This window comes from Nansenia antarctica (assembly GCF_963989245.1).
Source record: "Nansenia antarctica genome assembly, chromosome: 16".
NCBI classification, from domain to species: domain Eukaryota; kingdom Metazoa; phylum Chordata; class Actinopteri; order Argentiniformes; family Microstomatidae; genus Nansenia; species Nansenia antarctica.
The window spans coordinates 19,758,899-19,886,398 of record NC_137686.1 but is presented as its reverse complement, the minus strand read 5'-3'; the positions used below and the strand labels follow the sequence as shown (position 1 = coordinate 19,886,398).

General features: G+C 44.3%; 12 protein-coding genes across 16 annotated transcripts in view; 7 read left to right on the top strand and 5 right to left on the bottom strand.

The window, feature by feature from the left end:
* Window positions 1-9,635, top strand: part of LOC308171590 (receptor-type tyrosine-protein phosphatase F) — a 112,746-nt gene extending 103,111 nt beyond the window's left edge. For both annotated transcript variants that reach the window (XM_080546464.1, XM_080546463.1), the window contains 7 exons: window positions 61-346; window positions 1,220-1,398; window positions 4,156-4,282; window positions 4,694-4,819; window positions 5,511-5,665; window positions 5,940-6,075; window positions 7,818-9,635. In XM_080546464.1, coding sequence (XP_080402590.1) covers window positions 61-346; window positions 1,220-1,398; window positions 4,156-4,282; window positions 4,694-4,819; window positions 5,511-5,665; window positions 5,940-6,075; window positions 7,818-7,886 — 1,078 coding nt within the window. In that variant the 3' untranslated portion in view covers window positions 7,887-9,635. The remainder of the gene's footprint in view (window positions 1-60; window positions 347-1,219; window positions 1,399-4,155; window positions 4,283-4,693; window positions 4,820-5,510; window positions 5,666-5,939; window positions 6,076-7,817) is intronic.
* A 22,097-nt stretch (window positions 9,636-31,732) lies between these two features.
* Window positions 31,733-33,012, top strand: LOC308172088 (neurturin-like; the record flags this gene model as incomplete). The annotated part of the gene is made up of 3 exons (XM_080546999.1): window positions 31,733-31,857; window positions 32,096-32,124; window positions 32,555-33,012. The coding sequence occupies 3 exons, from the start codon at window positions 31,733-31,735 to the stop codon at window positions 33,010-33,012; spliced, it is 612 nt and encodes a 203-aa protein (XP_080403125.1).
* Window positions 33,013-36,570: 3,558 nt separating this feature from the next.
* capsla (calcyphosine-like a) lies at window positions 36,571-38,678 on the top strand. The gene is made up of 5 exons (XM_080546434.1): window positions 36,571-36,596; window positions 37,367-37,454; window positions 37,637-37,814; window positions 38,013-38,222; window positions 38,413-38,678. Exons 2-5 carry the CDS (start codon window positions 37,372-37,374, stop codon window positions 38,512-38,514), a joined length of 573 nt encoding a protein of 190 aa, XP_080402560.1. The 5' UTR covers window positions 36,571-36,596; window positions 37,367-37,371; the 3' UTR covers window positions 38,515-38,678.
* Window positions 38,679-39,367: 689 nt separating this feature from the next.
* ranbp3b (RAN binding protein 3b) lies at window positions 39,368-47,698 on the bottom strand (the record flags this gene model as incomplete). The annotated part of the gene is made up of 17 exons (XM_080546998.1): window positions 39,368-40,602; window positions 40,942-41,128; window positions 41,632-41,774; window positions 42,170-42,290; window positions 42,400-42,524; window positions 42,904-43,003; window positions 43,133-43,235; window positions 43,355-43,440; window positions 43,665-43,778; window positions 44,097-44,206; window positions 44,398-44,484; window positions 44,716-44,781; window positions 45,289-45,360; window positions 45,492-45,578; window positions 45,753-45,789; window positions 45,903-45,958; window positions 47,677-47,698. The coding sequence occupies 17 exons, from the start codon at window positions 47,696-47,698 to the stop codon at window positions 40,559-40,561; spliced, it is 1,560 nt and encodes a 519-aa protein (XP_080403124.1). The 3' UTR covers window positions 39,368-40,558.
* Window positions 47,699-58,373: 10,675 nt separating this feature from the next.
* Window positions 58,374-61,413, bottom strand: LOC308172086 (serine/threonine-protein kinase NIM1-like; the record flags this gene model as incomplete). The annotated part of the gene is made up of 4 exons (XM_080546997.1): window positions 58,374-59,138; window positions 59,367-59,635; window positions 60,905-61,189; window positions 61,392-61,413. 4 exons carry the CDS (start codon window positions 61,411-61,413, stop codon window positions 58,374-58,376), a joined length of 1,341 nt encoding a protein of 446 aa, XP_080403123.1.
* A 2,581-nt stretch (window positions 61,414-63,994) lies between these two features.
* pnhd (pinhead) lies at window positions 63,995-67,537 on the top strand (the record flags this gene model as incomplete). The annotated part of the gene is made up of 6 exons (XM_080546996.1): window positions 63,995-64,049; window positions 64,514-64,609; window positions 65,008-65,063; window positions 65,398-65,668; window positions 66,146-66,327; window positions 67,475-67,537. The coding sequence occupies 6 exons, from the start codon at window positions 63,995-63,997 to the stop codon at window positions 67,535-67,537; spliced, it is 723 nt and encodes a 240-aa protein (XP_080403122.1).
* Window positions 67,538-70,911: 3,374 nt separating this feature from the next.
* admp (anti-dorsalizing morphogenic protein) lies at window positions 70,912-72,800 on the top strand (the record flags this gene model as incomplete). Its single annotated transcript, XM_080546995.1, has 5 exons — window positions 70,912-71,200; window positions 71,431-71,567; window positions 71,684-71,806; window positions 71,919-72,114; window positions 72,376-72,800. 5 exons carry the CDS (start codon window positions 70,912-70,914, stop codon window positions 72,798-72,800), a joined length of 1,170 nt encoding a protein of 389 aa, XP_080403121.1.
* A 679-nt stretch (window positions 72,801-73,479) lies between these two features.
* On the bottom strand, window positions 73,480-76,707 carry LOC308172083 (excitatory amino acid transporter 1-like; the record flags this gene model as incomplete). Its single annotated transcript, XM_080546994.1, has 9 exons — window positions 73,480-73,678; window positions 73,763-73,897; window positions 73,991-74,185; window positions 74,740-74,973; window positions 75,230-75,528; window positions 75,643-75,685; window positions 75,803-76,010; window positions 76,205-76,342; window positions 76,548-76,707. The coding sequence occupies 9 exons, from the start codon at window positions 76,705-76,707 to the stop codon at window positions 73,480-73,482; spliced, it is 1,611 nt and encodes a 536-aa protein (XP_080403120.1).
* Window positions 76,708-81,227: 4,520 nt separating this feature from the next.
* Window positions 81,228-85,210, top strand: cib3 (calcium and integrin binding family member 3; the record flags this gene model as incomplete). 2 transcript variants are annotated; one of them, XM_080546410.1, is made up of 6 exons in its annotated part: window positions 81,228-81,278; window positions 81,844-81,878; window positions 82,475-82,586; window positions 83,086-83,233; window positions 84,257-84,452; window positions 85,189-85,210. In XM_080546410.1, 6 exons carry the CDS (start codon window positions 81,228-81,230, stop codon window positions 85,208-85,210), a joined length of 564 nt encoding a protein of 187 aa, XP_080402536.1. The 2 variants fall into 2 exon arrangements, with proteins under 2 accessions (XP_080402536.1, XP_080402537.1); XM_080546411.1 differs by lacking the exons at window positions 81,844-81,878; window positions 82,475-82,586.
* Window positions 85,211-85,943: 733 nt separating this feature from the next.
* Window positions 85,944-91,368, bottom strand: LOC308171591 (ras-related protein Rab-8A-like). The gene is made up of 8 exons (XM_080546465.1): window positions 91,213-91,368; window positions 90,147-90,207; window positions 89,924-89,984; window positions 89,704-89,781; window positions 89,520-89,609; window positions 89,338-89,403; window positions 89,168-89,218; window positions 85,944-88,875 (listed from the first exon to the last, which is right to left on the bottom strand). Exons 1-8 carry the CDS (start codon window positions 91,334-91,336, stop codon window positions 88,786-88,788), a joined length of 621 nt encoding a protein of 206 aa, XP_080402591.1. The 5' UTR covers window positions 91,337-91,368; the 3' UTR covers window positions 85,944-88,785.
* A 447-nt stretch (window positions 91,369-91,815) lies between these two features.
* On the bottom strand, window positions 91,816-100,256 carry tpm4b (tropomyosin 4b; the record flags this gene model as incomplete). 3 transcript variants are annotated; one of them, XM_080546199.1, is made up of 8 exons in its annotated part: window positions 91,816-92,146; window positions 92,821-92,890; window positions 93,305-93,367; window positions 93,486-93,561; window positions 93,927-93,997; window positions 94,119-94,370; window positions 98,205-98,330; window positions 100,143-100,256. In XM_080546199.1, the coding sequence occupies 8 exons, from the start codon at window positions 100,254-100,256 to the stop codon at window positions 92,064-92,066; spliced, it is 855 nt and encodes a 284-aa protein (XP_080402325.1). The 3 variants fall into 3 exon arrangements, with proteins under 3 accessions (XP_080402325.1, XP_080402327.1, XP_080402326.1); XM_080546200.1 differs by lacking the exon at window positions 91,816-92,146 and adding an exon at window positions 92,477-92,559; XM_080546201.1 differs by lacking the exons at window positions 98,205-98,330; window positions 100,143-100,256 and adding an exon at window positions 95,200-95,571.
* A 10,793-nt stretch (window positions 100,257-111,049) lies between these two features.
* Window positions 111,050-116,201, top strand: LOC308171558 (lipoprotein lipase). Its single transcript, XM_080546427.1, has 10 exons — window positions 111,050-111,282; window positions 111,726-111,901; window positions 112,115-112,294; window positions 112,484-112,595; window positions 112,787-113,020; window positions 113,211-113,447; window positions 113,710-113,830; window positions 114,272-114,445; window positions 114,565-114,672; window positions 114,817-116,201. Exons 1-10 carry the CDS (start codon window positions 111,186-111,188, stop codon window positions 114,932-114,934), a joined length of 1,557 nt encoding a protein of 518 aa, XP_080402553.1. The 5' UTR covers window positions 111,050-111,185; the 3' UTR covers window positions 114,935-116,201.
* Window positions 116,202-127,500: the final 11,299 nt, after the last annotated feature.

Genomic DNA, 127,500 nt, shown 5'->3' with positions numbered 1-127,500 from the left:
CCTCCCTCCCTCTCTCTCCCTCCCTCCCTCTCTCTCTCTCCCTCCCTCTCCCTCCCTCAGTGCGGGCGTGGGTAGGACCGGGTGCCTCATCGTGATCGAGGCCATGCTGGAGCGGATGAAGCATGAGAAGTCTGTGGACATCTACGGCCACGTGACGTGCATGCGCGCCCAGAGGAACTACATGGTGCAGACGGAGGACCAGTACATCTTCATCCACGAGGCCCTGCTGGAGGCCGCCACCTGCGGCAACACAGAGGTCCCCGCCCGCAACCTGTACGCCCACATCCAGAAACTCACCCAGCCCCCGCCCGGAGAGACCGTCACCGCCATGGAGCTGGAGTTCAAGGTGACTCTCTCTATCTCTCTCTCACACACACACACACACACACACACCTCCTCCTTCCTCCTCCTTCTCCCCCTGTCAACAGACACTGGCTGGGATTATTTCCTATCTGTCGCCCAGGGTGGAACTGTAATTAGTGTCTTTATGGTGTAGTGTAATCTTTTCTGTTTGAGGTTATGATAGCAATAACCAATTAAGACTGCAGCAATCCTATACCGTGAGACCAAATGTATGTGCAAGGCGATACCAGTGACAGTGACAGAGGGAGAGAAAGAGAAAGAGAGAGTGGCCACAGTGTATGTGGGCCGACATCCCTGGCGTTCGTGTAGCCCCCGCGGTCTGGCCACCACACACACTGGAGCAGCGACACCAGGCCTCTCTACACACTCCCGTGCCGGCCATCTGTGTGATGAGCTCTGCCAGCGCTGAGTTAGTCACGCCTCCACCCCCCCATCCACACACACACACGCACACATCACACACACACACGCACTCCAATAAAATCCAATAGAACACTGACGGAGCCACTGTTGTCCTGAGGCGACCCTGGTCCCACTACACCTGCCAGGACGTATTCCTGCTCCCAGAGTTTCTGTTGTCCAGCATGTTTGACATTCCATCCAGTCTCCCCGTCTCTGTAGAACCACTTATACATTGTGACAGAGAGAGTTCCAGACACACTCTCCCCCACCGCAGGCCTTTGTTGTCTACCGCAGGTCACAGGTCACTAATGCTGTCTCTCCTCTCCTCTCCTCTTCTCTCCTGTCCCCTCCCCCTCCCCTCCTCTCCTCCTCCCACCTCCCCTCCATTCTCTTCTCCCCTCATCTCCTCTCCTCTCCTCTCCTCTCTCCCCCCCCCCCCCTCACATCCTCACAGAGGCTGGCCAACTCCAAAGCACACACGTCCCGCTTCATCAGCGCCAACCTGCCCTGCAATAAGTTCAAGAACCGGCTGGTCAACATCATGCCCTTCGAGTCCACCCGCGTGTGCCTGCAGCCAATCAGAGGCGTGGAGGGCTCCGACTACATCAACGCCAGCTGCATCGACGGGTACAGGTGAGGAGCTGCTCCGCCCACGGCCGGGTCTGTTGGTTTTTAAACTGTTGTGTGACTGGAGGTCCTGTCAAGGACTGAACACACAGGAAGTCTAAAGGTAAACACGTAGGTATTTGAAGGGCATACGTGTGCTTTTGGCTATACAGTTGGTATGGATATAGGTCATATACAGTAAATATTGATATAGCTTCTATAGGCTATACAGTTGGTATGAATATAGCTTCTATAGGCTATACAGTAAGTATTGACGTAGTACTTACTACTTGACAGTAGTAAGGTTACTCACTGTCAAGGTTTTTGGTATCCTGGTATCATTTAGTTTGGTTTCATGCAGGTCGAATGATGCATGTAGGTATTTGTTGAATATATACTTTTTGGTATAATGCTTCAAATCTACTACGGCCTCTCAGGGGTGGTTGGGTACCACCGCTACAGATAAAGGTATTGGATATAGGACAGGTGTTATCGGTATCTATGTGTATAGTGTATAGGGATATACAGTAGGTGTCTTTCATTCTGTTTCATCCCATCACTGTTGAAACCAACGACTGAAAGGCCTTATGTGCTCCGTTTCAACTAGCAATTCAAATAGGCTTCCTGAGGGGCTTAAGATGAAATGACGCTTTTTTTTTCTTTCTCCCTCGGTGGAGAAACTGAAGGAAAAAAGAGAGGAATAGACTCCTCTGATGGGGAAACGAGGGGAGAGAAGAGGAGGAGGGGGGGGAGTTTGAGAGCGTGAAATGTCATCAGGTCCGTGCGGGGCGGCCTACGAGGCCTGGATACGGCGCCTCTTCCTCATCCAATTCAGACTTAATGAAAGGTGCTCCGCAGAGGCCCTCTCCCCTTTGTCGCTGTGTAAATAGCGTAATTGCAGCTGCTTCCCCCTGTACAAGAGGGTGTCTTAATGAAGTGTTTTCTAAACACGTCTCTCACTCTCCCCCCCCCCCCCCCCCACACTCTCTCTCTCTTGCTGGCTGGGGTTTCGGTGTTAATTTCCTTCCCGATGGTAGCTTTGCGTTGAGCGGGGGGGGGGGAACTGTTGTCTGCGTTGGCAGCGCTTTGTAATTAAGCCTCGTTTTAAAAGCGGGGCGTAAATAAGAACTAAACAGTGGCCTCCCGCGCCCTTTCCCCGAGCCTCCAGGTGACGCCGATATCCTGAGCTAATGAAGGAAGCCGCCAGCCCTTGTTAGTAGGGGGGAAACTTGTAATGAAAGATTGATGCTGCCCACCTCGTCAAGGTTACGAGAATGGTAATTCGACCCGAGGCGTCAGGCGCCTAGCTGAGATCTCAGACGGTGGTTGTAACAGGAGCAGTGTTCCCCCTCAGACGACGAGGAGGAGGAGGAGGAGGATGAGGAGGGTTTACCGGGAGGCTGGGTACATGTGTACTGTAGGCTGTCCAGAGCCCTGCCGGGGGAGAAGAGGCTCATGCCAGACTTGGGTGCTCCTCTCCTTTTCACACCCAGGTGGAGAGAGAAGACGTGTCTCGTTCTATCTGCGCGCTCTGATGACCAGCGGGAATGACAAGTGGTTCTTCTCATCAACCCCCTCTCCTTTTCCGTCTCCTCTCTCTCCGGTTTTGCGCCGTTCCCTTCTTTCCCACGTCTTTTGCTCTGCGTTCCTGTTCTCCTCTTGAGTTCTGCTGTCCCCTCCCCTCCCCTCCCCTCTTCTCCTTTCCCCTCCTCTCCCCTCCCCCCCTCTCCTTTCCCCTCTCCTCTCCTCTCCTTTCCTCCCCCCCTCCTCTCCCCTCCCCTCCTCTCCTTTCCTCTCCCCTCCTCTCCCCTCCCCTCCTCTCCTTTCCTCCCCCCCTCCTCTCCCCTCCCCTCCTCTCCTTTCCTCTCCCCTCCTCTCCCCCCCCCTCCTCTCCTCTCCCCTCCTCTCTTCTCCTCTCCCCTCCTCTCCTTTCCTCTCCTCTCCTTTCCTCTCACCCCTCCTCTCCTCTCCTTTCCTCTCCCCTCCTCTCCTCTCCTCCTCTCCTCCTTTCCTCTCCTCTGCTCTGTCATTTCTTTATTTGTGTGAGCGGCGCCCTGAGCACACTCTAATCTCCCAGTTCCACATTATTGCCTGCCTCCAGCGCCTTCATTAGTTGCTCACCCGTGGCTTCATCTATCTATCACTCTGTGTGTGTCTGTGTGTGTGTGTGTGTGTGTGTGTGTGTGTGTCTGTGTGTCTGTGTATGTGTGTATGTGTGTGTGTGTGTGTGTGCGCATGCACGTGCACAGACACAGGCATGTATGTGTGTGCACCGTATGTGGTATGAATGGGCCTCAGTGTACTTGTCTCTCCCATCGTGCCTGGCGCGCTGCTGCCACCTACAGGCGGGCGGCATGCCTGCCCTATCAGGCCAGAAGTCACGTAGGAACAACACTAAAGCTTAGCACCCCTACCTCTCAGCCTCGGCTTTGTGGAGTCAACACATGGACTCAGCATTACACAACACGGTATTACACAACTGTGAACACCATAGGGCACTGTTACAGTGTTCTGGGGGCGGCTGTGGCTCAGGAGTGGCTGTGGCTCAGGAGGTAGAGGTTGTCTAATGATCGCAAGGTCTGCGGTTTGATCCCCGGCTGGCAATGTTTCGAGGTGTCCTTGGGCAAGACACTGAACCCCAAATTGCTTCCAGTGAGCGGGCCCGGCGCTTGCCGCCATTGGTGTGTGAATGTGTGTGTTTGTGAATGGGTGCAGTCCGTTTACATGGAGTAGCTGTGTTCTTACAGGACGTGTTCTCTCTCTCTCTCTCCGTCACCTCCGCAGGGCTCAGAAGGCCTACCTGGCAACGCAGGGCCCGCTGGCCGAGACCACAGAGGACTTCTGGAGGATGCTGTGGGAACACAACTCCACCATCGTAGTCATGCTGACCAAACTCAGAGAGATGGGCCGGGTAAGATAACACACACACACACACACATGAACACTCAATATACATAGTATAAGCAACACAATCCGACACTGCCTGTGAGATAGCCCACGAAGAACGTGCGCGCACGCACACAGACACACAAGGATGGGAATTGATAAATGTTATCGATACCAATGCCATTGTCGGTTCTGCTTATCGATCCGTTCTTTATCGCTTCGCTTATCGATTCCTAATCAATTTTCTGTGTGGAAAAAAAGTAGGCCTACACAGGTTTTCAGCGTCAACACAGCTACTTTATTTTCTCTTGAGTCTCTGAACACAGTGTAGAATGTCTGCCTAATAACTATGCTAAAATGAATGAGGTTCTGGATGCCCACCCCTCCACCCACCCTGTGCCCTGTGTTTACCCCCCCTTGTGTCTCCCTCTTCCAGGAAAAGTGCCACCAGTACTGGCCGGCTGAGCGCTCTGCCAGGTACCAGTATTTTGTGGTGGACCCCATGGCAGAGTACAACATGCCCCAGTACATCCTCCGGGAGTTCAAGGTCACTGACGCCAGGGTAGGTGTGCCCAGACCAGTCCTCTGTCTGTCTGTCTGTCATCTGAAGGCTGACATGTGAGGAGGCACGGCCAAGGGTTTAGTTTACTATTATGCCTGGAGTGTTTATGATGATGATGATGATGATGGTGTGTGTGTGTGTGTGTGTGTGTGTGTGTGTGTGTGTGTGTGTGTGTGTGTGTGTGTGTGTGTGCGTGCGTGCGTGCGTGCGCGCGCGCGCGCGTGCGTGCGCGTTTTGAGGGTGTAATGAGCAGTTGTTGGCTCTCTTTCAAATCCCCACACACACACCTCCCCTCCCCAAGGCCAGTGCTGGATCTCCCTGTGAAGCAGTGGTTTCTCTTGTCTATAAATAGGCGCTCTGTCATCAAGGGGCCCAGAGCTTAAAGCAGCAGCAGCAGCACCACTCTCATCTGACACACACACACACACACACTCACACTCACACTCATAGCCGGTCACATGGTTGACAACACCCATATGGGTGTGATTATTCGTGTTTGTGTGTACTGAATGCACTCCCAGTGAGAGAAGCCAGCGGCTGTTTGTTTTAGCTCCCTCCTGTGTGTGTGTATAGGCTCCGTGTGTCTTATTGATCGGTGTGACCTTGAGAGGTGTTGTTCCCACTCAGGCTCAGAGCTGGAGGGAATACACCTTGAGATGATTTGAACATCCTGTTTGTTCCTCTCCCTCAGGACGGCCAATCCAGGACAATTCGCCAATTCCAGTTCACTGATTGGCCAGAACAAGGAGTGCCAAAAACCGGGGAAGGTTTCATCGATTTCATTGGTCAAGTGCACAAAACCAAGGAGCAGTTTGGACAGGACGGACCAATCACTGTACACTGCAGGTAAGGACACGATTGCACGGCCTATAGATGCAAGCATACAGGCATCAAATACAATACAACACAATACACAACACAAAAAACATTGTCCCCTCAGGGCAACTAGTTTAGCACTGTAGCTGTGCATCAGTACATATACAACATGTGTTGCCAACCAACCAGTTAATCACAAAAAGAGGTGACATGGTAACATTGTGAGTATCAGATAAGCCCTGCGTGGATGGTGTTCATACATGTATCATACGAGGTTTGTAACGTGTTTGTCCCTCTCCCTTAGTGCTGGGGTGGGCAGGACCGGCGTCTTCATCACGCTCAGTATCGTGCTGGAGAGGATGAGGTACGAGGGCGTGGTCGACCTCTTCCAGACTGTCAAGACGCTACGCACCCAACGGCCTGCCATGGTGCAGACAGAGGTACCACTGGCCTGTTGCTGTTGTTGTTGTTGTTGTTGTTGTTGTTGTCGTCGTCAAAGAGACGAAGTTCTAGAAGTTAAAATGGTAATCATAGTAATATCATAGTAATAGTAGAGGTTGGTAGAAGAGCTCAGGTTGAAGTTGTCCCTAATATCAGACAGAGGATCAGATTACCTCCAGTCCAAATCTTAACCTCAACAATAAGGATGGTAATAAGTAGGGCTGGGTATCGCCACTGATTTCCCAAAACGATTCGATTCCGATCCACAGCTCCCGATTCGATTCGATTCGGTTCGATTCCGATTCGATTTAGTTACAATATCAATTTTCCTTGAATATGAAGAGATTCTCAGAACTAATGCTATAAATGGTTCAAGGAACCCTATAACATGTAGCATTGTTAAACATATCAATATTTACATTAAGAATTGACTCCAAAGCAGTTACATGAATGTACTTCTTATTGGAACATAAATGAACATCATTGACCAACATTTTGCTAAATCAGACACTACAAAACGTGCTTTTTAACGTGCTTTACTGCAGCCAGTGTAAATAAAGGGGCTACAAACATAGCCTATCGGTAAACAAGACATCACATATCCCTCAGGACTGTCTCAAATAGCTTATTTGCATAATATATATATATACAAAATAAAAATGTGCAAAACTCAAACGAAAATAGTGCAATAGATGAGGGTATTTTGGGGAACAAAAAAACACATTGTAAACCATAATGTCCATGAACCTAAAGCCCTTCATTACTGCTTTCTCACTTTTTGGAGATTGGAAGATTTTATTCAGGAATAAACATAATTGGAAAATCAATGATTATTAAAATACTGTAGTATACAGTAACAATAAGTTAGTGGAAACACCACAAATCTACGGAACCACTTATTGAGGCATCACCCTGACGTGAAACATGGAAAAGAGGATCTGAAACAAGCCTCGCTGATAAAGTGGCAAGTGATTGTCAGGTACGAGTCCATTGCTCTGGATGTCCAGCTGTCACACGTTATGGCAACTCTCTCTGCTGGCTGGAGTGAAGTTGCGATGTCACGTTTCACCTGCGCGGACATGTCTGGGACTATCACTCCACTCAACTGTTTGCGTGTCGGTAACACGTAGCGTGGTTCTAGTACACTGACGACGCTGTAGTAATTTGTTGGGCACGCGGAGAATTTGATTGTAATTTGCAACCAAACGTCTTTATCAGCGAGGCTTGTTTCGGATCCGCTTTTCCATGTTTCACGTCAGGGTGATGCCTCAATAAGTGGTTCCGTAGATTTGTGGTGTTTCCACTCAATTTAACCTCCACTGCGCACAGCTTGCATATGGCTTTGCTTTTGTCCTGCTCATCTCTATCGTCATAATTTTTACATCCAAAATGCACCCAGACATCTGCCTTTAAGCCTGGTCTTGCGTGAGATATGATAAATTATTGTAGCGCGAGATCTGGCCACGAGATCTCGTTGCGGGTTGAAGCTGCAAAAAAAAATAAAAAATAAAAGATCGATCTCGGGATTTATGAATCGATAATCGCTCATTCAATGAAGATCGATTCAGAATCGGGAAATCGATTTTTTGAACCCAGCCCTAGTAATAAGATAAGTGGTTTGGGGCAACTTCCACTCAGGACTTCTACCACTTCTCCACATGACTGCCTGTCTCAACCATACACATGTCTCAGAGCTCTACCCAGTAGTAACAACTTCCCTCTGATGTTTGTCCCTCCTCAGGACCAGTACCAGCTGTGCTACCGGGCAGCGTTGGAGTACCTGGGGAGCTTTGACCACTATGCAACGTAACCACTCCCACCAAGCAGCCTCCCTGGTCAAACCTCTCAGGAGTGCGTGTGTGTGTGTGTGTGTGTGAGAAGTGTCCCACCTCAGCCACCTTCCACCCACCTGATCCTGTCCCCAGAGCTACCAGAGGGGAGGAGGGAGTTGCTACTCTACCTATTGATGGACTCAACCAATCACAGAGATCTCCACAGAATTTACCACCAATAGAGATTGCTTTAAAAACAAAAAACTATACCCGAGTACGGCAACTATCGCTAAGGAAGCCACGGTTCTGGCAGGCGATCTGTTTTTTTGTTCTGTAAACGCCAACCTCCCCTGTTGTCAAAGGCTACTGGTAGCACTAAGAAATTATTCTTGTTTTTGTTCTTATTTTATTATCATTATTATGAAATATCATTAAGATGATATTATTATTTAGTTATTTTGTTTTTAATAATCATTTTAACATCAGACATTTATTTTGTCTTAATGGTCTTAATGGCCCTGCATATTTTCCATAATCGGTACGTTTTTTTTATTTTATATATAGGTTGTTTTAGCACAAGGGACATGTATTTTTAACACGTTCCTAGATACTAATACTGGAGAACCACTGTTCTCGAAGCTGCTGTCAGTTTTTCTTTGTACCATGATGTTATTGTTTATTCTCATGGATTCTCATGTGTTGGTCTTATTCAGTTCAATGGAGCGGGGTTCACTTTGATAAAGCCTTTTTACTTTGCTGTTTCTTATAAAAACTATGAAAAAAGTACACAATTATTTCAAAGTATACACCCGAGGTAGTTATCCTACAGTATATAAACACAGTAGCTAGCGAAAAAGTGAATCAACTAACGAAGAACTTAATCGGTCGTGTACAGAACTCAAAGAGCACATGATTTCAACAGAAGCCTTTGGCGTTGAGGCCTTCACATCTCCAAACAGACTGATCTGGAGACGATACGTACAGACTTTTATACCCAATGGAAGTTGAACAACAACTTCCAGAATCTCTGAATATTGTGCCCCTTAAGCCCCTCCCCTCCGCTTGCAGCCCATTGGCCCTGGTCAGTCTGGCGTTGAACCATATATGGATTGAAGGACCAGGAAGTGGTTGGGTTTGGAGGAGAAGCAGCCATAGATAGTGGCACCTGTACAGAATCAACCATTCCTACCAGAGGGAGAGAGCGAGAGAGAGACGGAGCCCTTTGGAACCGAACCTGCTATTATTTTATACAGAAATATAATTATAAATATATATATATATAATTATGATTAATTATATATATGTACAATTATACATAGATATATACACAGCTTCAACTATATTGTTAAATGATTCACACTACTTCTCTTCTTGACATACCAACATTGAGAACCACGTACAGAAGCCTGCTGTCGTAAGAGTCTGTATTAATGGAACCACCATTGTATCTACTGTACTATCATAGCAACCTGACAGCCGGTGGTCTTTCTGTAAAAGGTGGACAGACAGCACAACCCAACCAGTGGACGTCACCCACAGCACCAGCCATCACACCACTCAAGCACATCTGTATCCACAGGCGCTGGTGGGGACGTCCAGGCCTAAAATGGGGACTGAACATGCTGGCGAATAAAAACACGTTCATTTTTACCTTGTGAATGCTTAGTGCTGTAGGGGTTCGATCTGTTGTATACACAGTCTGTTTTCTATTTGTTGATAAAGAACTGGAATTTAAAAAGCTGTTGCTGGAAAAAAAAAAAAAACTCATCGATGTTAATAAAGTTGAATAATTGGGTTTTTGTACAAATCTCTGTTTGTGATGTTTCATTTTCTTACATTATAGACTGGAATGGTTTATTTAATTGTCTGTGCGTGTTGTTATGTCTAGGAATGTACTGAACTGCTTTATTTATAGAGACATTGAGATTGGTATATTAAGCTTCCTACATTGATTTTGTTTGAGTTACAGGCTACTTTGAAGATAGGCTACTTGTAATGCATAGAATGAAATGAGGAATGGTATTGAAACTATTCCTCATGTCATTCCATGCATTATAATGAGCCTGTCTGATTTCTGCCACCGCCAGCCTCCCCTGCATTATAGTGTGTGATCTCAATATCATGATCAGTGGTTATACATGTTTAATCAAGGCCGTTTCCCCTGTTGAGTATCTTAGACTACAGTGTTCCGCTCCTACGCCCTAAACCCGCGCCAAGTGGTCAGATGGTCTCAAGGCTATTTTCTTCCTCAGCTCAGTGTGATGAAGACTCCTCGGGGTAGTGTAGCTGGACACAGACCCAGTCTCTGCAGAGCCCTGCTCATTCTCCTCAGCTAGCTGGCTGCTATCAGCCATCAGTGTAGATGGAGGTGCCAGCATCATGAAAGGAGTCTAAATAACAGGACCATTTGGTCTATTTGTGGTTGTGACAATAGACAAAAACACTGCACAACAAGCTTGCCAAGACTCAACCAATCAGGGTGCCATGTAACAGGTGTACCAGTTTCTATTGGGTAATAGAAATTGTAGGAAAATAACCTCAAGTCATCTAGGAGAACATTTGGAATGTTGATTCTGTTCACTTGCAACATTCTAATCTTGCTAAAGATCAGGGATGATGCAACAATACGGAACCAAATTACGTCACAAGAGGTTATTACGTCACAAATTACGCGAAGAGGTTTCCATCTCTATATAAAGTCTGTCAAGATTCTAGTTCCTTCACATTCAGAAACTCCCTGCTGGCCGGCGGCTGTCCTTTGCAGCATGAAGAAGGATCGCAGTGAAACGGGTGACCTGCTGCATGAGAGGATTGCCTTGCAGTTGGAGAATTACCTGTCTGATGAACACCTGTGCGAGGATGCGTTCCTCCTCAAACATGTGCAGAAAAACAGGCGGGGCTACGTCAGTCTCAAGCTACTGACATCCTTCAAAAAGGTACTGTTAGCTCCGGTCCTAGTCAAGTGAGACAAGTGTGGGGAAACATACAAAACAATCACAAATCCAATTTATTTACTACAGAAAAAAGCTATACGAATTATAAACAGCTGCCTATCAAGAACCAACTAACAAATTATTCATAAACACCTATGATCTCAAATTTAAAGAATTGGTGGACTTCAAAATGGCACAAGACAAGTAATGTATAAAGTAAAAAATAAGATGCTTCCAGACTGTATCCAGAGACTATTTCAAGTTAGACAGAGTAATTACGAACTCAGAGGAATATGTATGTTTATGAAAACAAAGATTAGAACAAATGCAAAACAAAGATGTATAACAGTTAAAGGAGTTAATTTATGGAATATTTTTGAAAAGGAAATGAAAATGTGTAGTACACTAAAAGGATTTTAAAAAGTATTTAAAAATAAGATGATTAACAAGTATAAAACAGAGGTTTAAATATAGTTTTTGTTTGGTATTTTTTGAACTTTTTGTTGACATGTGTAAGTGAAATTTTGAAAAGTTTCAATGTTTTGATTATGCATTCATGGGGGGACATGCATACATGTAACAAGGCTGCGCAATAAGCCACGGCTTCAGCCTACACCTTTTTGGTCCTGGTGTTATGAATTGTGACTGTGTACATTTTTTTTATATCTGTATTGTGAATTGCATAGGGGACCAAAATAAACATTCTCAATCAATTTCATATTTCAGATGAAGGAGCTGACAAGAGACTGGAGCGTCACTCTGGCCGGAGCGCGCTGCTCTGAGTTGCTGGCCGTGAACGAGGAAGGAACCAAAGTGAGGCGGCGGGAGACCCTTCCAAAAAGGCTGCTCTGTGCCCCCACCAGTAAGCTGCTACTGGCCTGGAACCTGTTAGGAGAGCGTATGACAGGAGAGGACCTAGATCAGCCCAGAGTCCTGGAGACGGCGCTGAGACTGTTTAGCGTGCACGGCAACGTCACGTCCCTCCGTATTCTGCGGCCTGGCAAAGAGCTGCCCGTGGAGCTGAGGCACCATGCTAAGCGCCACGCGGTGCTGGGGCAGCAGGTGTGTGTCGTGGTGGAGTTTGACAGCTTAAAGGAGACTCGGAGGGCCTATGACGCCCTGCGGGCAGAGGAGCAGATGTCTGAGGGCCGGGGCGTGTGTGTGACACCCCTGGGAGGCCCCGGGTCTCGCTCGTCCCGCTCCACCCAGGAGGGGACGGCAGAGGAGTGTGAGGAGGACTCAGAGGAATGCGCAGAGGCGAAGCTGGGCCAGAAGAAGCTCAAGCAGATATCGAAAAGCTCCGTGAGCTCCGTGGAGGATTCAGTCCCACAGAAGAGCTCCGAGTCTGGCTCTGGCTATGGCTCTGGCTCTGGCTCTGGCTGTGCTCTGGGTCCTTCCGCCCCCGGAGAGTGCCACAAGTCCCTGGACAGCCCCCTGGACAGCCCCCTGGCGGATTCAGTCCCACAGAAGAGCTCCGAGTCTGGCTCTGGCTATGGCTCTGGCTCTGGCTCTGGCTGTGCTCTGGGTCCTTCCGCCCCCGGAGAGTGCCACAAGTCCCTGGACAGCCCCCTGGACAGCCCCCTGGCGGATTCAGTCCCACAGAAGAGCTCCGAGTCTGGCTCTGGCTATGGCTCTGGCTCTGGCTCTGGCTGTGCTCTGGGTCCTTCCGCCCCCGGAGAGTGCCACAAGTCCCTGGACAGCCCCCTGGACAGCCCCCTGGCGGATTCAGTCCCACAGAAGAGCTCCGAGTCTGGCTCTGGCTATGGCTCTGGCTCTGGCTCTGGCTGTGCTCTGGGTCCTTCCGCCCCCGGAGAGTGCCACAAGTCCCTGGACAGCCCCCTGGCGGATTCAGTCCCACAGAAGAGCTCCGAGTCTGGCTCTGGCTATGGCTCTGGCTCTGGCTCTGGCTGTGCTCTGGGTCCTTCCGCCCCCGGAGAGTGCCACAAGTCCCTGGACAGCCCCCTGGACAGCCCCCTGGCGGATTCAGTCCCACAGAAGAGCTCCGAGTCTGGCTCTGGCTATGGCTCTGGCTCTGGCTCTGGCTGTGCTCTGGGTCCTTCCGCCCCCGGAGAGTGCCACAAGTCCCTGGACAGCCCCCTGGCGGATTCAGTCCCACAGAAGAGCTCCGAGTCTGGCTCTGGCTATGGCTCTGGCTCTGGCTCTGGCTGTGCTCTGGGTCCTTCCGCCCCCGGAGAGTGCCACAAGTCCCTGGACAGCCCCCTGGACAGCCCCCTGGCGGATTCAGTCCCACAGAAGAGCTCCGAGTCTGGCTCTGGCTATGGCTCTGGCTCTGGCTCTGGCTGTGCTCTGGGTCCTTCCGCCCCCGGAGAGTGCCACAAGTCCCTGGACAGCCCCCTGGACAGCCCCCTGGCGAGCCAGTCATCGTCACCCCTCAGGGCCACGGCCTGCCCTTGGGTTGTGCGACGCAGGGCTGCAGCTGCTGCAGCTGGCACTGCCCACCACGAGGAACAAGGACAGAGGAGGCCCTCCCTGACAGTGGTGCGGCAGCCTCGAGGCCCCGATGACACCAGGGGCTTCTATGGTGGGAGGGGGAGAGGGAAGTCTATATGCCACAAGTCCCTGGACAGCCCCCTGGACAGCCCCCTGGCGGATTCAGTCCCACAGAAGAGCTCCGAGTCTGGCTCTGGCTATGGCTCTGGCTCTGGCTCTGGCTGTGCTCTGGGTCCTTCCGCCCCCGGAGAGTGCCACAAGTCCCTGGACAGCCCCCTGGACAGCCCCCTGGCGGATTCAGTCCCACAGAAGAGCTCCGAGTCTGGCTCTGGCTATGGCTCTGGCTCTGGCTCTGGCTGTGCTCTGGGTCCTTCCGCCCCCGGAGAGTGCCACAAGTCCCTGGACAGCCCCCTGGACAGCCCCCTGGCGGATTCAGTCCCACAGAAGAGCTCCGAGTCTGGCTCTGGCTATGGCTCTGGCTCTGGCTCTGGCTGTGCTCTGGGTCCTTCCGCCCCCGGAGAGTGCCACAAGTCCCTGGACAGCCCCCTGGCGGATTCAGTCCCACAGAAGAGCTCCGAGTCTGGCTCTGGCTATGGCTCTGGCTCTGGCTCTGGCTGTGCTCTGGGTCCTTCCGCCCCCGGAGAGTGCCACAAGTCCCTGGACAGCCCCCTGGACAGCCCCCTGGCGGATTCAGTCCCACAGAAGAGCTCCGAGTCTGGCTCTGGCTATGGCTCTGGCTCTGGCTCTGGCTGTGCTCTGGGTCCTTCCGCCCCCGGAGAGTGCCACAAGTCCCTGGACAGCCCCCTGGACAGCCCCCTGGCGAGCCAGTCATCGTCACCCCTCAGGGCCACGGCCTGCCCTTGGGTTGTGCGACGCAGGGCTGCAGCTGCTGCAGCTGGCACTGCCCACCACGAGGAACAAGGACAGAGGAGGCCCTCCCTGACAGTGGTGCGGCAGCCTCGAGGCCCCGATGACACCAGGGGCTTCTATGGTGGGAGGGGGAGAGGGAAGTCTATATGCCACAAGTCCCTGGACAGCCCCCTGGACAGCCCCCTGGCGGATTCAGTCCCACAGAAGAGCTCCGAGTCTGGCTCTGGCTATGGCTCTGGCTCTGGCTCTGGCTGTGCTCTGGGTCCTTCCGCCCCCGGAGAGTGCCACAAGTCCCTGGACAGCCCCCTGGACAGCCCCCTGGCGGATTCAGTCCCACAGAAGAGCTCCGAGTCTGGCTCTGGCTATGGCTCTGGCTCTGGCTCTGGCTGTGCTCTGGGTCCTTCCGCCCCCGGAGAGTGCCACAAGTCCCTGGACAGCCCCCTGGCGGATTCAGTCCCACAGAAGAGCTCCGAGTCTGGCTCTGGCTATGGCTCTGGCTCTGGCTCTGGCTGTGCTCTGGGTCCTTCCGCCCCCGGAGAGTGCCACAAGTCCCTGGACAGCCCCCTGGACAGCCCCCTGGCGGATTCAGTCCCACAGAAGAGCTCCGAGTCTGGCTCTGGCTATGGCTCTGGCTCTGGCTCTGGCTGTGCTCTGGGTCCTTCCGCCCCCGGAGAGTGCCACAAGTCCCTGGACAGCCCCCTGGACAGCCCCCTGGCGAGCCAGTCATCGTCACCCCTCAGGGCCACGGCCTGCCCTTGGGTTGTGCGACGCAGGGCTGCAGCTGCTGCAGCTGGCACTGCCCACCACGAGGAACAAGGACAGAGGAGGCCCTCCCTGACAGTGGTGCGGCAGCCTCGAGGCCCCGATGACACCAGGGGCTTCTATGGTGGGAGGGGGAGAGGGAAGTCTATATGCCACAAGTCCCTGGACAGCCCCCTGGACAGCCCCCTGGCGGATTCAGTCCCACAGAAGAGCTCCGAGTCTGGCTCTGGCTATGGCTCTGGCTCTGGCTCTGGCTGTGCTCTGGGTCCTTCCGCCCCCGGAGAGTGCCACAAGTCCCTGGACAGCCCCCTGGACAGCCCCCTGGCGGATTCAGTCCCACAGAAGAGCTCCGAGTCTGGCTCTGGCTATGGCTCTGGCTCTGGCTCTGGCTGTGCTCTGGGTCCTTCCGCCCCCGGAGAGTGCCACAAGTCCCTGGACAGCCCCCTGGACAGCCCCCTGGCGGATTCAGTCCCACAGAAGAGCTCCGAGTCTGGCTCTGGCTATGGCTCTGGCTCTGGCTCTGGCTGTGCTCTGGGTCCTTCCGCCCCCGGAGAGTGCCACAAGTCCCTGGACAGCCCCCTGGCGGATTCAGTCCCACAGAAGAGCTCCGAGTCTGGCTCTGGCTATGGCTCTGGCTCTGGCTCTGGCTGTGCTCTGGGTCCTTCCGCCCCCGGAGAGTGCCACAAGTCCCTGGACAGCCCCCTGGACAGCCCCCTGGCGGATTCAGTCCCACAGAAGAGCTCCGAGTCTGGCTCTGGCTATGGCTCTGGCTCTGGCTCTGGCTGTGCTCTGGGTCCTTCCGCCCCCGGAGAGTGCCACAAGTCCCTGGACAGCCCCCTGGCGGATTCAGTCCCACAGAAGAGCTCCGAGTCTGGCTCTGGCTATGGCTCTGGCTCTGGCTCTGGCTGTGCTCTGGGTCCTTCCGCCCCCGGAGAGTGCCACAAGTCCCTGGACAGCCCCCTGGACAGCCCCCTGGCGGATTCAGTCCCACAGAAGAGCTCCGAGTCTGGCTCTGGCTATGGCTCTGGCTCTGGCTCTGGCTGTGCTCTGGGTCCTTCCGCCCCCGGAGAGTGCCACAAGTCCCTGGACAGCCCCCTGGACAGCCCCCTGGCGAGCCAGTCATCGTCACCCCTCAGGGCCACGGCCTGCCCTTGGGTTGTGCGACGCAGGGCTGCAGCTGCTGCAGCTGGCACTGCCCACCACGAGGAACAAGGACAGAGGAGGCCCTCCCTGACAGTGGTGCGGCAGCCTCGAGGCCCCGATGACACCAGGGGCTTCTATGGTGGGAGGGGGAGAGGGAAGTCTATATGCCACAAGTCCCTGGACAGCCCCCTGGACAGCCCCCTGGCGGATTCAGTCCCACAGAAGAGCTCCGAGTCTGGCTCTGGCTATGGCTCTGGCTCTGGCTCTGGCTGTGCTCTGGGTCCTTCCGCCCCCGGAGAGTGCCACAAGTCCCTGGACAGCCCCCTGGACAGCCCCCTGGCGGATTCAGTCCCACAGAAGAGCTCCGAGTCTGGCTCTGGCTATGGCTCTGGCTCTGGCTCTGGCTGTGCTCTGGGTCCTTCCGCCCCCGGAGAGTGCCACAAGTCCCTGGACAGCCCCCTGGACAGCCCCCTGGCGGATTCAGTCCCACAGAAGAGCTCCGAGTCTGGCTCTGGCTATGGCTCTGGCTCTGGCTCTGGCTGTGCTCTGGGTCCTTCCGCCCCCGGAGAGTGCCACAAGTCCCTGGACAGCCCCCTGGCGGATTCAGTCCCACAGAAGAGCTCCGAGTCTGGCTCTGGCTATGGCTCTGGCTCTGGCTCTGGCTGTGCTCTGGGTCCTTCCGCCCCCGGAGAGTGCCACAAGTCCCTGGACAGCCCCCTGGACAGCCCCCTGGCGGATTCAGTCCCACAGAAGAGCTCCGAGTCTGGCTCTGGCTATGGCTCTGGCTCTGGCTCTGGCTGTGCTCTGGGTCCTTCCGCCCCCGGAGAGTGCCACAAGTCCCTGGACAGCCCCCTGGACAGCCCCCTGGCGAGCCAGTCATCGTCACCCCTCAGGGCCACGGCCTGCCCTTGGGTTGTGCGACGCAGGGCTGCAGCTGCTGCAGCTGGCACTGCCCACCACGAGGAACAAGGACAGAGGAGGCCCTCCCTGACAGTGGTGCGGCAGCCTCGAGGCCCCGATGACACCAGGGGCTTCTATGGTGGGAGGGGGAGAGGGAAGTCTATATGCCACAAGTCCCTGGACAGCCCCCTGGACAGCCCCCTGGCGGATTCAGTCCCACAGAAGAGCTCCGAGTCTGGCTCTGGCTATGGCTCTGGCTCTGGCTCTGGCTGTGCTCTGGGTCCTTCCGCCCCCGGAGAGTGCCACAAGTCCCTGGACAGCCCCCTGGACAGCCCCCTGGCGGATTCAGTCCCACAGAAGAGCTCCGAGTCTGGCTCTGGCTATGGCTCTGGCTCTGGCTCTGGCTGTGCTCTGGGTCCTTCCGCCCCCGGAGAGTGCCACAAGTCCCTGGACAGCCCCCTGGCGGATTCAGTCCCACAGAAGAGCTCCGAGTCTGGCTCTGGCTATGGCTCTGGCTCTGGCTCTGGCTGTGCTCTGGGTCCTTCCGCCCCCGGAGAGTGCCACAAGTCCCTGGACAGCCCCCTGGACAGCCCCCTGGCGGATTCAGTCCCACAGAAGAGCTCCGAGTCTGGCTCTGGCTATGGCTCTGGCTCTGGCTCTGGCTGTGCTCTGGGTCCTTCCGCCCCCGGAGAGTGCCACAAGTCCCTGGACAGCCCCCTGGACAGCCCCCTGGCGAGCCAGTCATCGTCACCCCTCAGGGCCACGGCCTGCCCTTGGGTTGTGCGACGCAGGGCTGCAGCTGCTGCAGCTGGCACTGCCCACCACGAGGAACAAGGACAGAGGAGGCCCTCCCTGACAGTGGTGCGGCAGCCTCGAGGCCCCGATGACACCAGGGGCTTCTATGGTGGGAGGGGGAGAGGGAAGTCTATATGCCACAAGTCCCTGGACAGCCCCCTGGACAGCCCCCTGGCGGATTCAGTCCCACAGAAGAGCTCCGAGTCTGGCTCTGGCTATGGCTCTGGCTCTGGCTCTGGCTGTGCTCTGGGTCCTTCCGCCCCCGGAGAGTGCCACAAGTCCCTGGACAGCCCCCTGGACAGCCCCCTGGCGGATTCAGTCCCACAGAAGAGCTCCGAGTCTGGCTCTGGCTATGGCTCTGGCTCTGGCTCTGGCTGTGCTCTGGGTCCTTCCGCCCCCGGAGAGTGCCACAAGTCCCTGGACAGCCCCCTGGACAGCCCCCTGGCGGATTCAGTCCCACAGAAGAGCTCCGAGTCTGGCTCTGGCTATGGCTCTGGCTCTGGCTCTGGCTGTGCTCTGGGTCCTTCCGCCCCCGGAGAGTGCCACAAGTCCCTGGACAGCCCCCTGGCGGATTCAGTCCCACAGAAGAGCTCCGAGTCTGGCTCTGGCTATGGCTCTGGCTCTGGCTCTGGCTGTGCTCTGGGTCCTTCCGCCCCCGGAGAGTGCCACAAGTCCCTGGACAGCCCCCTGGACAGCCCCCTGGCGGATTCAGTCCCACAGAAGAGCTCCGAGTCTGGCTCTGGCTATGGCTCTGGCTCTGGCTCTGGCTGTGCTCTGGGTCCTTCCGCCCCCGGAGAGTGCCACAAGTCCCTGGACAGCCCCCTGGACAGCCCCCTGGCGAGCCAGTCATCGTCACCCCTCAGGGCCACGGCCTGCCCTTGGGTTGTGCGACGCAGGGCTGCAGCTGCTGCAGCTGGCACTGCCCACCACGAGGAACAAGGACAGAGGAGGCCCTCCCTGACAGTGGTGCGGCAGCCTCGAGGCCCCGATGACACCAGGGGCTTCTATGGTGGGAGGGGGAGAGGGAAGTCTATATGCCACAAGTCCCTGGACAGCCCCCTGGACAGCCCCCTGGCGGATTCAGTCCCACAGAAGAGCTCCGAGTCTGGCTCTGGCTATGGCTCTGGCTCTGGCTCTGGCTGTGCTCTGGGTCCTTCCGCCCCCGGAGAGTGCCACAAGTCCCTGGACAGCCCCCTGGACAGCCCCCTGGCGGATTCAGTCCCACAGAAGAGCTCCGAGTCTGGCTCTGGCTATGGCTCTGGCTCTGGCTCTGGCTGTGCTCTGGGTCCTTCCGCCCCCGGAGAGTGCCACAAGTCCCTGGACAGCCCCCTGGCGGATTCAGTCCCACAGAAGAGCTCCGAGTCTGGCTCTGGCTATGGCTCTGGCTCTGGCTCTGGCTGTGCTCTGGGTCCTTCCGCCCCCGGAGAGTGCCACAAGTCCCTGGACAGCCCCCTGGACAGCCCCCTGGCGGATTCAGTCCCACAGAAGAGCTCCGAGTCTGGCTCTGGCTATGGCTCTGGCTCTGGCTCTGGCTGTGCTCTGGGTCCTTCCGCCCCCGGAGAGTGCCACAAGTCCCTGGACAGCCCCCTGGCGGATTCAGTCCCACAGAAGAGCTCCGAGTCTGGCTCTGGCTATGGCTCTGGCTCTGGCTCTGGCTGTGCTCTGGGTCCTTCCGCCCCCGGAGAGTGCCACAAGTCCCTGGACAGCCCCCTGGACAGCCCCCTGGCGGATTCAGTCCCACAGAAGAGCTCCGAGTCTGGCTCTGGCTATGGCTCTGGCTCTGGCTCTGGCTGTGCTCTGGGTCCTTCCGCCCCCGGAGAGTGCCACAAGTCCCTGGACAGCCCCCTGGACAGCCCCCTGGCGAGCCAGTCATCGTCACCCCTCAGGGCCACGGCCTGCCCTTGGGTTGTGCGACGCAGGGCTGCAGCTGCTGCAGCTGGCATTGCCCACCACGAGGAACAAGGACAGAGGAGGCCCTCCCTGACAGTGGTGCGGCAGCCTCGAGGCCCCGATGACACCAGGGGCTTCTATGGTGGGAGGGGGAGAGGGAAGTCTATATGCCACAAGTCCCTGGACAGCCCCCTGGACAGCCCCCTGGCGGATTCAGTCCCACAGAAGAGCTCCGAGTCTGGCTCTGGCTATGGCTCTGGCTCTGGCTCTGGCTGTGCTCTGGGTCCTTCCGCCCCCGGAGAGTGCCACAAGTCCCTGGACAGCCCCCTGGACAGCCCCCTGGCGGATTCAGTCCCACAGAAGAGCTCCGAGTCTGGCTCTGGCTATGGCTCTGGCTCTGGCTCTGGCTGTGCTCTGGGTCCTTCCGCCCCCGGAGAGTGCCACAAGTCCCTGGACAGCCCCCTGGCGGATTCAGTCCCACAGAAGAGCTCCGAGTCTGGCTCTGGCTATGGCTCTGGCTCTGGCTCTGGCTGTGCTCTGGGTCCTTCCGCCCCCGGAGAGTGCCACAAGTCCCTGGACAGCCCCCTGGACAGCCCCCTGGCGGATTCAGTCCCACAGAAGAGCTCCGAGTCTGGCTCTGGCTATGGCTCTGGCTCTGGCTCTGGCTGTGCTCTGGGTCCTTCCGCCCCCGGAGAGTGCCACAAGTCCCTGGACAGCCCCCTGGACAGCCAGTCATCGTCACCCCTCAGGGCCACGGCCTGCCCTTGGGTTGTGCGACGCAGGGCTGCAGCTGCTGCAGCTGGCACTGCCCACCACGAGGAACAAGGACAGAGGAGGCCCTCCCTGACAGTGGTGCGGCAGCCTCGAGGCCCCGATGACACCAGGGGCTTCTATGGTGGGAGGGGGAGAGGGAAGTCTATACAGCCCCGTTGACAACTAACGACCCCCCTTATGGATGACAACAAGGGAGTTGATTCCCTCTGATTTGTCCAAAACGTTCAATAAAAAGCATGTTTCATTCATTTCAAATTGAAAACATTGTATTCTGCTTTTTCATGGAAAAGAGTGTATTCGTGAAATTGTACCCCTGTGTTGTGTAGGTTTACAGAACTGACAGGTGGGGGCACTGTTAGGCAGCTTGATAGTGTAGGCAAGGCAAGGCGAGGCACATTTATTTCTATAGCACTCATACAACTTAATATATACTCATAGTGCTTTACATGAACACATGAGATAAAATAACAATAAATAAGTGAAAAATGTAATTAGTCATATAAAATTCTGTAAAATTAAAAGCTGAAGTAAAAAAAATGTAAATGTTCAGGTTTAAAAACAATAAATAAAACAAATCAATCAATTGAAAAAGCCTAGCCTAACTCTTTAAAATATACTCAATTAAAAGCCGAACAGAACATAAAAGTATTCAATATATAACAAATAATAATAATAATGTGTACAGTTCCAGAAATTTGAGAAATGCAACGCAAATGCAGTGGTCAGGGAGAGCGCTGCATTTATACTGTAACTGCGTCTTCCTTGTCTACTGTTAACAGCATCACACAAATACCTATGTGAATGAATACTATTATGCTATTATTATACTAAGTGTTCTTATGACCCTAGTGAGAGCTTCAAAACGCCAGTAGCCTCTGTGTCACAGAGCTCCCCACCCAACCTGGTCTCGGCTTTCATGTGTATTTTCACTAGCTGGATAGTAACATCATTTTAAATAATAACCTAATGTCAGCTTGCAGTCAAAATTAGCCTGGACATTCCCAAGAAAGTGTCCAATGTCCTCGAGCATGATGTTGAAAGGTGTGCTCCAGGTCCTACTCTTTGAAACACAATACTCCCTATAGTATAGCAATATGTATATTATGATGTACAGTATACTTCAATAGAATGATGTGTGGCAACAGACTCGAAACCACGTCGTTCACAATACATACAGTATGAGGTTAATACAGTTTAGTGTTTTTTCTGCAGTTCCTTTTCAAAATACACCTGAAATGGAATGTAATGTTTATGGAGGCACTGATTGAGAACATCCTCAGAACCTAAACAAAGAATGAGTGTTCGTGAAACCCCAGTGGAGAACATTGCCCTATATCAGCTGGTAATTGATTCCATGATTTTCCCAATGCATAACTTTCGCTTGTTGTTTAAATCCTGGTGTACACACTAGTATCTATGTAACATTATTGCTGATGTAATCTCAATAGCCTGTTTTGTAAAATAAAACCTTCTGTAAACACAATATATGGTACAAACATCTGGGGAGAATATGCTAGATGCAGTATTTATTCAGCGTCAATTCCAGGATGTTATTGTGAACAGTTATTCACTTTAAAGTGAATATGTTTCAGGCCAGGAAACATTTCTTGAATGAAACACGTGATATGTCCGTGATATGTCCTCATTGCTGGACATCATTAGCCGTATGTGTATGTTTATGAGAGTGGTGAGTCATGATGAATCTGTTGTTGAATTGTGTGTCAACGAGGCTGCTGTTGGCTGCCTGCCTGTTAGCTGTCACATAAGCATATTCATATTCCCATCTTGAGAAACACCAGGTAGACTATTCTCTCTTCAGTTTACGATTTCAACACAAGTTATAAGACACTTTGATGGTTTCATGGTTTGGATCATGACCTGTTGAGCAAAGACAAAAAGAGAAACAGGCTTGTTTTTCACTTCACTCTACAGACAACACAAACACAAAGTCTATGTTTTGGGGCACCATGGCGATGATCCTATAGCTCTCACCTGAACAACTGTTGGTTTGGATGCATCCAAGAAAAGCCTGTAAACAATGCCTTGTAGTGGATGTTGATGAGAGAAATGTGGATAAAATGTCCCTCATCATTTTGTCATTATGGTCCAAGAGTGACTCATAAGTTATTTCTAACAAAATATGTGTTGACATTACCATGACAGCAAGATTATAGCTATCATTCTGCATCAACTTAAGATAAAAGCACCGGTTAGAACAATCCATTCAGGGGCCATAATCTGCCCATAACTTAAATTTCACCAAGACCTTAAATACCTGTTGAATTCTCAATCTAAATCAAGTTGTGCACCTCCGTCACTTCACCCCTGGAAAAATCCTCTTGGCCTTTGTTTTTGTATGACAGTTTGTTTGAGCCTCACACATTTCACTCTTGGATGGGGTATTTATTTGCACTTTAGATTAGAGAACAGGATACTCTCCTAAAGGCTAGCCATCTGCTCTCCATTTGCTCTGAGGGCTCGGAGGGGAAAATAGTAGCTTGTATTGGAGGAGAACCTCTTGACAACTAATTTCCCTGTTTTTTATCTACTGCCAGCTTCTAGAGTGATTCATTGGGGAATATTATCCTGTGTTATCTTTCATTGTAACAGCTACAGCTATTGTTTTACCATCCAATTGATGAAGCGTCGTAAATATAAAAAAAATAAAAATAAATCCTTGAAAGGTGTGAAAGAGAGGGTAGAAGGGGGGTGGTGGGGGGCAGCTACCTGTTTACAACCGTTACCCCTTGTTTCTCCTATAAAAACACAAGAAAACAGGCCAGCTGGTCTCAACTATGTCTATGTTGAATGGCAGACATCTACCGAGCAGAAGGTGCATCTAAGCTTGCCCAGGCCAAAGCATCCTTAGGTACTCCTGTAGTCAGAGCCAGGGAGATTATCACGTCAAAAGTAATCTGAGTTGGCCTGCAGGCACAGCTACGGAGCAGGAGGAGGAGGAGGAGGAGCAGCAGTTGGGAGGAGAGGCATCGGAGCAGCTCTAGCACATGTTCCAGTGAACTACTCTTACACACCCATCCTTCCAACTCACACTGTACCCCTCCACGCTTGTAGCCTAGTGATGAACCGCCGGATGGCAGAACATGCAGCTCTAGAGGTAAGCACTGTAGCCACAGAGGAGGCATAGTAACTAACCCATGGTGATGCTACTTAATCAATGAGATGGTGAAGTTGTAATCTAAGGATACTGTGTTAGTCCTGTACGATGTTATGAAGATGTACAAGACTGAATTATTAGTTGAAGTTATACTTTCAATCAGAGCTGATTATATTTTGAACTTGGAAATTAAGAGAGGACATTGAAAACTGTTGTGCAACACATTTTGAGAACGGTTTTATAACATTCTCTGTAACCCCTGTGACATCAGCGCTTGTAAGACACATCCTGTTTGTTTCAGGTCAAGTAGACTGTGTGCTCTCTGGTCATCTGGTCTATCCACGAAGGGAATGAAGGCCTGGATCCATCCGTATGGAGAGAGGATATTTCTGAAGTGACACCTGCCTATTTTGGACATCATCACTCTATGCACCCTACTTATTGAATAAAAAAAAAAAAGCATGAAGCACAATCATCACTTAAAGCAAGGTGTGAATTTGAATCATTGCGACGTAACAGATATATTTGCTGGAGTGTCACCGTGATGAATGGATAAAAGCGTCTGTATCAGTTCAACACACCCCTGATCAGTAGGCTCCAAGACTCATGGCGTCAGATGGGTTTATGGGGAGCACAAGCTGGTTTCCTTCCTTCTGCTCTACCCCATGGCTGTGACGGTGCTGGAGATCTCCTTCAGCCAGCACTCGCCTTGAGGTCAGCTGAAAACGACGCCACTCTGCTAAATCTGGATTATCCGGTCAAACGGTAAGGACACATCTTCTTTTGTTAGTATAAGCCGGGGCTTACAGGAGAGGCGGGTATAGGTGCTACTGACAAGGGTGGCTTCAGCAGGCACTGAGGTGCCAGCAAACACTCTGGGTGCATTCATAAATACGCCCTGGAAAGAGCTCAGAGCGCTCTGGCTATCAGTTAATTTCCGAACGGTCAGGGAGCACCCCCCGGTGTGCTCTGGCGCTCTCAGAGCGTATTTACGAACTGTGTGTATTATCTTCGTCAACAACTGCTGCTTGATTCAACCATATCTGACTGTGCCATACAGTGCAGCCTATCAATTTGGATCCTTTCTGTATGATTTGACAAGTTTTGATAAAGGAGCTGTGTTTTGTCTATAACCATCCCGATTAAACTTGACAGTTGTAAATTGAGACTTATCATAATATGCTGTTGTCTCCTTACAACTGACCAGGTTAAATATGAGATAAAGCATTGTGTACCTGTACAGTATTTGACCAAGCGACACCGTCCAAAAGTAAATCTACAGGATGGCATCTGGATCTGGTGTTTCAGTCATTACAATGACTTGTCCACACCTGGTACTGTATGTGTGGGAAGCTAAGCCTATAGTTACTTAAGCCTTTTTAACCCATGTTAACCTGGGCACCAATCTGTCTTATTTTACAAGCCTATAGAAGGGCCAAAATAAGAGACTTTTTGGTTGACTCTCACTGAAAAGGGCTCAACCTGACCCTTTCTCCAAATGGCATCATCGCATCTCAGATATTTGATACATGCTTTAGCACGCTCATGAGAGTTGTATTCAACCAGCGCCAAGTGGAAGTCATCCTAGGCTCAAAACAAACACCAACATATTTGATGTGGACACGTGGATTTGCAAAAGCCTCAGCTTACAGTAACATCTCTGCTTTGAAGATACAGACCAGCCATGCTGTGGTGTGACGGTCTTAGGCCAAGGCTCATGAAGCAGCCTGGACATAATTACCATCCTGCGTCAGACGAACGTTCTGGTCAATTACGCGTCAGAAGATGGCCAGTGTGTGGGTGTCATGTCTCGTTGATGCCAGCTCACATTGATAGAGCAGTGGTAAAGGATTCCATGGAGGTTCCCCCTCCTTCTCCTCCTCCTCCTTCTCCTCCAGGGTTTCCTGCGTTCATACGTCAATCCCGACACCTTGGCAGCTCAGCGTTTAGCTGTGCTCCTCTGGGGGCTGGACATAATTGCTGTCCTGCGTCAGACGAATGTTTGGGTCAATTAAGCGTCAGAAGATGGCCAGTGTGTGGGTGTCGTCTCGTTGATGCCAGCTCACAGTGATGCCAGCTCACATTGATAGAGCAGTGGTAAAGGATTCCATGGAGATTCCCCCTCCTTCTGTTCCTCCTCCTCCTCCTCCTCCTCCTCCTCCTCCTCCAGGGTTTCCTTTGTCCTGCGTTCATACGTCAATCCCGACACCTTGGCAGCTCAGGGTTTAGCTGTGCTCCTCTGAGCTTACGTGCATCACTGCTGGACTCAAGTCAGCACTGATTAACCTGCAGCAACCCATGACAGGTGATACCAGGGATTCCCTCTGACGGTGTAGATCTCCACAACCTCACAGCACACCAATGTGATGCACTGATGAAAATTAAACACACTGTGGTACAGAGTGGTAGATCGTGTTGAAATGCACAGCACCAAAATAATATGGAAGTGCTGATGTGTGTGTTGTTACAAGCCTCGTGTTGCAAGTCCGAACAGCGTCTCAGTCTTAAGCACAGAAAAAAGCAGAGAGTTTTCGCCTAGTTTCAATTATTCAGCTGTAGTTGACTGATCTGATCGAACACTGGCATGCCTATTGTAAAGGCCAGGATAAAGCCTAATCTTCAGCCTCATTGCTATTTTGGCTAAATTAGGATGTGGTGATGGATAAAGAACAGCTTCTTCAATCCTGTTCCAAAATACTCGTTCCAAGACTGCACAGACACATATGGTTGAGTAGATCAAGGACTTTATTTTTCAAATTTACATTTAAGTCGTTTAGCATCCAAAGTGACAAACAGACTTACATTACAATTACAAACAGACTTACAAGTACATTTATCATTCATGATTGGTCTTGGCCCAGGGTTGAAGAGAGGTGGTACATCAAGCCCTCTTGGCATATAGACCCTGTTGGCATGGCTGTGTCCTTTTCATTTCACTATTCAGTTCAAAAATGATCATTTAAACTAGCAATATTTCTCAGACTGGCTACCCGGGCAAGCAAATGGTTGCCTGGCAACTTCGACCATAGGTCTGCGTGAAGGATCTATTTGAGTCTCTCAACAGAACATTGGTGCCACTCTTCTAATATACCACTCTGGCTGTCCTTATGGTTGGTATGGCTGTGCCCTATGGTGGCTTTAACCCTGAGGGAGAGGTGTTTGCAGATTAATCCTCACACACACGACAAGGCCCGGGTCCTCCACCGTCAGCCTGCCAATCTCTGGTGTTAACCCACGTGACAGCCGATAAACCCAGCAGGCATTAGTGCATTAGTGCTAATCCAGCCCTGATCTTTGGAGTATGTCTCCATTACCTTCCAAACACTCTATCTGTCCTCAGACACGCCTTTCTGATGCTTAGTGGGCGAAGGAAGGAAGAAAAGGCCTCTTCTTGGACAGCCTCGAGCTCCCCTTTCACTGCAACTAGGAAGTAAACACAGTAGGTGCCTTTCTTACTATTTGCCACACTCATTATTCAGTCATCTTGTTTAGATAATAATGTGGAGGTGTTGGAGGTGAGAGTAGTTAAAGGGGCAACTGGTCACATGGGTGGAGCTCGGTGGCATGGCCAGGTGTGTGGGTGTGTGGAGGCCACGTGTTGGGGTATAGCAGACACCCAGTACGGGTCCTGTACCTGCGTCTAATCTGAACTGGGCATCTCTGTAAGGCCAGTATCATGACAGTAGCTACCAAGGAACCATAATATTATGTAGCACAGATTATCGACTGTTGGGAGATTATCGGTGCTGGGAGTCTGTAAACACTGGTGTACTGTAACTCTATCCATTATACAGAATTTGTCTCACTGAAGATGGTGTCTAAAGAGTCATGGTGGACATTGTGATGTATCCCATGACGGAGGCCTATATTCTGACCCTCACCACTACGTCTCCTAAAGACACCCGCTTTCCCCTCTACTGTGTCCCTAAGAACTTCTATTGCCCCCCTTGTACTGTTTCTCAGTTTCTCCAGTAAAAAAAAAAAAAAAAAAAAGTTTTAGTAGAAGGCGATAATAGGGAGAAGGTTTTTCCTTCTATCAGTGGCCCCGGGCCCAAGCTAGATTACTCTTCCTGCAACGAATGGTGGATTGCTGATTCACATGCTTAGTATTCAAATGTATTGATTGTAAGTCGCTTTGGAATAAGGCGTCTGCTAAATGCCAAAAATGTAAATGTAAATGTAAATATTATGCCACTGAGGAAAGTGAAACTTTCTTTACAGTGGATACAGGACAATATGACGTTTATATAATTGTTGTCATCTGTTAGGGGAGTACATCTGTTTTCATGGCACAAAGGACTTTTTCATTCATAGTGTAATCATGACATACAACTTGGCTGCAGGCTGATGCTTCTGTCCTTGTCACCCTATTTCTCAACTCAACAGTTCACAATATTGTCACCACAGCCTTGGTTTTTGTCCTCATTTTGACAGATCGCAAATTATTTTCCCATTTTTCAATGACCACTTTTGAGAGGCAGCATCTGGTATGTGAGGGAGGGCAAAAGCAACATAATAAAACCCAATTATCTTCACACAATATAAATGTGACCAAAATGACATCATTCATACACAGTGGTCTTTGAAACAGACCAACAATCTGGTCGGATAAGTGTCTCATTATGATTAGAAATTTGCGATTTATGATATATGCTTTTGTGAGGATGGCATCTTCACACAAACAATGAAACAGGAACAAGTAATACATATATGAATTGTGTTAAATATATGTATTAAAAAACTTGGATGTAGCTTCTTCTCCATCAATCATCTATTTCCACAAACCAGCTGTGGTAATAATCAGTTTACCTGTATGTGACTGAATTGTTTGTCTCCGTTTGTCAATTGCCTTGTGCTACTGTGTTCATGTTTGTTTAGTCCAGTCATGTATCATGATGTTAATCCCTGTATCTCTCTAAATGGAGAACCCTTGCTTTCACTTAAAATGGGTTGGTAAAAAATAAATAAATAAATAGGTTGAACTTTCAGTTACCCTCCAGAGATGTATCTCTTGTATATTACAGGTTTTAATAAATAACATATTTAAGAAATACGTATATAATTTACAGTCATGGACAAAAATATTGGCTGCTAAAATTCCAGTAGAGAAGTGTAAAAAACTCATCTGTGGTTACAGGAAGCAGTTGATTTGACCAAAGGGTGTGCTACCAAATATTAAGTGCCCATGCATTTGTCCCGTCCATTTTTGGAGTTCTGTGTGGAATGATATGAGATGTGGCTTCTTTCTCAGCTGTTTTGTGTTGTTCCATTGCAAACAAAAGAAATAAACATGTGAATATCAAAGCATTTGTAATTGCAACAATTGTCTGGGAGAAGTGCAGGGGTGCCAATATTTTTGTCCATGTATGCACCTGTGAGCTTTGCACTGGAGTACTGGAATGTTCTGGCTCACATTGGGAGTAAACTGTTATGAGAGGGTTTGAAAGGCAGACATGCTATACACTTTGTAGCAAAAACTTTGACCCCTTTGTATAACCTTCTTGGCGTTCGTGTGGCTTAAGGTACCGAATGACTTTGCCTTATGCCTGTAGCTCCATAGGCTCACATGTATTGCTCTTTATTCCCTGGGATGGCACTGTCTGTCTGTCTGTCTGTCTGTTTCTGTTGGTCTGTCTCTCTGTCTGTCGGTCAGTCTGTCTGTTTGTCTATCTGTATCTGTCTGTCAGTCTCTCTGTCTGTCTGTCTCTATGTCTGTCTGACGGTCGGTCTGTCTGTCTGTCTATCTGTCTGCCTCTCTGTCTGTCTCTCTGTCTGTCTCTCTGTCGGTCAGTCTGTCTGTCTGTCTGTCGGTCAGTCTGTCTGTCTGTCTAGCTGTCTGCCTCTCTGTCTGTCTCTCTGTCGGTCTGTCTGTCTGTCTGTTTCTGTTGGTCTGTCTCTCTGTCTGTCGGTCAGTCTGTCTGTTTGTCTATCTGTATCTGTCTGTCAGTCTCTCTGTCTGTCTGTCTCTATGTCTGTCTGACGGTCGGTCTGTCTGTCTATCTGTCTGCCTCTCTGTCTGTCTCTCTGTCAGTCTCTCTGTCTGTCTCTCTGTCGGTCAGTCTGTCTGTCTGCCTCTCTGTCTGTCTCTCTGTCGGTCAGTCTGTCTGTCTGTCTGTCGGTCAGTCTGTCTGTCAGTCTGTCTGTCTGTCTAGCTGTCTGCCTCTCTGTCTGTCTCTCTGTTGGTCAGTATGTCTGTCTGTCTGTCTGTCTATCTGTCTGCCTCTCTGTCTGTCTCTCTGTCGGTCAGTCTGTCTGTCTGTCTCTCTGTTGGTCAGTCTGTCTGTCTGTCTATCTGTCTGCCTCTCTGTCTGTCTCTCTGTTGGTCAGTATGTCTGTCTGTCTGTCTGTCTATCTGTCTGCCTCTCTGTCTGTCTCTCTGTCTGTCAGTCTGTTTCTGTCTGTCTGTCAGTGGGCTTGAAAGCTGAAACACCTGTTAGCAGAAAAAGTGTTCCACTCAATCATACTTGTCCATGGTCGTCCTAATAAAACAATGACGGCCCTGTCCATGTCGGTCAGAGGTGTGTATTGATGTCTGCAGCAGTAACAGCCAGTGATGGATATTAAATGCATGTCTTGATTAATGGCCCATGAAGCTCATAACAACCAAGTGTCAATGACGCTCACCTCGTTTATTGAAACAAAGTGCTTATGAACCGCAGATGGGAGTGTTCTCCTCCCGAGCACAGCAATTATGGTGATCAAATATCTGTTTCTGAGAAGTGAGATGGGTTTTTGATAATAACTCCCACTTTAAACTTTTTGGTGTCCTGATGATGACTAAAACTTTGGAGAAAGCGGCCATGAATGTAGAGATGAGACTAAATACAGCCAACTGACTGTGGCGCCTTCGGGTCCTTTGAAGTAACCGAGACTCCGGTCCTGTGTAGTTAAATAATTCAGACTTAATTAATAGACTAAGAAAGCAATGATATCACCATTTGCTGTAGCTATAACTAGCTGCGTCTGTTCAAAATTAGACCATATTTATCATATCCACAGCACAAACAAGCGTAGAAGGCTAAAATCATGGGTGGCTCACGTCTCTCATATCCAGTCTGGCAAAATGCTTTGGACTGAGGACTGTTCTGCATTTGTTCTAAGCCACTGTTAGTTTACCATTTCCTGGTCTGGGGAAATGTTTTGCTTAAATACTAACGAGCTTATAAAACTTCCCAACCCTAACCCAACTTGTCATTTCAAAAATTAAAAGCGAGAGAGAGGATATGTGAGAATTATTTTGAATGGACAGTTCCTACTGCAGAGTACCATAGAGGAGGGGGGAGGGAGGACAAGGGTAACAGCGTGTATATATATATACACATGTTCACAGAGGGAGAGGCCTCCACCATCTTAACACAGTAAATAGGTGTGGCTTACAGATTCCTGTCAGGGAATGATTTTTTTTTCCCCTCTCTGGAACCATCTGACTTATTGCACCCACCACATTCTTACATGTCAACAAGTAATGTAGGATTTGCAGGTTTTCACGAACTTGAAGATACTCATTTGGAAAGACTAAAAGGAATCTGACAGCAATGTTAATATGTAGGCTGACAGTTAGTATAATCCCTCCTAGAATAACTGTTGTGTTGAGAGACAAATCTCAGTGAAGTTGAAAAGATGTATATATTATTATGATAACAAATAAATCATTGTTTATTGTTTTATTGAGGAAATGACAAAACACCCCTTATTCCCATTGCATTTAAGGTGCCATCTGTAATTTAAACAACAACAAAACATGCTCCCAGACACTTTTTTTTTAACAGCTGAGAGATGGGGCTGGAGAAATGTAACCACTCAATCTCATAGACAGAGCTTTGGATGCAAGGATTGACTATAGATGAGATCAAATCATGATAGTTTTACCCATGATTTGAAGCTTTAGAGTGTGTGTTTACATTTGCATTGTTTACAAGCAATGAAATAAAATGGTAAATGGTAAACTAAAACAAGCTCCTATTTTGGTTTCTGATGGGACAGTTCTTCGAACATCAATGGCTATATATAATAAATTCATTAAAAGTAAACAAATACAGTATATCTACCAGTTACAGATTGCCCCTTTATGCATAATGCTACACTAGGTTAATAACAGTCTTCGTACACCAAAGCCAAAACGTGTTATGGTTCATTGGATTACCAGTGATAAGTGATATACATGAACACAGAGGTAACAGTATGTTATGTCTAACTGGCTCATTATGTCTCTCTTCCCTGGCAGAGTTTCAATGCTCCTTCACATTCTAAGATGAAGTTATGGAAAGGTGCCACTTTTGCCTTCATGCTCTGTGGTGCATCACTCTCCATCCTCCTCATTAGAAACACCCCTACGATTGGACCAATAAGACTTAAGCAAAGGATCAAAGCTCAACAGTCATCTCTGTCAACATCATCATCATCATCATCATCATCATCGCCATTGAAACCACCATCATTAGCAATGACAAGGGAAATATCATTATCTTCATCATCATCACAATCACCACAATCATCATCATCAACATCGTCGTCGTCCAAGACGATGGGTGGGCTCCCCAGAACAGTGCGGGCAGCAGACAGCATCAGCTCTCTCCTCTCCCAATGTAAGATAAACTGTTTTTGTCTTCCTTAGCAACCAGGCCGTTTCAGATGAGGCGGCATGTAAAAGGGTTGTCAGGTCCCTGACAGATGGCTTAGTACCTCTCTCTACGGTCGTTATGTTGTTTATAGAACGTGTCTTTATTCTTCCCAATAAACCACAGTCACTTCACACCTCATTGGCTTGCCGAGAGGGTAGTTTAGAAAGACAAGAATTGTGCTTTACTTAAAGTGCCCTGAAACATGGTGGAGGTTGAAAATAATATTCTGTATTAATGTGGTTTAATTCCTTTTAAGCACCAAATGCCAGAAGGTACACGTTGGATCTCACGATTCCTCCTCATATGTTGTTGATAGGGCCTTGAGTTTTCCAAAATAATCAAAATTCTTAATTCCCTGGACCCTTATTCATAGGCTTGTTCATGTGTAAGCAGCACAATCATCAGGAAGCACAGTTCACTGTACCTGATTGTTTTGATCTCTCCTTCCCCAGTCTCCCACCTTCTCCAGAGCTTCTCAGATGGGGAGCTGAAGCAGGTTATTGGGACTCTGGTGGACAGAAATACCCGAAAGGAGCTTCTGGAAGAAAGCCAGGAGAGTCACGAGAGCCAGACCAGGAGGACTAAGAGAGAGAAGAGGAGGCTAAAGCCCTGCGCTCTGCGTGAGGTGCAGGTCATGGTGAGCGAGCTGGGCCTGGGCTACGTCAGTGACGAGACACTGGTGTTCAGGTACTGCAGCGGCAGGTGCACCGCGCGCAGACGCAACTACGACATCACCCTAGAACACATGAGAAGGACGGGGGTCATCAGCAGCAAGGGGAGGAAAAACAAGGCGCGGTACACTCCGTGCTGCCGGCCAATCACGTATGAGAAAGATATCTCCTTCCTGGACAACAGTTCTAGATACCACACGTTACAGGAAGTGTCTGCCAGGCAGTGTGGTTGTGCTTGACCTGGTGGCGTCGGTTGGAGCCACAAGACTTTCTTTCAGCGAAGGACAACCACCGCCTCCACTCACATGTCTGCTAAGTCCTCATGGATACTGTTAGACGAGGGGGAGGATTAAATGGAACAGGTTCAGGCCTGCACACCTACAGTACGTATGTGCCGTATGTCGACCTGGTTAGAGGTAGACTTTGCACCACCCGTGTTATGGCCACATGGAAAAGGTTGGCACCCAATCACCTGGACACAAAACGACTGTGTTTCTGTGATGAGGCGTAACAAGAGAAACACATACTGTATGTGATTAAGATGATTTGGTGAGTCTTGGTTGCTTGTATGTATACCTGTGTAGTAACATTGTGGTTATTGTAGTAACAACTTTGTTTTCATATGAATGATAATAAAATTGACAATGTTTGTTATTACACAAGTGTATGGTGCTACTACACAGGTATACAAGCAAGCGAATGTCAAGTGTTAATTTGAATACAAAACGTGATGGCACTCTGGATTTGTTTTCAGGCTTGATATACACTTTTGTACGTTATGTATTATCTGAGTATTGAATAGATGATCAACTAGGAAAATCTCCCTTACATGGGAAACAACTTTATTCCCCATCATTTGCTAAGAAAACCAAATTAGAAAGATATCACAACATTTCACCGTATCCATTCTGACATGGTGAGATATTATATGGGTTATTCATCAAATAGTATTCCAACGAAAACACAAACGTATTGAATTTTCCATTTGAGCCTTTTTATCAACTCAGACCTTCATTTAAAAATAAAAAAAAAGACTTTAACACAGCAATTTTATCAGACCTCTGTAATTACTTTCCTCAAAGCATTGCCAAAACTATTGCAACTAGAGACCACAATCTATTTACAGAATCAACTCGATCATACTTTGGAGAGATTAAATTTATGCTAACAGGTGATTTAATAATTTTTATTTTTGTCTCTTCAGCATCCAAGTGCTGACATATAATGTGAACAAATACTGATGATATTTCAAATACTAATGATGATATTTCATGTGCTCCAAAAATGCATCATCACGTGTATTTTTCTTGTATGTTCATCATTCCTTTTCAATGCAAACTCATTGCAACAATTCTGCAGTGTGGCAGTTGGCTGATTCTGCAGTAAGCACTGTGGTTACACTCAACAGGAATGATGCAGTGCATCTCTGTTATGGATAATGTGTATTTATTGTAAATTATGGTTTGCATATTTATTTAGAGACAGCTTATCCATTGAGCAATTGTGCCAAAAAATATTTTGTCTTATCAACTGTTGAATAAACACTACCCATTTCAGAGGGTTTGTTGGTCATCATTCTGCTTCTCTCTGTACACAGTTTGGTCTCGGTCATTACTAAATTAGATTAGATTCAACTTTATTGTCATTGCACAATTACAATTACAAGTACAAGTACTAAGACAACGAAATGTAGTTTGGCACATAATCAGAGAGTGCAAATAGAGGCATGTGACTGATGCCTCACTCCCTCCGCAGAGGGAGGACCTCGATGGCAGGGAGTTGGGCACCGGTGATGAACTGGGAGGTTTTCACCACACGTTGCAGGGCCTTCCGGTTAGAGACAGAGCAGCTGCCATACCACACTGTGATGCACTTAGTCAGAATGCTCTTGATGGTGCACCCATGGGCGAAATTGTATGGGGAGACAGGGGGACACGTCTGGTGACCAGCTTGGAGGGGATGGTGGTGTTAAATGCTGAGCTCAAGTCAATGAACAGCATCCTTGCGTAGCTGTTGTTGTTACACAGGTGATTATATGACTTCAATTGATCATATAGAACAGTTTTTAAAAAAATAAAACAAACTTAGTAGCCTACCATACAGGTCACCTGGATACCAGATTCCTCTTTTTAACATCCATTATATTCCCACTGTTATGGCATATCCAGATGTGAATCCATCCATGCTTATAAACAATTATTCTAACAAGCACCAGGCCTACATTCATTATCAATGGGCCTCCATCCAATCACACATCAAAACTATCACTACAACGATGGATTTGAAATCGCACTAGTGGAACTGTCGACTGAGACCAACTGTTAGATACAGGCAGGGCTGGACTGGGACAAAAATTAGGCCCTGGCATTTTTGGCCCAGACAGGCCCACCCCAATCGGTCGGACCACACCCACCAGCACAAAAATACTTGCCTTATATACTCGTCTTATATACTGTGCTGTACAGTCATAACTGTAGTATTCCCCCAAACCACTACAAAGACGACTACATACAGTAAGCAATGGTACCAGTGCAAGTAGACCAGTGTACTCAGTGATCAGATTCCAGAGCGAATTTACGAACGCAGCCTTGTTGTTCTAGATTTTTTTTTTCCATTATCAACCTATCATTGCGCTTTAGAGTAAAACAAAGCACGCAACTGTCGCGTCTATCTTTTCATGGCAACTCTACATTGTGATTTAAAAGGGATATTAACTAATATTAAGTAATATTATTACTTGGTTACATTTTGCAATTGATCCGCGGTACACATGCGTGCCGAACCGTGGGGGGCGATCCGTTACACCCCTACACAGCTACCTATATTTTCCTTACCGGGTCAACGGTTACAGGCTGACTTGGCCTCGCTTCTTCTGTATCCTCTCTATCCTCTGTATCTGTACCCTGCTCCCGCTCCTCCCTGCCAGCCTCCTCTTCAACCTGTTGCTGTTGCTGCTGTGGTAAACTTGAGGGTGCAGCAAACATGTCCCTAATGTTTACACATTTGGCAGCATCTGCCTCGAGTTTCTTTTTGTTTTTCTCCCTAAGTTTTTCCCAGCCTCCCTTCCGTTTTAGTGTGCTTTTGCGCTCCATCTCTCTTAGTATCTATCTAGTAACTATCCAGGCTAACTAAATTTATTTTGCCGGCCGGCTCGGCCCAAAACTACCGCGAAACTGAGACGGAGGTCTGGTGCTGCGTGCGTGCGTGACCCCTGACCCCCTTCTCTCTGTTGATTGGGCCAGCCCAGTGTCTGTATAGAAAAGCAACCAATGGGCCGCTGTCCCTGATTTATGGGCCGTTCAATGGTAGCTTTCGATTTATGGGCCGTTCGATGGTAGCTTTCGGCCGGGCCGGCTGGTAAATTTATTTATTTTTTAAATAAAAAAAAAAGTTTTTTATTTTTTATTTTATTTTTTATTTTGCCGGTCGGCTCGGCCCAAAACTACCGCGGCCCACCGGGCAAATGCCCGGTATGCCAGATGGCCAGTCCAGCCCTGGATACAGGTGTGAGGTGCACGGTGAACAGATTTGCGCCAAAAAGAAAAATCTAGCGCACAGCAGTTTACACATTAAGTCATCATATAGAAATACAGACCACATTATATTCAACAAGTTAATTAGGCACTAGGTGATCAAAAGCAATTAAAGCAAGGACGACCTTTTAGGATTTATAGTCCATCAGTACAATGCCTTACCTACTCCTAGTTAACCACACGAGGCACTGGTCTCATTCTAGTAGTAGTATTGTAAAAGGAAGAGCGAGGGGCGTGATCCAGCAATCTGATCTACAGACACTTTGACGCGCAATCTGCAAACGCAACAGGTGAGAGACCACTAGATCATAGATGACAACTTGTTTTTACTCGTTTTTGTCCTGGCTTGCACTCTTATGATGGACACATTAAAAAGTATTGTTTTCTTATCAGAAAAGTTGTTGTACTTTTTCTCAAATTTTCCGGTGTCGACTTTGAGGAATGAGTCGTTGTTGTGTGTTGTCTGGGCAACTATATGACAACCCTAGGGTACATAAGGTTCAGAGATAGGAAATGTTAGAATAGGTATAGCATAGCATAGAGTACAGCACAGTGTTTTATTTGTATAGCATAGTATAGTGGATAGTGTACATAGCCTTTATTTATGTAAACCAGCTCTTTTCCCTTCTTGTTTTTAGTTTTTTTCCTAGCACCAGGGGAGCCCCCCCTCCCAAATGTCGTTGTATGGTACCTGTACTATATTAATGACAATAAAGACCTTTCATTCATTCATTCAACTAGGATTACATTATGCATAGAAATACATTTGACCTTATAAACGGCGTTAAACGAAAAAAAGAAAAGAGAAAAAAAAGGTAAAATACCTAAGATGTGCAGGCCTGATTTGTCTACGTTTCCTTGTGTATTTTGCTATCAAGTAGCTTCCATGGATAGATACTGTTTACTGCAGGTTACTAGGGACGCAGGTTTCTACTTTTTCTCCTGGCTAATTTTGTTTTTGTTGATTTCACTTCCAGTGTTATATTATAGCCCCATTACCTAACTCTAAGCATTGAGTAAGCCGATGCTGTATTTTGTTGTACTGTTTTTGCTTTTCCAGGAGACATGGCCAAAACACACGATCCACTGGAGGGGCTAAGACAGCAATGTCTGGCCAGAGGATCTGCTGGCATAAAAGGATTGGCAAGGCAAGTAGAACCAATCAAAGAACCAAACAAACAATTTAGAATCCTTTAGTTGTCTTCCAGTTACTTTCATTCTGACACATAAGGGAACATTCAGATCAAATACAGTAAGTGGAGAAATACAGAAGTCTTCATGGTAAATTGGTTTTGGTATATATGGCTTTTCTTCCCCGCCTTCCCTAAAGGACCTTCCGTATCATGGATGACGACGGCAGCAAGTCCCTGGACATGCAGGAGTTTCTGAAAGGACTGGACACTTATGGTGTGACCCTGAGCAGGGACGAGGCGCAGCAGATCTTCGTACTCTTGGACAGGGATGGTAGTGGCACTGTCGACTTCAATGAGTTTCTGGAGAATTTGAGGGTTGGTAGAGTGACTATTAAATTAACCACAATGTAACAATGACTAAATCTTGATAATCAGTATGTATGTGTTGAAGCATTATGTGGGCATCATGATCATGTTAATCATCATTACAACTGGACAGGTTATATTAGTTACCCAATAGTGGCTTTCAAATACATTATTACATATAACGGTGTGTGCTGATGTTCCCATTAGCCTCCTATGTCCAGCTGCAGGAAGCAGGTGATTTCAGAGGCCTTTAAGAAGTTGGACAAGACAGGGGATGGAGTGGTGACCGTGGAGGACTTGAGGGGCGTGTACAATGGCACAAAACACCCCAAATACAAGAGTGGCCAGTGGACTGAGGATCAGGTGTTCCTCTCCTTCCTGGACAGTTTTGATTCCCCCAATGACAAAGATGGCAAGGTATACTTGTAATTGACTAAAATTACCTTTTTAAGGCATCTGGTTTCAACAGGCAAAACGTTTAATTTACATAGAGTTGGCCAAAAGGGCTGCTTTTGCACACCTGTGTTCTCTATTCGACAAGTGCGTTGGAGTAGAAAAAAAGGCTTGTGCACACTATCTCTGCTTACATAGCATCCCTCTTCTGCAGGTGACGAAGGAGGAGTTCATAAACTACTACAGTGGAGTGAGTGCCTCCATTGACGAGGATGCGTACTTTGCAACCATGATGCGGAATGCCTGGAAGCTGTAGATATGAGCCTTTACCAATGGGCACAAAGGGATTCTCTTGTAGCCTACTTATCTCTTGTGCTAAACTGCTATACATACAGTATATAGCAAATTATAATTTAGAATCTGAAAATGTTTCACATTGATTATGTATTAAGTAAAATAGTGAAATGTTTTAATCTTGAAAATAACACTTTTCTAATCCAATCCTTGTTATACATTTGTCATGACTTTATTTAGCAGAGATATCTCTCTCATGGTGAATAGATTATACAGATCTTCTCTGGTTTGCCAAATAAACTCTGTCATGTGCCTCAATTGATCACTCCTGTACCTGTATGTGCCTCCATAATAGTCATCATCATCACACCAAAGTAATACATTGGGAATCACCGGACCTAAAACATCTGCTACCCCTTCTCTCCGGTATTCCTCATGATCTTTCCGAGGCCTGTAGTGCCCCCTGGTGTACACTGCACACATAACTCAACTGAGTTATGACATTTCTGAAATGACTGAAACAAGGGATTTAATAATGACATTTCAACCAATGACAGATTAGAAGGACAGTCTCCCTGGAGTTATTTATGACTAAGTGCCTCACTCAAAGGGCACACTAGTGGTGGTGTTCCATTATTTGAACTCATGACCTTCTGATCACCTGTCCAACTCAATATTCACTAAGCCACCACTAACGAATCTGTTGACTGTTTTCCTACCAGTACATTGTAATATTGTTGCTGTTAGGAAAGATTTCAGATTTCTCCAGAGTTACTATATATTTATCATTTAATTGAATATGCTTGACAGTTCTTAGATCCATGACAAAAGTCAACACAAGTCATTCCAAAATGTTTTATTTTGTAAAGAGGGGAGACATTGAAGGAGTTGAGAAACATGGTGCTCTACTAAATGATAATATATTCAAATTTACATCATGACATTCAAGGGTGGTACAGTTGTCTGAATGCACTCAAAATGTCCACACACAAAATAAATCTTCATTCCAACTTGTTTTCTAAATGAAATGAAAATGGATAAAACGTTCATATAATATTATCAAATAAAAAAAATACGGTATCAACACAATATAAACCCTCAAGATGTTGGGGAAATAAAATCCGTTACATGCAGAATGTTGACTGATTTTGCGTTAATTTCTTGAGAAACATAAAACGAACAAAAACATCCCATCAAGATTGATGACTATTAACACAAAGTCAGTTAAATTTAGAGAAACATTGAGGCAACTCCATGTTGCCCATTGATTATCCTTGGAGTATTAACCCACAGGAAGAGAGCCATGGTTGTTTTAGTCCTTTATTATGTACTAGGTCAATAGGAAATATAATAAACTGCTATCATTGAGGACAGTGATATTGGCTAGCCATTACAAACAGTGCATGTGTTAGATGCCTAATGAAAATGATGAACCAAAAATAAATTACATTTCCAGAAACTACCCAACAAATGGAGACTGAATGGGGGTAAGAGGTGGTGGTGATGGTGGTGGGGGTTTGGGGGGGGGGGGCACATGTTCAAATAGATGTACAAACAATTGACCGGATGACTAGTCAATATACGGTGACAAGAAGAGCCCCTCTGGAGGTGTGGGTCCCAGAGGTATGGTAGTAAGAGTGAGTAAAAAGGTCCCAAAGTAGAAACTGCAGTCTATGTGCCATACCATAAAATGTAGAGGAAAAACACCCTAACACTCATCAATATGATGAGCAGCCAAGTCCCAAACCAAAGCTATGAAGTCTTTTATTTTTGCAGTCGAAAAAACAAAATTAATCGAAAAAACAAAAATAAAACACAAACGGAGAGAAAAAAAAATGTTTTGCAACTCCAGATTTTGACGTTTGAATGCAGAGAAAAAAATGAACTGCACGAGTTGTTGGGTGAGACACTCCGGCACAGGGGGTATTTTTAATTCCTGGAGCTAGACTTCTAATATCCAAAAGTACTGGTCTGAAGGACCCATGTTGGTCAGGGGTGTCCATAGAGACGCCTGCAGCAAAACGCCAAGAGAGCAGCATCCCAGCAGGCAGTCCTAAAGGGCGCCGCTATGTGCTTCCGGCCGCCTGGGTCTCTCCTCCCTCTGAGTTCCCTGTTGGCGTGAGAGAGAGAGGGGCACACTTAAGAACAGGCACCTGGGACAGTGATCTGTGAAATAATATTATATAATATAACACATTATTTGTGTGGGTGTGTGTTCCACCACAACTCCATGACATTCTAAACCTAGACACAGTATTGTTGGGCATTAGCTCTCTCAGTGTATTAAGAGGCATGGTGGAACGGTACGGTACACACACACATACAGTACACACACACACACACACACACATACAGTACATACAGTGTACATACAGTACACACGCACACGCGCACGCGCACACGCACACGCACACGCACACACACACACACAGTTTCCCCACTAACTGACCTGCAGCAGGAGTGGAGGCTGTGTTGGCGACCTCGTCCTCATCACTGTCCTCCTCGTTGGACTGGGGCACGTCAGCGCCCGGCATGGCTGCAGCCGGGGTCTCAGGCTCCTGGTCCGCCCTGCTCTTCAGAGCTAGGATACGATGATGCAGCGCCGCGGCCAGCTGGCCTGTGTCCTTCGAACTGGCCTGGAGGACACAGGGACAAGCACACACTGGTCAGACACACAGCCACTACATCTACCAATGCTGTCAGCGAACCGTGGTGTTTATACTACTATAATGTACTTCACTATCCATAAAGACTCGATCTACTTTCAACTTAAGTCACACACTAGTCTGTTGTATCCGTTAACTACGGATGGGATCTTTCGTTGACGGTCGACAGAGATGACGTGTCCAGTTGTAGTTTTTTTAGGAGCAGTCCGTTTAGAGAATTTAAAAAGTGTTGTTTGAGTTGCTAGGCTGCTTCAAATACTAGTCATAGTACCGTCATACTACATCGGTTTTTTGTGTTCTTATATACTTATACTATTCTTCATACTTATACTTTTTTGTGTCGCCAGGGCTTTAGGCTTAGACCTTTCCATTGTGTGTGTGTGTGCGCCTTTCCAAATAGTTTGATTATAGAGTTGAAACCTAACGTGACGAGGGTTAGCTATTATAATAATTAAGTAATGATGATGCTGTACCGATATTAGAAAGACTTTGACCCCCTGGTCCTCTGTGTCCAAGGCAGTGATGCGGACGCTCTTCTCGCCGGCCTTGTCCACCTGCATCTGAGGCCACAGCTTGGTGTTGAGGATCAAGCGCAGGCTGCCCTGGGTCCTCATCACTGGACAAACACAACCAGATACGTCTCAGGATCATCAGCCTCAAGCAGAGCGGATTTAAAACATTCACATTATTTCATTTATGCCAGTAAAGAATACTCAGGTCAGCTCTTTTTCCCATTGGTCACTGTTAACCAATCACTCTTATATAGCACCTTTATCCAAAGCTCTTTACAATGGCCTCTCATTCACACACACACACACACATTCACACACCAATGGCTGCAAGCTACCACGCAAGGTACCGGCCCGCTCATTGGGAGCAATTTGGGGTTCAGTGTCTTGCCCAAAAACACCTCGACAGGTAGACAGGAGGAGCCAACCGCCGACGTTGCGGCCATTAGACGCCAGCTCTACCTCCTGAGCCACAGCCGACCCGACGGGTGACCCTGCGTACCTAGACGAGACTGTAGATTTCCGTCGTCCGTCGACGTCATGTCGTTGAGTCTCAGGAGACCTCGACCTCGCTCTATCCACGACTGTGCAGCCTTGTCAAACACAAACAACTTGCATTGTATCTGAGGAGGCAGAAGACGAGCAATGTCACTTCTTGCACATTTTCCCACATTCATTACAGATCTAGTACATTTATATATCTTATTAGCCACAGAGACTAAATTGCCCAACCTGTAAAACGTTGCTCTCTGATTCCTCTCCAGTTTTAACTTCTACTTTCTCTAAGATGCACTTCTTGGCTGTGGCTTTGGTGTATGCTGCTGCAGACTCCTCCAGAGACTCCGTCACGCTGTTCACTGCAATGAAACACAACAGTATGAGTAGAGGCCAGAGGGTTTAGCATTGGGTTATGGTGGGGATGGAGAAGCCATTCAGACAGACGAAAGATCCAGAATGATTGCAAAAAGATAGAAAGTAGGGGAAGGCAGTAAAAAATGCCATCATTGGTCGCAGATGTGGCCGGTAAGCCCCACACAACAATCAGCTTTGACGAGAGCTAAATCCATTCAGATATGATTAACACGCAAGCACACAAAATATATAGAGAATATAATAGGGCTCATCCTTCACACACACATACAGAATATAATAGGGCTCCTTCTTCCCCTGATTGTATACATGCTGGGTGTGGTGGAACGGGGGGGGGGGGGGGTAATGAGAGGTGGTTTTTCTTACCCTTCTCCGGGGTGTTCTCCTGGGAGGAGGGTTCAGACACGGGGGCAGCTGGCGCCTCTTTACTCTCCTCCACTGACGACTCCCCGCCCTTAGGGGGACTCTGCAAACCACAGCACAAGTCAACCATGCAGCACCCCTATCTGGGTTCACCTAAGGTCTCGGTTCATGTCATTTCAATGGCATGTGGCCTTAAGCGAAAGAGACTGCTAATAAAACAACACCTACTCACCAGTACTCGCTCAGACATATTCTGTCCAAAGACAAACTTCGCCCCTGTGTCAGTATTGTTTGTGTCAGTATTGTTTGTGGCGTTCTTTGTGGCGTTCTTTGAACTGCAAAAAGGCCAAAATAAGACAGATTAGTCAGAGGACATTCCCAGAGCGGGCAGATTGTTTACCAGAGGAAAGGTCTGGGAGCAGTCGTGTACGATCCTACTCGGCGGACATGTTACCTGGGGGTGCTGATGTACTGTAAGAAATAATTAGTGCCCTCTTTCTGAGAATCTTTCGACTTGCCATCTTTACTGTTCTCTTTCACCTAGGGGGAGAAAAACAAACATTTGAAAAGACAGCGTAGTAATTCACTTGGGCTAAGAGAAATGTAACTAAAACAACTCAAATATTAACAAACCTGTACTTATCATTGATCATCTATAACAGCCACTTGTATTTACTATATTAATAATTAAACATTCATTACTAAATTACACATTACTCTTGAAAAATACGAAGTGAACGGCAAATAAATCAAAGGGGAAAAACCTTTGCTCTGTCTTTGATATTCTGCCCAAATACAAACGAGGACTCTGCAGATGAATCGTTCTCTCCACTCTCCTCTTTCTGTCCACTTGCATCATCCTCCTCCATTTCATCTTTCTACAGGACACAAATATAAAAAGGCATTATAAAAACCAAACAGCTAAAGGAGTATAGCAGTCTTGGAATAATGACATTCCAAACGCATCTGCTAAAAAATAAAAATAAAAACATTTCCCCAACATAATTATAATGTACCGTAGTTAACATAGACATCAAATGTACTTTAAGCACTCTACAGATGTACTTAAAGCACTGTACAGAGACCAGTTACAATATACCCTTCTTAAAGCAATAGCTCACTAGCCCTACCAATATGAAACACATGATGAGCACCCAGTCCCTGCCTGATGTTGGGTAACCTTCCCTCCCCCTCACCGGTGACTTGGCTGGGCCATCTGAGTGCTCTGTGTTGTTCAGGAAGATGGATTGTCCCTCTGATGTCCCATCTGATGACTTTTTCACTCCGTTGGTCCCACAGCTGGAGTCTACATTCATACAGATGGAGGGAGAGAGAGAGAGAGAGAGAGAGAGAGAGAGGGACAAACAGAGGATGAGTGTGTGTGTGTGTGTGTGTGTGTGTGTGTGTGTGTGTGTGTGTGGGGGGGGGGGGGGGGTGTGTGGGTGTGTGGGTGTGTGTCGTGAGCAGGACAGCGGCGTAACTTCAGTATTTACTCACTGGACTGGATCTTGGCAGGAGGGGCCTGGAGCAATGCTGGCCTCAGAACACTTCGCTGCTGCTCCTTGGGCTTCTGACTTGGGACACCTGGAAGAGAATCTGCTAATGGATTGGATCTGACTTGGATATCTTTAACATCACTTAATAGCTCCAGAGGTCCACTGTACAGTAGTCCATCCATGTCACGAATCCATCTACATTCATCAATAAACATATATTGTCCTTGTCTTTCCTATTTCAATGCAAGACACAAACACAGCCCGCACGACAACACACACCCACACCCAGACCCAAACCCAGACACACACCCGCACCCACCTGAACTAGGTGCCTGCCCATGGATAAGAGTTGGTGGTTTTAGACGAAATCCCACAGGCTTCTCTTCTGGTGAGGTGAAAACAAGAAAGGCAGAGTACGGGTTGTTAAGAGGGATGCCTAACGACAGCTTCTCTGTTTGTTGTCCTAGGTCGGTCTCTCCTTGGGAAATGGACTTGGCCCCCCGTCACACCTCCGTAACCCAAGGGCACGTTACCACAGCAACCCTTATAAACCCAGAGTTGCATTGCTGTCTGTACCCTATAGCATACCACGGATGCTTCAAAGGCCATTCTGTAATCCAATTTCCTACCTGAGCACTTGGCTAGGCTGTTTCATGTGTGTAGTCAGAAAATAGAAGTAAAAAAAAATACAAAATAAACACCACTCATATAATTGCAGGCCTACTTGCACCTCCAGACATCTTCGTGATCTTCAGAGTCATTATTTGAGGGATGCTATACCAATCACTGAGGAGGTAACTGTAACAATCCTCTGAGGAAGGTGTACTGCATATAAGCCATAGTGACAGGCAAGACTCCACGAGTGAAACCAATAGCAGTTTACAAGTCTCACCTGGCTCCGAGTCAGAATTTCCAGTTGGAGACTGGCAGAAACTTGAAGGCATGAAGACATTGTTCTTAGGAGCTGCAGAGGAAAAAAGACAGGCATTAAACACATCATACACAAGAGGAGCAGCAATGCCATACAAAACCACACAAACAAAACAGGGAAAAGCTTCTATGGATGAATCCTAAATCAAAGATTTGCTTCCTTACCAGAATGTGAGGGTGGGAAAAGTGTTAACGATGAAGTCCTCTCCCTTTTAACTGGAGGACAATAACCACCCTCGTCTTTGTCTGAATCTGACGGGAAGAAAAAAACAAACAAGACTTTAGTTGAATTGGTCAACAGTTTATGAAAGCGGGGCAGTTTAAAATGGCTACATTGAGCCCCCAATCTCAATTGTTTCAGCCAAGTAAGCTAAGACGTATAAGAACATCAACTTATAGACAATGTAGCTAAGGAATAAAATGTACCGTCTCCATCTTCCGCACTCGATCCATCAGCCGATCGCTGTAATACAAAAGCACTGAGTGAACCTGGTATTCCTCTCCGTCTTAAAAGTTACAACGTGGGTCAAATTATTAAGTGTTGAAGCAGACAAAACAGAATACTGGCCAGCTTACCTTCTGTGCTTTATCTTTTTGGAAAACAAAGACTGGTGGCGCTATGGCAGGCTTATCTGTTTGGTGAGGGAAAAAGGGCAACACACATTACAAAGGTTGGAGAGTAATCCGACTGAAATCCATCAATGACATCTGTCGGTTACATCATCTTCACAGCTTCACTTCTGTGGATTTCAATGTGGTGTTTAACACAGGCACCTCCTCATCCTTCTGCATCCCACTGTCAGGGTGCCATGAGCCACTCTGTCTTAAGGCATAATGAATGAGTAACCTATGACGAATGTAGACAACCCATTAATCCTGGCAGAGGTATGCTGCATACCAATGAAGAAATGTGAACAATACATGATCTGAAATACCAAAAGAAACTGCGGGACAAACATAATCATCTCATTTAACTCGTTTCCGTTATATTTCACAAAAACCGGGCCCACCACAGTTCACCAACACACATCATCCGAGTTCAGATATCTCTCTGAATAGAAGCCAGCTGGCCATGTTACAAACTTAGTGAATAAACATCTGACCAACGGAAGAAGGCTAAACTCGTTTCCCCCGTAAAAACAGCCTATGAAGGTTCAGACAACAAACATGCTTGCTTAAAATAGAAGGAACATGTCAGAGCATTGAAATAAACCATCCAGAACAAATGATGATTTCCCATGCAGGGCTACAGGATCGGTCAACAACACTGACCGTTGGTTTTAACTCATCGTGTGGGCCACAATGCTTTTGACTTGTTATTAAACATTAGCACATGATCAGCCCCACCCCCCACAGTATTTTTAGCTGTATTACAACAACTGCTGTCATAACAAGCAGTAGCTAGTGGACTAGCAAAATGAGCTAGGAACCAATGTGTATTTCTATTTTCTAATATAAGACACTACAAGCGAGTTACTTTACCATAGGTAGATATATAACCTTTAAGGGCTAATAAACACTGCCTTCACTACGTAGCTAGCTCTCTCTAACGTGTGGAGTTGCCAGTGAACTAATGTACGACATAGTTTAATGTTAGCCATAGGCTAGACCTAGACTAGTGTGAGTGGTTACCTCGCCTGCTAGCTAAGCAAGTTAACACTGACTTCAACAATAGCCACTTTTTTAGCTTTGACAGGTGGCTAGCTAATCAATATGTGTATTATATGTAACAATAACGTGTTAGCCGTGTGCTTTTGCAATGACGTCGAATTGAAATAGGAATGTGTTATGTTTTGATCACAGTGATTGCTGCTAGCTAAACTGCTAACTAGGATGTCCATCAACGTTAGCGAGACGAGCTAAACTATTGGGGAGCATTGGGAGGGAAATGTTCCAAGTGCGTCTATCAAACCAAAGCTCACGTTATTAGCTCAAACAAATGCAATCTAGGATACCAAGCGACATTTGACTTGAGCAAATTGCAAACTATATATATATGCATAGCTTTACTGTAGCTACTGTAACTAGCTAGCACCCAAAATCTGTCCTCATCCCCGCCTAAACAGAGCAGGCTGAGCAGAGCTACATGGGCTAGCTGCTACATTGGCTAGCTGATGCTACATGGGCTAGCTCCTCCTCCGTACCGGGGATCAGAGAAAAGGCTTGCGAAAGCCCGTTGGTTTTCTTTCTTATGCCACCGGAGCGAAACTAAATTCAGCGCTACACTTCTCTGAAAAAGGCTGTGAAACACTATTTTGTTGGTTTGACAATTGTGAACAGATACTTCAGCGGTTTCGTTGATAACCCGATAATAGTCTTTGTTTTGTTTCCTCGCACGGTCAATACTCACCTTCGTTTGCCAAGTCCGCCATTTTACTTTGCTCACACACCCACAAGCCACCGCGCATGAAATAAAAGTCCAGCAGGCCGGAAAAAAGCAGCTTTTCCTTTCAGGAATACAGTTTACAGTAAAAATGTCAAATGTTTAATACCACTGTGGTATGTCCTATGAACTATTATTATTATTATTATTTTTTCGTTTATTGGTGATTCGAAAAAAAAAAAATCTTACCCCATAGAGGCACAACAACTACGTCATATTTTGGATATTGCACATGTGTTCATCATCTGCGGAGAGCTTTCATACAGTAGGCCTATGTATGCTTACTTGACAACTTGGCAAATACTTTGGACTTGTTGGCAAATACGATGCCACTGGGATGTGTCCAGAGAGATGGAGGGATTTATTTGGGACCAACAGGGGCACCCAGGTCTACGGCCTACTTATCTTACATCCACCACTAGATGGCGTAGTGTAGTGTAGGTCATTCTTCATCATCATAACATGTATTACAAGACATGAGAATGATGTTCTGACAATGGTCCAAATAAGCAGATTGGAGTACCTTGGAGTAAGCCTAGTGCTACATTTCTAGAACTCCCTTCACCTATGTATTTACAAAATGCAAATTTATCTCATACAATAACAATAACTTTGTTCCCTGAAAGTACTATTTGGGAGTGAGACTCTCCTCATCATCAGACTTCCAAAGACAGAAATCTTACAGAGGCCTCACTAATTCTAAAATCCACCTGCAAGATGACCTCGTTCCTATGATAAGCGATGTTACCACCCTCCTTGATTTACTTGAATATAGAACAAGCAGAGTTTCACAATTGAGGAGAGAATCACAGTTGAACATTTCCCTGAAGGCAAAGCCCAAGCCACAGCATGTTCATACACTACTCAACTGCTTAACAAGACCCATCAAAGCCCAAAACGGAAGATGAAACCTTCCTGGGTTGTGTGCCATAAACAACACTGGATCATACTGATCCTATTACAACCCACACAGCCAATGTCTTCACCTCAAACATATTTTTGCATGAATCTTTCACTCAGTACAAGAACTGAGTATTCTTATCATGCATGTAAGCTCTGTTCGATTTGTTTGTATGTCCATCATCTATTGTAATAGAAATTAGTTTTCCAGGCACCAAAGATCATAGTATTCATATTCGCAAAGATCCCTTTGATATTTTACCTCACCACACCACCAAAGCTATTTATGTAACTTTAAAAAAATCTGGATCTTTTTCTCTCAAAACAAGAAAGAATCACCTCAAGAATGACTGCTGAACACTGATCGGCAAGTTGAAAAACACAGCAGTTCATCAACAACAATCAAAATATATATTGAAGGTACATCCCATTTACAAAATTGGTTTGACACAACTCACAAATTGTTGATCTGTATCAGTGGCTATTCCATATTTCATGCTGTATTGTATTGTCTTGGAGTGTCAATCATGACGTGCATGACAGCACTTTTAGTAAATACATGATGTCAGTGTTTGAACTCACCAAGACTTTTCTGTGCCAAAGTAAAGAATTCAAATAAAGAGAATTCTCTTCCATACTGATTAATGGCTTTACTGTTATCGCTTTTATCAAATGCATTCAAAATGACGACAACTATGAAGAGCAAAAATAACACATCACATTGTCTGTTGGAATGTTGAAGACAAGATGCATCTGTTTCATGCAACCTGAATCCGAGTTCTATTGGCGGTGGACCATCACCTTTGGGAAGTCTTGACAAATATGTCTCTGCTATTGTAAAAGTTCAATGCCATTAATCTATCAGGATCAGTGAATGTGCAATCATTACCAGGAAACAGAGCAACTCAAGCCAGCTTTATGCCCTTTTTGTTATTTGTAGTTCCTAAAACACTGCCATAACTTTGTCATATTAAAAAAAGCAACTAACAATATTACGATACAATAGATAGAACAGTGTCCGGAAATGCTTAGAGGTCTGAATCGTGTGAATAAATTGAAAGAAATTAGATTCATGTGAATCATTATTGTTTGATAGATAGAACTTATTGGCATTACAGCTTACTCTCACGTTCTGTGTGGCAACAGAAAGAGGAAATTCTATGTTTTGTTAAACAGTGTGAGACCACAGCTATTGTAGTAACCAGATCCAAAACAGGAGACCTCTGATGAGAGCAATACCCTGTAGGCAACAAAGACTAAAAACAGGCGCCTGAGATGCCTCATTGGGCAGTGATGTGATGGATGTGAAAGTGACAGAGCAGTGAACAACGCTATCAAATGTCCACTCAGAGCTGCCATATTCCCATTAATAATAACTGTTTCTAAGCTGCGTAAACCAATGGAAACAGCTTTCAAGCAGAAACATGAGCCAAGAGGCTCAACACAGAGGAGGACAATGATTTAACGACCATACTGACAGACGGTCCTTAATGTCTAAGAGTGCTTACAACTGAGTCTGTCAGAACATGATATAGCCAAAGGGGAGGAATGGTTTCCCACTTTTTTTTTTTTTTTTTTAATTTGTTTTTCAGATTTTATCCCTTTTTCACCCAATTTGGTAGCCAATTTAACCCAACTTAGCATCCAAATATCCCCTGCCTATTGCATTGGATCCGCCGCCCGACCCCGTGGCCGGCAGTCCCAGAGGAGGGCGCCAGGCAGACTAGGCTGACTGACTCCTCGAGCCCAGTACCGTTATTCCGGCACCCCAGGGGGCGGTGTTGCGCGACGGATCCTAGTCCAGAAATACTCCTATACCCCCCCTCGGAAGCGGCCGGCCAATATGCCGCTTCCCGTGTGCCTCGGCCATATTCTGGATCTGGCGAGCCGGGATACGAACCCCAGCCCCGGTGGGCAGCATGCACTAGCGGCCAGTGCGTAGACCGCTACACCACCGCGGGGCGGTTTCCCACTTTTTAAATCAATATTTAATGTATGTACTAAATGGTGTTGCTCTATCATACAAACTCAGTCTAGAAGTTGGCCCCTTGGTTGAATACCTTAGGGTTTCATATGAGGGACAAGCGATCTGGTATGGTGAGAACCATGCATTCATAACTTTAGATGTTTACAGTCCTCTCAAACCCCATTCCTGTGTTCTTCCCAGGGTTAGAGCGTAGCCTCTTTTTTTATAATGGAGATTTTCTCAGGCCATATTGATAACACTGCGATAAGATGTGTAATGGGTTTTTATGACCCGATAAAGGGATCATTCTTGCTGTATAACACGTGCTGGAGGACAGCCATTACTCCTGAAATGGTCCAGTCAGTGTGAAATCTATTCCTTATTGATTATTTTGCATCTTCCTTTACTAAGTAAGTCTGTATATGTCGCTATGGGCCAACTAAGTGCTTGATTTGATTTCGTCCCACTGGGCCGTGAGAGGTCATGGTAAACGAGATCAGGCGAAGCTAACGTGAGCCGACACAGCCTCCCAGCTAACCGAAAGTGTAAGAGAAGACACTCTCATATTACCATAATTTTACTGTAACAATAATAATAATGTAATAATAATAATAATAATAATCTATTACATTGATAAAGTGCTTTGAATTATGCAACAATAATCTCAAAGTGCAGAAAATGAAAGATAAAATAAATAATAATAAAAACTAAAGCAAAACAAATATTAAAAAACATACAATTGAATGTTATTGTAAGACATGTATGTCTGTGTGCTTATTACAGTAGAATATGCACATGCAGTTCCAACTCATATACTGTATGCACTGTCAGTATACTGTACACTCCATTGAACTGTATTTGTCTTATGTAATGTAATAACCTGTTATATCCGAAAAATACAGTACAATGGTGTGTACACTTTTTGAGTTTGGATTAGAAAAACATACTATTCCCCTGTAACACCTGATCCACAGCCTCAGTCACCCTCCCTATTAGACAACTTGACAATTCAAAAAGCAAAACTAAAGCTCTCTTCATGTCAGGTTTGATGCGTTTGTGTTGATGTTTTATCCCCCAAAATGATGAAGCAACCAAGTTCTTATTTCATCCTTGTTTATAGTGTGTTACATAAGACCATGCATTTTGTGAATAGTGCATTTTGTGGGGCATTAATCTAGTACACGTTATGTAGTAGTATAGACAATAGATTACATATTTAGTCAGCCTTTTCATGTAAAAGCTATGCATGTTAAAAAACTTGAATTGAACTTGAATTAATCATTTAATGGGGCAATTTTACTTTCAATTCATTAGATGGCTTTTCTGCTTCAAAGAAAAGTAACATAATGTGTGGGGGATTTAAACCATAATTGTATTCACAATGACTAACCTGTGTCTAAATGATCAGACAGATCTATACAGTACTATGTTGTTGAGCACTTGACCTTACCCCTCAACACACTACTTAACCACTTAACACATCCTTGGCCCCAATGTGCATGCGCTCTGCTCAGCACTATTTGCTGAATCAAATTGGGACACAATCTATTTCTTAGTATCGTTTCACCATAGTTTCATATCATATTTGATTGTAGCATTAGGTGAGGGGGGGGGGGGACTCTGTGAACAAGAATCATAGTAATGATATGCCAAACCCAAAAGCTGAAAAAGAACTTGCTCAAGTACAAAGGTGTGTGGTGGGCGTATTCAGGTAACGTGATCACAGGCAGAGCCCTATAAGAGTGCCTCCCCTGCACACTGTAGCAGAAACAAGGACACAGCTGCACAATAAATACATCATATTCTCCTTCAGAATTATGTGAGTAGTCCTGATAGCTGTTTGAAACTGAACTTTATGATGATACCCTGAACACATTTAACACATTTGCACATGCAAATATTGTTGCATTCTTTTTAGGACATGTTGAATGTTATAGCATGTTTTACAGCTTAGTGTTATCAGGGAAACACATCAGTGGTTCAGTTTAAATGTATCTTTCAACGTGCACATATTTAGTGCCTAGTGGAATATTATGAATTTAGAAAAGGCTGTAACAATTACGATGGATTTCCTGTATAACTGAACTGAAAAAGCATTAAGTTTACTCTATTTGAAGGGCAATCAAAATAACACCTATTGGGAAATGTCTAGAAATATTAGAACACTAATGTTTTAGTATTAGTATTCTTGAGGTAGTATTTAATGAGGTAAATATCAATACTAGTATTGGGACACATAAAGCAAATTTTCCCCCAGTGAGAGGGTTTTTGATAGACATTGTACAAGGTTCAAGGTTTGTGACTACAGCGTAGGAGTATTGGTGTTAAACTGGCACAGATTGATAAGGTTTATGGTGTGTACACAATTTGATTCAGTCCTTTACTACTTTGCAGAACCACAACGACAGATCCAGCCATGCGGTTCAGTGCACTGTTCTTCCTCCTCATCCTAACCTGCCTCTATCTCACCCTGGCACAAGGTAAGCCAGTATAAATACATTTCAATCCACCGGTCATAGATTGATTGTCCCAAAAGTAGTATTATACAGAGAAAGCTATATACGATCGGTGATCGAAGTCTCCTACTGCACCTTTGTTTGGACATGATAGCATTGGTTGTACTTGATGGCATGAAAAAATGATTGATTTGCTTTTTATTGCTTTTTTTATGATTACTGCATGTACCCAGTATAGGTCAGAAACATGCTGTTTTTCAGTTTTGTTGAGAGATTCTGATAATCACTGTGTGACTAAGATAGGGATATTGAAATCTAACTGTCCCTAAGGGTCCTATGAGGACTGCTGTATGAGATATGCCAGAGGGGTCAGGAATAGCCACAAGAAGATGGTGAAGAGCTACAGGAGGCAGGAGACAGATGGAGGATGCAACATCCCTGCAATAGTGTAAGTCCAGTGAATACACACAAGAGGGATACACCTTGGTCCTTGCTGCAGTGGAGACTGGTGGAGATAGAAATGGGAGGACGGGCTCATTGTAAACCATGAAATGGAATAGGGAATGGTATCAAACGTGTGTTTAATACCATTCCTCATTCCATTCCATTGCCATCCAACTCCCCACACTGACTATACACAGTGGAGGTTCATAAGTTTACTCATTACATTAGTCATTGTGTTCTAGGTGTTGGTCTAACTTTCCTTTTCCATCACTTCCTCATTAGGTTCAGCATGAGGACAGGACGCTTGTTCTGTGCTAATCCGAAGGAAAAGTGGGTTACGGACCTGATGCAACAGGTTGATTTCAAGAAAATCAAAAAGGTGATTGACCATGAAAGAGAACTTCTCCCGTAATAGTTTTAATGGAAAACAAAATCAAGAACATCATACTTGAACAGATTTCTTTCTTTTACAGACCAACAGAAAATCAAGGAGAGGCTGATGGCAAGAGCTCTACCCTGGGGATCTTCTATGCTACAGTACATCCATTCATCCCCTGGAATGAGGGGTCTTATTCTGTATCAATATGGATTTTATCTTGTCACTGGGAATTTTGATGAAGGTGGAAATCTTTAATTTTTGGGGATACCAGGTGTTTATTTCTTGTTCTAACAAAATCTAGTCAACAGGACTTAGTGAGCCATCCACACATGTCCCTCTTAATCCTCACAGCTTCTTTACTGTAAATACATTAATTCATTCTTCTAGCATTGTGATGTCTATAGGTTTAGCATGGATTTCATGAGACTGATTTTGACTAGATTTTGTTAGAACAGGAAATAAACACACTGGAGTTTAGGTGTCCCACATTACCCAATGTCCCAGATTGCCTGAATTCATCCTACTGGGAAAGTTCCAGATGCCTTCAACTCTTTACTGTGCAGTAGTTAAAGCTTTTTTGTTATAAAAACATTATAAAACAAATATTGATGACAGTATACGACTCGTCACTCCAGGTTATGAATGGATCTACTGTAGCAAAGTTAATTCAGTGCCAGCAACTTGTCTTGTCTGTTTTGTCTTTGAATGGTTTTGTTACATAGGCCTAGTTGTTATTTTTGTAAAATCCACCCCACAACCCCCCCCCCCACGCAAAAAAAAATACACATTCAACATTTCACCAACAATGATGAATAAACTTGCTTACACCCTTTCTCTGCAGTGTTTGAGGTTAATGTCAACTATGAGACAAAAACAAGACAAAACAAAGTCCTTTCTGGGTTAGGGTTAACACATTGGCACACATATTATTATTTTATTTTATTAACTTGATTATATCATAATAATAATAATATTAATAATAATGATCACTTTTTATTTGTATAGCGCTTTTCCTACAAACGTTGCAGCTCAAAGTGCTCCAATCATTATATAATCATAATTTAATTATTTAGTCATATAAAGGTTAATCAGACGTTTTTATGACTAGTAGTATATTTCTTACAGGAGCCACGCAATTTATGACAGTGTCATAGTCTCTACACTTTCACTTTTGACGAACAATGGGTCTTTATATGTTTGGTTACCACAGGTCAGGGTAATACTGTACAAATAAAATTGATGTATAACTTTTCTTATTGCATAACCCTTTGAAGGGTTTGTAGATAATATAACTTTGCACAACAAAGAGACTTATCCATAGCAATACCAAGTCATGTGATAAGGGCCGGAATTTGGAACAGAAGGATACATGCAAATCTTTCAAGTAAGGCTTAATCAGTATTCAGCCTTAATCACGGTCAAAGATTTAAATGGGATTTATACAAAAACTGACACTGCATTAGTCTCTGAACATAACAAAACTGTATTGAGAGTGATTTGTGTGTCCCACAAAATATGTATGAAGCAAATGAACCACCGGCAGTACAGCCCTATCTAAAAGATACCACACTAGATTTTCTCACCATTGTACAGTACATGTTCATTCACATACTATGTTTTCGAGCCCATATTTTGTAACTAGAGTTGTTTAAAATCCAATACTTTTTTTCACCTTGGGTACCATGGGTACTTTCACATCCCCAACGGAGCATGATAGAAGCTGAGACATGCAGCGTGTGATACAATCTCACTGGGTGTCATATCTTTGAACCTGGCTGTCAGTAAGATTTATCACTTCTAGTCATTGGTGCCTCAAAGACTCCTGAACTTGCAAAGCCCAGAAATAGTAGAGTCACGACTCTACTAGTGTGGTGCAGCTTCGGTGTTGATGTGAGGTGCTAATATCCTTCCCATTTGTCTTGTTTATGCCCTTCACGGAAGTTAAATGTGGTCATTGTGTACAGAAGGTAGGTCGGTTTTGGGGTATTGACATTATGTGATAAGGGAAAATAAACATTGTAAATAATTAGCAACAATATAGGTTAAAGGCATCATAATGATTTGATTGGAAAGGAATATCAATTTAATGATTAATTTGTTGGAAAGGAAAAGCAAAAAAAAAAATGTTTTACCAACAGTGGAAAATACTGTTGCTGTTACCTGTTCGTGTAATGGTTGTCATTAAATTGAGTTTCAAAAGTAGGCCAGTCAGCTGTGAAAAGTGGGACAGATTTGTAACTGGTGCACTCAGGAAAGAACTTAATTGTGTCTGTGTATGGTGCCAAATTAGCCGCAAGGCTGCACTGACAGCTAAACTGGCACCTTACAATATGCAATTGTACCACAAAACAACACACCACAACATAACAGCATTAATATTAATGGCCATTGCTAATTGCTGATGGTGACTTTCACAGATAGGAATTCCCCATCTTCACAGGGGAAGGAATCAGGTTACAGCTGGAAAAGTTGTAATCAAAGACAGCCCTAAAGAATGCCTTCTATTATGTCTGCTCTAACACGCAGGGGCATTATCAGGTGGTTGGCCAGTCTACAGGGCAGCATTTTATTTGTTACATTTTAACCATTTAGCAGACGCTTTTATCCAAAGCAATTTTATAGGTACAGTCTCCCTGGAGTCACTTAGGGCTAAGGGCCTTACTCAAGGGCACGCTAGTGGTGGTGTTCCCTGGTCAAATCCAGGGATTTGAATTTATGACTTTCTGGTCACCAGCACAACTCACTATCCACTAGGCCATCACTACCCCTAGTGCAGCAATTCGACACTGTTAAGCAGCAAGCCGTGGAACGATAGGCTGAGTGAGCGAGTCGTGCATTTGACTAGAAGATAGATACGGCTGTAATCTACATTGAATCTATTGAATCTACTGAAACAACATCCACGCTTGAGATAGATAACAGCAAACAGAAGGGATGCCAAGGAAAATTCAGACAGTGTTTTAGTCAAGTCAATCAAAATCAATCAATCAATCAATCAATCAAACTTTATTTATATAGCACAAGCCATACATTGAATGCAGCTCCAAGTGCTGAACATAAAAACAATAGTAAATAAAACACAACACAATAAAACAAGAGCTAGGAGTTAGGAAATAGATAAAAATACAACACAATAAAACCAGGAATAAAACAAGAAATAGGAGGTAAGAAATAGGAGTAAAAGTGCAAGTTGAGATAAGGAGGACTTGAGGGTGGCAGAGAGTGTGGATATTTTTTTAAAAGAACGTTTAAAACACACGTTTTTAGCCTGGCCTTTACCTAGTGTCTTTGTCAACTTGCACTTTTACCTCTATTTCTTATCTCCTAATTTTTTGTTTTGTTTTTTGTTCTTTGTTTTATTCCTGGTTGTATTACTATGTCTATATTTCTTATCTCCTATACCTCTTGTTTTATTGTATTGTGGTTTATTTACTATTGTTCAGCACTTGGAGTTGTGTTTAATACATGACTTGTGCTGTATAAATAAAGTTTGATTGATTGATTGATTGATTGATTGATTGATTGAAAAGCGTGTTGAAAAGATTCTACAACTTACCAGTGCAGCAATTTTAAAACAGGTGTAATGATGTCCTTCATCAGGTGTAATGTGTTCTCTTCTTCAGTTCCGACATCAGTTGATACCCAATGACTAAAAGTCACCTTGTTTTATTACTCACTAACAAAGTCTTTGTTTAACATGTGTCAGACTAAATTAATATTTAGAAATATATATGTATGATATAGTATTTACATACTATTACAATAAACTCTGATTGAAGTTTGAGTAGGCCTACCTAAAAAAATCCCCCCAAAAATCTGTGATGAATCAGTGAAACATATTTTGGTAATTTATGTCACTTATTTCCCGTATTATTAACACTCCATTGGTTTCTTGAGCACAATTTAGATGCAGGGATTAAGACACATCCTGGGTCAGGAGAGATTTGACAGAGAATTTGGTGGTGAGTTTGGATCTCCCTGTATGAAAGGCCCCCTGCTGGATGCTAGTGGAATGTTCATGTTAATATACCCATTTCTGATGCACTCGTAATTTTTCAAGCAAACACTTTTTTTTTTTCAAACTACATTTTTCTTTAATGTGATAACAATATAATTTCAGTGAAAAACATGAGTGTTATAGAAATCTCAAAAACATAAATGACATATCAAATATCAGATCAAATCAAGAATGTAGATAAACCAGTAGACCAGTAAACCAGTAGATAAAATCACAACTCCAAATATAAAAACATCCTTCATTAAGGCAGTTCTTGCAAAAATTGTTTGTAATGTCCTTGTGTGTATCCTATTGAGTCTCCTCTTTCACAGAAATACCTTTTGTACTTGTAACACATTTTGAATAAAAGTGCCTGTTACTTCATGACATACAATACAACCTGCTTCTGAATACCCCTGCATAGCCTATCCAGTCAGACAGCCTTGATACTGTATGTAGGTGGGTCAATCTGAACATGCTTGATACTGTATGTAGGTGGGTCAATCTGAACAACTTGTCAATCTACATGATGACACACACGGCAGATGGGCCATGTTTCACCATGGCTAATGTATTCTCACACCAATTCCTCTTGTTCTGGAACTCTCTGTGACAGACGGTGCTGTATTTCCCTGCCTCCACCGTCTTGCTCTTGTGGATGCGGTGCATCAGGATCCGGTAGGCCCCCGTGACTGGGCTCCTCATGTCCGGGCAGCCGCCGTCCTTCAGATGGGCCTCGCTGATGCCCAGGTCCTCCAGCGCTGCCTTGACATCCAGCTCGTCAGGGCCGAGGATCCGGCTGGGCTCTGCCAGCTGGGCAGCGGTGAGGCGTGCAGTGGGGGGGTAGTCCTGGGGGTAGTCCATCCCCTTCAGCCACGCGCTGGCCATAATCCGAGTCACACTGAGGCGGTCGACGGGCTGTGCCTTCAGGATGCCCTTGATGACCTGCTGGCAGGGCTCGGGCACGTAGGCCGGGATGCTGTAGGACCCCTGTACGATGCAGCCCCTGAGCTTGCTATGGCTGGAACCGTTGAAGGGCAGGGTGGCGGTCACCAGGAAGTAGAGCAGGACGCCCAGGGCCCAGAAGTCGACATACCGGCCCACGTAACCCTGATCCTTGAAGAGCTCTGGGGCAGCGTAGGGCGGGGAGCCACAGAAGGTGGTAAGGACCTGGGTAGGAGTGCTGATGACGGTGCTGAAACCAAAGTCACCCACTTTGATGCAGTAAGCGGGCGTGTAAAAGATATTCTCTGCCTTCAGGTCCCTATGGACGATATTGTTATCGTGCTGAAAACGAAACAAGAGAGGAAGGAAATATATTGAAACATTATTCATCGCAGACATTAAATGGAAGGAGTGGGGATGTGGGTCAGTGTTAATAGTTAAGTTGAATGAGGAAACAGTTTGCACAGCACAAGTACAAAATAACAATATTTATCAATTGTACCAATAGTATGCTAAGACCCAATAATAGATAGTATTATCGCCAAAATGTTATTAGCGTTCTTAACTGACCATATGTTTGACTGCTGATAGGATTTGGGCGAAGACGAACTTGCTCTCCTGGTCGGACAGGCGCCCCGTGTTGCAGATACGTGAGAACAGCTCTCCTCCGCTGGCGTACTCCATCACCAGGTACAGGTGCTTAAGGGTCTCCACCACCTCATACAGGCACACTATGTTAGGGTGGGCCAGTCTCTCCATGCAGGAGATCTCTGAGGCAAACAGCACGTGCGACTTCTTGTCCAGACGGTCCTTATCCAGGATTTTGACCGCCACTCTCTCTGGGCGTCACAATATGACCGGGAGAGACGGGAAGGGACAGAGAGAGAGAGAGTGAGAAACACAGTATCAAGATGGTAAACGTGATTCCCTAAGATCGTTCTCTATGCTCTTTCTCTCGCTCTTTCTCTCTCCCTGTTCTCTATCTTTCTGTGTTTATTAGTATGCTTAAACATGCAGTACACAAGCTACACGTGCAAGTCTCAAATCTGCTAGGATTAACGAGTCTCTAGTCTAGATGGATTGTCTTCCGACATCTGGATTAACCTATTTTGAGCTCCTCCAGTCTTGCAAGAGGCAAGGTGGGATGCTGTCATTTAATTCACGGACTGCACTTATATAGAAGCTACCATGCAAGGCGCCGGCCCGCTCATTGGTAGCAATTTGGGGTTTCAGTGTCTTGCCCAAGGACACCTCGACATGTGGCCAGCCGGGATTGAACCGCCGAACTGCCAACCTTGCGATCATTAGACGCCGGCTCTACCTCCTGAGCCACAGCCGCCCCATACTTCTGGAGCCCCCACTTCATGAGAAGAGTCCGCGTGAGAATAGACTCCTAAGCATTGAATGTTAAGTTAGGTAAGGTACCTGCTAGTAGATAGATAGATAGATAGATAGATAGATAGATAGATAGATAGATAGATAGATAGTTACATCAGCTCAGACCAAAAAGAACAACAACTAAATAAAGTGACAACAATACAAAATAATGATAGACCTAATAGACTGATTCAGATTCAGATTCAGATAACGTTTATTGCCATTATGCTTGACACATATAGGTTTGGCATTACAGAAGGTGCATTTATGCTTTTTTCACATATATATGAACAAAACAAGTACAATACAAATGCAAAAACAGGCAAAAACAGGACAACACAGGCTAGAGGAAACCTTAGGATTTAACATCCTCCAGCCTGACTCTGATCATCCCACTCGAGCCAGCCGGAGGAGGAGTTGTACAGTAGTAAAGTAGTAAAGTAATAAAGCAATAACGCCATATTAAAATGTATTCTTCTACTCTAGGACACAGTCAGGGGTGCCATAAACTGGATGGTCATGAGAAACCGAGTCGGTCACAGTGTTTCTATTCAATAAACACATGACAGAAACAACTAGATAAAGTAGAGGGCTAACTATGTCATGTAAAATGAACCTTATCACAGTCAGAGTCACAATGGTTCAATTCAATGACACCATGTTACCTTGAGGGCACATAACGGATTATGATCCATGTCAACAATCTATCTAAGTATAGGGCTCCGTCTCACCTTTTGTCAGGTCATGAACACCCAGCCTGACCTGGGAGAAGTTTCCGGAGCCTATCTCCCCTCGGAGCTCATAGAAGGCCACCCGCCGCTCCAACATCAAGTCAGTTATCCTCTTCTCAGAGTGAGACAGGTCATAGACGGCTTTCTCAAACACTGTACGTTGCTTCTGCTCCTCCTCAGCCATGGACGACTTCAGCATGTTCTCCTTGTTCTTCTCCGTCTTCCCATTCTCCCCCTCTTTCAAGGACGTCAAATAGAACACCTCTCCATTGCAGGCCTTAGTCACTAAGATCACAGGGAGGGAGGAAGGGAGGAAAGGAAGGGAGGAAGGAAGGAAGGAAGGAAGCAAGGAGAGAACATTATAAAACATAAAATACACTAAAATACAGTCCAATACCACAAATTGGGAAATAGTGCCATGATGTAAAAGTACCGGTACTCACATAGTACATCCTTTCTCTGTCTTGTTATTCCTCAACGTTTTTACGCTGTTCTTGTTGTTCAGACATGATGATCTGGGTTTGCTTCCCTGGACACACAGAAATCCTTGTAGCCTATGGCAGTTTGATAATCAGTCGCTATGAGACAGGAGAGAAGTACTTCCCATAGAGGTTGACTGAAACAAGTGGCCCTACACCCGGATTCATCAAAAAACATAATGTCTGAAGCTGATCCATTCATGAAGTGTTATTTCTCTGTAAATAAACTGCTCCTGTTGGATGTGAATCGTCTTTGACCACTGTCTTCTGAGGAGAGTTGTGACGGCCACACAGCCTCTCCTGTAAAGCAGGAAACACTCTCCGTCTCTCTGTCCTCCTCTCCCTCCCTCTCCCTCTCTCCTCCTGGTCTGTCCTGTGAGAGTGTCGTGAGCCAGCAGCCAGCGCACTGTTTCATCCTCTGTAATCCCTGTGAGGGACTCCTCCCTCCCACCCAAACAGACCTGTTGATACTTATGTGAGGGAACAGAGATTAGAATTGTGTGTTGTCCATGTGTATCATTCAACAGTTCTCCAAAATGCAGTTTAGCTAATCTAATCTAACCAGAAATGCAAATAGTGATATAAAAGCTGAGCTGTATGAACCCGCCCACCTAGGCCTGGTTTAGGAGTTATCAAGCGCTCAGCATGAAGATGAGCTGGGATTCATACTGCTGCTGGCTCAGAGATAATCTGACTCAAGAGTACACACGTGCAGGGTTACATCGGCCCAGACACGCCTACTTTATAATTCAATACTACAACGCAGATTTAATCTAAACTGCAATGGCAATAGCATGGATGGAGTGAGGCTTGGCTTCTTTTTTATGGGGAAGCACCATAATCTGTTTCTTGCACGGATAAAGAGGATGAAGAGGTAGGATTTCAACTGTGAAGCGTAACAATAACACATTTTGCAGTGACACACAGTACAGTACAGACCAGATGTTTGGGCCATGAACGTGAACTAAAAAGGAGAATCTACATTTTGGGAGGGAGTACTTGATGACAGGAAAAGAGAGCGATGTCTTGCTTGTAAATTCAAGATCATTTCCACAGTAAAGGTGCAGAACTATGTTCTTTTAACATACACTTAGAGATATGTATTACACTTAGCGATATGTATTACTGTGTCTGCAGACGACTAAGCATTAGAACTGCTTGCTTTTTGAGGTAGAAGCTCAGTGTTGTTTTCATTCATTTCAGTTTGATCCTTTATATTCATTTGACTTTGAAATCCCCATTTCAATCCAAATTCTGCATTAAGAGAACAGCCTGGCAGTAGTAGAGGCTTCAGGCTATTATCATGGAAAACATGTTGATTTGAGACACACACCATGCATGGGGTCTGGAAAAATCCTTAGATCTTTGAATGTTCTTTCAGGAGAATTTGGAGACATGAGTCAGAGTCAAAACAGTGACGATGCTGTTTATTATATATTCAACTGTTACAATTTCATCAACTCATAATCAAAATTGAAGACACTGTCAATGAAGAGTAATTGGGTAGAAATTAAAACAGATTTTTTTTTTGATTAAGCACAAAACCTTTTTTGAAGCATTTGCTATCACTTGATGAAGGAGACCTCCAATTGAAACTGTGGCTGGGTATCGGCCTAATCAAGGAGTCTGAGAGCTGAGGTGTAACACCCTAATCAGCTATCTGACTGGTGGAGCCAATGGGGCCAGGTGAAAGTGGGAGGATGAAGACAAGACATCAAAGGATCATTTATCATACAGATTAATGGGATTAACACCAATCAGGGGATCAACACGATACACACCATGTTATACTGTATTAAACAAAGACTCGTTCTGTTCTTCTCCTTGAGCATTGTGAAAGAGAATGCATCTGTTGGCCCACATTGACTGAACATCTGTTAGCGTTTGGCATTTGGCACCTATAAGGGGTATTTTGATTTGGAATCCACCTCTTAATCTGTCTTGAATCAAATTGGAATCTTCAACTTCAACTTCAGATCTATAACCCTCCCTGATATACAAATACTCTAATAGGGTTTATTAAACATTCGACTCTTTCCCTCTGTGTCAAGAAAATAGAAGCTACGGGATTCGGAGGGCTGTCCTGAGAGGCCTCAGCCTGACCATTTGGTGGCGTGTTGAATAGACACAGAGGTGCTGGTCCCCTCAGGGAGGGGGTTCCGCCCCCATGCTGATCCTGTTTATGTGGGGACAGGTTTTGTTTTAAGTTGAGGTGCTAAACACCTCACCCCCCCCTGAGATAAAAGATGATTAATGCCTTTGAATGAGAGCAGCTTAATGGCTCAAGCCTACTTAAGCACTTCATTAAGACGAGGATGGGCTCTGGTCAAACACACTAACCACTGGGATCCCCTAGCAGAAACAAGCTGAGGTGAAAACTTGATACTTTGGAGATTGCCTTTGATGTGACCCCCGCCTAAAACTCCAGCCCCACAGGGGCATTCAGCATGGAAATTTGATTAGTTCTCCCTTTTTAACTTCTGAACCACTTGGGAGCCTTGTTCCCCAGTGACTTGTGTGACCAAAGTGATCCCATATAAATATCAGAGGGGGCTGAGAGCAGAGGGACACTCGGGTTCTGGCAGCTGTTCTGTGACTAGGAGTATTTGCCATGGATATACTGCAGCCTTCCCTACTACTCATTCTGTGGACCCTCCATCAAGCCTGTAAGTAGTGGTTGTCTTTCTCTATTTCCCCTAGCTCACTAACGTACAGTCATGGTTATTGACTGACTGGTGGGATATAATCCCCTTTGATAATGCAGGATAACAGGAAGTAAAAAAGGGTGCTAAACTGGGGACAACAGTTACGATGTGATGTGTAGCTAGCTAATATTGATATTGCTTTTTGTAATTTACTTTATTCGAAATCACATGTTTGTGATGTGTTTTTAAGAGGGAGATCAAAGTTGTTTACCAATTCAAACAACCATCTTAATGCATATGTGTTATTTGTAAACATAGGTCTCTTCAAAATGCTGTATTTTGGGATGCAATGTGACCAAGAATGATGTTATGTTTTAGTAAGGGGACTTTGATAAGGGATCAGTGCTTTGGCAGATTATCCACTGCTTCTGTCACCTTGTGGATTAGGGTATTGATGTGTGTGTGTTTGTGTTTCTGTCTTCCAGTGGCCGCAGTGTTGAACAAACATGTGGAGCACAGAAACCTGTTCACACAGAGGGCCTGCTGCAAACGACAGAGCCATTTTGTTTACATTGGTCAAGGTAAAGGATCTGTCAACGTTGAAGTATTATCATGACTTTGATATGCTTTTCTGATTCAATCCAATTCACTTTTATTCCCTATTCAACGTCATTGTGTTATCATAATTGCCATAGGCTTATCTAAATTTGGCACTAGAATAATAGTACGGCACAAAGGTCTAATCTATTTATACTACCTATTTTAATGTATCATTTTCCAAGATAAGTGTCACGGTGGAGACACTTATGGTCTCCACGGTGGTCTTATGAATGACATTAAATGTATGATACTATTATTTCATATGAAATCATTATTTACATTTTATCCTCAGACATTTCAGGCAGCCCTATAAGTGTGGACGTGGGACGGTGCAGGTCACACTGTGGGGGTGCACCCAAGACTTCACTTGACTCTGCAGGGCTGCAGGAATACTCCAAACACTCATCAATGCTGGAATACCTCAGGAGCAAAAAAGTAAGTGTGTGGGTCAATGTAGTTCCCCAAACCACCACAAGAGAGAGCTCTAACTTAACGCTCTAACTAAGGGCGTAGATAGGGAGGAAAGAAAACGTAGGCCAACTAAAAAATATATATTTCATAAACAAGAAAAATAACAGCATAATATGTCATCTATATCGAAGTCTATTCTACAATAGTGATCACTGACTTGTGGCTATCAAATATTATTATCATACTCATTATAATATAATTATTATGATATTATGACTAACTAACCCTACTGAAAACCAACAGTCTAGAAACTTGTCCTGACATGTTTTATCTGACAACACTATTCCCCCTACAAAAGGTGAGGCTGCGCGAACCTGCGTCTCCAGACAGTACAGCGAGTGCCATCCCGTCCTGCGGAGTGACCCAGGTCTGTGAGCCGACCGGAGTGCGCGTGGACCGGGTGTTGTTATTCGAGGGTCCGCGGGAGGTGGAGGTCATCGTGGACTGCCACTGCGAAACGACACTGACGCAATGTGTGCGTGTCCCCGCGCTGAAGACCTACTTCTTTGAAACCCCGTATGAGACCGTTATCGACGCTGGAGGATGTTCGGCCGCAAAGGGCTCTCCGGGTGTGTAGGCCTTACTCTACGAATATTATACAACGAGAATGAGCCTGGCCAGATACATTGAGATTATTATTGTATTTTTTTCAATGTTTTAGCACCAATCTAATAGGCCCAACAATTCTGCACCCATTCTCACAATCAAAAAGCCTATCAAGCCATCACAACAAAAAAATATAATTCAATTGTATCACTCTGCAACCACACTCATCCTTCATTGCACTTTTACATTGATGAAGGTCAATAACACTAGCATAGTCTTCACATTCTTCTGTTTTTATTTTATTATTAGGCCTATTATTATTATTATTATTATTATTTATTTATTTTTTTACAAATAACACATTTACAAAGCACACAGAGTAGTAGGGTAGTAGTCTATCAAGACTGAACACATGCAAGAGTTGATTATGACACAGTGTCATCAGTATGTTACTTTTGAAAAGACACATTATAATAACATTTCCTATTTTTCATTCCCAGACGGATTTTCCTGCGTCCCCACTAAGTTTGACTCAGCCCTGGTAGAGACTCCTAACAAAGTGGACTTGGTCCAGACGGTGGAGGCCTGTGAGCTGAAGGAGAGCTGCTACAGGGTTCCATTTTTTGAGTATTATTATGAAAGGGTCTACGATGCTGATGGAGTCAAAGAGGAGAAACTGAAGGTGAGTTACACTCATATGACTCAGATGTCTACTATAGAGCATAATTTTCATCGAGACAATAATTACTAAGTTGTCTAAACATTTTTAAAAAGGCATTCCTGGGTCTAATTGACTTTACCATTTTGATTGTATATTCACATCCCTTGACACCCATCTATTCTGGTAATCGAGTACAGAGGAAATTAGTGATTCTAGCTGGGTGTCAGACTCAGTAATGAGGCATCTCTATTTGTCAGACCTATGTGGAAGTCAAAGCTTGATCCATTTCCCCCCCGAACATCCAATCCACTCCCCGGTGTTTGGCACCGCACATGCAGATGTACTGGAGGTGTGAACGTCTTCAGGATGTCTGGGTTATCTGCTTTGTAGTGTTCTCTTTATACACATATTCCAACACACAGGAAGATGTTCAGTGTCTTTGTGGTACGATGAATTCGGATAATCTGTGACATTGGGTAATGTGGGACACATAACCTCCAATGTGTTCTAACAAATTGTCAACAGGACTTGTACTAATAGGTTTAGCATGGATGTCATGTGACAAAAATGTCATCGTAGATTTAGTTAGAACAGGAAATAAACACACTGGAGCTTAGGTGTCCCACATTACCAAATGTCCCAGATAACCCAAATTCATCCTACCAAAAAGACACTGAACATCTTCCTGTGTGTCGGAATATGTGTATCACCTTGGCTTTGAGATATCTATAGAGGTGTTTCTTCACATTTTCTGCATAGAAGAAACAAAAACTATAACTTCCTCATAGTTAGTTTTTGTATTTCCCATAAGGAGAAGCATTACTTAGAAGAACACATTAGATAACCTGATGAAGGGTTTCACCTAACTCTCTACATTAGTACTTATTTTATGAAGTTTTAAGCAGTACTGTGAATGTATGACGGAAATCAATTAGATTAAAGAAACAAAAGTATGTTTCTTTAATCTAAACTGTCTGCCATCCCTTTCAATGAAGGTGTGAGGAGAGCAAACACAAATGGTCACTGCAGGTGTCAAATCAAAGCACTTAACATGCTAAGTACTTAGATCCCCCTAGAGCCTCCGTCCCCCTGAGCGGCCAGGCCAATATTTGCAGCCTGATGCCTGGTGAGCTGATTGCCTTGTCTCTGTGTTGCTAATTTTCCACAGGAAATAGATGTGGGCAGATGTTTGGGAGGCTGCACCACAGGAAACCGATGCCTTCTTAGGTAAGCATGAACACATCAGCTGTTGCTGTTACCCCAGTAGCACCCTAGTCCTCTATCCATTACTTGGATAACAACTGCCTGTTAACTCTAACACCTGGGGACACAAGGCAACATAAAGTTTGGTTGTAGTTTAAAGGGGCCACGTGGGATTGGTACATCGATTTCTAGACTTTTAAATGAAATGATTATTGAATAATATAACTTGTAAATTGCTCACGAAATTAGTTCAACTGTCTTACCCAATCAGGGAGGTATTCCATCAATGTTGCTAAAGTAAGTAAGTAAGTAAGTAAGTAAGTAAAGCTTTATTTATATAGCGCCTTTCGTACATGAAATGCAACTCAAAGCGCTTTACAACAGTAAAGGAAAATCCAGGCTTATTATGATACATTTCACAAGAGTTATCATTTTGATAAGTCTTCATTTTGATAAGTCTCAAGATTTGCAAGATTTATCAAAGAAGAGTCTTGAGATTTATAAAAAAAGAAGCCTATGGAATACACCCCAGAACCCACAATATAAGCTTGTTTTACTCCATTGTTTGTAAACAATATAGTAAAACACACACTGTATAGCTTCACAACTATTATTCAACAACTATTATGATCTCATGTATGGTCAGTCCTTACATGCATAGCTCTGTCTATGCTTATTTCTCGAGCCCCAGCCTAATGTTTACCAAAACAGTGGTGAGGAGACTGCTTTGCTGTTGTTTGAATTCCAGATTGACTCTTTAAACATGACTTGTTTGACTAATTGAAAGTCCAACACTCCATTTTCCATTGTTTTCACTTTATTTGGATGTATACATGCATATTGTAGCAATATCTGGGCTATAATATCTAATTGTTAGATGAATAGGCCTACAGTATACAACTCTATACTGTTAGAGTTATACTGTAGTTATACTGAGTCTGTAATTAGTTCATGATAACATTGTATTAACATGTGTTTTAGATATAAATCAATGCTTTGTCCCCCAAGTGTTTTGCACATAGTTAAAACATATTTTTCTGTTTTTAAGGAGTCCCTCGGATGCAGAAATATGTCATTTGTGGGCTGAGAGACCAACCAACACATGTGTTCCTGAAGAGTATGAAAGCCACATGTTCCGCAACCAGCATGGACAGATTCGCACCATTCTTTCCATCACCTCCTGCCTGTGCCAGTCCTGAACATAGCGCCCTCCATTGGATTCTAAACAGACTAACATCCCCCAAAACTCTTTGAGACATGAACTCAATGGTTGCAGAGGACACCAGTTCCCCTACCAACATTGTAATGATGTATTTTCAATGTAACAATTTACTTAAGTAAGTATTGTAATATATGTAATATATGTATAAAATAATTTTGTAAATAAAATTTATCTTAAATAATAGAAGGCATAATGGCCCATGTCCATAATTACTGATATGAATAAAACGTGTAAAAATGTGTAGGCTATCTGTGCCAAAATAGCAATAAGGCTCCTTATATACAAATGATGGTGACTTCTAAATGAAATTAACTATAGGCCTCCAAAATAAATTGGCTTGAAATTAGATGCATTCAAATTGACCAATACAACCAGATGGGCATACTATCTTTACAATTATTTTGAAAGGGCACACATGTGTGTATTGGTTGATTGCTCCTCCTTTTTATATATACTTGTAAAACAAAAATTGGTGTTTTGATGTGGGCTACACGTGTGGCCCTGGTTCTTTGAAGAGAATTTATGATTTAGAGGTAAAGTGTCATGTTGTAAAGATGCGTCAGAAAATCTTTTGAAACTCCGTTTAAGATGTTGCATGGATTGAGATTCTTTAAAGTTAATGTACTGCTTGCTGCCACCCAAGTTGTGAATTTGTGACTACAAAGTACCAAATTCTTAATCCTCGAGAACATATGATTTATCTCAATTGGTTAAAAGTCGCGCGTAATAAAAGCCGCGCGTAATGATCAAAGACACCAATTGACCAAATGGCACACCGTCGTGCGTCGCCAGACCTTATGTTCTTTAGAACTTGAACGGCCTTACTCAGTGACAATGCTTACCCATAATACACATTATGCGCATTTACATAACTGGAATTGGTATTCTATATTCAAAATGTAATTCCGATAGTGTAGCTGAACCCCATGTGTAAATGCAGGGAAAGTAGGCAGTCTAAACGACAATATGCTGAACGCGAGAGACATAATTGTTCCAATTAGCATCTGAAATAGTGATGTTATTTAGTAACAAACTGTGTAGACGGGTTACAATATTTGATAAGACCAATCGTAACGGATATAAAATCCGTGCAATGCGTATTAGACGTATCAAACCTGCAAACTGCGACACTTTAAATGAATGTGCAATAACACTATGTGCAATATGACAACCCTCGGGTACATAAGGTTCAGAGATAGGAAATGTTAGGATATTTATAGCATAGCATAGAGTACAGCACAGTGTTTTTTTTGTATAGTATAGTATAGTGGATAGTGTACATAGCCTTTATTTATGTAAACCAGCTCTTTTCTCTTCTTGTTTTTAGTTTTTTTTCCTAGCACCAGGGGAGCCCCCCCTCCCAAATTTCGTTGTATGGTACCTGTACTGTATTAATGACAATAAAAAATAAAGACCATTAATCTTTTAAGAACTATCCTATTCCTTGATTAAAAACCAAGCCTAATTTGTATTAATGAATATGCATATTACGAGATGTGTTCTTTGGTTGAAACTGCAAATCAAAATGGGTTTGAGGACCAACATAGTTGAAGCTGTATTTGACCAGGTGTGACGTTACTGATTAAAATGGAAACGAAGTGTAGGCCTACACCTCCAAATAGGAGGTATTCCCTCTGTGTTTGTCGTTGTCATTGTCATTCCTGTAAGACATTATCCCCATTTGTCTAAATTAATGGATCCATTTGACCTCCTACGGTGAGTAAACTTCCTCAGCTGAGCAGTCGACAGTGAACTTTCCAAATGTACTTATCATTTTCCTTCAAATTAAATACTAAACAAGTTCCATAAGGCCACGGTGATGTCTTATATTGATGTCTTCTATAAATAACTATTTTCCAAAGAAGACACAAGTCGTTTATTTGCGCCCTTGTTGTCAGACGTTGAGGGGTACTATCGAGTTCACACCTTCCTAACACCACCATTAGCCTCCCTTTACATTCGCTGATTGTTGATTTGCATTTGCGACTAAATTGCATCTTTTATTGCTGTTGTCCGTTGGTTTAGAGACACCGTTAGCCAATGCTGGAGCATTTGATATAAAACGTCCTGCTTCCAGAGCTTTGCAGTCACTCTTAACTCAGAGCTCCGACTGCTTTAGGAACTGATGCAAAAAGGAACCAACAATGCGCCTCCTTCATTCTGAGATGTTACCTGTTGCGATGATCATTGCCACTGTAGTGGGCATTGCTGCTGCAAGGCCACCACCACCACTGAATAATTATTTTAAAAAGCACTTTTCCCTGGAGAACGAATCTGGAGAAGTGAGATCGGCTGCTATTAAAAGACTCTTGGAGGTTTTCGGAATGGAAGATCCTCCTCTCACTCGAGGCGACAAGCAACCACCGCAGTACATGCTTGATCTGTACAACACTGTCGCAGATGTGGACGGCGTCACCAAGGATCCTTATCTTCTCGAGGGGAATACAGTTCGCAGTTTCTTCGACAAATGTAAGATATATTGTTAATGCATTGCACATTCAATTAGATTTGCTTTTAAGACTGCAGTCTCATGGCACCTGCCACTCCGTCTTTTTGTCGGCTGTTTGTTCAATGTGCAAGTTCCAAATAAATAGGTTGCATATACGGACCCATACACACCCAAGTTGTTTAGTATAGGCCTATACTCCAATGTAAACGTTTGCTTCGTTCTCCACTAATATATTGCTTTTCCTCTCCAGTGCACAGTGAACAAGTCGAGTTCCTGTTCAATTTATCCACGGTTGCCAGAAGTGAGAAAGTTCTAACTGCTGAACTCCATCTCTTCAAGTTGCGACCTCAGGCTTCCACGTCATTCAACAGACATCATTTCTGTCAGGTAATTGATACTTCCATGTAATCCATGTAATACATGCAGATACCCAACTGAAATGTAAATCCACCAACTCTTCCAAAGCAAGCAATGTTTATAATAAATACAATTTCTACCAACAGGTCAGTGTCTATCAGCTTCTTGATAGCACCAAAATGAACATTACTGAGGGAAAGAAGCTACTGTCTTCTCGTCTGATCCCTGTTCACTCTACTGGCTGGGAGGTTTTCACTATTACTCAAGCTGTAAGTATCCAAAGGAACCAAATACTATATCGGTCCTTACGACTTACTTAATGTATCTGTATGCATTATAATTGAGTATATTCCTAACCAGCATGTACCATTTCTTATAAAGGTGCGCTCTTGGATGTCAGATGAAGGTAGCAACTTGGGACTGCTGGTTACAGTCACGTCCCTGGGAGGAAGCCAGATGGATACGAAAGTGGTGCGTTTTGCTTCAGGCCGCAACCACCACAAGAGCAAGCAGCCCATGCTGGTCCTCTTCACTGATGATGGCCGCCGTTCAGCCTCTCTGGAGAACACACTCAAAGGTAAGACACTTACTGTATTACTTATGTATTATTACTGTATAACTAATTACTAGGCTATAGATTTTCCTTTTTAATGACACCAGATCGACGTATCTTCATACGATTTGTCTTCATGTGGGTTATTCAATTGAACTAGTACCATGTTAGTACCATGTTTAGTACCATGTTAGTACCATGTTAGTACCATGTTTAGTACCGTGTTAGTACCATGTTTAGTACCATGTGCCATGTTTCCTAATCAATACCTCCTTCCACAACCAGACCCTAACGATACCCCAGCAACCCCCAGCCTGCCCCAGCTCCCCATAAAAGCGGCCACCCGCCGCAGCGCCCGTTCCCTAGACTACGGAGAGGACGAGGGCGAGAGGATGTCCTGCCAACGCCAGCCCCTCTACGTAGACTTTGAGGAGATCGGCTGGTCGGGGTGGATCGTGTCTCCGCGCGGTTACAACGCCTACCACTGCAAGGGCTCCTGTCCATTCCCCCTGGGCCAGAACATGAGGCCGACCAACCACGCCACCGTACAGTCCATCATCAACGCCCTGAAGCTCACCAAGGGGATAGACATGCCCTGTTGCGTCCCCGACAAGCTCTTCTCCATAAACCTGTTGTACTTTGACGACGACGAGAATGTGGTGTTGAAGCAGTATGATGATATGGTGGCAGGGAGCTGTGGGTGCCACTGAGAAGGTCTTTATATATGGGGGGGCGACGACGACAGTGTACACACCCAGTACAGTGTTTGACCGTACAGCTGTGAATAAGTTAGTCCAATGTAAAATAGCATTAGGTTGATGGGTTTTCAATTGGATGGGTGCAGACAGGCCTTCATGTAAGTGTTTCTGAGTGCTGTGTACATCACTGGCTTACAGCAAAGAACAAAAGGAGTGTCCATAAGTTTAGTCCATACCCTTTCACCCTCAGTGATAAGAACTATAAGAACTAGGAATGTGGTGTTGTAATATATGTATATAGGTACAAATTATAATATATGACAGGGCATGATTTTAAATGCTGTGAAAGATGTAAATGTGTATATTATATGTTTCTTGTTAGTGAACTATTTAAAGGTAATAAATGTTGAGAAAATTGACCTTCATGGCTTTTCTTTACACTCACTTTTTAAATTTGTCATACATTTACATACAGATGATAAATGTTTCATCCTGCTCTCAAGCAAGCATATTGTACTTTGAGTACACACAATCACGTTGCCTACGCAAATAAAAAGAACGACATTTAAAACAATTAAAGTAAACACAAAATAAACAAAGAAATAAACATGAACACCGTTTTACAAGAGACCACTGAACGAGTTAAACTCATTAGAAATGACAGTAGGCTACTGCATTTGCTGTACGAGTTTCAGAAAGAGCTCTCGGTATTGTGATGATGGTGAAAGGGTCTGTCGTTGTGTCTGTGCTGGGGAGGTTTCCCCCTCCCCTCTAGGTCTGAGTTGCCCTCTGCAGTCCCAGTGCTCTGGAGCTGGTGCCGGGATAGGTGCTCCACTATGCCCACACCTATGGAGTCCCCTAGCACGTTGGTGCAAGTCCTCAAACGGTCCCTGTGGAAATATGAAATATGAAAGACTTATGAGGGTACACACACACACATACACTCACACACACGATAAGGTCAAGATACTTACAGGAACCAGTCCACGGCAATGATCAGTGTGATGTCTTCCGTGGGCAGTCCAACAGAGGTCAGTACTATCACCATGGTTACCAGACCAGCCTGAGGGATAGCTGCAGCACTGATGCTGGCAGCAGTTGCAGTGATACTGGGAGGGGGGATAGTTTTTTCAATATGAAGAACATGGGCGTTTTTTTGTATAGGATCATGTTTTTGAGTGACAGAAGGTTCCGCATCTTACCTAATCGTGATGATCTGGCCGAGGTTGAGGTCCATGTTATTGGCCTGTGCTATGAAGACAACGGCCACAGCTTCATAGAGCGCCGTGCCATCCATGTTGATGGTGGCACCTACAAGCAACATGAAGCGTGTCACACGCTTGTCCATGCCATTGTTCTCCTCTAGGCAGCGGAAGGTGATAGGTAGGGAGGCAGAGCTTCAAGACATACATTCCTAATTAATAACACTGTAATAGCAACAACAACAACAACAACAATTAATCAATTATTACTGAGACGACCGACCCAGTGTAGTCTTCGATTACAGGCAATATCCAACAACTAACGGCTGAAACACGCAGCGTGTGTGCGTGGTGGAACCGCTGCAGCTCTCACGCTTGCAGCCTCCATACTGGCTGCGTGTCTGCTGCAGCTCTGACTTAAAGAATAACGAGGGTCCTAATCTCTAGATGGTGTGCCACGGCAGCCAGCGTGAGACACGCTTGAGGCGTGCTGTATGGCTGGCTCTAACCCATTAACATGGGCGTCGATAGGAAACACACACGAAACACACACGTGCTGCTGAGTTTGACACTTGCGGGGGTGTTCGAGCCGTAAAGCAGATATTCAATCCCTGCGGATAGTGGCCAACATGTACTGGATGCTGTTCAATGAATTTGCACATTTGCAATATTCCATCGAATCAAATCCAATGCATGCTGTAGCTGTCCGGTCTGGATTGACACAGTAGTGTTCTAACAGTCCAGCTCACCTGGATGAGGTCCCCAGGGCTGTGAGGAGGGCCTGGAGGAGCCCACCTATGAACAGATAGGGGTTCTTGCGTGTGGCTATGAAGTAGAGCAGCGGCAGGACCAGCAGACTGTGGATGAGCAGGCCCGTTATCACACACATAGTGTACATGCCCAGCTGGCGACCCATCTTCCCCACGTCCCTCATCTCCGCCATCTTCCCAGCGATCAGGAAGAGGATTCCCACCGGAGCATACCTGTGGGTGGGAGAAGACGGATGAGAGAGGAGACGGAGCGGTGAGTGGAGAGACTCGAAAGGTAAAGGGAAATAGGTAGCTGGATGGCTAGCTGATGTTAAAACAACGTGTCCATTTCGCCTTTCAAATGTCAACACTGAAGGAATGATGGTCACATCGAGCATGCATTAGTTTGCACTGGATACAATAAGAACGGTCTTGAATTAAGCAGGCTAGGAGATAGAATGGAGCGTATTAGCGTAACAGTATTACTCACCAGCTAATGATGCTGACCAGGCGCATGATGGCCTTGTTTAGGCAGTCAAAGAAGTCCCTCAGCGGTTGGCCTTGTTTCTTCATGCTGCCTAAGACCAGGCCAAAGCTGATGGAGAAGACCACGAGGCCCAAGGCATTGACCCCATCATGGGAGCCTGCTACGGGCACCATCTCATACATAGGGTCTTCAATACTGCTGGTTTGGCCAGGTGATGTTGTAAGGGTTCCATTGGTCTCAGTAAGATTTGCAATACTGGTGTTGCTCCTCTGGTAGACTCTCTTGGAGTAACGTGTTTTATACTTAACAGGTGGAGATAAAGGCCAATGTTGAAGTTATTTGCCATGGTAACACTCGAGTTGCTCTTATGCCTTTGTAAGATTGAAGTAGACAAACAGAAGGATGGATGACCTCACCTGTTTGAAAGAGGCCTCTACCAAATTCGAAGGAAGCATGTTTCTAGAAGACAAACAGACCATATTTTGTTCAGCGACACAGACAATAACCACCCTACAAGGTGGACTTGGGGCGTTTTCACTCAAAACACATGCTTTAAAAAGCCTAACAGTTCTTCACCTGATAAGGTCCATGAAGGCGTCCGGAGTGTGCACAGCCTGAATGCTGCCACTAGAGGGCACTGAGGCATCCCTGGGGCCATTCCCTGGCTGAAGGATGACTACTATGAGAATACCAGTGAAGACAGCTATGACGGTGGTCACCAGGTAGTAAACAATGGCCTGCATGCCCATCCTTCCCGAGGCCTTACTGTCCAGAGAGGAGATCCCTGAAGGACAACGAGAAGGAAAGTTGTTTTTCTTTTGTCTTACATAAGCTGTATATGTATATCTTCACTACTGTTGTATCTTCGTTTCTGTAAAAAATGGGTAACAATAGTGCTCGCAATAAAAGGAATGGTTTGGATCCCGTGAAATATAGCAAGAAGTGTTCATAGTGTCCATGGCAGCATCTCTTCCTTACCTGTGACTAGACTAGACACGATGAGAGGCAGCACCAGCGTCTGCAGCATCCTCATCAGCAGCTCTCCAGGGAACGACAGGTACCTGATATCCCTGGCTGTCATCTTACTGGACTGCAGAGCGAGGCCCAGCACGAACCCTTGAAAAGACGTGTAGGATTAACACACTTTAAAGTCATAGCCTACCCCCATCAAGTATTGACCTGCTTATCATCAAGACTTCTACAAGAGTTGCTGACTTCTACAAGAGAGAAGGGCTAGGGGTTTCAAAGAAAGACTAATAGAGAATTGTGAGCTCAGTTATAGGTCATACGTTTGAGCTCAGTTTTGGAGTATTACACTTGCCTGTTATCATTGCAGCCACAGTGAGGAGCACAAAGGCGTTCCTCCTGAGAATGGTGACAGCACAGGCACAGCTCTGGGTCCGGTGGCCAGGGGACCTTAGTGTTTGTGTGGCTCTCGGGGACTGCTGGACACCCCCATTCTCAGCCTCCTCAGCTGACATGCTGTTAGAGCTGGGAGGCATCTCAGTCTTAATCAGCTCCTGTGACTGAAAAACAGCTGACAATGTTTTACATTTCTTACTATCCAGCCGTAATACTGTTATTTACTACTGGGTTGTGTATATTATCTATATTTTCAATAGAACATGAAAATGTATGTTTCTTTGAGGAGCCAAATGTCTTGACAATGCTATATACACATTCATGTTAGTTATACATCTGTGCCTTAGAATGTTGTCATATTTGAAAGCATTCTCAACAATCAATTGAAGAGTGCAGTTAGACGTTCAATTCTGTAAATGAAGAATAACAAAAGTTCCAGTTTACAGACAAATAAACAAACAAACAAAACATACGGTAATGTTGGGCAAAACAAGTGACAATCTTCTGTACCAATGTTCTACTAGTAAAGTTTATGCATTTATGATGTGGTCTACACTTACATAGAAAAACAACGAACGAAAAGATCAACGAGTTAAGAATGGAAATTAAGAACTAATAATAATTTACCTCACATACAAATATTCCAGTTGTCTTTTCCGTTGTTCCTTCGACAGTGCATTAGATCGCCATGTTGACATAAAATAATCTATACGTTTTGCCGCTTCTCTATATGGGCGTAGGCCTTATCAAAAAGTTGTCTTCCTCAGATTAGGGACAACAGCAACAACTATGGCAACAGTCTGCACAAAAACACTACCTGAAACATATGAAAACCGTCATGGTAAATCTATTAAATTGACGGTTCTCTGAATTTCCAAGTGTCTAAGGCACACTTGGAGACTATCTATTCTTATAGTTCTCTATTCTTCTAGCATTGTGTTTGACACCCAGAGTGTGGTTTAACAGAGGGCATGGCAGTTAGTCATATATGATATAGTATTGTTAGCAGAATCATGGAGTCATGCACAACAAAAGCTTGACCGTCTGAATGAATATGGTCTACAAACAGGGCTAAGGATCAATGCAAACAAAACGGAATCGATGAGGATGAACGCCAAGAAAAGCACAGCCTTCACAGTGTATGAGAAAGATCTCAAGGACGTCAACACCTTCACATATCTCGGTGCAACAATGACAACGTCAGGTGGTGCTTCTGAAGACATGAAGATTCGTATAGGAAAAGCAAGGAACGCCTACCATCGTTTAAAGAAGTTGTGGAACAGCAGTCAGTATCGGAGGAAGACCAAGATGAAAATCTTTCAGTCAAATGTAATCTCAGTGTTGTTATATGGTTGTGAGACATGGAAGATGACAGCGGCTGACGAACAGTGCCTAGACACATTTGTCCACAAATGCCTAAGAAGGATGCTGAAAATATTCTGGCCTACACGGGTGTCAAACGAAGAAGTGAGAAAACGTGCTGGTATAGAGATGGTAAGCACGCAGATCAGAAAGAGAAGATGGAAGTACATCGGCCACGTGTTGAGGAAAAGCCCGGATGACCATCAACGCATAGCCCTCAGATGGACCCCTGATGGACGAAGAAAAAGGGGACGCCCCAAAGAAACCTGGAGAAGAACCGTCGAGAGGGAGCGTGACATGCTGGGTCTAAGATCCTGGGAGGCGGCGGCTGCTGTGGCGAGGGACAGAGACCGGTGGCGTAAACTCGTTGGAGGCCCTACTCTTCACACCCGAAGAAAAAGGACCTAAGTCAAGTAAGTCATGGCAGTTAGTCTTATCATGCGTTCCCTTACCTCTGTGCTCACTCACTGCTCAGACAGATATGGGCCCGGCTTTCAGTGTTTTGCCAATAGGCTAGGTGCACGATCTCCCTACTTCCTGAAAGGCACCTGGTATGAACATATCCTGTCTCACTCTATTGGTTTAATTGATTAATCAGCTGTGCGGTAAACCGTTGGAACACACAGTGCACAGCTGATTAATCAATTAAACCAATAGAGTGAGACAGGATATGTTCATACCAGTTGCCTTTCAGGAAGTAGGGAGATCGTGCACCTAGCCTATTAAATTAGATTCAAATGATCTCTACTATCATAATGTTGCATGTTTGTATTATGAAAAAGAAAATGGCCATCAACTCAGACAATAAACCTGCTTACAAATAATAGGAAATAACGTTCTTTAAAAACAGCTATAAAATAAGCACTTGGTTGGAGAGGCTATTAGCTCCCCCATATACTTGGCTATTCGCATCCAGTTTTCTGGTACACCAGTGTAAAATACTCCACAAGAGGGGACACGGACATGTCCAAGTGCTTTAGTATGCTAACCGGAGGAGTGTGCAGGCACAAACAGGTGTTGTCCCCAAAGGAGAGCCAAGAGCGGGCATGTGCTTTTGATTGATTGAAAACTTTATTAGAAGATTTGCAGAAGTAGGTACATGAAAGTACATATTACATACAAGGTCAACTAAAAGGATAAAAACCCAAGAAAGCCACTGGCTTATTTCAATTGGGGTCCTTGATTCTCAATTCATCGTTACATGTAAGACAGACAAAAAAAAACTAGTACTATCTACAAGATAATACAGACAAATAACTATTACTATCTACAAGATAAACATACATCCATCATGGGAAGAACAATACAACAAAACATAAGGTATGTACAGCGGGTAGGACAGGTGGGGACATACACCACAGGTGGGGGCGGGGGACAAAACACAAAGTATGTACAGTGGGTAGTTCGGGTCTTTTAATCTGATTTTTGATTTAGAGGGTCCAGTTACGGATTGCAGCCTCCTGTAAGTGTTTTTTGAGAGTGGTTTTGAAGGTGGGCAGTGTTTTGCACTCCTTTAAGATTATAGGAAGGGCGTTCCACATTTTTACTGCATAGTTTGCAAACGAGTTTAACCCCTTGTTTGTGGTGCAACGCGGTTGAACGTGGTTCGTGGAGCTTCCTCTGGTGTTGTATGTGTGGACGTTGTTCACTTTTTGGAAGTATGTTGACAGGTACTTGGGTGTCTTTGTGGTGTAGCGTATCTTGAAGACCAGGCCCAGTGCAAGCTGCTGCACTCTGTCAACTACTCGTAGCCAATCAAGGCTCAAAAAATGAGCAGCGGTTAGATGTGTCCTAGGGTTGAGGCCTAGCAGAAGCCTAACCAGTTTATTTTGGGCTGTCTGGAGTCTTGTTTTATGGGCCTTTGTGGTTCTATAGTACCATGATGTTACGGCATAGTCGAAGTGACATTGAATGAGAGCTCCTGATAGGGTCCTCAGTGTGTTTTTACTGACAAGTGAGGATATCCTGTACAAGAATCTAGTTCTATGGTTCACTTTTTTGATTACTTTTGCTGCCATTTTATCTCCGGAAAGATTTGCCTCTAAGATGGAGCCCAGGTATGTAATATCCTCTTTTCTTGTGATATTAATGTTACCCACTTTTATTTTAAAATTTTCAGCCTTTCTGAGTTTAGATGGGGATCCGTATAGGATGGTTTCAGTTTTACCTAGGTGTATTGATAGTTTATTGTCAGCTAGCCAGATGCAGATTCTACTCAGTTCAGTGCTTAGCGCTTTTTCCACCTGCAATATGTCCCTGTCAGAGACCAGCAGAGCCGAGTCATCCGCGAACAGGAACAAATTGCAATCACATGCTGATGACATGTCATTCACATATATTAGGAACAGTAAAGGTCCCAATATGCTTCCTTGTGGAACGCCGCAGGTCACTGGGAGGGGGGGGGACAGTGTTCCGTTCACACTAACCACCTGTTCCCTCCCCTCTAAGTAGGATTGCATCCAGCTCACCGATGTTCTATCGAACCCAATTGCTTTCAGTTTATCTAACAATATGTGGTGATCTACTGTGTCGAAGGCCTTCTGGAGGTCCAGCATGACCATGCCGCAGTACGTGCACCCATCTAAATGACACAGGTGCCGTTAGCAGTGGATGAGTGCCCACACCACCCCATGGTCGACTCACCTGTGTTGACTCACCTGTGTTGGAGACAGACAGCCCCTGTAAATGCTTACATGCAAGAGAGATGGCTTTGTGCAAGAGAGATGGCTTTGTGCAAGAGAGATTGAGTCAGTGATCATTATAGATGATATTTAATCACTGAGAAACTATATTGTACTTAAAAGAAGGCCTTTGTGGGTTGAGGAAAATAATGTGAAGTTACTATATAATATAATCAGCCAAAATCTAAATCAAGTATTTCATCAAAATGAAGCGAGCTTCATATCAGAAAGTCTGCCTGCCTGGTGGGAAACACAGTTCCAAAGCGTCCGTAACCTGAGCCGTGAGCGAGGTGTTGACCACAGAGTAGCACTAAGGGCCTGATACCACCGCAGGCATGATGCCAACAGCCCTTATTCATTGTCAAACGAGCTGCCTTTCAGATGGGGGAAATCGATGAAATGCTGCCATTATAATGGGGAACCAAAGGGCCTCAGTGGCAGCAGACACCTGATCCCCTTTGTTGCCCTGGCCTCCTTTTGTCACGGCATTTCATATCAGGCAATACCACAGGCCTTGATAAGGCATTTCATAGCGGACCTGCCATGGCACTGAGGCTTGGGGTGTTGTGTGTGTGTGTGTGTGTGTGTACTCAGAAATGGGAAACAAACAGACGATCTTTACAGCGCAGCAGCTTGACGCCTATCAGGTTGGTGTCGCTCCTCTTTCCCGCTCTGTTTGGTGACTCGTTCTCTTCAAAAGAGGAGAACAACCCTGACTTGCTGATGGAGATAAATTGCTTTCACTCATCTTGCTGGGTAGTCCTTTCATGTGGGTACGACTATTTGTGAATAGGGGGGGCAAGTGCCTACAACAGAGGTCTTGACACACTTGTCACACTTCTTTTGTTGGTTACTCATCTTTCTTGTAGCTCTATTTGCTGAGAAAATAGATACAATAAAAGAGCACGTAGAGAGCCAGGTGTTTGTGATGTCAGGGTTCACAGATCTATTGTTGTCTATACTGCTTTGCCTTTGAACTTCTGTCCCTTTGTAGATTTCCTAAATCTTTTCAAATCAATATTAATATTGATGCCATTACTATACTGTATGTATCACGAAACCTATTTGAATGTTCTGTCAAAATAAACGTGTTATGCTATGACGCATTTATAGATAACATTGAGAGCATCACTCAAAATCAATCTGCTGTGCTGAATAACCATTTTTAATTGTGTTTTGCTACTACATGTCAATTTATGATTGCATTTGTAGGACTGTACATTCTTCACAAGAAAAGAAATTCTAAGGTGAGAAACTCATCTGAAGATGAGACACAATAAATGACTCTACTGTTCAATCTAGTAAATAATTCCATATGAATGCATTTTATAGGAATTCACTTAAGCTTTTCCATTACACAGCATAATTACTAAATACTTAACTCTCTGAAAACATACTGTTATAATAACCACTATAATATAAGTGTAACTGTTAAGCACATTCTTAGTAGTTTATACGTCTATGGTGAATATGACACTCAGGCACTTCTTACTCAAAACTCACCTGCATGTATTTGTTTTGTTCACTGAATCTTTAACTACAGTGTGGAAGACATTCCATGCTTAAGCAGACACAAACGTAACAGGAGACCAAACAGACTCTGAGCTCATCTTAAAAACAAAGGCACAGATGAACAGTTTGTGACTAGTTCTGTCGCAGAAAATAGTTTTTTTCTTTATTTCGGCCAAAGTCTGTAAAACGACCAGTTTATTTTCCTTGTAAAATTCTCTAACTATTGAGTGCTTTGATTAAATACTCATGAGTTTATTGGATAAGCAGTAATACACCAAGTGCATAATCTGACATGACATGCAATTACTTTCAACTTTCCTTCCCCCTCTAGACTGTTCGACCGATATCGGGATTTGGCACCACAGCTCGTTCCTGATGACTACACCAATCAACCAGATGTGAGGCTACCATACGAGCTGATTGGTAGCATGCCAGAGCTGAAGGTAATGTGTTTATCCCCATCGCTTGCCCACACACAGACCCGCTCCCCCTGTGTTGCCACATCCATTATTAATGCCCAGCTAATTGACAGTAATCTTTGAGTGGTTTATGTGTTACCTGACTCTTTTAACGTTGGAATAAACCCGTGGGGCCTATTGGGCACTCTTTGGTGCAATTGGGTCTATTATGCGCCTCTTTAAACACAAACCCATGTGATCAATTAATCAATCAATCAATCAATCAATCAAACTTTATTTGTATAGCACAAGTCATGCATTGAATGCAACTCCAAGTGCTGAACATAAAAACAATAGTAAATAAACTACAATACAATACAAATATGATCTGGGGGTGTCCGGTTCTGTACTTACAGTAGGGTCACAGTGGGGTCTTTTAGGCCATTCACATCCTGTGTGCTACACTGTGGACTATACAGTACCGTACTGTGGACTATACAGTACACTGTTCTGTCTCTGATGGCGGTGGTTCCCCTCTCCTCAGGACAATCCGTTCCGTCAGAGGATCGCTGAGGTGTTCTCAGAGGACGGAGAAGGAAACATGACCCTGGATGACTTCCTTGACATGTTCTCGGTGATGAGTGAGATGGCACCGCGGGATCTGAAAGCCTACTATGCTTTTAAAATCTACGGTACTTGCATTTTGATATTGTCAAACATACTTGTATACCACACACAGCAATACAGATATATGAGTAGGGTGCAAAAGTCTATAGCAAATCAAACATTATCTACATATTTTCAAGCACCGGTTTGAGTCTCCACATAGATGAATGTCTGTGTCCCTGTTGCCATATTCACGTCACAGCACAGCAGTGGAGGCTGGTGGAGGTAAAAAGAAGGACTCATTGTAATCCTTGGAATTAAATGAGGAACGGTATGACATGTTTGATACCAGTCCTCATTCCATCCCATGCATTATAACGCCCGTCGTCTGGTTTCTAACTCCACCCCAGCCTCTCATGCATCACAGTGACACGAGGGGTCACGTCAGAAGCCATGTAGGTGAGTTGTAGTCGGCCATGGAGCCCTAACCGTGACATCAGGGGGATTATCAATGATTAATAAGCCCATTATAGGGTGGGACCCGTCTTTGAAAGGGACAATTTATGGTTGGTGCCAGTGTCCCCCCTAATTAAGAGAGGCTGACAGATGAAGATGTTTCACAGTAAGCGGACACGGTCACGGGTCAAGGGAGGAAATTATCCATTATTCACAACCGTTAGATAGAACATTCAGCAGACGCCTTTATCCAAAGTGACTTACAACAAACACATTAATCATCTATCCATCAGTCATTGCAAGAAAAAGTAATCCATGCTCGGACCAAGGGCAATTGGCAGTCATAATGATAGAAGAAGGAACATGTTGGGTTTTTTCAAGAAAAAGACAGAAAGGCTTAATTGAAAAAGGCTTGGTTATACAGCATGAAAGATTATATCATAAAGTATCATAAAAGCACCGTGGCACTGAACGGGCTTGTTTTTCAATTTGTGAGCTGGAATCAATAGGCTTAATAAAAGACAACAAATACTTCCATATACACATACAGTACATGAAAGGTATAGGCTTGTTGAATATAATCATGTTGGAGTTGAGAGATTAAACAAAAAATAGCCATGAGAATAACCATCAACTTCTTTCTTTCATCTAAGACTTCAACGACGATGACTTCCTCTGCCAGTCGGACTTGGAGAAGACCTTGAACAGACTGACACGCAACGAGCTGACGGAGGACGAGGTGAGGATGGTGTGTGAGAAGGTGCTCGACGAGTCTGACCTGGATAACGATGGCCGACTGTCCCTTGAGGACTTCCAGCACATGATCCTCCGTGCTCCGGACTTCCTCAGGTCAGTTTCATACAGTAGCTACTGTACCACTGGTTCACACTCAGTTACAGTTGAAGTTGAAAGTTAACATACACCTTAGCTCTGCCGTAGCCAAATAATGTCACAATTCCTGACATTTATTCCTAGTAAACATTCCCTGTCTTAGGTCAGTTAGGAATACTACTTTATTTTAAGAATGTGCAATGTCAGAAAAACAGAAGAGAGAATGATTTATTTCAGCTTTTATTTCTTTCATCACGTTCCCAGTGGGTCAGAAGTATGTGGTAGCATTGCCTTTACATTTTATTTTAATTGCTTGTGTCATGCAACCAACTTGGCAAAACTATAGTTTGTTAACATGAAATCTGCAGAGTGGTTAAAAAAAAGAGTTTTAATGACTTCAATCTAGTGTATGTGAACTTCCGACTTCAATTGTATATACGGTATACAGTATATGCCATTTAGCTGACGCTTTCATCCAAAGTGACATACATTTTTCAGTATATATGGTCCCAGTGGGAATCAAACCCACAACCTAAGCGTTGTTAGCGCCATGCTCTAACAACTGAGCCACAAAGGACTACCATTTTTCTCAGGAGCTACCTAACCAATGCATCATCAAATCAGTTAACCAGACAATAGCATAATGCTAAGGCAAGGCCTTGTTTGTTGATTACAGGTCATTCTCAGGGTAAAACATAGTTTTAAAACAGTGTGTTTACATGTATAGACGTACATCTGTATTTTGTGTCCGCAGCACCTTCCATATAAGGATATGAAGGGCCGATGTGAGCACCAGTGGTGTGGTCACGCACTTGGCGTAACATTCCAGTGAAAACAGGAATACACAGTGTGCTGTGCTGTAGATGGACACAAGAGGTTTTCTGAGGAATTTCTGGGGGTGTCCAAAAAACAACAACATCCTGTTTATTATCCTGGCTCCTACAGCACATGTTGTTTTCAAATTCTCTGACCTGAGAGAATGTCCTGGACTGGTTTGGATTCATCCAAGTGCAACTTAAATGCCTTAATTCTTCCTGCATCAGTGTGAAATACTTGTAAATAGTGTTTAGTGCTACTTTAGAGAATGTTTTTTTGTTTGTTTCCGCCAGTGTTTGAGAAATCCAGTCATAATGCTTAGTAGGACACTAATATAGAAAGGGCATGTCAACTGACTATTGACAGTTGAATGGGAGTTTTGGCTACTGTATCTCCAAGGACAGGGCTCATTAGTGTGTTTATGTCCTATCTATGGAGCTCAGTTACACCAGGCAACCGTATAAAAGAAACATCTTCCTGAATATTACAATGAGCTATAGAGGAGCAGTGGAGGGAGAGGCATTTGTGTCATGAATACAGTCAGTCACGCTCCATTGTGAAGCCACAGGGTCAACTGACAGTGGATGATCTCCTGTTATTCCTTACATGATCACAATCAATTAGGCTGATGACAGTTGAAAGAGAGAGAGAGAAAGGAAGTCTTAAAAAGGGGAGTCTTACTATTTTTAAAAGAATCGTATTTTATTAAATCAAAAGTACAGATATCTACAAAACTGTAGATCAATTTCCGTATGATTTTAGAAAGTACAGTACAGTTAAAGTAGATCTCTTTAAACGTGATATTTACAACGTTTTCTTTTCTTTTTCAAAATGTAATTTATTTTTTCTCCCGGTGTACCTCACAATCAACAATAGAATGTAAATGTGGTCATAAAAAAGGAATGTAAATGATATGCACTTACTGACGAGTAAAAAGTAGGAATGCATAACTAAATTGAGGGGAATGATGACAGAAAAACGTTTGACTAAACAAAATTGGTTTTCTATAACGTTTATAAGATTTAAAGCTAACAATAGAAAACAGTCTGGGTTAAAGGTTTGAAGAATAAATCATTGTTTGTGCCAACCTCTCCAATCTGTTAGTCTTCAGTAACACGACTTCGCAAATCTTTGTTTTGAAAGTACCAAATATAGACAACATTTCTCTACAAATGGGTTGTGTTCTGCTTCCTGGCTCAATGCCAAACAAACAAATCTACAGTATACTCAATTGGACATCAAAGACGGGTTTCAAAAGACAACACATGAGTCGTGTGTGGTGACCATGTCACAGAGGTCTCAAAACATAACCACAATAAAATTACACAAATACAACAAAAATAAAGAGGTCCAACTTTCATAATGCATAGCTCCAAAATGGAAGAGATTGAGTATTATTCATTAAGACACATGGCTATGGTTCATTACTCTTGAGGTCCCGATAGATATTGAAAGGTGCAGGCTAGCAAAGGGGATCCCCTCTCAATGTATCATCTTTTTTTCCCCACAGACATTTAAAATTAAATAAAGGGAGAAACGGGGAGATGTGAGTCGATAGCACTCAATTGATCATGTACTGTATCGATGTAGGACACCAGCAATGCAACTGTCACATGTATCCACTCCATCTTCTCTTTGCATTTATAAAATAAAGCCAAAATATAACACTGCTTTTTCTATTGATTTCTTAAGAGCATACAAATGACATTTACTTGCTGTTAAAACATGGAAGCAATCATTCCCATGTTTAAACGGTTACAGCAGTCTCCCCCACATTGGTGTAGGGTGCCACCTAGCTGTCAGACAACGTACTGACTAAATGAAAAGTCAAACATGACCACATCAACACAAAGACACACCACCACACCACAACCACACATTACCTTTTTGTTATTTTTTCTTACTTGACCTTATAAAGCCAAGAGATCACCATCATTAGTATACTCAAATTTGGCAGGGCAATAGCATAGAATGAACATTTAAAATACCAGAACAGATTCTTGTCAGAACAACCAGCATGATAAATTAAGACTTCTCTACCTACTCTGACAACTGACCCGCAGAACACAAGTCAGAACATAGCAAAAGAGAGAAAGCTGTTCAGGCTAGAAAGAGCTGTAATAAAATCCAAACATTATCTAGGTATGCCCAATGTGTCTACCGTTACCATAATCCAATAGATCATAACTGTTTACATCAAATTCAACCAAAGTAAAATTCTCGTCTTACATTGCGAAACTATCACTTGGCACATACTACACACAACAGACAGGTACTGGTAAAGTGCAAGGAATTGCATGGGTAGGTTTTGTTTTCCACACTGTAACAGTTGTTATTAGCTAGCAGACACCCTTCTACAGAGTGAACCCCTAAAGCTGCTACCAGAGACGTCATATAGCTGGGAATGAATCAGAGCTAATAAATGAATGCCACTGCTGTGCCTTTACTAATGACATCAGTACAACTTTACAATGAGTCACATTTGAACAGGTTCTTTTTTTCTTTCCCCCACACTTCTATTTCAGGAAAACAACATTGCAAATCTGGAATGTTGGCCAGGGGGATATTCCATCCACGTTGCTAAAGGAAATTCCAAGCTTATTTTTTGATCAAAATAAGCCCTGATTTTTTGATAAGTCTCATGAAATTGATCATAATAAGCCTGGATTTCCCTTTAGCGGCCTTGATGGAATACCCCCCGGGTGTTAAGAGAAGATGTAAGAGGGAAATGTTAGTACTGCGTGAGAAGGACCCTTAGGCCTGAAGGGACCAAACCAGGAAGTAAACAAAAGTACAGCAAGTTCGGGGAAAGAGACGTTGTACGGTTCTTATATTTAGTCTCACATTAAATGATTGTCGAGGAATGCGTGTTAGACGTAAACAAAACCAAAAAGTCAATGTAATTGAAGCAAATCTCGAAGCGGAGGGGAATACACTTTTTTCCCTTTTAGTCTGTTTAGAAATCACTCTTTCCTGAAGGACTGTGCATCTTCAAGGCATATTTCATACATTTAACAACTCTGTTTCATCGTAAAAGCCAATCAGCCTCTGGTTTAAATGTACAATGTGGATGGGGAGAAGACTAATAAAAATAGTTTTGGACATTATATTATGTTCCTAATCCCAAACCTTTGAGGTTAATCGAATGATAATTGGGGCTCCAACTGAGGCAGTTGCGCAATCACCAGGAGGGTGAGTGAAAGAAGGAAACGTTGTACGGAGAGACGAGAAACAAAGGGAAGAGCCCATCTTTTATGTGATATGTAATTAGATCATCTAACGAGTCAAGCCGTCTTCACCAGTTGATCAGTCCAACCCATGGAGATGGCTGAAGCTCCGCGAACTGGAAAAAACTGCGTCATTGAGTGTCATCGGAAGTGAATGGGAAGTGTGGAATATCCCACCCAGCCATGGAGCAGAATGGTGGGAAGAGGACAGGGAATTAGGGACGGGGAGGGGAGCGTGAGTGCTAAGAGCAAGCACAGTCCATTTGTTGTCCAGCCTCCTGGCCGGACAGAAGCTAAGGCCTTGGTCCTCACAGTAGGGCACAGCGGAAGAAGCTGCTCTTTTTCTGAGGCTCGGAGATCTTCACCCCGTGGCTGCTCCCCTGGGGGCTGTTGCCCTCCTGGAACACAGCCACAACAGAACATCTCACAGCCTGCCTTCTCATGTACACTCTTTATCACTAGGAAAACACACAGACACTGTTTGTCTTCTAAGCAGTTTGTCTGGTTGAACTACTTTCTTTGCATGATTTATTACTTTTTGGGGGACTGTGAGGTAAATTGCCTGGGCTTCAAAACTCAAAAGAGCAGAGAAGGACACAATGACATTCATAAGACCTAAACCACGATAACCATAGTGTCCATTTAGAACTTACATACAGTTAATAGTATACAATAAATAAATGATCTCACCAATTTTGTGTCCATTTTTGATTTGATGTCTCTGGCAAGTGTCAAGAACGCCTGTAACAAACAGAAGACAAATTCCATTGCTATAACTGCCTCGTCAACTCACTACCTTGAGTGTGATCTGAATGTCAAATCAAAATATCTCACATATCCGCACCGAAATGTATACTCACATTCTCCACGTTGATATTAGCCTTCGCACTGGTCTCCATGAACTTGATACCGAACTCTAATGCCAACTGAGGGAAGAGGAGAGCAATGACTTAATACACCTAAGCCATTTGTATAGTTAAGTTGTACAATACATGACACACAGAAATGTAGATACTGATCATAAGCTAGTAGCAGGACTCACATTTTCTCCCCTGTCTTTGGACACCTGCCGTTTGTCGTTGATGTCGCATTTGTTACCAAGGACCATCTTCTCCACATCAGACGACGCATGCTAGGTGGAAACGAGAGGAAATGAACACCGCTATTCTCAAAATGACATGCTTTTAGCTGACGTTATGAAAGTAAAATGAAGTCCACACACTCACCTCCTCTATATTCCTGATCCAGTTCTTGATGTTGTCAAAGGACTTCTCGTTGGTGATGTCGTAGACTAGCATGATACCCTGCGATGAGAGACAAAAATAAAGTCAGCAAACTATTCATCAAGAATAGTCAATTGTCTTGAAAGGCAGTCCCATAAAAGAGGATGTAGTGTATATGTATTATGTAAGTGTGGTTCAAAGACATGGCCTGCCCTGCACCCACCATCGCTCCTCTGTAGTAAGCGGTCGTGATTGTTCGAAACCGCTCCTGGCCAGCTGTGTCCCTACAAAAGACAGGATGAACACAACATGAAAACAATCACTTAAACAGCAGTCACAACTTAACTCATCGTGAATACTCATCCTATTCACTGTATGAAACACTTGACAATAGAACAACACTGCCTTTTAACCAGAGTGGAAAGTCAAGAGCAACCCCAATTTACCATATCTGTAACTTTATCTTCTTGCCGTCTAGCTCTATTGTTCTAATCTTGAAGTCGATGCCTGCAGAAGATAGAAAGGGAGAACAAAACAACATGACATTAGATAGTTGTCTGCAACACAGGACTCATCACCAGTGACAAGCAATAGAATAGATCAGATGATAGCAGATCGTGAGCTTAGAATGATAAGGTTCTATCTCCGTTTAGGGTAGTTCAGAGATATTGAGCGTCAAAGTTTTGACATTCCATGATGTTTTGTGAGATGGAACCTTGAATGAATTACTAACTCAAAAATGTCAACATTTTTAAAATAACACCACACAGGCATTAATAAACACCTAATGGATCAGACTATGTAAAAAAACTAAATTTAGACACAAATGGAGATAGAACCTTATAATTCTAACGTCACGAGTTGTCTGCAACACAGGACTCATCTACCAGTGACAAGCAATAGAATAGATCAGATGATAGCAGATGTCTGGGGGCCAGGAGTGAGATCTAAGAAGGAAGGGTCAGATGCTGCTTGCTTCGCTTGGCTGTGTGTGAATGCTAGCACACCTAGCTAGCTAGCTGGCTGAGTACTGTCCACTGACACCATTACATTAGCTAGCTGGTACGTTACGCAAAGAAACAGTTCGCCAGCTAGCTAATGTTAGTCATATTGTATTGCCAATACGATCACCCACTCGGTGATCGATCGTTGGGTCAGATGTCTGTGAGGACTTTGAAACGAGCTAACCTACAGAGGTTTGCTTAGCTAACTAGCCCAGCCCAACTCAGATGGAATACAGGAAGTTAGCCAACCGTTAGCACGCTAGCTAGCTTTGTAAGGGCCACGGCGACACAACTGTTTTAGCCTGAAACAGTGTCAGTGGTTTTGAGTTGTCACTTTGTTCATTATGTTTAAGCAGACGGACTGTTGTTTCGATGTACGTAGCCTAATTAGCAGCGTTATTGTTCATTCGTCAGCTAGCTAAGACGCTAAGCTAACGGTGGTGATTTGACAGGGCATCGGTCTGTAAACATGGACACACAAAAGCGGTGACAAGACAGTTACATCTACCTATGGTGGAGATGAAGGTCGAGTTGAAGGCGTCTTCTGAGAACCTGAACAACACGCAGGTCTTCCCGACACCGGAATCCCCGATTAGCAGCAGTTTAAACAGATAATCGTATGTCTTCGCCATACTTGATGTTGCGGAAATCCCGCCCGGCGAAATAAATGTTGTGTGGAGAAGAAGGTTTCTGCACGGCAACGCCCCCTAGTGTCACTGAGACGTCACAGCATCACGTAGACCCATCCTTCCTTGGAAGCATAATAACATGCAAATTGTGTTTGCACTTGATTACCACAATTGCAGTTTTTATTGTAAGTTATGTCCACTCAGTATGCTTTGCATTTTTTCCCATGCATGTTTTGTGCATCTTTCTTGTGATTTTGGAAATGCAGCCCTACTGCAATAAATTGTATATAGGCTACAGTACATTTTTACATTTTTGGCATTTAGCAGACGCCTTATTCCAAGGCGACTTACAATCAATAGTAACAGTAACAGTAACAGTAAATGTCAGTACAGTACATCTCTTATTTGTCAGTAGGCCTACAGTAGAATATCTCTCTGCTGCGCATGCACACACAAACACACCACATGATAGCCAACAACAATGACAGTTTCAAATGTTCTTTTAATAACTCTTGCACTAGAGCTCCTGAACAAATCAACATCACACAATTGAACTGCAGCACACTTAACTGCATTTATTACTGGGTAGGGTTTTGGTTTATGGGTTTAGCTCCAACCATAGCAAGTATAAAATCTAATTTCACAACAATTAAGGCATTAAACTGGACATTACAAACAAGCTGCTCATGGAATGTTGATTCTTTTTCTGTTTCTTGTTACCCTTGACTTTTCACAAACTATTCAGCTCTTGAAGTGTTTGGTCCAGGGCTTGCTGCAACCCCAAGTTTTCCTCTTTTGCAGTGGCTACGTGTTCTGTAATAAAAGTAGTAATTTTCAAAACAGAGAAAATATGACATGCATAGGCTACCTGTATGATTTAAAATATTGAATTAAAATGCAAAAGTTAGATACTAACAATGTTCACAAAGGAAGAAGGAAAAGCAGGAAAGGTTACAATAATGGAAAGAGACCATTTAATGAGAGGAGCCATATAGAACAGGAGGATTTTTTTATTGAAACCTTGATTTTACAGAAAGAGATTCAGAAGAAAGCAAAAGAATGTGGAAAAGAGAGGAAAGTAGAAGAGAAGAGAAGAGACAAAAGTGTTCCATTTCAGATGGACAGAGAAGGAGAAGAGTGAATCTACAATGTGTTCATATCATTGAGAGCATGGTCCAGCTCCTCGCTGATAGCCTTGTATTTCAGCTTCTGAGCATACAGTTCATCTAGAGGTCAAAGGTCAGCAGGACAGAGGCAGCACGTGAAGAGGAACAGAGAGGACAGCACAGAGATCATAAGGGGGAAGAGGGAGAAAGAAAGAGAGAGGAAGATTAACAACTGATAGACCTAAGAATGACAGCACTGGGCAGAGAAAAAGAGTGTAGATTAGTACAAAAAGTGCCATTTACAAATGAAACTGAAAACATAATACACCCTCTCAGACAAAGGCAGAAGACATTGACAGTCATAAAATGCTATGTGTGTACCTTCCAAGTCATCTATGGTTTTTTCCAGTTTAGCCACGGTCCTCTCTGCAAACTCAGCACGGGTCTCAGCCTAAGGAATGATTTAGAGTGATTTAGCCTGTGAATGGAATACAGAACTACCACAGACAAAGCTTCTGTAGGCTAATGTATTATGAATGAATGAATGAATGGTCTTTATTGTCATTAATATAGTACAGGTACCATACAACGAAATTTGGGAGGGGGGGGCTCCCCTGGTGCTAGGAAAAAAAATACTAAAAACAAGAAGGGAAAAGAGCTGGTTTACATAAATAAAGGCTATATACACTATCCACTATACTATACTATACAAATAAAACACTGTGCTGTACTCTATGCTATGCTATAAATATCCTAACATTTCCTATCTCTGAACCTTATGTGCACGAGGGTTGTCATATTGCACATAGTATTATTGCACGCTGAAGCGTGTACCCTTTAAATTCAGCCAATCTGTTCTACTCACCTCTTTCAGTTTGTCAGTGAGCATCTTGATTTCCTCCTCATATTTGTCTTCTGCCGAAGAGTACTGCAGAAATACAGTCAATAATATTATTATTCAATAGAGAACAATCCTGTACATTTCAGAGCATAAGGTGTTGATCTAGAGAACTGTTATGAGGACATTAACAAACAGAGAAACTAGCCTTGTCAGACTGGGCCTCCAGAGATTTCAGAGTGTTGGTAACGTTCTTCAGTTCCTCCTCCATATCACCACATTTCCTGTAGGACACATAAGAGGGACGAGATAGGCACTCATGTAACTTTCACCGGTCAGCTCCATCTTGTGGGTTAAATGGAGTAATCAACAATGCCTCAAGCTATTTCACACATAATACTAGAATTTGGTCCTGTCCTGTATGAAAATACATTTTCAGGATAGCCTATAGTGGTACTATTGTCACTAATACCGGTAGTACTATTGTCATTTTTGTCACTTTTTTATTATTGAATTGTTGTTGCTGCTGTTGCTGTTGAGCATGGAGAAAGATCCCAAAACATTTCACTTTGTCTATTGCAACTATATGCAGATATAAGTGACAAATAACATTTAATTTGATTTGATAGTGTAGCAAGTATGTACTTACAGCTCTGATATCTCTGCTCTCTCCTCCGCTCTTTCAAGCTCGCCCTCCAAGACCACCAGCTTACGGGCAACCTGTAACAGAACAAACCATGGGTGAGAGGTGATCTCTTAAACAATTAAACCAGTGGTGGAGCATTACTCTGTCATTTTGAAAGTTGATAATGGATTTCAGAGAGAGGTTCTGTGGGCCCACCTCTTCATATTTGCGGTCGGCCTCCTCTGCAATGTGTTTGGCTTCCTTCAGCTGCATCTCCTGGATCTCCATCTTCTCCTCGTCTTTCATCGCTCTGTTCTCGGTCACCTTCATGCCTCTCACGCTCTCGTCCGCCGCCTTCTCAGCCTCCTCCAGCTTCTGCAGGGCAGTGGCCAGTCTCTCCTGTGCCCGGTCCAACTCCTCCTCCACCAGCTGGATCCTGCGGTTCAGGGACGCCACATCTCCCTCCGCCTGGGCACAGGAAAAGGTCAAGGGTTAGGTCAAAGGTCATCGCTCAGACCGGGCATGAGTGCCTCCAGACAAGGGATCATCGTTGTACATCTGGGCAGTAGTGTGTTCAAAGTCATACTTCACTGTGTGCTATGGCCTATGCCATTTTATTCTCCAACAAATGAAAGAGGTCAAACATAGAACCCCCAACTGAGCTAATCCGGAAGTAAAGGGTGTAATGACTCAAGAATGGGAAAGTTGAACATTGATACATTGCTCATGTTAGTAAGCTACTACAACATCCTAAGCAATGTAGCCTACGTTAGTCACCCAGTCTGTGTGTGAGGGGTAACAAACCGCTGCTTATCAGTCTGCTTCCTGTGACACACAGCATTGGAGATAACCCTATGTCTGTACTCTCTTCCTGTATGAGGGGGGGGACACCACCTCTGCTGCCTCTCCCCGTTCACTCAGGAGGGAGAATATCAAATGGGGATATTTCAATAGTGGTTACATCACATCACATACAACGTGACTGTAGAAATATCATCATTTACTAATTAGCATTTTGCACCCATTAGTATGAACCTGTAGGCAGAAAATGGACAACAGCATTCAGGTAGAGGGCGTTTCCGGCACTCTTCGGATACAAAATTAATGGAAGTTGGAACTTCTCTCCCCAAAATCATTATGCGCATTTACGCGTCAAATTCGGCTCTGCCCTTTTTTTGTTATTTTACAGCTCTTTGCGAATATAGACGTCTATCTTTGCGACAAAGATCTAATGAACAAAGAACAACAGCCTAGGTAAGTATAACGACACATTGTGGCCAACATTCAACATTCTCACTTTTTCGCGCAGTTCCCGTTCGTTGTCCACCTCCCTTTGTAACAGTAGGGCATGCTCCTCTGCGTCGTCAGCTTGTCCTTGGAGCGCCTGGATCTTCCTTTTCACCGCGTCCATGTCGAACTTAGCAACTTTTCACTACCGTCCAAAGATCGTTGAAAAGTCTTTTTTTTTTTTACTAAATCAATAATACTATAACCATCAAATGTCTCCGATTTACAATCGACTTAACCGAAACACATGTATATAACGAGAAGCGAGTGGTTTCCAATGATCACAAATTATTCCATAAGTTAGGAGAAGCGTCTGAATGATCAAGGAAGTAGAAGTAAGTAGGAAGGGAAGGGCTGAAGTTTTCAGGAAAGTTATGACTAAATCCTCCAATCCTGTGCAGAAGCCGGTCTCAGATGACATCACAGTTACAGGGGAGGTGGTTTCCTGCCTCAAAGAAGTGTTTTATTTTTTTCTTCCATAAGAGGCATAAGAGAGGATAATCGTCTAACTTCAGGACTTATATGGAAAGTGCAAGGTGGAGGCTTGGTCTGCATTTTTTTTTACACTTTCACATAATGTATTGATTAGTGTGTGTGTGTGTGTGTGTGTGTGTGTGTGTGTGTGTGTGTGTGTGTGTGTGTGTCTGTGTGTGTGTGTGTGTGTGTGTGTGTGTATCTGTATGTGTGTGTGGGGGTGTGGGGGTGTGTGTGTGTGTGTGCGCGCGCGTGTGTGTGTGTGTGTGTGTGTGTGTGTGTGTGTGTGTGTGTGAGTCATACAAGTGAGAGGGTAGATCTAGAAGTGACTATTTCACAGGTAAATTATGTTTGCGTCTACTGCAATACTACATGTTGTAGGCTATGTATTACAAAATGATCTAGCATAAGTACTTGACTCTCATGTTTGGAATGTTCATTGATTTAGTTTTCTGAAATGACCTGCAGCCATTGGGCGGCAACACATTCCTTTGGTTCTCCCTTTTCCCCCACCCTTCTCTGCCAGAGAGTAGAGACAACAGCATTCTGTGAACTGGGTCAACCACAGTAAGTCTATATGAATAATGTCTCTCTATTAAAACATGGATAATGTGGATGATGCTACAAGGATGGAATGCAAGTTATTTGTATGGGCAGGGCAGAAGCAGTAGATGATTAACAACACTGGACAGCTTGGTTAATGAATTTAAATAAAATGTGAATGCTGATATATCATGTTTATTCATGTAGTGATGCAAATCGGAAATGCATCAGTGTATGACCTATGATGTGAAGACCTTATCTCGACTCCTCTCCCAGGATTTACACTACTAGTACAATGAGAAATACTGCAGTAGCCAATTACTTCTGTGACTAAAACATAGAAATACTTCAGAAAATGAATACAGGAAGAGCCTCATCTGCTTAATTCTATGTCTGCAGCTGGAGCTGCCACAACAGAGCTTTCATTCATGGAATTTGATTCTGCCAGTTGAATCAAGATCATATATTAAATGTACTCACAGCCCCGGGCAGTACTCTGTTGTCAAACCAAAGACTAAAACACACAGTCTTTATCAATTATTATGTGTCTTAAATGTTTATTATGGTGGATTCTGTCCCCCCCAAAAGACTGTGAGTCTGATCCGATGCCCATTCTGTTGCCTGGTACATGAATCAAGCTAAGATCAAATTGCCTGTAGGTAGGTATACTGTAGGCGCTTGGTCCCCTGGTCATTGTACAGTGTGAATACAGAGGCTGTTACAGTTACAGTTCTACAGAGAGAAGTGTCTGTGTGACATGCCTTGCGGTCAAGCCCAGACGCATTGATTTCATTAGACACAAGAGTGTGGGGTTCCCTGTTTGCTTTAGCTACATTCCTGAGATTCCTCAATGGCCGCACAGCTAGCAGAGCTCATTCTCCTTCTCCTTGCTCCTCCGCTCTGCCGCTCGGCTGCTTGAGAAACATCTCTGTTAGAAACCTGAGAGACACGGATGGCTCAACAATACAATACTAACCCTAACCCTAACCCTAACCCAGCAATGACCTGGAGAGGGATGGATTTGATGATAAGGGATGCAGTCATCATATCTATAGAAACTGTTTAAAGATATAAGTCTCTGGAGAGCTATACTCTTAACTGCAGTTTTACAACTTGCTCAATAACATGGAGCTTTAACTCTGACTTTCACATAAATCATGCATGGATGTCCATGGGAGATTAGACCTGAGTTAACTATAACAGAGTTATGTGCACAAATCTCCAGTTAGCACATTGCCAAAATTAACAACCCTTATAATACAGTTCAACGAGGCTACCTACCTGGAAAAAAAACAACTGGAAAAGGGATGTCTGTGGGCTTTACCCATATATGGGCATTTGGTTAGAAATGACTGTATATTAGCCTCATGACTGCATTGATTGGGTATTTTCTGTTGATTTAATAATGTCTGGGTGGAAATGTGTTGAAAACTATTGTTTGAAAACTATCTTTGTCCTTATTTGACCTAATCACTCATCGAGCTAGGAATGTTGGCCAGAATGTGATATTCTTCTGTGGTTTGGAGAACAGAACCAGGCCAAGTTGTAGCTTGTTCACCAAAGGTATCCTCAGCAGTATTATGAACTAACTTGCCAAAACACAAACAAGGTTCTCAATCTATTCATATCTGGAATGTTGTATACACAGGCACAATAGAATGAAAATAGAATAAGACGAAGGCTTTAATTGATTGAATTATACAGGAACTGTCTTTGAAATGTGGAGTTCTTTGAGGGTTACCCACAATGACCCGTAAGTGCTCTCGTCTGTAATTTTAATAATTTTAATTTTGCCATTTAGCAGACGCTTTTAATCCAAAGCGATTTACAATTACGAATTACAGGGACATTCCCCCTGGAGTAACTGAGTGCCTTACTCAAGGGCACACTGTGGTTTCAGGCGGGATTTGAACTCACAACCTTCCGATCACAAGTCCAACTCACTATCCACTAGACCACCACTACCCTACACTAGACCACCACTACCCCTGTACTTACGTCTGTGGCTTTCTTCTCCGACAGTTCCAGTTTCTCCTGAGCGTCCTTCAGCGACTCAATGTACTTGTCCAGCTCATCCTCCGTCCCCTTCAGCTTCTTCTGCATGCCGAGCAGCTCATCCTCCAACTAGGAAGAGGACAAACCAAGACACACACACACACACACACACAATTATTGGAAACACATGATTGAAATTCACAATGTTGATTTTGCAGTGAAGTACGTATTGTTAAGATTTGTAGGTCTCCTAGAGATGATAAGACTTGTTTATGTTGGATTCAACTCTACCTGGCCCTGTTTTAGTGTAGGATTTACAGTGAGCTTAAACGTAGACAGAAGGATTTACTGTATAATGCCGTCGACAGACCCGTCTGCCCTAATGTTGATTCTCTGTCTCTGGGCCCAGAATACCACGGCAAGTGTCACTTATTTGACCCAAGCCATCCAAACAAACTAAAGAGATCCACATAATCCTCTCCCAGGCAGACTAACGTGTGGTGACTAAGTGACAACTGCCACTTCTGTACTATCTCTGCGCAATGAGGTTCTTAGTCATATGAGAGGATTTCATCCGTTTGTTTTGATGTAGATCCCCGCTTGTCATCACCCCAACCTCCCTGCTAATTGGAATTCCAGTCATACCTCCCGACTTACAGTCCCAGTGAGTAATAACGCGGTTTGTTCGTATCCCTTAATGCTTATTTCAGAATCAGTTGATCTTTTAAAATATTGTTTAGTATGTATGTATCACAGTATGAGAAGTGATTTAGGCCAATGTAATATCCTAAAGTAGTCAATCATCTTTATGTGAACCCCATAAAGAGTGTTAGCTCTGAAGCATGTACTAAATATAGGCATTGAATCACGTCGTCACACAGTGAGTGATTAACAGGAGTTTCTGCCTCGGTATGTTCCAGAACCAGAATCCTCATCCTGTGAGTGGCGATGGTGCTGGTGGTGAGTACCGAGGAGGTACCCCAGAGTCCTGTAACTCACACCAAAGTGAGGAGCAGAGCAGCAGCTGGCATAGTTTAGTTTTTATTCCTGGTTCTCCCAGTCCTCCCTGGTCTAATCCTCCTGGTGCACTGTGGGAATAACTGCCAGGCAGTCGTCACTCTGCTATTCTCTCTCTCTCTCTTTCTCTCTCCCCCCCCTCTCTCTCTCTCTCCCCCTGGGTCTCCTCCTTCTCTCCATCAGTAGACGGGAGGACCACTCCCCAAACAGTCCATCAGCTGTTCTGTGTCTTAATGTTTGGTTACTGTAGTACATTGGTTGGTGCTCTGGTCTTTACTGTGGGATATTTCACATGCATATGTTGCTTAGCTCCCTACATTAGAGAGATACATTCCAGTTGTATTTAACCTTGCCTTCCTGGACCATTTTGATTATAGCAATCATGGTTGCTGGCTACAGTACAGTATGCAGTGTTGCGTCTAAGGAAGCTGAACTGTTGGACGGTCAAACCTTTCTCAAGTAACTCTTATTGATTCAATGGTCACAAGTTAAATCAAGTTGCTGTGTACCTGTGCTGTAACACTGTGGTACTACTCCATTAACGTTAAAGTTGTTACATTGCAGTTAAAAGCAATACATTATTTTACAGGTTACATTCGATTCTCAAGGGACATACAACACGAGCAACAGCATTATCTGTACATGAGGTGACTAACCACCACAAAATATTTGATTTAATACATATATTTACATTTGACATTTTTTACCATTTAGCAGACGCTTTTATCCAAAGCGATTTACAATTAGAGATTATAGTCTCCCTGGAGTAATTTAGGGCTAAGTGTCATACTCGAGGACGCACTAGTGGTGGTGTATCTTTCACTATACGTACATCACGATTACCAGTCATCTGTCTCTGCAGCTTATTAAATGACATCCATTAAATGACATCCTTCTTGAACCACATCCGGCCATGCTGCTCACCTGCTTACACTTATCTTCAGCTGCTTTCTTATCAGACTCTGCCTGCTCCGCCCGGTCGATGGCGTTCTCCTTGTCCAACTTCAGCATCTGCATCTTCTTCTTGATGGCCTCCATGGTGGCAGTTGGGGTTCAGTGGCTCAACCGGGTTTGAGAAAGAAAGAAAGTTGGGGATAGAGAGATCTAGTAGGCAGGCAGGCAGGCGACTACTGCGTCCTTCTAGTGAGTCCCAGGTCCGACAGAAGTGAGCAGAAGAAATGGAGAGAGAGTGAGAGCAAGAAGAGAGAGAGAGAGAGAGAGAGAGAGGGAGAGGGGGAGCTGAGGATGCCGACTGAAACTCTGGACCGCTATAAGTGATTTAAACCTGAGTGGAAGGTTTGGAGACAACCCCATATTCAGTCCCCAGTGACAGACCATTTCCACCACTACCCCTTCCTCCCTAACCCACCATACTCACCCCCATAGCTTACTGTGCCCCCCCCCCCTCTCTAAACCAAACCTCACTCAAAGGCTTTCTAAGGAATGGCTTGGCGTATATCCACCGTGTCTCCTTATTTGGTTGGCTGTCCTCTTTCCTTTTTTATAAGAAAAAAGTGGTAGTGAGAAAGAGAAAGGTCTTAATGGAGCATTTAAAACATGTCACTACTGTGACCAAGATACAATACGGCACACACCTGTAGACAACTACATAGCTGGAACATGCCTGTCTCAGTATTCCTCATGGGGCTGAGTATCTGTGTGCGTTTCATTCAAGCCTGTCCCCCCCTTACTGAGGAATGCTCAAATTGATGGTAATACCACAGTTCTGGTTAGTGAAGAGATTCGTTCTACAGTCAAAGAGGAGCGATAATGGAAGGATCCAGCTGAGGGAAATGGGTGGAAATTGCAGACTGCATTATCCTCAAGATTTACACCCAGGCTCTGAATAAACGCAACCCTGCTTTGGAATTATCTTAATTAAAGAGCTTTTTAATTACTATTGGTTTGGCACAATTACAAGTGAACATTTAGACTATATTTTCTTGTCTTGTTCTTCTTGGTGTTTTTTTAAGGGAGAGCAGTTATATTTTCATATCATTCATTTAACCCTTATTTATCCAGGTCAGTCCCATTAAGAAATGAATCTGGACCTGGTCCAAGATAAAGGTAAAATAGGGTAACCTGGGATTACAAGGTGAACCTAATGGGATTACAGCCAATGAACAGAGAGCATGTCAAGTGAGTACCACAGGTTCACAGTCGGTCTGTTTGTCTGTTTTCAGCTCAGCAGATACTGTTACAGCTGTTCAGGCTAAAAATAAAGACCGCTACGAAATCAAAGAACAATGATAATATTATAATAGCACAGGGATAAACTTAAAAGAATATGGTGCTTATGTATAATGCTGATAATGCAATACTAATGCCACACACACACACACGCACACACGCACACACACACACACACACACACACACACACACACACACACACACACACACACACACACTCTGTCTGTGCACAGCTGATGCAGATTTTTAGGTAAATTCCCTCCCAACCACATCTGAGGCTGTGTATGCCAGGAGGCTCTCAGAGGCTCTCACACGCCATACACAGACACCATACACACACGCACACACACACACACACACACACACACACACACACACACAGACACCATACACACACACACACACACACACACACACCTATAAAACACCATACAGACCTCCATATACACACACACACACACACACACACACACACCTATACAAACACCATACACACCTCCATACACATGCCAGACCACTGGCCAGAGACAGATCCACCTAGCATTCATCCTCTGGTTCACAGAGGATACGTTTGATTCATAAGGTTCATTACAATCATTGACGATGTTAGAATGTTATTAAACTTTAACATTGATTTGTACTGAGTCGATACACTGTGAACCTCTTCAGAACTGGGGTTGTGGTTGAATAGACGAATCAGAGATTGTCACTGTAGTGAATGGAGAAATAGATCAATAAATGTGTGTCCTTCCCTCCAAGTAGTAAACAGTCCAAAGGTTAGAGTACTACTAGAGTACTTACTCACCCGCTCTGTTTAAAACAGATGTCCTTAAATGGAAGGATCAGCAGACATTTAGAATAATAGTAAACAGTATTGCAGCTCACAAGGTTTACAGCTCTGGAGTAATAAAATTGGTGACATTTCTGTAGCTTTACCATATTTGGTCACTTTGTGTCCTCAGTAAACATAAAGTATTTGAGATAATACTGGTGATAGACAGTGATTCTAGTTTATCTAGATAGTGATTTACAGTTTATTTAGACAATTTGCCTACTGTATGAGTGGCAAGGTTAGTTATGGGGCATGATATTTACCACATTGCTTTACAGAATAGAACGTGATTGGAGAGATGGGTGGACCCTTCTGCTGGAGGGAGGGAGGGAGAGAGAGAGAGAGAGAGAGAGAGAGGGAGAGAGAGAGAATCCTCCCACAGGAAACAAAGCTCAACTCCTCTTCTCCTTTTATGGTAAAAACTCCCCTAAAAGCTGTTGAATCATCTTAGCAATGCAGTCATGTATTATTATACATGTGCTGCCAAGTTTGAATCATAATGGCTTAGGGAACGGTAGGACAGAATGTATCTGTGTATTTGATACTATGCAGAATATCTGTCATTACAATTTTCCATCATATACACTTCTTTTTGATATCACAAACACATCATTCTTGGTCATTGATATTAGTCAACTTTAAGCTCGATAATAATATTGTAGTCAGCACTCATTTCAAATGCAAAAACAACCCACATATCAATCAGTTTACTTCTCCTGCCTGCCTTGGGGTTATTGCCTTTCAGTTTTATCTCATGTCACTCATGTGATAGTTTACACCTTTTTTATACCTTATAATCAGATGGTGTAAAAGAGAAGAGAAGTATATGGGCCAGGAGAAACTGTAATCCATGGTTCAGAGTTGTTTACACAACCATTACCCATTTCAGTTAACTTTTGTCTTCTGCTCTCATTCACTCCTATTGATTTCTTGTGTAGTGGCTGTTTAAACAGCTCTGAACCATGGATTACAATGAATTAACATTAACATTACCTAGCCACGGACTACTTTCAGTGTAAGGAGCCATCTAAGCTGTAAAAAGAGAACTATTCCTTTAAGCGGACACCACCGCACTGAGAGTTTAGAGAACATAGTGGTTGGAGGCTGATCTGAACCCTGTATGGGTTGTAGTTGGCCGCCCTGCTATCCTATCAGCCTAGGGATCAGAGGACTCAAGATATCTAAGAAACCCTGCTCTGCTGGTTTGATGGAACACAGTCCTGCCTCCCTTAAGCTGGAGGGGTGGAGCTCTTGTTAAAGGCTGTGGGGCTACAAAGGGTTGGAGAAGATAAGTGATGACATGTTGGCTACTTGGTGTTACATCTTCTCCTTCTTTCCACTTGAGTCTTGTTAACACAGACTGCTTCCCGAGCCCTATATCTGTATGCACGTACAACAGCCGAGGCTGGTGGAGGTATAAATCAGAGGACGGGCTCTTTGTAATGTAAGGAATGGAATGAGTGTTATTATTATTGTTGATTTTGTACTCTACTGTAATGCCAATGTCGAAGAACATGAACCTAAAGTCCATTCATTCATTCATTCATTCATTCATTCATTCATTCATTCAACCTAAGAATTTTACTCTTCTGTACTCGTACATTGGATGTAATAAAAGCGATTCTTGTTGTTGTTGTAATTGTTTTTCTTTTATCAATATTTTTATTATTTGTTTACTTTTTTGTTTGTTTGGTTGTTTTGTTTTCTGTTGATATGTTTGTGATGTACCTGTGTGTTTGTGTTGTAAAACTGAAAAACCCATAAATAAATAAAAGCGATTCTGATTCTGATCTGATTCTGATTCTGAGTAATTCACGTGTTTGATACCATTCTTCATTCTGTTATTCCATCTACCCCCACCAGCCTCCCTATACATACAGTATGTATGTGTATGGCTCTTGGATGTAATGTGAATAGATACTTAAAGTATTTATTGTGTAATTCCCTAGACGATAGACACAGTAAACTGGGCTTCAACCTTTTTTGCACTTTGGATTAATTCTAAATGTCTTCAGTGGACTCTTATAGAATAAGAGTATACAACCATGCATTACTGTCCATAATGGTAACACAGTATTTCTCTGTTGTGGCCAACCCTTCAGCAGTATAATAAGTTCTATTTGGAGACCAGGTTGTAGCTTGGGAGTGAGTGAAGCAGGCGTACTCACTCACTGGTGACATCATACTGTCCATCTCCACATCTCCCCAGAGGTAAATCAGGTTTCCTTTCAGTCATGGCTGCCTGTCAGTCATGGACATAAACAGCTCAGCAGTTAGAGGCTGAGGGATCGAGACTGAGGGACTCAATGTTGATGTTGCCGTTTTGGTCATTGGTGTGGACAGGAAGAGTTCTCTCTAAAGGGCAATCTAGGGGTTGACTCATTTCTTAGACATCTCACTGGTGATAAATGTAAAGCACGCCCTCTAGTGGTGAGATGTGGCACACCTGATCTAGCTAAAACCTCAGCCTGATCGGCCAGATTGTTGGCTCTCTGTAGACCTTGATGTCTACACTTAGTCTGAGATGATCTCTCTGTCAGCTGATACTGTTGCAGAGGTACAATAACAATTAGCAACATTTGTAAAGAAGTCTCACATTATTATTATTAGGATTATTTATTTATTCATTATTAAAGCAGTGCTGGCAAGTGTGTGTGTGTGTGTGTGTGTGTGTGTGTGTGTGTGTGTGTGTGTGTGTGTGTGTGTGTGTGCAGATGGGGGTATTGGGGGTGAGGGGGTGTGATGTGTGTTTGGGAAAGACTGTGGTGTGTGTGTGTGTGTACAGAACGTCCAGATGTTAATGTGTGTGTGTATGTGTGTGTGTGTATCTGTGTGTATCTGTGTGTGTATGTGTGTGTGTGTGTGTGTGTGTGTGTGTGTGTGTGTGTGTATCTCAGTGTCTGTCAGTCAAACACTTTTTTTCAAAGTGTAATGATTAAAGTACACTTTAGACAGCTTCTCTTTTATGTCAGACTGCTTCCTCAGTACCTCTATCTGCCATTTCAGCCCGACCACCCACTCCTTCCGCTGGAACTCCAGCTGCTGCAGCTTGGTTGGAGAGCTACTGCTGATGGTGATGGGTGACCAGGTCTCTCCTCCGCCCTGCTCCTCTCCTTAGCCTCAGCGCTCCGCTGCTCCACCTGCAGCAGGCTGGCCTTACTCTGGGCTTGGCCTGCAAGGGCCTGCAGATGGGAGTTTATAAGGAAGGCTCTCTCCTTCTACCACTGAGCCACCTCCTGCTTGGCCAGCCCCCTGTCTGTGAGAGCTTGCCTAAAGAGACAGCCAATGAGACCATTTCTCTTAGCTGTCTCTGTTTTTTTAGTCGTGGTGACCTCAAGCAGGCTCGCCATGGCCAGGGTGAGCTCCCTCCCCATCTGGGCTTGGCCTGCTAGGGCCTGCAGGTAGGCGGTCGTGAGGGAGGCTCTGTCCTTCCCCCACTGGTCTCGGTCCTCCTGGAACTTGACGCAGGCCTCGACCCTGCTCTTCTCCAGGTCCAGCAGGGCAGCTCTGGTGAGGACCAGAGCCTCCTGAGCTGCCACCTTGTCCACCAGGGCCTCACTCTGCAGGGCCGTGATCTTGTCGTCTGCCTCCCTGTTGGCATTGACGCTCCCCTGGAGAGTCACCCTGACCTGAGTTAGGCTCCCCTCCGTCTCTTTCTGGGCAGCTTGACGCCTCTCCTTCTCCAGGTCAGAGTTGTTGCGGAGGAGGCTCCTCCTCTCCTGCTCCATTTTGTAGAGATTTCGGTGGAGGCCGCTCTCTCTCCGTCAGCCCACCTCCACCTCCTCCCTCACTCTCTCCAACTCCACCTTCGCCCGAGTGCTCCTGGCCTTCTCGGCCTCCAGCTCTGTCCTTGGTCCTCCATTCCTCCTTCTCAGCTGCCCACTGCTCCTCCAGATGCTTCTGCATCCGGGCCATACGAGACTTGGGAGCAGCTTTGTCCTCCAGCGGGGCTGCCTTCTCTCCCTGGGGGGCTGCCTTAACCTCCAGGGGGGCTGCCTTCACTCCCTGGGGGGCTGCCTTCTCTCCCTGGGGGGCTGCCTTCTCTCCCTGGGGGGCTGCCTTAACCTCCAGGGGGGCTGCCTTCACTCCCTGGGGGGCTGCCTTAACCTCCAGGGGGGCTGCCTTCACTCCCTGGGGGGCTGCCTTAACCTCCAGGGGGGCTGCCTTCACTCCCTGGGGGGCTGCCTTCTCTCCCTGGGGGGCTGCCTTAACCTCCAGGGGGGCTGCCTTCACTCCCTGGGGGGCTGCCTTAACCTCCAGGGGGGCTGCCTTCTCTCCCTGGGGGGCTGCCTTCACTCCCTGGGGGGCTGCCTTCTCTCCCTGGGGGGCTGCCTTAACCTCCAGGGGGGCTGCCTTCTCTCCCTGGGGGGCTGCCTTAACCTCCAGGGGGGCTGCCTTCTCTCCCTGGGGGGCTGCCTTAACCTCCAGGGGGGCTGCCTTCTCTCCCTGGGGGGCTGCCTTCTCTCCATGGGGGGCTGCCTTCTCTCCCGGGGGGGCTGCCTTAACCTCCAGGGGGGCTGCCTTAACCTCCAGGGGGGCTGCCTTCTCTCCCTGGGGGGCTGCCTTCTCAGCCACGGGGGCTGTCGTCTGAGAGGAGAAATTTCTCATTTCAGTTTTGGCTGCTGCCCTGAACACTCGATTTTATCCGTTCAGGACAGAGTATCCTACAGTTTCATATTTCCTAGATAACCTTATGTCTCTTATTATTTCAATACACTAGTTCACCTCTCTTGTCATTTCATTGCTAATACACTTAGTCCAGAAGCATTTTATGATTGATGAAGTTGATTTCAAGTACCTATACCACCCAATATTTCCTTTATTATTAGCCCTACTCTATGGTTAAAGCTTTGGAAAGTCGCAACTTCATATTTGCCTGAAATATTTATGTTACTGTAACTGATGGTTAAAAATATGTATGTTAAAAACATTCACTTGTTGGTGTACCACAAAATAACAGGTTGGTGCAGAATTATTAGATTATAAGAGGTTTGTGGGTTGCCATTTACCATAACAGAGTCATCTGACTGGTCATTACTACTACTACAGTACATCATGAAATGCCATAAAACTGACATGGAAGTACAACAAACATTCTGGCGATGAGTGGATGGGAAGGACTGGAAAGGAGGAGGGTATTCCATCAATGTTGCTAAAGGAAAATTTTGTGAGACTTGTAAAAGAAAATCTGGGTTTATTTTGATAAGTGAGACTTATCCTTTAGCAATGTTGATGGAATACCCCCCAGGAGCCTGGCCATGCCCATACACAACACAAACAGACAGACAGACACAGACAGGAAAGCGAGAGAGGTACTGGCACTGCCTAGGTGGAGGTGGAGGGCGCCCGTCACTCTAACAAATACAATATAATGCAATATAAGTTAACTTTAGCATGTGTTACTTGAGTGTAATGATAAATGGTAACAAATATTGCATGAAGAAATTCATGAAACCATAACGAATCAATAGGATTAAATCGATATGAATGTTGCAGGGAGTGCACCTGTCCACTAGAGGGCTCACCACCCAAGCCCACAGCCTCTCCCCACGGTCAAGCCCTCTGTTATGATTCTCAGCAGCAGCAGCAGGGGGTGCTGTAGTATAAAGCCAGTGCCTGCTCCCCGGGTTCCTCTCCAGTTTGGATACACTGTGGGCCCCATATCCCCATACAAACCTGGGCTGGGTTCTTAAACACAACATGATATTTGCTTTTTCTACTTGTTTCAACTATCCATATCATACCAACTGCTGTTCCCGTGTTTGAGGAAAAAACAGCAGATATCAAGAGGAAGACGTTGAATGAATAATATTATCATAAATTGCGGATCAGTCTGACACCAGATCTGGAGCATCTGCCTGTTGCTTGCTGGTGTATCACACACACACAACACCGTGGGAGGATCCTGTAAGGCTGCAGGGGATTGTCTGCTCTGTTTGGCTTTGTAATCAGACCAAGAACGATTCTTAGAAGTCCCATGCTAACTTAATGGTACTGTTGAATCTCACGTGCAGGAATGACGTGCCACATTAGTTAAGATCAATAAATAGGGTTACTATACAGTCAAGTTCAAACTTGGGAATGAAATCCAGCATCAGAACAGACAGAGTAATTGTCCAACCTCTAAAAGGAAGCACACAGTATAGGCCTACCATACAATCAGTGAAGTAATACAATGACTATGTCTTTGTTTGTGCATGTGTTTTTCTGCCGATGATATGCTGTGTATGTTATCAACCAATTAAGACATAATATACAGATATAACAGAGACATCCTGTACATAACATAACACTTAATCAGGCTCTGTTGTCCTAGGCCATTCTTGCCCTAAACATCAGCTGGTCAGCTAAAGATTCATCAGTAAAACATGCAAGTATTCATAAACCTAAAAATAATTCCATCATACTGTATGATGAGCCATACAATCATGTAATGCAGTACATGATACAATACAATACAATACGCTAACACTACATATACTGTATGACCGTGTCTAAACATAAACTCCAGTAGTCTCAAAACACTTACTGTATATAGATTATAGAAAAAGCATGACTAGGGCATAATGGACGCCAGACTTGCTGAGACTTGCTGGCTGGACAGCACCCTGCTGGCTGGAAAGTGACCTTTCTTCATCTGATTTATTTCATATGCCATGAAGAAAGCGCTGTTAAATGAGAACCCTTCACCTATATGGTCTTAACTCTTCATACAGTATGATGGTAACCCAATCACCTCATTTGGATCAAAGGATCAAAGGGATCCCCGGCATGTAATAGCCGTCGGGGACTCATTTCGAAGCAGGATCACTTCCACTTCCTGATCATGAAAAGTATGATCAGGGGCAAGCTCATACTTTTGGACAAAAAATAAATAATAATAATATTAATAATTCTTCCTTCTTCTAGCATTTTGACCGCCAATGGCCTCTGGCCTGAGCATAGATTACTTTTTCTTGTGATGACTGACAGATAGATGATTCACTTACTTAGACAAAATGTATTTGTTGTAATTCGCTTTGGATAAAGGCGTCTGCTAAATACCAAAAATGTAAATGTAAAATGAAACTTCTTAGAAATACAGGCTGCAGGTGGAATCCTACTGTGATGACATAAGTAAGTCATACAGATATAATGGACATAAAAAAGCACCATCTTTGCCAAAGCTAAGCTTCCCATAACAGCTGACACAGAGCAATATCTTGCCAGCTGCTTGGCTATCTTCACTCACACACAGCCACACACACACATACAGTATACCCTGTCCCAGCTGTTTCCTTACCCTGTGCTGGAAAAGAGAGAACGTGGAGAAGAGAATGGAGCTGTGAAATTACCATGACTAAATGATCATGCACTTCCTGCCTGTAAATTAGCTAGAACATCTGCTTTCATCCATTGAAGTATAGAAAGCAAAATATCATGATTTCAAATGTGTATGTCGTTAAACGTTGGTATACTCTGATCTACTGATAGAGGTGACTCATCGATACGGGCATGTATTTTCAATGGCATGGTTGTTCAATTTGGACACAAAAGCTAAAGGTCATAAAATTAGAAAACCAAGGTTTGGAATTGGACAGAAGGCGCATAGGGTACATATAGGTACCGTACATAAGTACCAAGACCAATAAGACATTCAGTCAAAGTCTGCTCAAAACAGGACAAACCTGCTTGGATGTTTAACAGATTGTACTGTACTATTTTTTCCAGACCTGTCTGTTTTTCCTGTGGTTAACTAGGGGAGTGGGGTTTTGCTTCATTGGTTGACTCTGAAGGGTGAAGAATGTTTTCCAGGTCACCTTGAGTAGGAAAACAGAAAGAAAAAGATGAAGTAATGTTCAATGGGCCCAAAAAAAGAAGAAGAAATCCTACATTATTGAAACTGAATATCCCAATCGCAATCTGCCAGATCTCATGAGATTTTTCCTGATGCAGTCAATCAAATTGCATTTATGGAATGCTGTCAGAAATATGTGTCCAGTGGGTCTGCACAATTCTGCCTGGCATTGATTAAGCTTTAGACAATGCAATGTTTCTATGGGGAAATATTCAGTGATACAAACTTGCCAGTTTCAAAAGGGTTATTTTAGTCAGAAATTGCAACGGATGATGAAAGGACATTCTAGGGCTTTGACCAATCAGGACTTATTTCTTGAAGCCAAGCTTATTTGATAGTGGGGCTTAGTTGTGTCTATCCCTGTACATTATGGCACTGTTATTCAGAACGTAACGGGGCACGACCGCAATGACAACCCTCTCAACCTGTGACACATGGAAAAATAAAGGATCCGGATGCCAGCAAAAATACGCACGGGTTGAATTGTGAGTCCGTGCCAAGAACAAGCATTGGCAGGACATCAGATGGTCCTAATCTGTAAATAGATTAACAAAACAAACAACAACAAAAACCCGGCATAATAATAAATATCGTTATAGAGTTACCCAAATGGATAGTGGATCGGGTAATTTTTTAGAACTTTTGAAATATTGTAGGCCTGAAGTAACTTTACAGCATCAGCTAATTACTCATTAGGCCTATTAAAGGTTACCAGAATTAGGGGGTTGCAATGTGGTTATAACAGTCTAAACTGTTTTTTTTTCTTCATTGAGCCCAATGAAACAATGAACAACGCCGGAATAAAGAACCCCTCGTGATTGGTTGACATTGTCCTGGTTTGGGAAGGTTGTTCCCGCCTTGCCCATGCCTTTAGACCAATAGAAAACGGCTACAATTCACACGTAAGGGAGCCCGCTTCTCTATAAAAGAAAAAAATTATTTCTTGGCATGTCAAAGTGAATTTATCAAACAGCAACTCGACTATATTTTATGTACTTTGGAAAATAGTTTTTTTTTTCTAACGGTATTATTCCGTCGGATAATCGTGACAAACCATTTCCTTTATAATTTGGAAACATCTTTAAATCAATTTAATCAATTGTACTATGCAGGGAAAAGAAATAACTTGGGTGTTCATAATTGGGATTGCTATCATCAAGTCATGTGAACCTCTGACTTCCACTACTGAAGGAACTTCTCTTAGTAAGTTTGGAAATGAATATGCTGTTATACCAGGTGCATTATAATTTCTGAATGCACATGTTATTGATGGATATGTCTTAAAAAAAATAGGACCACTGTTTATGACAATGTTAGATTTTGGTATTTATTGACCGTTGGTTAACCCCGGGAATTGTGTGAATTATTTGCATTGGCTGCTGAGGTTCTAAACGTGTTTTAACGGCTCATTGTACAGATATGACTAAACAACATTTGTTCTAGTATTATACAGAGGGTTAAGAACACATTTGAATAAGCCTAGTCAAATGCAACATTTTGAACAACAGTAACCTACTGCAAGATATTACGGGGGAAAAATGTGGTCTGAGAAAGGATTACATTTTATCATCTATCTGAGAGGCAGTATTTTCGAGTGTTTTGGAACATTTCGTCCTCGATACCATAATGCGTCTTCTCACTCATAGATAACACCTCTGACTGGATTGTGGACTACAGTGACATTGAAACCAAGTTCTCCGTACGCAGTGCGGAGGAGCCAGAGGAGGACCTGTGCTATCTTGTGGCTGGGGATCAGAGCACAATCTCAAAATGTGGATTTAACACATCAACACGAACCTTCGTCATCATCCATGGCTGGTCTGTAAGTACGCCTACATAAAGTTCATTCAAACCAGCAATAAGACATTATGTGTATTGCGCACACACACACACACGCACACACACACACACACACACACACACACACACACACACACACACACACACACACTCACACACACACACACACACACACACACACACACACACACACACACACACACACACACATTTCAGTCTTTTCTTTGTGTCCTAGGTGGCAGGGCTCTTTGAGAGCTGGATCCATAAGCTTGTGGCTGCCCTATTTGAGCGAGTGCCCAATGCCAATGTAATAGTGGTGGACTGGCTGGTTCGGGCACAGCATTACTACCCTAACTCGGCCGAGAACACCAAGCTGGCGGGCCGAGATCTGGCAAAGCTGGTCAACTGGTTGGAGGTGAGATTTTAGATGTATAGTATCAGATCAGAAATATCTACGTATATTGATACAGTATTTGAAAGTGGGTGTTTGTCTTTTAATTAGTAGTGGCACGAATAGCCCAAAGAGCCCTTCCTTGTGTAGATAAGGATACATTAAGAACAGTAATGCATGTTTAACAATGTTTTTTTTATTATCATTTAAAAGGTGGGACAGAATTATGACCTGACAAAACTTCATGTGCTGGGGTACAGTCTGGGTGCCCATGTGGCTGGCATCGCTGGGAACCTTACCAACAACAAAATCAACAGGATAACAGGTGCAACTCGTCTTACAGTATCAATGCACTGTATTATGTACAGAACATAGCAACCTTCTGAGTGTTTCTGCACATTAATAGAATAACAAAGTAATAATCAGTATTGTGTTTTCACCCCCAGTGTACTGTAAGTAAAGTGTTAAACAATTCTCTCTAACTCCTAGTTCCTCTGCCTGTCCTCTCTCCCCCAGGCCTGGACCCAGCTGGCCCACGCTTTGAGAACGCTGCCACCCTCAGCCGCCTGTCCCCAGATGATGCCAACTTCGTGGACGTCCTGCACACCAACACCAGGGGAAGCCCTGACCTCAGCATCGGGATCCAGAGACCCGTGGGCCATGTAGACATCTACCCCAATGGAGGCGTTGAACAGCCAGGCTGCACCTTTCACAACACTATGAAAATGATGGCCACCTACGGAATCTACAGTATGTAGCTCATGGCTATTTCTCCTACTCATAAACTTAAACACAGTAGATGACCAGAGTATTGTACATAGAGAAAAAAATCCATGTTTTACATTGGTCTGTAATTTCTCATTGTGATTTGGACACCAGCTGCTGTCACATAATGGTTCTGCGTCAGCACTCACACGTATTCCTCCCCTGTGTTCCGCAGACATGGATCAGATCGTGAAGTGTGCCCATGAGCGCTCGGTCCACCTGTTCATTGATTCGCTGGTCAACCACCAGAGCATGGCCTACCGCTGCAGTTCCAAGGACGCCTTCAACAAAGGCCTCTGCCTGAGCTGCCGCAAGAACCGCTGTAACAACATGGGCTACGGTGTCAACAAGATCCGTACAGCCAGAAGTACCAAGATGTACCTGAAGACCGGAGAGAAGATGCCCTTCAAAGGTACGGTATATATGACATGTTTCTACACAGCTGACCTAACTATAACCACTGTATTCTACCTAAACAAGATGGATGTAAATGAGAATGCTTGTCGGAATTCTGTACGATAGTATTATATTTGGGGTTTTCGTAAAATGTTTTGCAGCATGGAGTATCGTCATTGCTGTAAAGATGGTTTGAAATAAACTGAATTTATGATCGTGTACAGTATAATGTAAGACGTTTAAAGTGGAGGTCTAAAGGCAATACTTTCCATCTCCAGTGTTCCACTACCAGATCAAGTTCCACCTCCGCAACCAGCAGAACCTCAGCCTGGTTCAGCAGCCTGTCGTAGTGTCCCTCTATGGGACCCATGGGGAGAAGGAGGACATCACTATGACACTGTAAGCACCTTCACTGAAGACCCACATCACAGGTCAAGGTTCTTTAATGTCACTTTATGTAGCCTCTTAACAGGGTGCGCTAGCACTTGTGAGTGTCACAACATCACTTCAGGGATACAAAGCAGTCTCCCTCCCTAGCTTGGTTAACAGCTGAGGGCTGGAGAAATGTAACCACTGTCAAATTCATAGATGGAGCTTTGGCTGCAAGGACTGACCATCCATGAGATAAAAATGATACAATATTTACTCATGTTTTTAAACAAGGGCGTAAAACAGGCTTATATTTGGGGTTGTGAAGAAAGTTGAACTAAGCTCATGAGGCATTTACTATATGTTATATTCTTCAAGAACCAATGGCTATATATCATTCCATTCAAGTCCAAATGTATGTAACAATCCCAGATTGTCCCTGTAATAATGCCTGTGTATGTGAACCCACAGGCCCAACATGATGACCAACAGCACCATGTCCTTCCTGTTGACCTCTGACGTGGACATAGGTGAGCTGCTCATGATCAAGATGCAGTGGGAGAGCGACTCCTACTTCTCTTTCCTCTCCGACAACAAGTTCACCATCCGCCGGATCCGTGTCAAAGCTGGCGAGACTCAGTCCAAGTGAGTACGACAATCTAGTAGTGTTTTCCTCTGAGCCGAGCTGATACTCGTTGGGTTCAGTTGAGTGTGTTTCTGTGTGTGACATGACCTTCATGTCTTTCTTTGTGCTCCTCCAACAGGATCATCTTCAGACCAACAGACGCAGAGTTTGCCCCTCTTATCCAGGGAGGAGATGCTGTAACTTTTGCCAAGTCAAAAGAAGATCAAAACAGCAGGAAGCTGGAAAGGTGAGGGACTGGACCGTTTGTTTTGTTTCAGTTAGAATACTGTCTGCATGAAGGGAAATGACATCAACAAAATGACATGGCTGATTACTCCTCACCTGATGCTTTACTTACCAATGTTGTGTTTGTGCTTTTATCTCTTCGCAGATTGCACAGGCTCAAAATGCACGGAAGCTTTTTTAAACAACCCATGAATGAAGCTGCCATCGACACGACAATGCCAACAACATCATTATCATCATCATCATCATCATCATCATCATAATCTTCATCTCCAGAACGTGACTGAGAACATATTGATCCCACCTTAGAAATTAATTAGTTGATGGCAGCATGCCCGGGTGTCCTTTGTCTGTTACACTTTGATATAGAAATGCCTCATCGGTTTGAGTAAAGATCTGCATGAAAGTTTGAGTTTTGTACTGTATGTTCACAAATCTCAGGTAAAGATTTCAGCCAAAGTCTATGCAACCTGTATTAGTATCTGTGATTTCACACAGAGCAAAAGTTACTTTTACAAAAACTGAGCTCTGCTGTGAATATGTACTGTAAGAGATCAATAGAATTGAACATTCCAGTTAGAGAAATCAAACTCTCATTGGTATATTTTTCATTTACCACAGATATCTCAGTCTGATCGGAATATTTTATGCTAAAGTATTTAAAGTGCCTTTTCCTTGTTCGTTTTTCCGCATATTTCGGTCTTTGACTTTTTTTTTAAACATTAATACCATTTCTTTTAACTATAAACTGTATACATATTTCAATTAGCATAAATATTTGAAATACAAACCTTTAAAGCACCTGTTACAGTATTTGCATGAAAGGGATTTATGTTAATGGTCCAGCATGTAGTTTTGCATGTAGCTGCGACCGCTGGCCACACTGAACATTTTAAAATGTACATGCTACATTTTCTAAAAGTGCCAAACATGTGAATATCCTTGTAAACAAACCAAATGTGAAATACCGTAGGCACATAAAGGTCAGTGTCATACCTGACACCTTATTTATCATGGCCATTGAGCACTATTTTGAAACACAAATCTACATTCTGAACCTTTAACTGTTAATATAAAAATATATGTTGTGTTAAAACTATAGCTCTATTTTTGTGTTAAAACTATAGCTCTATTCCTGGGAAATCCAAGTCAGTTAACGGTTGTATGTTGTATTGCTGAATAGCACAGGTCACTTTATAGGCTGTTTGTTTCTACACTACAGTAGGTCACCATGTTAGGAGTTCATCTAGCTCTAGTTGGACAGCTAAGCAGGTCTTCTTTTAGAAAAGGTTGATGAAATTTGCCTCTTAAGTAAAGATGAAATGACTGGAACTTTCCAGGTGATTGATGGGCCTGACTTGGAAGGAACAGATTTGTAGAGAATGTTGTCCTTTATATTGTATTTATTGATTGTATATAATTTCTGAATTAGATTGTATATAATGTTTGGTTTCCAATGGTACTCAACTTTAAAATGTTGCCTATATTTTCATGTTTTGCTTGAAATAAATAGTATGGCTTTAATATGTGAGTTCAATGTTGATTTTTTTAGTTGTGGACAATATGTTTTTTAAACAAAACCTGCAGCTCTTATCTCAACAGCAATCACTTACTGGACAGTTCACTTTTCACTCTTCACAGCTTATTTCATTAGAAATAAAGTTGGTCTAATTCCACAGATTGTCCCGAGAGACATGACTGTGGAAAGCCTGCTAGTTGCCTATGTCCTCATACTAACATACATTACTTACAAATTAGACAGTTCGTGTCAGCCTTGATGTTTGAAAACACAACAAAATATTACAAAGCAGCTCATAAGGGCCCCAGATGTCTGGAAGAGACAATAATATTTACACAGACCCTACCTACCTGTTTCCAGGCATCGTTGTCTCCTAAAGCAAACATCATGTCATGGACGTACAAACCTCAAAGTGTCTAGGCAGCGAGGTCTTGTGGTCAACACAGTCATGTTTATCAATAATACTTGAATACTTGTTGAAGTACTACCTTCAGGTAATGTAACCTATTTGTGCTTGTAGCCATGGATCAAAATGTCCAACCAGATGTAGCTTTGGGCCACCCAATAGCAGTGAATCTCTTCCCCCTATCTACTGCACAAAGAACATGAAACAATTGACACACACAATACACTACATGCACCAAACTCAAAGAATGATGCCAGTGTTGACAGCGATGTGATTCACTTTGAGCGAAGTGTCACTTTGTCACGATAAAGTTACATTTATTCCTTGTCAGCAAATTAAGCTTATTAATCTCTCTCGTTGAATGGGGGAATGTGTTCTATTCGCTAGATGTTGGAAGCATGCGTGGCAACCAGCAGCCATGCATGTGGCCATAGAGAAAGAACACTGTTCTAGTCTCTATGCCTGTTTATTGTTTGTGTGTTTGCATGTGTACCGCATGTGTCTGGTAGGAGAGGCGGGTGATGGTAGAAATCGGAAGACCTGCTCATTGTAATGCATGGAATGGAATGTGGAATGGTATGAAATTATGTTTCTTCAATGGAGGCCTTAACCATGAAACACACCCTTGATGTTTGAACAGCAGTGTTTTATTAGACCCATCCGACATTGCATGGCAGTTATTGGCGGGAGTTCTTACCGGCATGTGTTTCACGGTTTAGGCCTCCATTAAAGAAACATTTGTTTTTAGTCTAGGTCTACATACTGAAGTGTCCGATTTTTTTTTTCTTCATATCCAGATGGGTATAATCATGAGATTGAAAGGGTATGATCATTTCAATGAAATTATGTATTAATACTAAAGGGATGAGAGCTCTAACAGCAACATTAATATGCTAGCTTAGACAGAACCATTCAATAAATTCTTTGATATATATTGAGTCAAGATTTTGAGGGCAAAAAGCTCAAGATGGATTTCATCTAAATCAAACCTGACTTTCATTCATGTTGATCAGGATGTCTGATAGAAATATACACCAACTTGAACTCACCTTGAACAGATGTCAACTCTGATCTCCTTGTTCATGGAAATCACCACAAATATATTGCCAGATGACAAGACCCTCACACGGCTGGACTGCCTTCTAGGAAATGTGAAACCAGACACACTCGCTGGACAAACAAAATTACATAACAAATACAGCCAACATCCTTGGGCATTCAGTGGTCGATGACCCTTCCCATTAAACTGAACTACAGTATGTAAATAGACACACGTGTACACAAACACACATGCGTGCGCACATAAATGCACACGCACACACACACACACACACACACACACACACCCACACGGCACTATAGGCACTTAACCCCCTAACTGCTCCAGGGGCGCCGAAGATGGCTGACCCTGTGCCCAGAGCCCAGGAATATTTTCCTGCTATGACTGATGGATAGATGATTCACATACTTAGTCAATTTAATTAGTTAGTAACTTAGTTAACATTTAATGTATTTGTTGCAAGTCGCTTTGGATAAAGGAGTCTGCTAAATGCCAAAAATTTCAATAACTAGAAAAAGCTGGATCCTTATAGGGATCATAAACCTTTAGGCAGAACGAATGCAGAGGGGAACCCTGGCAAAGACAAAGAGAAGGTGTGTGGCAACAGAATCAGTGGAGGAAAGTTCACGATGAGGGGTTGAGAAAGCCAAACTGCAGATGGGGCTGGAATGACGCATTGCCTCGACAACCTTCCACAATTAGTGCTGCATTCACACCACCCTCACCGAGGAGGGGGGGGGGTGTGTGTTAGGTCTTACATAACAAGGACAAGTTCAGGATTCCAGACACAGACAGTGAAGTGTAGTCTCCTGTAATTGTTGTATATACAGTACCTGTGATTTGTTTACAGTCACCACTATACACTATATATTCATATGTATGTGATCTTAGTACAGTACACTGCGTAGGCTGCAGTCATTCAAATACTGTAGTACAGTACACTACTTCTATGTACAGCACCATGGTGTCATACTATGTTCTGCCAAAACGTGAGATTCATGCTTGGGAGAGGTTTGAATGTCAAAGTCACACACACACACACACACACACACACACACACACACACACACACACACATAAGCACTTAACCCCTAACTGCTACACTGCATAGGCTACAGTCATTTCTGGGTATTCACTGGGATCAGGTTCTCCTTTGGCGCACATTGTCACAAGAGCGTGACACCTGTTGGTACTGCTCCTGTTATGGTGACCGATGCAGGTCACACTTGATGTGTCTGACCTCAGAGACAAGTTTAGTTTCACGTTTTGTAAACAGCTTCTAGCATGTCTTACGAAAGACCGGGGAAATTCAATGTTTCTATGTTATGTTATAATGGCACACAATGGTGGTCACTGGTATTTGTCCTCAGCTGTCACAGCTGTGTCACACAGCTGTGCACATGGAAGCAGAATGAGCTAAGACACTCCCCCCCAGACAGCCAATCACTGTCTAACTCGGGGCGTCTGTGGCTCAGGAGGTAGGGCCGGCACCGGTCGGTGGTTCGATCCCTGGCTCCACGTGTCGAGGTGTCCTTGGGCAAGACACTGAACCCCAAAGTTGCACCCAATGAGCGGGCCAGCTCCTTGCATGGTAGCTTGCCGCCATTGGTGTGTGAGTGTGTGTGTGGGTGTATGGGTGAATGAGAGGCCATTATAAAGCTCTTTGGAATAAGTCTATATAAGTGCAGTCCATTCTAACTGTGACTGAGACAGAGCAAAATATGGATGTAACCTATGAAATAGATGTATCTATGTTTCTCGACTAGATCTAAGTGTATAAAGGGGCAATCCAGGATTGGTACATCCATTTATTGAATAAAGAATATAACTACAGTATATGCCTCACGAGCTTAGTTCAACTGTCATACCCCGTCACAACCCCAAATAAGATTGTTTGACTTGTTTTTCCATTGTTTCTAAACAATGCAATTGTAAACAAACACTGTGTAGCTTCAAAACATGGTTAAAACTATCATTCCGCCCCGCGGTGGTGTAGCGGTCTAAGCACTGGCCACTAGTGCATGCTGCCCACCGGGGACTGGGTTCGAATCCCAGCTCGCCATATCCGGATATGGCTGGGGCACACACGGGGAGCGGCATATTGGGCGAGTATTTCCGGACAAGGATCCGTCGCGCAACAGCGCCCCCGGGGTGCCGGAATAACGGTGCTGGGCTCGAGGAGCCAGTCAGCTAGTCTGCCTGGCGGCCTCTTCTGGGACTGCCGGCCACGGGGTCGTGCGACGGATCCTTCGCAATAGGCAGGGGATAATTGGATGCTAGGTTGGGTTCAATTGGCTACCAAATTGGGTGAAAAAGGGATAAAATCAGAAAAAAATAAAAATAAAAATAAATATCATTCCATCTCATGGACAGTCCTTGCATCCCTAGCTCAGTCTATGAAGCCCCATCCCTCAGCTGTTTACCTGTTTGAATCGCAGATTGCCCCTTTAAGGTAGTATCCATGGGTACTAATGACATGACATACATACATGACATAAATTAAATGTATCATGGAAAAGCCTGATAAAGTTGTGAAAGTACATTAAGTAACCAATACAAGTAATGGCACAGTTTCATGAGATGACCCTTGCCAAGAGAAGGCGATTTGGAAAGAGATCGGTTTTACCCACAAGTCGGAATGATGTTAGCAGGTGTCGGCATTCGTGTCGGCAGTTGGCATAGCAACCATTTGCATTTCGACACCCGGACAAAATCTGGCACGACACAACCATTGCATGACAATAGGGACAGAGGGAATGACCAACCTGGGTTTGGACAAAGAGCTACTGTGGCCTAGAGGTGATGGCAGATTGTCATATTGGGAAACAGAGTGCCTCTGTGGTCACTAGGAGAAATAGGGAGACTGGTCAGACAGAGGAGATTGCTGAACACCACAGACTGTTGGACAATATCTGGAATGTCCTCCTCAGTGTAGCGCAATGGCGTCACCAATCATCAAAATGAGCACGAAGTGACTTTTGAAATATGCCTTAAGCACAATATTTGAGTGGAATATTAAGTTTGAGAGGGAGTGGATTGTTGTGCATGTTTGAAACACTAGAGTTGAGGATGGCTGAGTCTGTTCTCTTGCATGTGTGTCAAACAAGTTTCAAAACCAAGCGAAGCGATCCAATCCCTCCTGATTTATCAAACGAGAGATAAGCCTTGTGTCCGGAAGAGTTTTTCTGAAACTCAGCGAAATATCCCAATATTTAGCTTTACTGATACCAGCCCTATGTCTACATGCTGCGGTCGATCCTGGCAGCGAGTAGCGTACCGTACATTTCATCTAGCACTGGCTGGTACTGTAAGTGCTGACCCATTTCCCATGGGCACTGGGAGTCCACTTGGCACTGCTCTCCACTATCTGTTCTGTAGAGTCACATTCATGACTCCGGAGCTGGGCTTGCCTCATATCTCCCCCATATCTAATGACCTCTTGTTGCACGGGCAAATCCTCCTCCTCCTCCTCCTCCTCCTCCTGTCGACAACAACTGTCGACACATGCTCACGCTCAGCCTGTTTTACAGGATTGTGTATGTACGTATGTCATATGACATATTCTGTCCCAAGGCCCCTATACATATATACCTGTAGTGAGTAAGACGGTGTTCTATCTCTATAGTGCACGAACACCTGTGGAGGACGGTGGAGGTAGAAACCTGGAGGACGGGTGCCTCCACCAGCCTCCCCCGACTTACATAATTATGGAGAACATACTGTACATACTGTACCTTTTCCTCACAGGCGTCCCTTCCTAAACACCATTTCTTTAAGGATGTGTCATGCAAGTAATCATAGAATCGGTCATCTATGATTTCTTTCAACATTGAATTACACCAGAAAGTACATTTCATATTTTAACCATTTAGCTTAAAATTACAGGGACAGTCTCCCTGGAGTAATTTAGGGCTAGGTGCTTTACTCAAAAGCACACTAGTGGTGGTGTTTTAACACATTTGAGTAGGAACCCTGTCTTCAGCATACATCTCAATTTAGCTGAAACATTCCCCCTAAACCCTTGCTAGAGTCTATTGCACTATGGGTAGAGAGGGATACTGAGCCATGTCCGTTCCAGGTCAAAGCCATTTGTCATTTGGCTATCGCTGTATGATTGGACTGTTTACCTATAAGCTTGCTCCCTCTGGTGTCTAAGATGAACACAACATCACCAATATTTTTACTCAACAAAACACGCTCACCTAACCCCAGCCCCCCCTGCACCGCCATGCTCCCCTAACCCCAGCCCCCCCTGCATTACCTGATGTCCCCTATTAGTGGTAGTCGGTTACGGTTAGGGTTTATCTGACCGAACAGTCCAAATTGTATCAGTGTCATCTGATACAGATGGTGTCATTGTGACATTCTGTATAGAACCACCTTTACTGAACTCACAGGTAAGAGAAATGTACTATGCTTTTCAATAATTTTAATGTAAGACATATCTATAGACTATATCTAATTCAAGCATATCTACGTTGTTAAAATGCAGATACCTCATCAGCTTAGTTCAAAATATAATCTTGTTTTACTCCACTGTTTGTGAGCAATGTCGTTGTAAACAAATATTGTATATGTACGGTATGTACATGTATATTTTTCATTGTATACTAATATCTACATGCATATTTTTAAAAACATGGTTAAAACTATCCCTTTGATCTCATGGATAGTCAGTTATTGCATCCGTAGCAGTCAGTGCCTTGCATCAAAGTCTATGCATTTGAGAGTGGTTACATTTCTCCAGCCACCATCTCTCAGCTGTTTACCTAATTAAAGTAGCAGGAAAAACACGTTGTTACTGTTTGAATCCCAGATGTTCCCTTTCAAGTTGCTATATTCATGAAGACATAATTGAACAATTGAACAAACCTACAACTCTAAGGACCATGCCTTATTCATCCGCTATGTGGAAAAACTAAAACACAATTTGCAGGTATACTACTATGTAGCCTAATGTGATATATGGCATAAACAGTGTATTCCCTTGATGTTGGATGATCACCATATATCCCATGTTCTCTCCCACAGAGGTGCTTTGGGACTTCTCAGAAGTCTACTCTCAGAGCACAGATGAAAAAGGAAATGATATACCCTGGAATGTGTGACTGGAGGACCTCTGTATGATCACACTGTGTGATGTATGAATGTGCGTAGCAGGGGCCTCGTCCATCTACTTGCACACCATGTAGGCCTACTTCCCATCAGGCCAGAACAACCCAGAGAGACAGTCAGACAAAACAAGTTCTGATGTTTCTGTAACACATTGGTCCCACTATCAGGTATTGTGGCTAAATAAATTATAATAATAAAACACACACACACACACACACACACACACACACACACACACAGAAAAAAGTTTGACTTTCATATTATTATGCCTACTGACTTACTAGTATTCTGTTTTCAAAGGGCGGGAAGCGCGAGACTTTCTACGTGCATGTTATACATGTATTCATAAATGAATAGCCTACATTAAGGCAAAGTACTCATTATTCAAAATGCTTATGGTAGCTTGAAGACAGGTGTTTTTACAGTAGCCTGTTACATTAACCCAGCGGTTCCCAAACTTTTTCAATCAGGCCCCCCTTGGGTAATTGGAAATATTTTCGAGCCCCCCCTAACCCGGTCCCCACCTAGATTGATATAATTAATTGTATAAAGTTGTACAAACATTACATTTTCTCTTCTAATAATAACAAGACACATATATCCAACTATAGTTTTATATTTTATTATGGGTTGAAAAGGAACATAAGTGCTTGGCAAATGATCCTGTGCCACTGAAATATTCAACATATCAACATTAACTAATTTCTACTGCATCACTATTCTTACTCTACACATTCCTATCACAATTACGATCAATGACTTGTGTGTGCTTGCTTTGCCTTGCAAATCTTCTCAAAGCGGGGTTGTTGTTTTGAGACTGCCACTCTCAGTTCATTCTCAATGTTCAACTTCGACCTGTATTTGCTTTTGATAGCAGCAACAGCAGAAAAGCCTATCTCACACAGGTACGATGTTGCAAAAGGCAGCGGTATTCCCACAGTTTTTTATTTTTATTTTTATTTTATTTCTTATTTCTGCGCCCCCCCTGCAGTACCCCCGCGCCCCACTAGGGGGGGCGCGCCCCACAGTTTGGGAAACGCTGCATTAACCCATCTCCTTCTGCCTACACTAAAGCATATGAGAATGTCATTATAAAACTGCCTATAGACTACATACTGTATACATTCAATCACAGTGTATTCTTCATTCAAATAAATGTATGAATGTTTTACCTTGAAGCAGGGCTGGACTGGGACAAAAATTAGGCCCTGGCATTTTTGGCCCAGACAGGCCCACCCCAATCGGTCGGACCACACCCACCAGCACAAAAATACTTGCCTTATATACTCGTCTTATATACTGTGCTGTACAGTCATATGACAAACTGTAGTATTCCCCCAAACCACTACAAAGACGACTACATACAGTAAGCAATGGTACCAGTGCAAGTAGACCAGTGTACTCAGTGATCAGATTCCAGAGCGAATTTACGAACGCAGCCTTGTTGTTCTAGATTTTTTTCTTCCATTATCAACCTATCATTGCGCTTTACAGTAAAACAAAGCACGCAACTGTCGCGTCTATCTTTTCATGGCAACTCTACATTGTGATTTACAAGGGATATTAACTAATATTAAGTAATATTATTACTTGGTTACATTTTGCAATTGATCCGCGGTACACATGCGTGCCGAACCGTGGGGGGCGATCCGTTACACCCCTACACAGTTACCTATATTTTCCTTACCGGGTCAACGGTTACAGGCTGACTCTGCCCCGCTTCTTCTGTATCCTCTCTATCCTCTGTATCTGTACCCTGCTCCCGCTCCTCCCTGCTAGCCTCCTCTTCAACCTGTTGCTGTTGCTGCTGTGGTAAACTTGAGGGTGCAGCAAACATGTCCCTAATGTTTACACATTTGGCAGCATCTGCCTCGAGTTTCTTCTTGTTTTTCTCCCTATGTTTTTCCCAGCCTCCCTTCCGTTTTAGTGTGCTTTTGCGCTCCATCTCTCTCAGTATCTATCTAGTAACTATCCAGGCTAACTAAATGTATTTTGCCGGCCGGCTCGGTCCAAAACTACCGCGAAACTGAGACGGAGGTCTGGTGCTGCGTGCGTGCGTGACCCCTGAACCAGTGGAGCCCCTAGACTTTTGGGGGCCCTAAGCAAACAACATTATGGAGGCCCCTAGTAAGGGTCTTAGGCGGGTGACGATGTGGACATTTTAAAATGTATTTATTTCCCTGACACTAAAATATAATACGGTTTTACGAAGTTCGCGCATATGCGCGCGCTCGTGTGTGTAAGTAAAAAAACAGTCTGAAACAAAGGAATTCATTATAAATGTCATAATGTATTAATTAACAGTCACACACACGTCCGAGTATTTGATCAACAAAGGAGCCATGTGTAGTAACATCAAATTGGAGCAATATAAATAATGAAATATCAACTCACCTATTAGATACATACAAATCACTGTGCTTATTACAACTCTTAACACACTTACATTCTGAAACTGCTGGTGTTTTCACATTCTGAAACAGCAACATTAATATGTAATATCAAACAGAGCAAGAACAACAAATAAATAAACAAATAAATCAAAAAATCAATAAACAAGTATATTCTGAAACCGCTGGTGTTCTTATTTACATTTTACATGACTCCACTGGGTCTGTCTGTCTGCCTGCCTGCTTGCCTGCCTGCTTGTCTGTCTGTCTGTCTGTCTGTCTGTCTGTCTGCCTGCCTAAGACATCTTACTTATTTTGCACTCTGCATCTTATTTACATTTTTGCACTCTGCAGCTTCTTACTTATTTTGCACTCTGCATCTCCTTGCTTATTTTGCACTCTACTTATGTTTGCTGTTTGCTATTTGCTGAACCCTACTCTGAACCTGCTCTATACTCTGAACCCTGACATACAGTAACCTTTTAGAATCGCTGCTTTCGTGCCTTGGCTGCAGCGGGTGGCGTTTTGGAAATCTGACCGGCACTCGTGGAACGCCTCTCGTCCAATCGAATGACTCGGTCCCCTTTAGACGTTGAACCCAGTGTGCGCGCCGGCGCTCTCAGAGCGAGTTTACGAACGCACCAAACAAGCTGTGCGAGCGCAGCGCAGCGCGAGCAGACTCAGAGCGACTGAACGCTGAATGCCATGATTTCCATTGAAAATACATTAATCCAAGGACAGTTTTAGTTTGACAAAAAGGGCCTTTTTGTTTGGTGGCCCCAAGCAATTGCCTTGGTTGCCTCTATGGACGGGGCGCCTCTGCCCCTGACCCCTCCCCCCCTTCTCTCTGTTGATTGGGCCAGCCCAGTCTGAATATTGCCCAATGGGCCGCTGTCCCTGATGTATGGGCCGTTCAATGGTAGCTTTCGATTTATGGGCCGTTCGATGGTAGCTTTCGGCCGGGCCGGCTGGTAAAAAAAAAAAAAAAAATATATAATAAATTTTTTTTTTGCCGGTCGGCTCGGCCCAAAACTACCGCGGCCCACCGGGCAAATGCCCGGTATGCCAGATGGCCAGTCCAGCCCTGCCTTGAAGCAGGCCCGGGGTGGCTAATCGGGAGGATCTGGAGATTTCCCGGTGGGCCGGTCTGGTTTTGGGCCGGTCTGGGCCGGTGTTCAGTCGTGGTAGTACTTGCAAGCCGATACCGTTCTGGGTGGCTGGGCCGGTACCATTCGGGGCCGATACCATATAAATAGGGTGACCTATTAGACATACACATACACTAAACAGACATGATAAATAGGATAATACATTCTTAACTAAATGAATTAATTCTAACTTACTTAGTAGATTTTTAAAAAAAAGCTGTCAACAATAATTTAATTAATACATATTAAAACAGGGATTCGAATTGTGACTTGTAGTTGTGTTTCATGTAATAAATGTGAGCAATGATAGCCAGGATTGCTTAGAGTAGAGCAGCCAATCAGGAGGAGGCGGGAAGCGCGAGCATGTTGTGTGAAAATGTACCAGACACAATGTAGGAACTGGATACATCCAGAAGATGGCAGTAGTGCAACGCGAAGGATGCAAGCTGCCGTTAAACCCAACAGAAGAAGAAGAAGAAGAACCGGAAGTGCGTTTGTTTTGTTGTGAACGGAAGCGGAAGCGCAGTCGTGGCGGTGTTGACGGAGGGAACTTCAAACCGGAGAGACGTCGTTACGGTTTGTTCTGTTATCACCTTATCTGGGTGTTGTGATGTGAGCTGTTGTAACGCTTTAATCTTCTCTCGGGGATCAATAAAGTATATATCTGTCTGTCTAACCCTGCCCCTGTCTGTCTGTCTGCCTGTCTGTCTGCCTGCCTGCCTGTCTGTCTGCCTGTCTGTCTGTCTGTCTGTCTGTTAGGGGTGCAACGGTTCTCGGTTTTTTTACGGACGGTACGGTTTGCGTTCCACGGCTCAATTCACTAGTGAACCGTGACGGTTTTCGGTTTTCGTTTTTTTTTTTTTTTTTTTTTTTTTTTTTTTTTTTAGCTTTATTTTACCAGGAAGTCACATTGAGATTAAAACCTCTTTTACAAGAGAGACCTGGCCAAGACAGGGTCAAAATAGTAGCTTAAATAAACAGTTCAGATAACAAGACAGGACATAAGACAGTGGCAACAATACAATAGACAAACAATGGTAGGGGTATTTACAAGGTGATTAAAACATTGAGAAGTCTAACCAAAGCAGGTACAGCGAGCGGTGACCACATCCTTTAATCTACACTTGAAGATACTTATGGAAATAAGGGCCTCTAATTTAAAAGTAGTCTGTAGGTCATTCCAAGACCAAG

Excerpts from the sequence above, each read along its gene's own strand:
- capsla (XM_080546434.1), top strand. The coding sequence starts at position 37,372 with ATGGCCAAAACACACGATCCACTGGAGGGGCTAAGACAGCAATGTCTG. Across the intron at positions 37,455-37,636 it reads GGCATAAAAGGATTGGCAAG|GACCTTCCGTATCATGGATG; the intron begins GCAAGTAGAACC and ends CCTTCCCTAAAG. Across the intron at positions 37,815-38,012 it reads AGTTTCTGGAGAATTTGAGG|CCTCCTATGTCCAGCTGCAG; the intron begins GTTGGTAGAGTG and ends TGTTCCCATTAG.
- LOC308171591 (XM_080546465.1), bottom strand. The coding sequence starts at position 91,336 with ATGGCGAAGACATACGATTATCTGTTTAAACTGCTGCTAATCGGGGAT. Across the intron at positions 90,208-91,212 it reads GACCTTCATCTCCACCATAG|GCATCGACTTCAAGATTAGA; the intron begins GTAGATGTAACT and ends TATCTTCTGCAG. Across the intron at positions 89,404-89,519 it reads CCAAAGACAGGGGAGAAAAT|TTGGCATTAGAGTTCGGTAT; the intron begins GTGAGTCCTGCT and ends CTCTTCCCTCAG.
- LOC308171558 (XM_080546427.1), top strand. The coding sequence starts at position 111,186 with ATGCAGGGAAAAGAAATAACTTGGGTGTTCATAATTGGGATTGCTATC. Across the intron at positions 113,021-113,210 it reads GGCCACCTACGGAATCTACA|ACATGGATCAGATCGTGAAG; the intron begins GTATGTAGCTCA and ends TGTGTTCCGCAG. Across the intron at positions 114,673-114,816 it reads AACAGCAGGAAGCTGGAAAG|ATTGCACAGGCTCAAAATGC; the intron begins GTGAGGGACTGG and ends ATCTCTTCGCAG.